Here is a 144,179-nt window from a genome sequence, read left to right as displayed (position 1 = left end):
GTATTTTTATATGGCGAGAAGGAATATTTCAATTAATGTTTAAAAAAAAAAGGCGAAATGAAAAATTGGATTTGGCGTGATGTCCGAGACCATTAGCTCATTAGACCCATATTCAGGCTATTTGGGGTGATCGGTTCGAGTCGCGACAAAGTCGTCTCGTCGAAAAATGAATTAATCGATTTTTATCGATTCGTTCATTATGTTCGGCGAGAGTTAGGACACACACACACACCCACACACACACCCACACACACACACACACACACACCCACACACACACACACCCACACACACCCACACACACACACACACACACACACACACACACACACACACACACACACACACACACACACACACACACACACACACACACACACACACACACAGATTACCGTCTTTATATATATGATTATTGCAAAATTTAAAATACTATGTAAATATACTTTTTGTAAAATATCTACTATAATTTTTGACTACGATAACCAACCTTTTTATACATTTTTTTTAAGTCTCAAATAACATCTCAAAATATTCCCATCATCTTAATGATTAAAATTTAAAATACTATAAATTTTGATTAGGATTAACCAGCCTTTTTTTATACAGATCGCGTAAGGGTCCAGCACATTGTTTTTTTTAAATTTGTTACGAAATTGAGAAGTGTCTTTCGTCTTCGTACTGAATAGCAGTGGCGGCTCGTGATAATTTTTAGTGGCGGGGCTGCACTGAAAAGATGTCTAAAAATGTCACCATAATTATTCTATCATGTCATAACAGGACAAAATAAGCACAATTTTTGGCGTACGACCACTTACATGTGGATTTAAGTATTATTGAAAAAAAAACTAGCAAAATTCACCACCCATTAAAGGGGTGCGTCCAAACGCGATGAAGATTTTGAAAAATACGCTGGAACTCCAGTAAGATTGCTAAATAAAATTCGTTCTTGCTGGTTTCGCGACGCGGATTAAAAAAAACCCCAAAACCTTTCAAAAACTTAGCCCCCTAATTCGTAACGAAAAACATTAACCTGTTGACAATGCATCGATACATCGGTTGTTTCATCTGCCATAACAGCTAGATAAGTTGCTTTTTTTTATTTCAGCACTTATTTGTTCCCTACACACGTTCAAAATACAATCTAAAAGTTAATTTTGAATAGTTTTTGATGTCCCTTTAAAAACCGACGTTTGAAAATGTTTTTTTAAAGAATCGTCGAAATTTTGTGAATATTCTAGAAGCCCCCGAAAAACTCCTGGATTTTTTGAATTATCTGTTTCAACGTGTCCCCTCATTGGCATTTCAAATTTACCGCAAAATTTAACGCAATCAATAATTTTAAATAAAACATCCCGATTTTTTTTTTGACGTTTTCGTTATGCTTATCTATTTCCCGCCGACAAGCTTCCCAAAATCGTGAGATTACACACATTTTTTAAGTGTTCGACACTTCCCTCGTGTTTTTAAATTAATCGTTTAAATGTTTTAAGTCAATAACTCCTGTTTTCGTCCAAGATGCTTCGCCTGGCGACTCGCCTCCAAACAAAAGACACGGATAACAAAATAACGCGTTTTTTTCTGTACATCTCGTTAACCAATTGTATTTTTTATAAATGTCTGGATTAAATTTTCGCGAGTAACTAAAAGATCTACTAGTTGCAGGCTGTGAAATTATTAAATTGGGCGTGAGGCAGCCTAATGCTTTTATAGCGACTTTTTCGGTAATTTCTAGTCGCGAAAAGTGCAAATTTTGTAAATATTTTACTGAATTCTTTTGTTCTTCCATTTTTAAAAGAAAAAAAATCTTAATATATTTAAATAAAAATTACGAGAAACAGATTTGAAAAAAGTTTGCTGTTATCAAAATGAAAACGACTCACCGAAGATTTGATGAGGGCTCGTACGCAACCAATTAAGAGTAACGAAAACGAATAAAGCTGTGATCGTGCGATTCAACTAATCAAATGTAAGATCAAGCGCGCGAAATCTTAAACAAACTGACAGATGAATGTCGTTTAACAGGCGAAGGCTGTCCAGCCCAAAACGGAAGAGTGAGTGAAAGAGAAAGAGCTATCTGCAGTTGCAAATAGCTCTTTCTCTTTCTCGTTCCGAAACTCCGGGCTGGGCAGCGTTCAGCTCGGCGCTGTAACACTTTACAGCCAGTACAGCAACATTTTAATTCATCTGTCACCATACAAGTTAGTAGGGTCTTCGAAACGGTCAACATTACTTACAATATCACCTTTTTGGATATGGGTGATATTGTAAGTAATATTTACTCTGTCGAAGGCCCCAATAGTTAAGTTCATCCAACTAATTAAAAAAATATCATTAATAAATAAAATATTAAATGTATTATTAAATATATATCTTAGAATTTTATAGCCCATTAGGACGAGCCGCCACTGCTGAAAAGTAATGTTCAAGTAGTAACTTGTCGGTGATAATTTAGCTATTATTTTTACAACATGAATTTTATTTGAAACTTGTGAAAATATATATTACTAGCTGTATTACCCGGCTTCACTCAGTATTTATAATATAAACCGCTTAAACATGACTAATCTAATAGTAAACATTTTATTAAAAAAGTAAAAAAATTTAAATTAAAAAAAAAATTTCAAAAAAAAATTTTTTTTGCCTTCTAGGGCTTCGCCCTCGGCGCCCCCCTGAGCAATTGCCTTTTAGGACTTCGCCCCCCTTAGCTGATGCCTTTTAGGGCTTCGCCCCTCCACGCCCCCATGATTAAATGCCGTCTAGGGCTTCGCCCTCATGATCAGTTGGCTTTTAGGGCTTCGCCCATCCGCACCCCCATGATTAAATGCCGTCTAGGGCTGCGGCCCCTTCGGGGCCCCACGGGGCTGCGCTCCTTTTGGCGCCCCTGGCGGGGCCTCATGAAACTACTCGCCTTGCGCCCCCGCCGGGGTGAATCCATTGAATCAAAAAAAATCAAATCGGCACCTATGGATCGAAAAAAAAAATAAATCGAATCACGTGTTCAATGACGTCACCGATCTACGGACGACGAAAGAAGGATACATACATAAATACATACATACATACATACAAAGTCTCTTTCCAAATTATATATTAGATAAGGCTGCGCCCCCTTTGGGGCCCCATGGGGCTGAGCTCCATAAGGCTGCGCTCCATAAGGCTGCGCCCCATTAGGCTGCGCTTCATAAGGCTGCGCCCCCTTTAGAGCCCCATGGGGCTGCGCCCCATGAGGCTGCGCACCCCTGCGCCCCATAAGACTGCGCCCCATAAGACTGCGCCCCATAAGACTGCGCCCCATAAGACTGCGCCCCATAAGACTGCGCCCCATAAGACTGCGCCCCATAAGACTGCGCCCCATAAGACTGCGCCCCATAAGACTGCGCCCCATAAGACTGCGCCCCATAAGACTGCGCCCCATAAGACTGCGCCCCATAAGACTGCGCCCCATAAGACTGCGCCCCATAAGACTGCGCCCCATAAGACTGCGCCCCATAAGACTTCGCCCCATGAGGCTGCGCCCCATGAGACTGCGCCCCATGAGACTGCGCCCCATAAGACTGCGCCCCATAAGACTGCGCCCCATAAGACTGCGCCCCATAAGACTGCGCCCCATAAGACTGCGCCCCATAAGACTGCGCCCCATAAGACTTCGCCCCATGAGGCTGCGCCCCCTGCGCTCCATAAGGCTGCGCCCCATAAGGCTGCGCCCCATTAGGCTGCGCCCCATAAGGCTGCGCCCCATTAGGCTGCGCCCCATAAGGCTGCGCCCCATTAGGCTGCGCCCCATTAGGCTGCGCCCCATAAAGCTGCGCCCCATAAGGCAGCGCCCCATAAGGCTGCGCCCTATAAGGCTGCGCCCCATAAGGCTACGCCCCATAAGGCTGTAAATGTTTAGGGTAGAATGAGTGAGAATTGCGCAAAACAAAACGATGTTTAAGGATCATCGACAATGGACTGGAGCGCGTTAATAATGGTGATTGAGCGAAGCCGCGACAAAGTATCAGATTTGTTTTCATGCCTTAGCAATGATGAATTTAATTGAACACAATAAACTACTAAAACTAAGCTTAAATTTAAAATAAACCTTTAAAATAAAATCGGTTAAATTTACGATTTTCATATTTTTTAGTATTTTATATTATGTTAACGGATTCCCCATAATAGAGAACATATTTTACAACTAGAGTTGTTAGCAAATTCCAAAATTCCCTACCCTACCCTAGCCGTCATCATGTTATGGATAGTGAATGGCTGTAAATCATGATGAGCGTGACATTCTTTCCGTATTTGAGTTACATGTAAATTCGCAACATCTTTCAAATATTTTCAATACTCGTAAAGTGTGAATTTTTGCCATTGTTCGGTACGAATTTCAAACAATTAGGAAATACTTTTAGGTGTGAAGTAAAAAGCTTCAGTTGACGAGAGCTCACAAAGCTCGTCCGGCAATTCGGCAAAGCGGCAATTCGAATATCAACCTGAGCGAACGTAATTAGGCCGATTTTCCGGGACTCCATTAATACGCAAAACGGTGACGGGTGGTTTTCCGAGAAAGCCGTTCCCCTTTTTTCGCCCTATACTACCCCCATTTCCCTCCTCCCGCTCGTTACCCATCACCTCATCCCCTCACCCTCCCTAATGAAACGCCACAACGGGAGCACCTTGGCAACCGCTAATCTCCTACTGGGAAGACCGAATGCGCGATCATCACTTTTCTTTCTTTGCATCCATACCGTATTGTACAGGGTGTACAGGGTGTTCGATCGATTGATTTAAAGGCACCAAATAAATGTAATCTTAGTTTTAAAAAAAAATTTTCACTGACATACATATGTACATACCTACTAGTTATTTGTTTTTTAAAAGAAAATATAATTTTAATCTTGATTTTTATTGTAAATTAGAAAAACTATAAAATAAATTTTAATTTAGATAGATTGTAATTATAAATTGATTATTTTATAATGTTCTATACATCGAAATATATATTTAATTGGAATAGTAATAGTAATTTTGTATAATAATTTTACTCAATGATATTAATTTTCGTCGCTCGATGATTCAACCCAAACTTGAAAAAAATTATACCTTTATTTGACATTATTTTTGATATGCATCATAAATCTATTGTATGAGATTGCTATGTAATTTTACAATGAATATACCCCACACAGGAATACGTCGTAAAATATTTCACATACAATAAAAAATTATCCCATTTATTATAATTTATAGCACCATATTATATTATATTTAAATTCCTTAAATTTATGACAGTCTCTACTTAATGTTGCCTTGAATAAATTTATCATCATGACACATATGTATGATATCAAAAGTTGAATACATTTTACTAACGCTGCAGATAATATAATATTTTACATGTAAGTTTAAATAACTTCATTCGCAAATATAAAATAGATAAGCCTTTCAAAACAGTGTGTGACTCGAAGTATTGAAAAAAAAATTGTTTAGCTCGCTAATTGGAATGCGAACAAACGTTCCGCTTGATTGGATAAATTAGAACGAGCTTGGATGCAAGAGTTTCCCGGGGTCGTTTACGTATCGACAGACTCCCCTGGAAACTCTTATTTGAATCTGGAATGCACTGTGAAAATCTGAAACAAGAAGTAGGGAGTCACCAAGGAAACGAGATATTTTTAATATAGTTGGCCGCAAAACCAACGGCAACGATTCCCCTATGCGAAACGTACACATTCGAAAATGCAATTTAACAGCACCTCGATTTGGTATAATTCGCTCAAAAGATCCGTTTTTCCTTTGTTTTGTTTTCAAAAAAACTCCCTTGTTTATCGTATGATGATATGGGGGGAATTCTCAGCGATACAAACTCGACTTCTCACTTTGAAATCGTTCAATTTCATTGCCTATTATACGAAACGAACCGCGTTGTTTTAATCACTTTACAAGTCGCTTTCTTGTGTATATGTATGTACATATGTACATAAATGTATGTTCCTAATATGGTGACTGGAATATTATTTTTACGAAATAAAATTTTTGAAAAATTGTTCAATATGTTTTTATGTGTGAATTTACACAATTTTTGTGGTAAATTAAAGTGAATTGTACGTTTAAGTAAATTGAATAATTAATGAATTTGTGTAAGCAATTTTCAATTCTTTTAACTTGGATTTGTTTAATCTAAAATATGTTATTAAAAAAAATAGTTTTTTTTAATAACCTGTTAATTACATATGTATGTATGTACATACATATAATATGCACTTACATTTTATATGCAGTGCAGTCTTCAGATGTGTTTTCAAAAACTTTAAGTTCAAAATTTAAATTTTCCGTAGATGTTAAATACACATCTTCTAAAGTCCTTAGATAAATAAATAAATAAAACTAAATAATAAAAAAATAAATAAATCCTTAATTGTCCCTAGAGACAATTTTTGAATTTCGGTCGAGAGTTGCACATAGCATGTTTTTGTCTTGATTTATCTCCCCATTTTAATAATAATAAAAGCTTTGTATCGTCAAATAATAATGAGAAATTTCCAATATCAAACGTTGAAAAATAGTCTCCTACATCTACGTAAATACAGGTATGTATGTATGTACAAGGTTCACAGGTACGTTCTGAAATTTTGTATCGGCCAAAGGGCCAAAATTCCAATAAAATGCAGAACAAGGCAACGGGTCATCGGCGTCAAAGGGCCGACTTCGGAGTAATTGCGCGTAAACAAAGGGACAATAATGCGTAATCCAGGTTCGGATTCGGTAAAATATTCATCCCCTGTCAGAATTGGTGGGAGGGGTCGCCATAAGGGGTGGCAATCTGCCCTTCACTATATTTAGAAAAACAGGAATGGGAGGTGCCAGAATGCGAGGTCCGAAAGAAACGTTTATGAAAGGAGACATCTTGCGGTATTTTATGCTTTGCCTTTTATGGGGAAAACGGGGAGAGGGTGGGGACCTTAGACGTGACAGGTATTATGTTCACGTGGGTGGAGTCTCGACTCGTGTCCAGTTACCCCCAACTAGCTACCTGTCCAAGCCTCCCGTCCCCATTGCTCCAGGGGGACCGTAAAGTCGACATCTCAATCTGCCTAGTAGCAAACCGTCATCCCCAATAACTTACAGTAAAGACGCTGATCTAAACGACACGAGACGGCGATCAAGACTGAAGATACTCTCTTATGTGACATGAGAAATTCAATATATACAATCTAATGTGACCAACTGAAATTATTACCGAGACAAGTTACACTTTAATCTATTATATATATATATATATATATATATATATATATATATATATATATATATATATATATATATATATATATATATATATATATATATATATATATATATATATATATATAATATATATATATATATATATATATATATATATATATATATATATATATATATATATATATATATATTTTTTTTTTTTTTTTTTTGTAGTGACTTAAAAAGACCAATGTCACATTTGGAGGGCATATTTATTGTTGGTCATCTTTTTTGTAATGTTTTTTATGCCGAATCTCTGCTTATCAAAATAAAAAATATAAATAATTTTAGCAAATCCAATGTATAATTTCGATCATGCGAAAATTCGAACCCGAGATTTTGACTGATTCAAATATAATTTTTTTTCAAATTTTTAAGTTGACCTGAAATGGAAATTTTTTTACATGTAACAGAAATTATAAATTTATAAGCATATATTTTTTAATATTTTTACCTCAATCGAAAGTAGTAATTTTACTCTAGAGAAACGAGTTTTTTTATGTATTGAACTAAAATGTCATATTTAGCAGCTAAGTTTAATAAAAAGTTATAAATTAAATTTGGTGAGCATCCGTCAACCGGAAGTGGCAGCTTACTCTTCTACTATTTTTTCACCTTTAAATATGTTTGCTCTTCACGAGAAAACTCAAGTATAATCTTTGCAGCAATGTGATGAAAATAAAGAAATCATTAAATATAATTAACTGGAAGTTGGATTTTTTCCACTAAGAAAAGTCAAAATTTTTTTGTCCACACGACTTTTTGCAGACTACTAAATGTTTCGTATTAAAAATTTATATTCGTGTATGTACTGACAAAATTAATAAGGCTTAGGCTAGAATCCGTAAACCGGAAGTAGAAATTTTTTTTAAAACAATATTTCATTATTTTATTTTGACCTTTTGAATTATTTCTATCTTTTTAATATTTTACAATTACAATATTTATGGTTATGGAACATGGTTCAAGTTATTAATACCATAAGTATTACCATGTATTCCTGGAAATACATGTACCACAAGGCAATAATTTTTAAACATCTTCTCTCTTGGCAAAAATTATTTTCATCAATATTATTCAATGAAATTGTGTGGTAGCCAATGAGTGCACTACTAGTGCGAATGTTCATAATGCTGCGGCGTATGATTGATTGCCTCATAAATATGCGACCGGTAACGAAAATCCCTATACGTTTAATACCTCCTTTCCTAGATATACATATGTATGTACATATACATATACATATATCTAGTATGCGTATAAGTGAGTGGACGACGAAGCAAGTATACCAAAAATAAAAAAAAATAATTCTAATCCATTAAAGCTTACGATTGTGTGAGCGATATGTTTCAGAAAGACATACATACATACAGTAGACAGTGTTATCGAAATTCACAAAGCTTCACAATTTTCCACGAAACACACGGTGGAATCGCTAATGCTATCTAAAAGAATAGGAATGTTTGCTTGCAATGATATATTATATATGTATGTATATCAACCAGTAGAATACACTAGTCACTAGTGGTTAGCATGTAATGCTTTGAACGGAGTGGTTACGGGTTCAAATCTCACTGGTTTCTACTGGCCAGAGCTTGGATATGTGACTCCAGGTCGATCGTTTCCTACCAGAGTTTGCCAATTTATCTGATTTTCATTGAAACGGTTCCTACAAATTGGCAACCTTACCCAATTTCTAGTAAATCTCGAATATTTAGCACTCTCAAATTTCGCTGAATTGTATAAAATGCTGCAAATTTACAAATTTGACCATTGTCTCTGTGGATGTTAATTGATCTGTATTTACTGAATTTCGCTGAATTGTTTAAAATGCTGCAGAGTTACAAATTTGACCATAGATGTCTCTGTGAATATAATTTGATATGTATATTGTATGTACTTTGTATAATACTTATACATAATATTTGTATCAAATGTACAATGTTTCTGGCCAGGAGGGCGCATTGGGGTTACCTGTTAGGCCTTCCTGGTATAAATTAAAGATAAAAAAAAATTAATAAAATAAAATATTATATGCGTGCCTAATAATAATATGTAGGTGATAGAGTGGGGATATAGAAATCTGAAATTTATTGTAGATACTTCCTGAAAAAAAAAAGTAATAATCCGCTTTCATGGTTAGTTAGGTCTATGTGTAGGTTGGATAAGTTTTACTAGTTTAAAACTTTAATCTAATAAATTTGATCGAAGTTAATCGTATTTCAACCCACGTTTGTAAGTATGGATTTTTGAATCACTTTATTTAACTTCGTTGATAATTTTATTAAAATAACAAGATTTACATATTATTGCTCACTCAATTCTAACCTGGATATTCTATTTTGGAAACATAATCGCGTGATTAGACTTAGGCGAGTTTTTTTTATAAAAAGATAGTCCGTTTCGTTACTGCATGCACGCGCAGCTCAACGAACGGTCGAAGCATTATTCCTGGACGGGATAAAAGCGAATCCCGTTCCCGGAACGAATGCACCCTTCCTGTTTCGTCCTCCCTTCCTCCACGGTTCGGCCACTCCTCTCCAGCAAATAAATCGATTTCCGGTTCCCCAATTCACCTCCCCCTCCAAACTCCACTCCTTCATTCTACCCACCGTTCCCTTTCGTCTTTATATCTCGATACACATACGCGCGTGTGCGTGCGTGCGACAACTTCCGGGAAAAGCGAAGCGAGGAAAAACGTGGAAACTGTAACTATTTCCCGTCAGCCACTTCGTAAAACATCCGTTCAGTTCACCCGCTAACCCACAAACTGCATAACCAATCCAATCCGAAGTAGATATGAATAATTTGATTAAACGAGAACGTTTTTATGAATAATTCACTTAAAACACTTTAGCATAATGACTTTCAATATCAAAACGAGATTTCTTAATTTTTCAAATTGATTTCGGCATTGTAATGTTATTTATGTACGATAAAATTATTGATTTTTTTCTAAGAATTTATTCAAGGTATTTCAATCGATATATATGAATTAATGCCTCTAATCGCATTAATTATTAATTAAAGCGCGAAATGACTAACATGATATGGTATGAATGTGTGTTTTTGTCATAATTTCAACCCTTTTGCTGCCGATATTTACATCATCCACTTTGTATTTGTCCTTATCACAATTTTTCTGTGCACGACGTGTCACTACACTTCAACGTTCACCCTAAAGGGTAAACATCGCAAATAGCAAAAACAACCCTTTTCTCTCTACGCCAACACGCACTCGTTCTCCTCCAAAGTGTTATCAATCAACTTATTCTAAGAGCCAAACATTTACGGTTCAATTCGGTCTAATTCTTTCGATCGAGGGATAGTAACCAGTGGTTTTCAGCAACTCTAAGGGCTAATTTCAGTCGGGATTTTGATCGCGTTAAACTCAAAATATAGTTTTCGAAGTTAATGCGTTAATCCTATATTTTTTTATCAATTATCGTTTTAGCGGTATATTACAGGATTTTTCAATTTCAAAAATAAACTGCTTTTTTTTACTAAACGTATTTAACCAAACGCTAATAAACGTTACATAAATATATTATATACTAAGATCGTCGTTTAAAAAAAATAGCAGCGAAGAAAACAAAAAACTATCGGTCGCTAATTGTGATCTAGTTTTTCAAGTTTTTTTTTTCAATTTTATTTTATTTCATCAAAAAATTCATTTATTTTCTCACAACTTCACAATTTTTTCTTATTGGTAGGTTCCTTTCCCAAATCGACTTTAGTTTTACTTCTAATAGCTAGATGAATTATTTATTTCTTTAATTGATATATGTATGTACATAGTACATTTATTCGCAGATTGAACTACTGCAATGTCATCATCAAAATCTGATAAATTGACTTCATCTTCCTTGTAAATTCAAACTATAAATTCTACTGTTATTTTCATTATTGTATATTTTTTCTCCGTAATGAATAACTCAATCAGATCAGTGTTGCCAGAAGATAAAATAAAATGTGATAAATCGCAGTAGATTTCTAACGAATACTTATTATGTTCATTATGAAATAAAATTTTTACATTAAAAATGATTTGAGACTTATATTTGTTTATACACATACATATACGTACATATGTATATGTATATATATTTTATATTGTATCTACATATGTATATATATTTTATTTTATTTAATTATTTATTTAAAGTTGCACACATACAGAATAATATATAAACAAGAAAGCAGTAAAATGAGACAAAATAAAAAAATAATAAATACAAATAAAAATATAATATTCCATATACAGTGAGCACCACATGGTTATTAATATAAGAAAACAAAAAAAATTACAAAAATATATCAAGATATATAATATATAAGATAAAAACAATGAATGACAATGAAGGTGAATCAATCACGATTAGCTTCTTCATCTTAGCCCTAAAAATACTGAGTCACCAAAAAGGTCGGGACAATCATATAAACTAGGGTTTCCCAAACTTTTTCTGCGATGGAACAGTTGGCAAACCTTAACACTTAGCTTATTTTTTAGGTTGGGCAATTCCTAGGGCCCCGAGAGTAATCTCGGGTTCTGGAAAATTAATTTCGGGCCCTATGACACGCTAAAAATAGATATAGGTATTTTTAATATGCGAAAAATATATCAAAACTATTAGAAAAATACTTATAAATCACTATAATATGATATTAACCTAAAAATATGAATAAATAAAGCACTTCATGACTTTGATGATTTAAGTCCTTGAATTGCATATCTTCTTGATATCAGGTACAATATTAGTAAGTTTCTTTCTACATAATATCTGGTGTGGCGTCGAGCCTGTCCCTGCACTTTGACTTCGTTGCAGCGTAATAAGAAAATCCAGTAATATGTAGCTTGTTTTGAAAAATTGGGGTACTCTTCTGACAAACTCTCCCAGAAATCATTTAAAGATGATTTTTGTTTCAAATCAGTCACTAATTAAAGCAATTAGATTTTCATAGTCACTTGCGACTAAGCCTACTGGTTTAGCAGTCACAGAAAATGGATTCCGAACCCAGGAATCGTTATTACTAGTTTTCGGAAAATATTGCAAGAGTTGTTTTCAAGTTATATAGGTGTTCTAAAAATACTTTTGAAACTTCTTCATCTAGTTTAAAATTTAATTCATTCAAACATTCACGTAAGACAGGAAAACTATCAAAATTATTAGATCCAACTAGATGAAATCCAAAATTGTAGTTCGTTAACAAAAGATGCAATTTTATCTCTTGTATTAAAAAATATAATACTTTTACCTAATAATGATAAGCTAACTTCATTGCACTTGGTAAAAATATCAACCATGAAGCATTTGTTAAAACTTCAACAAAACTATGCCTGATTTATTTTGATTTGTTGAATTATTCAATATGAAATAGAAGATCTTTAAATGTGTTGCAGCGTAAAAACCTTTCCAAATTGTCGCGAAACACCTATTCAGGTTCAGCGGAACACTGGTGTTCCGCGGAACATAGTTTGGGAAACCCTGATCTAAACCATCGTAAAGACGGCATATAAGTGCGATTACACTATTAAAAGAAATGTTATTACAATAAATTGGTGGATAAAAAAGATTTTTACATCTGGTGAGACGGGCATTAACGCTAAAATTAATTTCGTTCCACACACGCGTGTCAAGGATACCATAAGTAATATTGTATAAGATGGTAACAATTTAACAAGACCAGTCTTGTCTCTCAATGATCTATGTGAGTTTGGAGACCATATAACTGAAGCATACTCCATATATTATAGTTATGTTTATAAATTTCTATCTACTCTGAGAAATTAACTATTATTTACTTCTCGAAAAAATTACCGGTATTAATAAACTTAATACGGAAAAGCATCGAAATGCGAGGACGACTTTTTGGAAAAAAATTTGTCGCATTAAAAGAAAATAAGTCGTAAAAATGCGTAGGCTTCGCGCGTACAACGAGACGCTTGAAATATAAGCGTCCATTAGTTATTATGCTGTAGCGCTTCGAGTTGCTTTTTTTGGTGTGTTGTATTTTTGCCTTTTACGTTTCCTTTTCTTTCGCGTTTACGTTGAAATATTAAAAGGGCATGTTTGATGTGTTAACACACACACGTATGAAGAAATTCTATTCAATTCCTGTTGTGAATGCCGGGGTAGGGGGTGAAGGAAGGGGGGTTCGCATATCCTGGATAAGTCAGAGAACGCTCGGTTCCTTTTCCGAATACAACAATAAGACGTGCGTTCAAGTCAAATATATTTTTTCGGAATATATAGATAAAATCTGAAACTGAAAAGACATAACTTCCTCCATATCGAATTCAATTCGATTCAATTCCACCAGATAAAATACAATTATATGTAGTTATTAAACGTAACAATCACACATAATATGTATATTAAATGTAAATTCTTAATGAAGTGAAAAGGTGCATACATATGTATGTAGTTATCTACATACTACAGTTTGAAAATCTCCATACCAGCATGTGAATATTTATTAACGAAATTTTATATGTACATAATTATTAAATTTGTAAAAAAAAATTCATGATAAAATGTATGAAATAAAATAAATGGTTTTGGACACGAAATTCCTAAAAATTTAATGTTCACAATTTATGATCATAATGAAATGTGCACGCGATAACACAAACGATGCACGAAAGTCGACATGTGTATATAACAAACAGCTAACAAATCCTTTGATCTTAATTTACGACATTATATTGACACATATACAAACAACTGTAGATATTTGAATTGAATAACTATTATTCCAATAATTACACTGAGCAACAAAAAAAAAATACCAGAGCGGATACTAACCAATCAATAAGTTTGACACACTGAATTCGAATATGGTATTTATTTGTGTTGGTTAGTGATCGTCAAGGCGATATGAGCGTTTAAAAAAATGCATGATTTTTACAGTTTTTTGGCTTTTACTGTCTTTAACTCAAAATCTAGTTTTGCTGTACTCAAAGTAACTATTGGAGTCAATAGTCAGATGTTTTTCCTATTGATTGTGATATTTCATTGCTTTAAAATACTTATAATTTATTGTTGTTTTATTAATTGTTTATTTGACATTTTTTTTATTTCACCGTATTACGTACGAATATGAATGATGATGTCAGGTCGTAGAGTTGAAGCCAAGGTCATAGGTTTCAAAGGTCGCAAGCTGAAGAGTAAAAAAGAAGGAATCCAATAGAGAGAAGCGTTGGTCGTTGTCGGTTCGTATTTTGGTCATTGTATTAAAATACACATTTAAGTAGCAAACATCCGCTTTTTAAGTAGCAAATATTTTTTTCATTGATCAAAGCAAAGTTTCTAATGCAATCTGTATCCGTCATTTAGAAATGCGCACAATTTTTTTGTAATGTACAGAAATTTTTTTTAATGTACAAATTTTTTTTTAAATGCACATTTATTTTATAAAATGGACGTTTAAATTTTCCCTTTTTATTTATCTCAATCATTAATGTACATATATATTTATACTACTCCCATCGGAAAAAATCTCTAATAACCCAAGATTTTCTACAATTATCGGTTACTATTTGCGGTTTCTATGTATGTACATACATATGTAGGTACCCGTTTCCCATATATTCAAAACGCACCTAATGATTTTGCAAAATACACCTGTTTTCATCTCACGATGGTGTATGTACATATATATGTAAATAGACAATAACGCGACCGTTACATCCAGTGTATATTTCCAATTATAATGATATAATTTTAGCCGCGTATTATTCTTATTGTTATGGGGATTTGTCCGCTTGCACTTCAGAGTTTGATAACTTGTATACTAGATAGTATCATTATGCAAATGCCAAATGCCATGATACAAAGCGAATTTTGTGTAAAGTTTTAGCATAATTTAAATTTCACCACAAAGTTTTCAAAGTACAAACATACACACTACCGGTATGCGATTTAATTGTGAAACATACTTGTATCTATAGACTACGCGTCCCGTAGTGAAATAATAAACTCGTATACAAATATATCAAACTATGATATGAAATCAAACTCTTGTGTTATCTGCATTTTGATTGTTTGTCTTCTTTTTATTTTAATATCTTCTTCTACTTAATTCTCTTCTACGCATTTCCTTTAGAAACACACTTTCAGTGAACAATTTACCAGCGTTTAGTATATAAATATGTATGTAAATTCTACAACTTCCCAGCATAAGTGAAAAAAAAAGTGTGGAAACGAATGCTTACTTTATAAAATGGCTCAATAGAGAGTGAGAAGTGTTATTGATAAGACACGATATTGTTTTAGAAAAAAATGGGAAAATTCGAGTATTTCAATTATGATCCTTGACTAAAGAAAGTTGAGAATTAGGTAGAACATATGATTTTTTATACGCAGCATAAGATCAGGCGCGCAATAAGATATTTTCTTAAGGTCTAAGCTTACATACATTATCAAGGGGGGCGTATAAAAAAAACTTGAATATAAGAAGGCATAAATTATATTATAAATTACAATCTTAGAAACATAGCAAAATCGAAATGTGCTTAACAAAATAATTTAAACACCAATAAATGTACATATGTATGTACTTTTGAAATGCTACTTTTATATACATACATATGTACATCTAAAAACGTTAAATATTATAAGTCCAAAATATCTTGAATAGAAACCAATTTTAAAACATCTATTATATTTGATAAATCGAATTAAATACAGTATACACATTTAAAGCAAAATACAATATATATGTACATACATGTGTATTTCTTACAAAAACTACATAATATTTAAGCATTTAATTTAGATTTTTAAGTATTTTTTATTGTTCATAAATTATTTTCACAATACATTTTAATAGTTGACTGATCCAGTGACTATTTTCTATTGTACATTTTGTGTTAGTGTTGCCTTATTTTAATGCTAATGCATACAGCAAAATAGGAAAAAAACTCAAAAACCTATTATTAATTCTTATAAATGTTCATAATACATTTTACATATATATTATATGGATATTATTTTAAATAAAATCGATGATCTGAATCAGATTGTGTTTTTTTTCTCATTTTGAAAAAAAAACTTTTGACAATCTGAAGACACCTTCAAATACTTCAATTGTATGTACATATGTGTGTGTATGTATATAGATAAATCAAGTGGGGTTACGTGTCGATTGGCGACCCCCCTCTACACCCTCCCTACAAGTGATTAGAAAGTGCGCGATTTAATTGTGGTAATTGGTGGCACGTGAACGTGCGCGTACGTCTGAGGTGTAATCATCGTTAACCGCCGCCCTGTTCTAGACCTAGTATGTAGGCCTGGGGAAGGCCCACATTCAATTAAGGGCTCGTCGACCCTCCCCGGGCCCCTTTAAGCCGGTCCGCTTCCAATTACGCAACCAACCCGGCGAATGTGTGATGAACGACTGTCGAACGATGCCATAACCTGACCCCCATTGTGAGTTTAATTGGCGTTCCATTGTGGACATTTGAGAACAATTGTCGTATCGAAAGTTTATATCCAACTTGTGTTGGATTTTCGTTTTGACTGTTGAATTACAATGTCGAGAATAATAGAATGTGATAAAAAATTGTACGTATTTTTGTCAAAATATGATAAAATACATAAAGAAATGTTGTGGAAATATCAAATCACTTTTCATTGTTTGTGGGAGAAGATGTCAATAATAGAAAGCTTCGTGTCGTGGTAATCTAAAAATATATTAATGTACATATATGTTGTAAGTTCCAGTTATAATACACTTGTGGTTTAACCCGGCTTCGCTCGGTATTTGTAATATAAACCACTTAAACATGGCTAATCTAATTTGAATAGTTTTATTTTATTTAAATTTTTTCGAATATTCATTTTTTTTTTTCTTAAATTTAACGTCACGCATCCTACGAATATAAAATTATATCGCGCGCTCATATTACCATTATTAACCTATGCTTATCCTGTATGGAATAACGCCTCGAATACTAACCTTTCCAAGCTCCAAGTAATACAAAATAAATCCCTAAAAATAATTTATAATACACCCATATATACTAACCTGAAAAAACTGCATGTCATATATAATATTCCGTTTTTTACAGACATTACTAACAAACTAACCAGTAGATTCTATGACAGAATCACTAATAACCATACTAACACACTTGTGAAGAGTATCGGTGATTACAACAAAATGTCTATACCCTTCAGGTATAAACACAGATTACCTAAACACAATCTGCTTTAGGTCATCGACTTTAGAGAGTCTTTAATTAATATTATGTATTAGATGTATTATGAACATTTATAAGGATTGTAAATAGGTTTTTGAGCTATTTTTCCTATTATGCTTTAGATTAACATTAGAATAATATAATACTGTGATTAGAAACCAAATTAAATTAAATTGTAAAATAGAAAAAAAGCATTTAAAAATCAAAATCCTACGAACCAAAACTTACATACATATATATAAAGTATCTTTCGAAATTACATATTAAGATTTTGACTAGTTGGAATATATTCCATCTAACTTGTTGCCAACTACCGTTATAATTGAAGTGTATTTTCAGTTGTAATATATTTTGACTAAATTTGGAACATATTTCGTCTAACCCACGTACGTTGTTAAATATGGCGAATCACATCCCAAATAGTAAAAATATGTATATTACAACTGAAAATATAGTTCAACTATAATTAGGTACCAGGTTAGATGGAGAGGTTAGGTTTTCGTGAAAATGTCACTCGACTAGTAAATAGAGTTGGAAAGTCACATTTTTGTTTTGAAAACATTCTTAGAGTTATCGTAATACGGTACTCATTATCTTTATTCATAATATCTAGCAAATATTAACGTAATATCTAGCATTATTGAATTCTAAAGCATTTGTAAAAACATCAGAACTGTTATATTACAACTGGTGTACAGAACTGTTATATTACATTTGTAAAACCATCAGAACTGTTACATTACAATCGTTTATCCGATCCTCTATGAACATAAATGTTTTTATTTTATTTAATACATATATTCTTACCCTAGTTTGCAATATATTTAATATTAGATGTGGTTTCCATAGAAATTTCCCTTTTAAATATTTGGCGTTTTGACATCTCGAAGGTTTTTACAGCTCCAAATTTTTGACAACTAATAAATGCAGCACCTGGTGAGTCTACTTGAAAAAAGCTTTTGACTGTTAGTACTTGAACTAAAACCAATAGTTCGTGCATGAACAAACTATGTACTATGTTCATGAACGAATCGGAGTGAACACTTATATGTAGGGGAGAAATATGTATCATGAAAGGGCCATTTTTGTAAATTGATTCATAAATACCTTTTAATCAATCGAAAATTGAAATATATAATAAAAAAACATAAAAAGAATCTTTAGGAAGGGAAATTGAGGGAAATTTGGAAATTGAAAATATCATAAAATGTTCTTACGGTCTCGTATGCATAGGATTTTAAAAAACGTTAATTTTTTTAAAAACATTAACATGAAAGGGCCTGCCCTTTTATGGATACATTGAATGGTCCTTTCAAGGAAATCATACTTTTTGAGAAATGACCGAAATATAAAAAAAATATTCACACAGTTCAGAGAAAATAAACTTACAAAGCTTAATCCTTGGTAACTGGAGTATTTAATGACATTCTCAATGATGTATAAAAGTCCTTTTTCAATGATATTTTATAAATATTATTATTGTGTAGGTATGTATATACATACCTATGTACATACATTAGGCTGGAGCGAAAAACGCGAATTTTGGATTTTCATTGTTGGACCTCAGGGAAAAGTTTGGTCGTATCAAGGGAACGTTATATAAAAATTTTCATTGATTTTATCCAATGTCCTGTGCATCCAACAAATCGATTTACCTTGACAAAAGTTAAAAATCAGTAGGCATTTTACATATATTTTATTATATAGAATAGTTTTTTGTTATTTTTAAAAATAATAAATGCTTAATATTCAGCTGTTGAATCTATTATGATTAGTTTATTTGAGTCGATTATGATTAGTTTTGACCGATAAACGAGAATTCTAAGTGGCCGTTCTAAAGTCCCCATACAAAGCGCAAAGCGCTCGCAATGGATGTTTGTATTGGGGAAGCGTTATTTTCAGAAAATCGTTTTTATTTCATGTTCCCGTGATTATTTGGAAAATGAAATATATATATATATATATATATATATATATATATATATATATATATATATATATATTTATAAGAACATATATTTAATATATACATGTAGAATGTTGAAAGTGCCTTGTAGAAGTAAGTGATAAAATGAAAGGGGGATAGTAAATTTTAGAAGACATCCCTGTTCGCTCAGAGCAATATTTAAAGGGTTCAACAATACGACAGTACCTAGCTTCGGTAAAAAAAGCGATCCAATAAAACACTAATAAAACAAATGAAAATTCCTGAACCGCCATTAGATTTGATATCCCATTGTGTCCACTTTTATTATACAATTCATTTTTACCGTAACGCTTATTAAATTTCAACAAAAGGACCCCGCTTACATTTATATTTTATATTGCTCTCGCTCGCGCCATTATTTCGAACGCACTATTTATTAGATACATATTCTACCCATTCTACTGTTTCCGACATTTTAAAAATCCTTTCTTTTAACAATCTTACTGTCAGGCGACGACATTCTGATGCTATATTCTTCTTTAAGCTCATAAATGGTTTCCTTGATTGTTCTGATTTACTGAATAAGGTTAATTTCAGAATCCCAGTTCGATACCCTAGACGCGTTACACTCTTTTCACTTGATCCTTTCAATACTAATTCCCAAAAATATTTTTATCTGCAGCGCGTTTATCGTATGTTTAACGGAGAGCTGAATGAGGTTGATCTGTTTGGTATTTCCCTACATCAATTCAGGTCTAACATCAAGAGAATCTTGACCGATTGATTCATTTTTTCTTCTATTCTATTTTTCCAATATTTCCATTATTTTTATACTTTAGTTTAGTTATGTAATGTGCTATTTAATCATATTATAGCTTTCATTCCTTTCCATTTCATTTGTTTATTTTGTATTTACCTTTTTCATTTGTTTTTTATATTTGTAAATTTCAATTTCTTCTTATATTCTATCTTATAACCTTTTCCAAATATTTTAATACTATAGTTTAATTATGCAATGTACTACATATTTTGTCATGCCTTTATTCTTTACTTTTTAATTTGTTTTCCTTATATTTATCTTTTTCATTTTTGTAAAAATCTATTATTGGACTCGGGTGTTACATATATTATTTATTTACTTTTTGTGTTTTTTATACCTATCTCTGTACATCCTGTCTGTTGATTTTTCAATTAATAAAATAAAATAAAATAAAATAAATAAAATACATTATTACAAAATAAAGTTTACATATACCTAACATATAATTTTTTTTTATATATGTACATATACATAAATATACTTGTGCTCTTTCTCTATTCTGTCAATTTATACCATTATAATCGGCATCTCACTACATACTCGCCTACTACGCATCAAATATCATACATACATATATGTTTGTATATGTATGTATGTATTATGTTATGTAGTGATTCCCCAGTAGAATTGGTTTCGCATTTTGGCGAAAAGTATACCTTTTGTCGTTTCCCACAAATGGACATATCATGTTAACTTAAGCCCGATACTGAACAGAATCACTTCTATTCACCTGCGTAATTATTTGAACGTCAGCTTAAATTGTCCGCCGACAAAATAAATGTTTTCCTCTTTCCTCTCCCAGTTGGGTTAGCTTTGTTTTCTTTTATATGTATTTCGTGTATGATTACTTTTTTAATGAAGAGGTGTGCCGCATAATTTATATTTGTACTAATGAAAAAAAAAATAATTACGCAATGAAAACTTATCTGGCGTAATATTCCCTCTTAATTTCAGCTAATTAAAAAAATTGTTACCTTCTAACTAATGCTATTATTTATTTGAAATAATATTTATTTTAACGTAATTTTACCACGTGAGTATTATCAAAATTATATTTTATCCAATTAATTATCTAAAAACCAGATATACTTACAAATAAAATATAGTTGATAATTGGTTCATGTTTCTCTTTTAAAATTAAATTCCCAGGTTTCCAATAAATTCAGTATTATGTGTTAGTAGTAATTAAAGCCCGGACCCTGAAGGGGCCGTACGTTGTTCAAATGTTGTAAATGCATTGTTAAAGGTTTGCCGAACGTTTTTTACAAAGCATTTACAATAATCGAACAATAGACGGCACGCTTCCGGTCCTACCTCTAGTAGTAATAATAGTTAGTAATTTCATTAATTTTAGTTAATCCGTAATTTAAGATTTTACTATAAAAATTACTTTACATATGTATATACATATGTGTGTGTTAACACATATATGTACATATATATAATACTATGTACATATCCATATAGACAACATTTGTAATACTCATTTCCACATATACGTACTTATGTAGTTCTTATATGATAAATAAACCCTGCTATATTATAATTTAAGCATCTCTTCAAAATAATTTAACTACACACATGTGTATTATGCATATATATGTCACTCAAAGAAGTATGGAGCGCTATATGCTTGGCATAACGAGGAAAGATAAATGGAGGAAGTGGGGAGAAATATCACAAATTTGGTTGATATAATGGTGAGAGCAAATAGATTGAAATGACAATGGGCGGGTCATGAGCTAGAAGAACGGACGAGAGATGGACGAAAGAAGTACTTGAATGATACCTGAGAGATTGTAAAGGGGTGCAAGGAAAGCCACGGGGAAAATGGGTGGATGAAATTAGAAAAAAATGTGTAGATGAGATGGATGAGAGTTACCCAAAACAGAAGCGAATGGTAGCGTGTTAGAGCTTTTCTAATTCAGCAGTGGATGGAGAATGGCTGTAAATGATGATGATGATGTAGTACATATGTACATGTATGTATGTATACATCTTCTCTTTTTGATGTGTAAATTTTGACAATCTGAATTTTATAATTAATAATTTTTAATTTTCTTGATTTTTTTTTTCAATAAATAAAATAAAATAAATGTGTGCTTTCATATTTACTTAACCATACATATATACTTTCATATTTTGCTTTATGAGAAAATGATACATATATTATGTCGAAAGCTACTTTTTCAAATTTAAAGTAAAGTTCAAAATTTATGTTAGACGTATATAATCGTTTAAAAATTTAATCGTTCGTGTATTACGCATTGCGGTTCGTTTGCCAGTAAATTTGCAAAGAATGAATTTTAACTCTTGCCTCGTATAATAACGTACATATGTACATACATAGTATGTACATATGTATGTATAGTATAATACTTTCACGTTTTCGTAAAATTGCCCCTACCAAAACTTCTCTTTTGGATTGTATACATACATATGTATTGTATATACATCTATTAATCGGAACGGATCTTAACTATCGATTTTGCGATGCATCAAAGGGTCCTCTTTTACCTAACGTTTCGGGAATAATACCTACCGTCTCTCGTAATAAACTGCCATTCATTAGGCTTCAATTTCAATGGAGAAGATCCCCTGGGGAATCGAACGCGAGCTTTAATTATATTTCAATAATCCCTGATGGTAATAAAAGCATAAGACCTAGCTTACATATTCAATAAGCGAATATTGTAGATATGCCGGTTACGTTTCAGGCGTTCCCGCGTGTTATTTTACATATGTATATATGTACATATATATGTATATATATATATATTATATATATATATATATATATCATCATCATCATCATTTACAGCCATTCGCCATCCACTGCTGGATGAAGGCCTCTCCAACACGCTTCCACTCGTCTCTGTTTTGCGCAACACTCATCCATCTCATTCCGCACATTTTCCTAATTTCGTTCACCCATCTTCCTTGCGGTCTTCCTTTTACTCTTTTGCCTTCTCTCGGGTACCATTCAAGCACTTCTTTTGTCCACCTTTCGTCCATCCTCCTAGCTACGTGACCCGCCCATTGCCATTTCAATCTCTTCACTCTATCCACTATGTCCACTACCCTTGTCATATTTCTCACCCACGTGTTCCGCTTCCTGTCTTTCCTCGTTATGCCAAGCATACAGCGTTCCATACTTCTTTGAGTGCATTGGATTTTATTTTGCATCTTGGCGTTCAGTGTCCAAGTTTCACATCCATACGTCATCACTGGCAAAACGCATTGATCAAAGATCCTTTTCTTCAGGCAGAGTGGCATTTTTGATTTAAAAACAGCATTCATCCGTCCAAATGCACTCCACCCTAATTTCATACGTCTCTTTATCTCTTCATTTTTACTACCAGACATGTCAATTATTTGACCTAAATATAAATAATTATTTACTACTTCTACTGGTTTATCATCTAAGGGGATGCTATCAGGCATGCAATAACTATTGAACATTAGTTTAGTCTTATCTACGTTAATTTTTAATCCTACTTTTCTACTTTCCCTGTCCAGCTGTGTTAGTCTGATAAGTAGGTCAGCTGAATCACGAGCTACTAAAACTATATCGTCTGCGAACCGAAGGTGACTCAAAAAGCGACCATTGATGCTTACTCCGGCTGTATCCCAATCCAATTTCCTGAAAACTCCCTCAAGCACCGCATTGAATAACTTGGGCGAGATTGTATCTCCTTGTCTTACTCCTTTTCCTATGCTAAATCTATCTGTACCTGAAAAAATTTTAACCGAAGCTGTGGCATTCTTATATATTGCAGCTAACAGTCCCACATAGGGTTCCGGCACTCCCTGTGTTTTTAGAGCGTTAAGTACTGCATTATGACTAACTGTATCGAAGGCTTTCTCATAATCGACGAAACCTAGGCACAATGGCCGTTGATATTCGTTGGCGCGCTCGATTAGTTCGCCAACTACTTGGAGGTGGTCCATTGTGCTGAAATTTGCCCTAAACCCTGCCTGCTCTATAGGTTGGTTCTCGTCGAGGATATTTTTCAGCCTTTCTGTAATAACCTTCGTGAAGAGCTTGTAGACCGCTGAAAGTAGACTAATGGGTCGGTAGTTCTTGATATCGCTTTTGTCGCCTTTTTTGTGTATTAAAATGATAGTTGCGTTATTCCATCCTTCTGGTATAGCTTGGTTCTGGATGCATTTGCTGAAAAGCCTAGCTAAGATATTAATTAGGGGGGGGCCGCCACATTTTAGTAAGTCAATGGGAATATTATCTTCCCCTGGGGTTTTACCGTTCTTTGCAGTTTTTAGCGCGGCCTCTACTTCGCTAGGCAATACTGCAGGAACCCTTTGGCCGTGTGTCGATTCCAGAGCGGGGAATTGGCCGTTGTCGTTCTCGTATAGTTTTGCATAGAACGTGTAAACTCTGTCTATGATTTCTTCTCTATTCCTAATTATTACTCCGCTCTCTGATCTGATTGCGATCATTTGGTTTTTGCCTAAGAAAAGATCCTGTTTGCACTTTTTCAGGCTACGGTTATTCTTAATGGTATTTTCTATTAGCTTGCTGTTAAAATCCCTGACATCCCTGACTATTCTCTTTTTAATTTCCTTATTTACTAGATTGTATTCTTGCTTATTATTATCCCTATCTAAATTCCTTTTATGCTTAATTAGGTTTTTTGTTTCCGCTGAAATTTTGCTTAATTTAATCTGTTTCCTGAATCCACCTAATTTCTTACCTGTTGAGGTTAGAACCGAACTAATTACAGTGTTCAATTCCTCGATGTCTGCTTCTGGGTTTAATTTCCCGTATCGATTTCCAAGTTCGAGTTCGAATTCCTTTTTCCTAGACCTTAGTTGAGCGAAATCTGGAGAGTTACTGCATCCTTTTATTAATTTCCTTCGTTCGCAATTTATATTAATGGCCATCTTGGCACGGACTAATCTGTGATCGCTACCTATATCTACTTTACTTAAAACACTAACGTCTTTAACGGAGTGCAGGGCATTTGTTAGGATGAAATCGATCTCGTTTCTGTCTCCTTTAGGACTCTCCCAAGTCCACTTATTGTTGGTGTTTTTCCTGAAAAATGAATTAGTGATAAAGAGCCTGTTGTGTTCTGCGAATTCTATGAGGCGATCGCCTCTGTCGTTTCTTTGGCCGGTACCAAAATTGCCTACTGCTCTTTCTGTATTTGCCTTTTGTCCTATTTTTGCGTTAAAGTCGCCCATGATTATTTTAAAGTGGTGACGGCTATTATCGTATGCGTCCTGTATTTTTTCGTAGAAGTCTTCTATTTCCTCGTCTGGGTGGCTAGATGTGGGGGCGTACACTTGGAAGATTTGACAAGTGTACCTGCTCGAGATTCTTAATACTATATAGCATATACGTTCCGATATGTCGCTTATTTCTATAATATTTCTTTCTATTCTCTTATTGATAAGAAACCCTACTCCTCCTATTCTACCATTTGGTAGCCCTCTCCAGTAGAGACAGTTACCACTTTTTAGGATTATTTGGTTTTGCTGTTTTCGTCTTACTTCACTAAGTCCTACTATATCCCATTTGATATTTTCTAATTCATTCTCTAATGCAAGCACACTTCCTTCACTCGATAACGTTCTTACATTGTACGTGGCTAAATACAGGTTTCTATTAGCTAAGCTATCATCCATCGTCACTCTTACCTTGTTGGAGGTTTGGATATTATTTTTCTCGCATTTATCCAAGATGTGTTGAGAAAAAGGCGGTACCTGAGAGAGATTTCCATTCAAGGAGTGAGTTCTTACCGCCATAGACTCTTCTCTGTGGTCAGCTTTGACAGATAGTCATCCTAGGTATCACTTGGATCACTTATGAATTATTACATGCCATTTAACAGGGTTACTTTGTAAGTGAAAGTAGTTAGTTATGATAATAATAGATTAGCAATTGTTATACTACTTTTTTATAGATCTTTATCGTGAGACGCCTCTTTGGAGACAACGGATTTATATATGTGAGTGCGGTTTGCAATTTAATATTTTAATAATAACTTTAGTAAAGAATATAAAATTACACGAATTACTTTAATATAATTTAAATATAAAAAAGAACTGATAGACAGTTGGGAAACACCGTTTCTGTTTGCTATTATTCTATTAAGTAAAGTTCGTTAAAGATTTTTGGCTGGAAGCAATTATGTGGAAGATTTATTGCTTCTGTGGGACCGACTGAAGGACCCTTTTTTTGTATTCAGGTAAGGAGATGTATCTCGTTCGTATATTTTTTTGCTCAGATTTGACACAAAAATTAGCACAAAATTTTTCGAAATAACTGATATAAAACCGCTTTTTACGACCGATTTGCTGTTTATTTTTACACTTAAATTATACTAGGATGCAATTAGTAGAATAAGTGATTAGATGGTTAAGTTTTTAGATTAAATTTCGTGCAATAGCCGGGTTTAAGCGAGTAATAGCGGGAAGAACGCAGAAGCACGTCTTCCCCGCATGACACGAAAGACCGAACTCATATATATATATATATATATATATATATATATATATATATATATATATATATATATATATATATATATATATATATATATATATATATATATATATATATATATATATATATATATATATGTATACGTATATATATAAATATATATATATATATATATATATATATATATATATATATATATATATATATATATATGTATATATATGTATACATTTTTAAGATTTAACTATACTATAACTAACACATAAAACACAATGTACATAGTTAATAATTGTTATTAATTTTTTTTGGTTAATTCTAACAATATTAACCAAATTATTAGTCACACTCGTATATGTGTATACACGACCGCGACTCAATAGCGACTGGTATATTTGTTAATTTATTTTTTTATTTATGTTTTTATCTATTCATTTATCTATTTATTTATTTATTTTTTAATTAATTATTAAATAATTTATTTTATTACTTACCTCTTATTAAGTTCACATGGTTTTTTTATTTTTTTTTATGCGGCTGCTAGGACCATTAAACCACAATACAATAGAACAGTAATAAAAAACAATATTAATATAAGAATATAAAAATAGAAGTTTTAAACAATGAAGATACCCGAAGTGAATAAATAAATGAGTAAATACATTATTTTATTTTTATTGTATTTAAATTGACACACATACAGTATAAAATATAAAATAAATCAGTACAGTGAGACAAAAAAAAATCAAATATAAATGAAAATATTATAATCCAAGTACAGTGGGCACATCACATGATTATTAATTTAAAGAAAACAAAAAGGAAAAATTACAAAAACATAAAAATAAAATAATAAATAATGAATGACAATGAAGGTGAAAAATCAAATCAACCACAGAATTATATTATTATATTATTGATAAACATATATTTATAATTTTATTTGCCTGGTTGCCTTTTTGATACTTCCATATACATATGTAAGTTGTATGTATCTATTCGCCGCGTGTTTCCACTAGAGCAGTGCTTCCCAAATTGGGGGCCGTAGGATTTCTCGCGGGGGCCGCGAAAATATTCAGTAGAAATTACAAATATTTTTCCACTTACATATTTAGGGAATGTATATATTTAAGTCTGTTAAATAATAAACATTATATGAACGCTTTCCAACAAAAGTTTTCTTTGTGGTCAAAAGATATTTGTCAAGGATGCACGGAGATGTTTTCGTGTTTGAATGATTTTCTCACGAATAATGAAATATCACTGTCGACTTCAGTGAAATGTTATACTTGATCACATGGCCGAATGGATACTATTTTTCAAAAAATATTTCCCAAACTTGAATAAGAATGAAAGGAACAATTGGATAAGAATACCATTTGCCAAGTCATTAAAATATGATCATATTACGTGGACAGCCCAAGAAGAGTTGATCGATATCAGATCAGATAATTTGCTTGAAGTGGAATTTAATGAAATAAGTATCTCAGAATTTTGGTTAAGGCGACCACAAGAATACCCTGCTATTGGAAAAGAAGCCCTGGTAACTCTTATTCTTTTCGCGACTACGTACCTATGCGAAACAGCATTTTCGTCATTACTTATATTAAAAAATAAGCAAAGTCATGCCTTTCCACGGAGACTTTGGAAGATGCTTTGCGAGTTAGCATTTCTGACATTGAACCCGATATCGATTTTTTATGTAAAAACATGCGACCTCATCTTTCGCATTAAATTGTTTCATGTGTGTATAGCTTTTATTTATAAAAATGTTTTTAAGCAAGTTCCTATAATTTTGTGCTGAATATAAATATGTGTATTATAATTGTAATAATTACTGCCAAATAAACCCTTTAACTAGAAAAAAAAATTTTAGGGGCCGGGAATTAATTCTTTCAGATTTAGGGGATCGTGGCATGAAAGTAATTGGGAAGCACTGCACTAGAGGAACATCCAATTGCATCTCTAGTGCACTGGGTGCGCTTACGATGCGCTTGTCGACCGACGAATCGCTATGAAGCACCGAGATGATGGACGATGGGTGATATTCCGGAACTATTTATTTCAGCACTTTTGCGCAACTTTGGCGAAAAACACCATAAATCAGCGGTCGCATAACGGCGTCGGAGTGACTAATGTCACCTCTCGTCCCCCGGTCGTAAAGTGTTCCGTTGTCACAAGGAGTGAACGCGAGGAGGCTGAGGCGGGGATGGTACAGGAGGGATAAAACCACCCCCTATTTATGGAGCAATATCGCGGATTTTTATGCGGTGTCTTTTTATTAGATTCGCCGCGTGTGCGAAATAGCTAACAACCCCATGCGAATTCAACGACTTGTTGTTGCTATGGGGCTGCTGCCATTGCGGCGGCGCCTTATCACTTCCGATTCGTTTCAGCTGTTGTGTCGCTTTCGGATGAAGTGTATGAAATCGACTTTAAACAACGGTTTAATATATTGTATGCGATTCGGGATATGTCCGTTTTAAGGTTTCATTTACGAATGTTGTAAATTTAGATCGACAATTTATTTTTAATATCACTTTATACGTATAAATTAGTAGTTTTGTATTATCAATAGTATGTAGTTTTGTTTTTCAATCGAACATGTACACTCGTCTTTACAGATTGCTCCAAAGCAACGAGTGTACTAATACAGATACAGTACAATCAATACAAACATTTATTCAAAGCGAATTCATACAAACATCATCCACAGTGACATCTATGTATACAGAATTTTTTCCAGCATTTTATTATACAAATTGGTGACCTCAAGACGCTGAAAAGCTAGAGATTATAAAGGAGATTCCAATTTACATAGAGGAACCATTTCTATGAAAATCGGAAAAATTGACAAACTCTGATAGGAAACGATCGATCTGGAGTTAGAAACCAAGGTCTGGCCAGCAGCTACTATGTAGTGGGAATTGAACTATGACCAAACTAATTCAGCCAAACATTTAGGATTACACCTTGATTCAAAGCTTACGTGGAGGCATCACATCTATTTTCAGTTACTATTTCATAAATACTATTTTAATCGACGTTTATAATTGGCCAGGAAGGCACATAGAGCTCTACCTGCTAGGCCTTCCTGGTATATACATATATACATATGTATGTAAATAAATAGTCTATCATTGTCAAACCTATGTCAATATAAAGATAAAATATCACCAAAAACACTCCAGGGAGTGAGTTTTGCCAGGGATCGCAATCGCAAGGATTAGGCGTGCTAGCGTTTTTTTTTTGCATGTACATAGGTACATACACCACTCTCTGTGTATGTACCTTTAATTCTAACCACCGAGAGGTTCCGGGTTCGATCCCTGGTTTGACCTCGATTGAATATAATTTATTCTGAGTGTTTCTGCAGTGCTGCTGGTCAGTTTCCTACCAAAATTAGCCAATTTATCTGATTTACTTGTTGAAACGGTTCTTGACCAAATTGGCAACCAACCCACATACCAACTATTTGTCACCACGATTTGAATATAATTTCAAATTTATAATCTGTAAATGTATATATGTACATATGTACAAGTTTTAATACCAGGTGTTGTTTTGGGGCAACCTGTAATAGCACTGTGGTAAAAATGTAAATTTTAAAAATAAAATAAAAATGTTCACAGATAGCCATAGATAGTGTCGATTTAGGGTGACCTGTCGTGATACGATGGAATATAATACATGAACAACATGGTTTTTTTAAGGGGAGATCGGTAGAGACTAACCTGCTTAATTTCACTAGTACTCTCACATCTTATATGGACAAACGAATCCAAATAGACGTCGTTTATACGGATTTCTCTAAAGCTTTTGATAAAATCAATCACAACCTATTACTCAATAAACTTTTGTCCCTCGGAATCCGAGGAAATTTATTTCGTTGGATCTCTTCGTATACACTAAATCGTCACCAAATCATAATTCTCAATGGTTTTAGATCATCACTTAGACATATTCCTTCCGGTGTCCCACAAGGGTCGCATTTAGGTCCCTTATTCTGTTTACTCTATATTAATGATATCTCATACATCTTCAAACATTCCTTTATACTTCTTTACGCTGATGATTTAAAAATTTACAAACCAATATACACCATAGACGATTGTCATAAGATACAAGAAGATCTAGATAGATTCTCTATATATTGTTTAAATAATGATCTTTTTATTAATCTAGAAAAATGCTCTATTTTAAATTTCACTAGAAATAAGTCAATTATTACTAATCAATATCAACTAAATCATTCAATCCTTAACACGTCATCTTCTATTAAGGATCTTGGTGTAATACTCAATAATAAACTAGATTTCTCTGAACATATTTCTTTTATTACCAACAAAGCATTTAAATCTCTTGGATTCCTACTCCGCTCAACAAAACCCTTTAATGATCCTTATGTACTAAAATTACTTTATTTTTCCTTTTCTCACCTTGAATTTGCCTCAATTATCTGGTCACCTTTTTATTTATCCCATATTAATTGTATTGAGAAAGTTCAACTTAAATTTATTAAATCCTTACGCTACCTTTTTCCTACCTATACCCATTCTACTGTTTCCGACATTTTAAAAATACTTTCTTTTGACAATCTTTCTGTCAGGCGACGACATACTGATGCTATATTCTTCTTTAAGCTCATAAATGGTTTCCTTGATTGTTCTGATTTACTGAATAAGGTTAATTTCAGAATCCCAGTTCGGTACTCTAGACGCGTTGCACTCTTTTCACTTGATCCTTTCAATACTAATTCCCAAAAATATTCTTATCTGCAGCGCGTTTATCGTATGTTTAACGGAGAGCTGAATGAGGTTGATCTATTTGGTATTTCCCTACATCAATTCAGGTCTAACATCAAGAGAATCTTGACCGTTTGATTCATTTCTTCTCCTATTCTATTTTTCCAATATTTTTATACTTTAGTTTAGTTATGTAATGTGCTATTTAATCATATTATAGCGTGTATTTACCTTTTTCATTTGTTTTATATTTGTAAATTTCAATTTCTTCTTATATTCTATTTTATAACCTTTTCCAAATATTTTAATACTATAGTTTAATTATGCAATGTTCTACATATTTTGTCATGCCTTTATTCTTTACTTTTTAATTTGTTTTCCTTATATTTATCTTTTTCATTTTTGTAAAAATCTATTATTGGACTCGGATGTTACATATATTATTTATTTACTATTTGTTTTTTATACATATCTATGTACATCCTGTCTGTTGATTTTTCAATTAATAAAATAAATAAATAAATATATTATGTACATAAATGTGACATATGTACATATGTGTATATGTATGTACATATGTATGTGTGAGTATGGAAAAATAAAATTGTATTCAAATTTATTATTACATAGTACCAGTTGTTTTAATCGTATAAAATACCATTTGTGTGAAGATAGTGTTGCGTAGGGGTGGGTGGAGGATCCAAGTAAAAGGCCAACAGTCGTTTCACAGCATTTATTGATGATTCAGGAGTTACACGCACTGTCACTGCTCCGTCCAGAATGAATTATATCGCCTACGTACCGCCTTATAAAGGGTAGATCTCTCAGGACGCCTAATCTGTTTACCTGTTGTATAGTCACGTATTCGGATATGTATTTCCAAGACATTGGGTCTTCCCGTATCGATTCTGAGAACTAACTAATAACGGTCATTGTTTAGCCTAAATGCACTTAGAGTCCAGATATAATCTTTGGAAGTAAGTGCATGCATTTATTTAACCGATAACAGATATCCGTTGGTCTAAGTACAACTCGCTCAATCCACGGCGTACGTAACAATAGTAATAATAATGAAATTTTAATGGAAATTGCCTTGACCGTAATAATTTCACCCGGAAAACTCATATTTCGATAATTAAACGGAAGCTGGAATTTATTCACTTACGCAGAATCATATTGAGCCCCACTGCGCTGGTAAGAAAACCTCAGAATAAGTATAAATGGAAAACTTGGGAAAATTTAATCATTTATAACCGTCGCGTCGCCTTCTACATACATATTTATTATATTTAACGTATAAATAAGCAAAAATAACGTATATCTTACAATCGAAATATTAAAAAGACTAATTTATACAAGCCTTTTTTACGTAAAATTTTACCTTATGAAGTTTTTTTTACATTTTTATTTACTAACGAGGTCAACATGATGTTGAACTATTCATGTATGTATGTACATACATACATATGTACATATTATATGTTGTTCAAAACGAACACTTTAAAGTGCGTTTTTTCTCACATGCATGGTAAATTCAATATGTATTCAAGTACAAAACGAGGAAATCGGAACTATGGAAACTAAATATACCACTTGATATATTTATTCAGTTTGGAGACTAAAATATATTATACTTTAAATTTATGTGGTTCCAAAACGCTGTTTTAAGTTTTATTACATCGAGCTATCCTTTCAGACTATATGTATATGTACGTATGTACATATGTAAATGTAGTAATACATATGTACATAGTTTCTAATGATACTAATATACAAATATCTGTTTTAGATTTATTTTATTTACACACCTTTATAGAATACTTCTCCAGCCATGATTTCCACTATCGGTAATTATCAGTAGTTGTAATTATCCGGTCTCCGTGACGAGCCAGAATGTTAAATTACAGAAAGCGCAAATATCGGAAGGCAAAGATCGAAAATCGAAAGATCTTAAGTCGAAAGATCAAAAAAAAGGGTGCATGGTAAACGGTACATACTCACTTAATTTGCGCGAGCAGGATGCAACAGGAACAAGAGGAACAGGCTTTTCCTCTTGTTCCTGTTGTACCCTGCTCGCGCAAATTAAGTGAGTATGTACGTGAGTATGTACCGTTTAATGCCTTTTAATAACACAAATGCCTTCCGATATTTGTGTTTTCTGTAATTTAACATTCTGGCTCGTCACGCAGACCCGTAATTATCGTACCTACTTGTACCCAATGTGCTAAAATTAATGTCAGGATAAATTTCATTTAAAATTTAAATTGTTGAATGTAATAGAAGAGACCTTTTATTTACTTTGTCTTATTATATGGAATTGTTTAGTCCTATGTACAAAAGTTTGAGGGTTGTCAGGGCATTTTCGACGGATGCTAGTCGCCATCGCCCATCACACAAAGAGCTAACTTTTACAACAGCTGAATGGTCCAACAACAAACGACCATCGCATACCTTCTTCAAAATCATCCCATGACTCGTGTAACCCTTTCGAAAATGATAGTTTGCTCGAATAATCGACTTTTATTTAGAAATAGTAATTTTTTAGGATAGATCTGTTTACTTCAAAACCTTTCGATTTCCATCTTATTTGTTTATGGAATATTACTTATTATTTTTTTTTTCAATTTGAAATTGACATGTATCACATTATGTATATTTGCACAGTTTCGTTTTCTTCAAATTATTTAAACATGTATTCTTAAGCTTTTTAATTGCTGTGCTGAAAATATTGTTCGTATTAATGTAAATTTTTCACAGTAAAAATACAAAAAAAAAATTAGAAACTGAAAAATATATCTAAATCGCTTTTTGTTATATAAAAAAACTGTACTGATAAAGATATTCTTTTTAAATATATCTATTTTTTATTTAACAGATGAAATGGATTTAAAAGTCTATTCGGAAGAATTTCAATGTGGATAAGAGGCGAATGTACGTACATATGTATGTATATATGTACATATGTTTGTACATACATAAGTATGCATATCATCATTATTCACAGCCATTCGCCATCCACCGTTGGATGACTACCGGGTTCTATTCCTGGCTTCGTTGCTGGCTGGACCTTGGACATGTGACTCCAAGGTCGATCGTTTCCTTTCAGATTTATCTGATTTCATTGGAAACGGTTCCAAGAAATCAGAAAGCCTGTCCTATATTTCACAAAATTTCATACAGCATCTCATTTTTTTATTGTTTTTAAATGCTGCAAAATTTGTCCCTATGGTGATTGCCATGTTTGATGATCGATGTTTGTAGTTGGCCTTGTAATATTACTTATGTACATTAAACAGTAACCATAGATGTCATGTTAATGAAATAAAAATGGGTGTATACCTATATAATAAAATAAAATACCCCTGTAGTTTTCCTTTCACTCATTTACATACAGCGTTCCACACTTATTTTAATGCACTGGACCTTATGCAGCATTATAGCATTCAATGCCCAAGTTTCGCACGTATATGTCATAGCTGGCAAGACAATACATATATGTATATATGTTCTGTTATGTACCTCGCTTATCAATGACAGGAGGGCCGGACTTTGCCCAACCCAGTGTTATGTACTTCGCTTTTCAATTTAGTTGACTAACCAGTAGGGATAAGACACATCATTGATTTGTGACACACCTAACTTAACAAGTAACACCATTGATGTGTGGCACACCTAATTTACTAAGTAGAAACATTGATTAGTGGCACACCTAATTTACTGACTAACCAAATTTGTTCTACACGTGTCTTCAACACTTCATTGTTTTAAAGAAGAGTATATAAACTCATTACTGTTAGAATTAGTCAGTCATTACCATCGACTCCGAGAATGACAGTCGTTAGTCATTACCATCGACTCCGTATATTCAGTGATTACCATCGACTCCGAGAGTGACAGTCATTACCATCGACTCCATATAGTCAGTCATTAATATCGACCCCGCTAGTGACGGTCAACACATCAGCAGCAGAACAAAGTGAAGCAAAGTTAAAGTGAAATAGTTCTACGTACCTCATTTAAATTATCCGTTCCATAATTAAATCATTCGTTTTTCGAATATATCTAACAAGAAGATAAATGTAACTTAATAATAATAATAAAGAAATCTTGGTAACTCAACCAAGTAAAATTAAAAAAATATTTAATCTTTCATTGGAACGTGACATGATAATTTTGGTGGCAGCGGTAGGATGAGTAAACTAAAATGTATTATTCTTTCATTGGAAAGTGACAGTACATACCTACTTTTGTATAGAGAAAGTATGTTATTTTTCTATATATTAACAAATTCAATTTTATAATGAAATAGCTTGAGATGTAATGGAATCTAAAAATAATAATGTTTGTACTTAAATAAAGGGAAAGAATTCGGAGGCGTGCGGTTCCGCAAAGCGCAGTTGTTCCCGATCATTAATCACGACACCTCTCCCGTAGGAAAATCCTGATTTATTTCTCTTCTGTACGAAATAACTGATCCAACTTGCAGGGTGAAGACAGCTCTACGAAGTGTCTGATTACGAGAGCGAGAAAACCACCCTCGAGCCGGGAAAATCTCCGATAATCGCCAACCTCTCGCCATCTAACTACCTTCCCGCCTTAATTCAACCCCCACTGCTTACATTTTTGTTTGTACAAAAATATGTAAATTGTACTTACAAATGCTCATATGTGTACATATATGCCTACTCGGATTGTTTGAAAAATTGAAGAGTCCATCAATTTAGCTTTACGTCCAACTACCAGGTAGACGAGGTGTAGGTGTGAGATGGTCGAAAAAACAAGTTTAACGACATGTTTATAGCGAACAGGTTTTATTATTTTCGAGCCAGGAGTTCCCGGTCAATTTTTTTTGTTCAATTTTTATTTTATTGCATTTCAACGTAGACTGACGTGATGGAGGTGTTTTTACGACTTTTTTTGAAATATCTAATTTCATCTAGTAAAATGTATTACTGTTTTATTTTGACTTGCAAGCTCAACTTACTTATTCATGTAAGTTGAGTTGTATACATAATATAAAATAGAAATTCATAGTGTACAAGGAAATTAAATTGTGTACTTAAAAGGATCTATTACGGTTCAAATTCAATTTAAATAAAGATAGATATCCAAGGAAGCTATCAACAACTTTTGTTTTCAATAATGAAACTCACGCAACACGCAAGACAAAAATTCTACTTCCGATTGTCGGATTTTGTTCAATTTTTTTTTATTGCTTAATTCACCATAAAAAATATAAGCATAAAAAATCATGAAGATAGAAATAGTTTAAAAAGTGAAAATAAAATAATGAAATATTGTTATATAAAATATTACTACTTCCGAGTTACGAATTCTATCCAAAACCTTATCAACTCTAAGTTAGTACATAAAGAATTTTTGTAAAAATCTATTATTGGACTCGGATGTTACATATATTATTTATTTACTATTTGTTTTTTTTTATACATATCTATGTACATCCTGTCTGTTGATTTTTCAATTAATAAAATAAAATAAAAAACACAAATATAAATGTTCAGCTTCATACGTGTAGTAGCGTGGAAAAAATCGTATGGACGCAACATTTTTGACTTTTCTAAAAGGAAAAAATCGCACTTTCGGTTTATTAAATTTAATGATTTTTTTTATTCTCATTACAATGGTGCAATAATTATACTTGAATTTTCTTGCGAAGAGCACACATATTTAAAGGGTCGAAAAAAGGTGGATGAAAAATCAAACCAGAGTAATCTGTCTGATCCGTTAAATAGTTTGGGAGATAATTAAATCCGAAAACCTAAAATCAAAGGAGACCTACATATAAGGGGAGGTAACACTTCCGGTAAACTTAAAAATTTGGAAAAAATTAGCGTAGTTTCGATGAGCATTACATTAACCGGTACTAAGTTTCAGTTCGATAGGACTAACGGTGCTAAAATAATTCCCAAAATACACAGACACACTCACACACATACACACTTTTTTCTATATTATGAAAACGAGATCAGTAATCGATTCATAGTTCGAATGTTTGCATGATCACAAAACTTCGTCTATTATTATTACTAAAGAGCGGACCAACTTTGCGCCGTTCATTGTTCATTGTTCATCGTGCTTTGTTAAATTTTATGATGAACCTTTTTTTATGCTCTCTAGCTTTGTAGTTTGCCCTGTTTCCTGGAAAATAGACGCAAAACGACCTATTTCCTGGAAAACGCACGCTCCGGTCCTACCTCTAGTTATTGCGTACATAAATAAAGTATATAAAGTACATACATATGTATAAGAAAAAACTTTTTAGAAATTTTCGTCGAGATAAATCGATCGATTGGATGCACAGGACTGTCGTTACAGTTTGTAATGCATCACACTGACTGTCGGTACAGACGTCACGACGCAGAGAAATGTAATATTTCTGTCACAATGACAATGCGCAGTATTTTTAAACGGTGTACACTTTTTTATCAAGTGCACGAATGCGTGTTCTATGCCATTAGTTTTAAAATAATATAATAAAAAAATAGCTTTTGTAAGTATGTAATATTTTATTTTATTTTTATTATTAGCCACAGTGACATTACAGAGAGCTCTAACGCGTCACTGTGGCCAGACAATCATAAAATAATAACCTTAATCATAATAATAACAACCTGTTATATCTTGATAGAAAAATCATTGACATTTATAATTGATAAAATCAACCACTGGCGTCGCTCAACAACCAATCAACCAGTTTAGCACAGTTTACACTGAAGAGATCAATTTCACCAGCAACCCAGTTGAGCAGATATATCGCTCTAGATATTGGAGACATTACCAACATGTAAGATTTGTGCGAGCCACAGGAGAAGAAAACAAATCGCGATTCCTCAGGCCCCTGAAATTACTAGGTGCATAAAACTTAAATTCATTAAGAACCTGAGGATTGTGTACTATCCCATTTAATAGCTTAAAAAAATATGTATTTATTACACGTAGCGATTGCTTCCAACCTTACGTTGGCAACTCAATTGGTCTCCGATTACAATTTTGCAAAACCGACTATTAGCAATGTGGTGGGTCGCACGTGGATCTTGTGGTGATAAGTTGTGCAACCTCAGACAATGCGTGCTAAACCGCGAAACAACCCTTCCGACGACCTTGAGCAAATCCGAATACAGGGCTGTACTTGACCAGAATTACGACGGTGTCCACCGTACAGAATGGACAATAAGTTCGGTTCCACTTTATTAATGGAAACGGTTAGCTGCGGCTTTCCATGCCCCCCGGGGAGACGCAGATTAATGGTGACTGAGGCCCAGGGACAGGGGGAAACCCCTGGGGTCTCAACTGGACATACACACATTATATGTATGTATTTGTATACAGACGAATATGAGTCACAACAGTCGGATGTTTGGGACGGGCGTGCTTCCGAATCTTCCCTGTCAAAAACATGCGTTGACAGCCCTGATGTGACCAAAATTTCATACAAAAAGCCGTTTGATCACGGCAAAGCGAATTTTCTAAATTATATTTTATTGTAGAGTTTGCTTTTTTTGTTAATCGAATCTTGTATATGTCCTCCCATTGTGAACGAAGTCGCAGGAATACATTTGTTTACGACTTTAATTCGGTTTCTTGTAATGTAAATGGCTCGAGTAGATCGGTGTTCGTACATACATACATATGTATTTCGTACGTATGTAGATTGTCGCGTATTTTTCTAAAAGAATTGTATACAATGAAAAAATGTGATCAGAATTCTCAATGAAAATGAATACACAAGAAGGGAGAAAATCTGTTCTTTGTCATTCTCCCCTTTTTAATAAATTTAACGGGAAATGTTGCGAGATGAAAAAGTAGCGAGATGAAATAGTAGAGTTAAATAAAAGCTAAATAAAATCAATGTCTGATAAAATTTTTACTTAAACATTTAAATCCTTACAATGTTTAATAATATTTATTAAACATTTAAAAGATTAATTTTATTTTTTTAAAAATATATTTGTTTCTTACAAATATTTTAGTAATGACATCTATGAAACTTTTTGTTAACATTTTTGTAATGGTTAACAAGTGTATAATGCATATTAAAAGTTTTTCAAATAAATTCAAAGATGACACTTTTTAGATATCAATAACAACAAAGTATTATTAATTTACTTTATAAAATCATACAATTCTAAAAATTTTATTAGTATAAATATAAATGAAACAGTACTAAATATTTTTTAATAAAAAAATATTTTCATAATTAAATCTTTTTTTATATACATATATGCTTAATTAAAATTACCCAATTATATTAAAATATTATTTAATATCCATATATTCAAAAGAAATATTTCTGAAATTCTTTAGTTTTCCGATTGGACTTTTAACAAATAATATATATTTTTAAATTCTAATCAGAAAACAGCACCTCGGTAATTCGTTTATCTGTCGCCAGAGGCGTGGCTGTATGATTATATCGGCCAATCAGAAAACGTTGAATAGGGGGAAGGTAAATATTCACCCAATCAAATCCAATTTGCATTTTGACCAAATTTGGAATCAAATTGTGTAAAATTAGATTTTTTTCGTTTTTATTAATTAAAACACTTGTTTAGGAACTTGTCTATCGTTCGTTTTTCGTCCAATAATCTTCAATTAAAAATTACGTAATTCGATAATAATTCTCAATAATAATTCTTTTTAGAGTTTGATATTAATCTACCTACTTCTTCGTATAAAATAAGTATTATTTGTACCGATAATTTCCTTTCATAAGTTCCTAATTTAATAGAAAGAGGATTACATCAATACAATATCTAAGCGAAGAGGCTATTATCATTCGATAATATTTTTTGAACGTATCCGAAAAGTACCAATTCCCTTTGCAATCTTCTTAGATGTACGTACATATTACCTATGTATGTACATTTACAAAAATTCTAATTAACTATAGTACATATGTAATTAAATAGACCGGATCTCGTGGAAGAAAACTCTATTAGGAAAATAATTATCTATAAACCCATTATGTACTTAGGTAATTACTTAGTAAGGTATATATCTACAACTAAACATACAAACCTACATATGTATGTTCAGTTAAGTAGATAAGTATGTTTATTTCAAACAAATTACTAAGCTTAGGCACTAAATAGATTAATGTGTGCTTTTATAATTGAAACGTCACTTTTTAGAGACGCCATAGTACTGAAAAGGGTACCTATATATAATTTTGTATGATATTGATTTGATTGCCGAATATATCACACACGCTGAATATTTACCGGTCTCCGTCACGGGCCCGAATGTGAAACGCCCTAAAACGCAAAGATCGAAAATCGAAAGATCTTAAGTCGAAAGATCAAAAAAAAGGGTGCATTGTAAACTGTACATACTCACTTAATTTGTGCGAGCAGGATACAACAGGAACAAGAGGAACAGGCTTTTCCTCCCGTATTAATGTGCGCGTGCAGAATACGGGAGGAAAAGCCTGTTCCTCTTGTTCCTGCTGTACCCTGCTCGCGCAAATTAAGTGAGTATGTACGTGAGTATGTGCCGTTTACCATGCACCCTTTTTTATCTTTCGACTTAAGATCTTTTGATTTTCGATCTTTGCCTTCGTATATTTGCGTTTTCAGGCGTTTCACATTCGGGCTCGTGAGGTAGACCCAACATTAACATGTACATATGTATGTATATTCAAATTAGTCTGGCTTAGTTCGCATATACGTATATTAAATTTAATGTGGTTTGCTAATCTTTATTCATATGTAATATCGCATTATAAATATAAATAATTTAAATTTCTAATAAATAAAATTGATGACCTTCGGTCCAATGTTCGCGAAAAAAATGTGCATGCATAAAATATCTGTGAATATTTTTACGTAATACCATAAAAATAATATAATATTTATTTATTGAACAATATTGGCGCATGGAATTGAATGCAAGATCGGAATTGGACTGGCGATAGACGGAGTCGCCAATTTTGGAAACAAACCGTTTTTAGAAAGAGTACGGACGATGATAACAACGTGTGAGAGAGAGACGACTATATGGTTACCATACTCACAACGTTTTTAGGAGGGGTAGAGGTGAGGTGGGGATTGCTAGCTTTCCTAGGAGGCGGCATGGCATACTCAATTCCAGGGAGTTTCAATTCAGCTTCTGCTAATATTAATTAATTCATTTCTAATATTAATACTTCTAATGATATGATGATCTCAATTATTTCTATTTTCATTATAAAAGTACTTTGAATTGTAAAAATAGCAATACTCTTTTTTTTTAATCATAATTATTACCAGAAAATATATATACAACAGTCAATAGTCTCTATACCACTGTGGCCTAACTTTGACTATTTATTTTCTAAGGCGTGAACCGTTTTTTTTTCAACCAAAAACGGACGAATAACAAAGTACCTCATGTTATCGCATATTTTGAAAAAAAAATAGCTGTAGTGAATATGTACATATGTAGTTGTGGAAGCCAAGTACTACTGTGAGTTAGAAATAGGCCAATAGGATAATACCTTTAATAAAAAGCTTATGAAAATGGCCTACGCTAAGCCATGTTGATATAGATTGATTTCTGAACACTCTGTAACGGTACTATTCATACTCATTCTTTGAGATTTTTATTAATACTAACCTCTTCTTAGTTCGGAAACGATTTGTCGTGTGACGAAGTTTGGGTTCTTATCCGATCGTTTTCAAAATTTGCCAATTTGCTCGGTTTGGTCATCAATATAAGTGGAAATGACGTCCGCCATTACGATGGTGAAAAATAATCGTAAAAGACACGTTTGAAAATACTGCATCTTCGTTCACGGTGACATCTATCGTCTACACTGTCGCATTTGTCCACACTGTTCTGATCATTTTTCACTCCCCCCCTCCCCTATCACTATGGCAGATTGAGAACTTTGCCATACTCATGATCAAAGTTTACAGAGAGAATTGGTGATTTCTCACTTAGGTTTTTTTATATACATTTATTTTTTTATATATTGTCTTATTTCACTAAAGGTGCATACATAGTGGTACGTGTTTTTTTTATAGTTATACACATACAAAAAATGCTTGAGCGTTTAATCTACGCCATCGCGATCCTTGGAAAAACTCACCCTGCTGAAGTGTTTTCAGGGATATTTTATACTTGTACTCTACATAGATTTGATAGTGATCGATAGCGGTGATTCCCATTATTGAAGAATTGTAGCAGAAACTTGTCAAAATGGTATGATCATACAAATTAACATTAACATGAAGATGCGCCCATCCCATCTGGAAACCAGGAGCTAGTCCATGCCGTACAATCATATATATATAAAGAAGGTAATGTGTGTGTGTGTGTGTGTGTGTGTCCTAACTCTTGCCGAACATAATGATTTTTATTAATTAAATACGGATTTTTATTAATTAAATACGAAAATGTTTGAAGAAAATCACTTTTCGGTGGATAATAATCTCTATGAAATTTTAGAAAACATCAGAAAAATAATATGAATATTTTTTGTATTATTTTTATAAATGTTGATTTTGTGTATTTGGTTTATAAAAAAATATATACACGAATAATATTCGAAAGTTGATGAAATATTCGAATAACGAATGGCTGAAAAATCAGACGAATAATTCGAATACTTGAATATTCGATTGGGATCCCTAGTGTATGTGTGTGTCTGTGTATTTTTTACTTATGTGAAAATGTTAATTTATATTAACATTAATATGAAAAATAAATAATTTGTAGCTTAACTTAGATTTATAACATGTGTTACGCAAAGAGAGTAATCTGTGGGGTGTGGGAGGGTCGTAAGAGGTTCAGAGAGGGAGTCAAGGTCCTCGGGTTGGCGCCCTCTGTTGCCTTGTTTACCAACACTACCCAAAACCCTTAGAATCTCAAATGTTTCCTTCCACTTTCATATCATCACGCGCTTCAGCGTTCGTTAACCGTAAAGTACAACCGTGGGCGACAACCCGAAAACTTATATATTTTGTTGGAATTGTTTCAATTCTGACACGTGAAACACGTGATTCCAGGTCGAATACAAGTTGCGTCAAAGTTCTTGATACAAAAACTTTTGCAAAGACTTATTTCTACACGACTGCGTAATTTATATTCACAAATGTTATAAAGATTTCATAGCACGACCGTTGACATTTGAATCTACCTGATTCTTTGTGTATATGACGCATATAAAAATCAATTTGTTGTAAGATGGTGATGTAGATATTCAATATATTATATATGGCGGGCGTTATAATACCGTTGAGAATTTCCGTAGAAATATATTTATTTTTTACTCATATAATTAAATGACATGATATTATTCTTTGGATATTTGCCATGTTTTGACTTTGTAGTTTTGATTGCATGACTAATTTGTTTTTTAAATTATTTTACTGTTCATAAATTATCTACGTTCACAGTACATTTTAGGTCTATTCTAATAGCTACTGATTCAGTGATTGTTGTCTATGATTTTGCGCATTATTTTTCTTGTTAATATTTATAGTATTATTTTATTTTAATATTAGTGTATATTTTACAGTTGAAGTATATTTAGTTGTAGTATATTTAGACTAGTCGGAATATATTCCATCTAACCTGGTACCAAGTTGAAGTGTATTTTCAGATATAATATATTTTGACTAATTGGATTATATTCCGTCTAATCCAGGAAAGTTTATTTATATGGTGAATTACATTCCGACTGGTCAAATTATATTACAACTATAAATACATCTCAACTATGTATGTATAAGTTAGTACCAGGTTAGACGGAAAGGTTAGCTGTTCGTAAAAACGTCACTCGACTAGTAAATTGAGTTGGAAAGTCACATTTTTGCTTCGAACTATTCTTAGAGTTATTTTAATACGATAGTCATTACCATAATTCGTAATACCTATCCAATAATAACGCATTTTTTTATTCTAAAGCGTTCGTAAAAACATCAGAGCTGTCAAAACTCAACTGATATGTATATTACAACTGACACACATTGTTTAAAGTACATATATTTGCACTTGTAAAGTTATAATTTACTAGTTGAATTGTATTCGAACATGAATGACCTAAAACTCCATTTGGAATATATTATAACTGAAAATACACTTCGACTGTAACATACATATACACATTTAGTTAATTCTTGAACATACTACATATCTTGTGCATACACGACCCAATCTGGCCACTTATAGTGTACAAAAAAGATCAAATTGGCAAACGAACTATGTAGTTTGTTCATTCACAACTTAGTAGAAATAAGTGTTAGTATTCTCAATAGTTTGTACAGCAGGAAAAAAGCTCATAGCCTATTTGTAGGTACATTTTTTATTTATGAAGAGTTATTTTTGCATTTTTTTTTTACTCACTCGCCGAATTTTAATACTCACTAGCGTTGCTTAGGCGGATGAAAATTTAAAAACATATAATAGCCTAGTCAAAAAAATGTAAGAAAGATTTAGAAGTTTTAAATTGAAAGTTGCAAATTTGCATTCACACACAAACATAGTTGATAGTCAATAGGTAATATGTATAACTGGTCTGTCAACTGACGTCACCCTAATTGTTCGTACAGACGTCACAACGACAATGCGTTGTTTTTAAACGGTGGTCATTCTTTATCAAGTGAACGAATGGTTACGAATAAATTAATAAAAATAAATTTTTATTATAGTGAATGTTCAGAATCACAGGTCTTCGCGCGAAGGTTCACACCAGAGGGAAATGCAAGATGCAGGACCGGGAAAGCAGACAGGACGAGGATAGTACGGGAGTAGCGAGGCGAAGTGTTCGGGAAGTACGGCAACCTGGCAATGCCCTGCGGTGGGTGGGGGGTGGCCCGTCTCGATCCATAACGTCGTAACAGCCCGGTGAACGTTTTTGATATTCGACTCGAACAAAAGATGTACACGTAAAGATCTCGCGAGAATCTCGACGCATATTTCCCGATGACTCACGCGTCCATCATCGGTGAACCCGATCCGAGTCCTGATAACAATATGCAATTACATATGTATCTTTTAAGTATCTCCATATACCCATATGGAGACCTCTTGTTGTAATTTCTTATTTATGATTATGACATTATTTAAAATGAACTCGGATCATATACACAAAGTCCATATAATCATCGTTAGTAGATTATAAAGAATACCAATAACCGTATGATTTATAGTCGAGATATACGTAAGTATGTACCTTTATAGTTGGAAATTTTCCGACATGATTCGTTTTCGAAGTAATAAATTATTAATATGCAGTTATTATGTACTATGTACATAAGCATTGTAGTAGATATATAATAAATAATTGTATTAATGTGAATTTATTTTTAACTCATCGATATCAACTTGCTCCGTGTCTCTATCAACAATACATTTTCTTTTTGCAAAAATAAGTTTCATTTAAGCTTCTATAATTATACATATATATGTATGTATATGATGCTCACATATGTATGTATTTTTTTACTTTAATCGTCATTTTGATATTAGATATTTGACAGCAAGTATTACATAAGTACTAAATATAAAAGTATCAATTAATAATAGACAAATAGACAAAGGTAAAATGTAAGTTTTAATCTTTTATTAACATTTTTTTAATTATTGTTACATATTTGATTACCAAAAAACAGATCCAGGACAATGAGTGAAAACAAACCTAAACTAAATGTCGATAGAGGACAGAAGGTTATTGGAAAAGACTTCGATAATGGTTTGATGTAGTTTATTGAAATGTAAAATTTGCACGTGGTGGGCCAGCGGAGCGTACGGAACACAAGCTGTCCGTACGCCGTCTGCCCGAACTCTGTCGACCGTCGCGTATTTCCGCTTGGGCCGACACTAATGCCAACTCGTCAATAATGCCAATCGACAATCAGTTAATAAGACTGTTTGCCACACGTCATTACAAAAGTCGGAACATAGTCCCACATAGGAAAACTGTTGAACAATACAGTTATTCTACAGAGTTACAGCATTACTGACGAGTCGTTTACAATAAATCATAGCTCTTAAAATAATTAAATAGAGGGTGAATAATGAAACCTTTGCCTCATCCAGTGTGAGGATAAAATCAATTTATTGGTTCAGTAATATTTCAACTTATAGGTATACCTCTGGTGAATGTTGTTTCTATTTACATTAAAATTTTTGAAATCTCCTTTGAAGCTGTGAATAAGCATTACAAGATAAGTTTACTTTAAAGAAGAGAGAGTGGACTGTATATGGTTTAAAACTTAAGCATTCCTCATCTTGATGTTAACTTAGACAATACAATGTTGACACTGTTACAGTTGTCAAGACAGATCAGCTATTACCGATCAACTAAACTTGATTAGTGAGTGTAATGCTCCTAAGTTAACTTGATTTCATCAACAAGTAGCACAAACATTGCTAAATTAAAAGTAAATTGGAAAGTCATTCATTCATTCCTACAAGCAGGAAATGAAGGCGAACTATGATTATAGATGTCTCTACGTTAAACATCGAAATGTTCAGTATTATAATATTTACTTATTCTATGATTCACATAAATACTATAAACAGTAAGAGTTAACTTATGTTTTCATAACAAGAAACATAAGACCTGCGGATGACTCCCGGCAGGTTATAATTAAGTAGACATGAAATAATTTAAGATGCTCCATTAAGTGTGGCTTGGAGACTAACATTAACAAATCATGAATCTAATTTTAACTGTCAAATTTGAACAGTTTATTTTAAACTCGGATATAATCCTTCCGAGTGATGACATGAGACAAGTCTTATATTATAAAGACAAAATGATTAGATTAAATTCGGAGATATATACTGCCGAATGTTAAAATGAAAATAGCTTAAATTATACACACAACACAATTAAAGTGAATTACGGAGTACTACTATTAACATTGAATGATTTAAACTCATGATTACATCTAATAAGTAATATGAGTTGGGGGTAGTGTCTTCGGGTTAAACTAAGCTACCGAAGTTGACGGAATTGAAGCTGCTGTTTCTCCTCCCTCTTGCTGATCTTCCTTCCTGTCAAGTGGTCCTTGTGGTAGAATCGGCAATGGCGCCACTAGATGACTGGACCGACGAAACTCTCCGCTGGCAGTAAAGACGTCGACGACTCGAACTCTGCCATCTGGTCCGGGATACAATTTAGTGACTCGACCCAAGACCCATCGGGTTGGCAGCATGTGTTCCTCCTTTAACAGGACCATTTGACCCACACTCAGATTGTTGCTCGAGTCCTTCTTCCATTTGTGTCGTAACTGCAAAGAATGTAAATATTCCGCCGACCAACGTTTCCAAAATGCTGCTGTGGTCAATTGTATCTGAAGCAGATTGGCATGGACATTAGTGTTATATTTAACCTCCATTGGAAGAGCGAGTAAGGATCTGCCAATTAAGAAATGTCCAGGTGTGAGGGGTAAAAGGTCTAGTGGATCCGAAGACAAGGGACTAAGAGGACGGGAATTCATGCAAGCTTCTATTTGAGTCAATACCGTACAAAATGATTCGAAATTTAAGGTGGTGGCCTTTAACACCTTGTTTAAATGAATCTTCATGGATTTAACCGCTGCTTCCCACAGCCCTCCCATGTGAGGCGCCCTTGGCGGGTTAAACTTCCAACGAATCCCTTCGGAGGCTACATACCGTAGTAGCTTCTCCTCATGAGGACGTTCGTAAATTAATTTTACTAAATTAACGAGTTCACGACTTGCACCGACAAAATTAGTAGCATTGTCGGAATATATCGTATTGGGCCTGCCACGTCTGGCTACGAATCTTCTTAAACAATTTAAGAAATTTGAACTCGTTAAGTCTCCGACAAGTTCCAAGTGAACTGCCTTACTGGAAAAACACACAAAGACACAAACGTAACCCTTAATTATCTTAGAATTCTTATTGCAACCACTCTTCACAGGAAAAGGTCCTGCGAAGTCTATCCCCACATGACTGAAAGGAAAATTCGCAGTGGTACGTTCAAGCGGGAGTAATCCCATTAATCTATTGTGTGACAGTGGTTTATTTCTGAAACAAATGACACATGAACGCACCACTCCTTTGACAGTATTATGTCCGGCCAATGGCCAATAGGTCTGCCGCAATAACGACAGTAAGGCTTGAGTACCCAAGTGAATATATTTCAAGTGCGCGTCTCGGACAATCATGTGTGTAAGTTTATGCTTATTTGACAAGATAATGGGTGACGTTGATAGAGTTGTTCCCAGAGGAAGTCTACTTCCAACACAAATTAAATTCTCGTGGAATAGAGGGGACAATTTAGCTAATTTACTGCTACTGGGAATTGGATGTCCCTTGCTCAGCAAACGATATTCCAATGGAAATGATTCCATTTGCGATAACCTAATCAAATTATTTAAAGCATCATTTAATTCTAAAGCGGACGGTTCGTTATTTTCTTTAACGTTTAATTGTTTATTCCTTAGTGGCCGACGAACATATGATAAAACTCGAAGGAGTCTTGGAAGATGAGAATATTTATCTATCCAATTATTTTCCCTCACAAGGGTAGCGTTAGTGACTACCCTTCTCTCTGGAAGATCTATTGTGATCTCAGGAGGTCTTCGAGGCCATCGTGATTCGTCTAATTTCAACCAACTAGGGCCGTCCCACCATAACGAATTATGATTTAATTGTACATTTTTGTTTTTCTCTGCTATTTGAATCTGTCGGTACATCTGCTTAATATCCGCAGTAATCACGTATTTATGGAGTCGAAAGTTGAGTAGTAAACTTAACAAATCTGATTGGACACTAGGTCCCACCATCAAAATATTATTTAGTGAGATATTGGACGTTGTCTTTGCGGACGCATCAAAAACTACACGATATTTAGTGGTAAGGCTAGACTCCTTAACCACGACGTGATGAGGTAAATAACAATGAACCTCATGTGCCTCCGGAGGTTCACACTCTGACATATGTCCTAAATTTATGTACTCTTCTAAAACTTTATTGTATTCCATTTTTAAATTATTATTGGCTAAAAAACGTCTTTCCAAAGTTTTGTGTCTTTTCTCCGCAATGTGCAATGAACTTCCTAATACTACCGGGGAATTTTTATATGGTAAAGCTACACAAAATCTACCGTTTTTATCTCGTGATGTGTGTGCTTGGAAATGTTCCTCACATCTTTTCTCCTCAAGAGATTGATGTTTTACCATAGGAACCTGGTCTATCATCCAAAAGTTTGGAATGTGACTGTCTAATTGACTTAAGCCTATGTGGCTCTTCCCTGGAGCATTATTTACTTCGGGATATGGACCAACTATTGTCCATCCGAATTCGGTATCCTTTAAGATAGGCATACCTTTTCCTAACTGGATGGTTCCTGCTTTCATAGCATGAACGCAAATCTCGGCGCCGAGCAATAAATCGATTGGCGTCGGTTTATTCCAAAGGGGATCTGATAACTTGATTCCCGCTGGTATTGAAATTAACTGTTGATCCAGTTTCACAGTTGGAATTTCGCCAGTAATTTCTGGTAATACCAAACACAACACTTTGGTTGAGTAATTAGTGGTTGAAGACCTTATGGTCACCTTGGTGATGTGACGAATGCTACTTTCTTGATTAGCGATACCTACAATTTTTTGAGAGATTTTCTCTAACTTGAAGTTATTCTTCTTAGCGAAAGATGTGGTAACATAGTTGACTTGTGAGCCGGAATCTAATAATGTGCGACCCTTAACGACCGTTCCATTGGACGTTATAATGTCCACTTGTACCGTCGGTAAAATTATCTCCCTTTGAGAGAAATGAGTAGAATGAGCATTAATTGACTTCCTTCCCGTATTATTGGAACTAAATGTATCGTCCTGATGCAACAAAGTGTGATGGTTTTGTTTGCACCTTAAGCAATTATAGTTAGACTTGCAATTTGTTATCTTATGCGATGAATTTAAACATTTAAAACACATGTTATTAGATTTAACGAATTCATTTCTTTCCATACTGGATTTTGCTTTGAATTTATCACATTTGCCTATGAAATGATTATTTCGACAGAATGCGCATGCGTTTACCTTACTTGATGGGTTTTTGTTCGCGACATGAGTTCTCATGATTCTTTGACGACTATGAGGGAATTCCTTCACCGTAGTTACAGATGCAGTAGATTTATTTATTTATTTATTTATTTAATATACTTGGGGGAGGCGGCAAAGCCGATAGGCCCAAGGGGTTTGAATAAACATAATTTTACAAATTATACATATATGCAATAAAAAAATGAGAAAAATTAAAATACATTAAAAAAAAAAACAATATTAAAATAAAATAAGAGAAGAAAAAAAAATATAAAATAAATAAACAAAAAAAGATAAAAATACAGAAATATGATTATGGGAAAGAAGAATCACAAAAATCCTTTGGTTTTAAAAAAAGTATCAAGTTTATTCTTAAAAATATTAATATTAATAGAGGTTACTAAATCGTTGGGAAGACTATTCCAAACTGAAACCACTCTGTTAGAAAAGAATGTATCTCTGATCAATTTATTAGATTTATCTTTTTGGAGTCTAAGCGTGTGACCTCTGAGGTGAGTGTTTATGTTGAATGAAATAACATTAGACATATGACAATTATAGTGATTATTAAGAATTTTATAGACTTCGATTAAGTCACCTCTAGATCTTCTCGTCTCCAATGTAGTGAGATTCATTATTTTCAATCTTTCGTTATAAGAAAGTGATTTGAGTTCAGAAGGAATCTTTGAAATTCTCCTTTGAACCCTTTCAATACATGTAATATCCTTTTTAAAATGAGGATTCCATATGCAAAAAGCGTATTCAAGTCTAGGTCTGATGAAAGTTTTATATATTTTTGTTAAAATAGTTAAATTTAGAAAATTGAATACCCGCTTTATAACATACAAAAATGAGTAAGTTTTGTTGACAATATGATTTATATGAGCGGACCATTTTAGGTCGCAAGTGGTGATGATACCTAGGTCTAATTGGTATTGGACGCAATTCAGGAAAAGGCTGTTTATTTTGTAGGAAAGATTTGGGTTATTATTTCCTAGGTGGAGAACAGAGCATTTCTTAACATTTAAAGTTAAAAGCCAAGTTTTAGACCACGTGACAATTGTGTCCAAATCGCTTTGAAGGGAATTTCTGCCATCTGAGTTGGCAGGACAATAAAGTTTAATGTCGTCAGCGAAAATAGAATATTTACAAGTGAGGTCATTTGCTATATCATTAATAAAAATTAAAAAAAGAATTGGCCCTAAAACAGAGCCTTGGGGAACACCACTAAGGACGGGATGAGATTCTGAAGAGCAGGATCCAATCCTCACCGAGAAGTATCTAGACTTTAAAAACACTCTGATCCAGTCAAGTAGCCTTCCTCTCACACCTATATGCTCGATTTTTAGTAAAAGCCGATCGATAGGAACTCTATCAAAGGCTTTTTCGAAGTCAAGATAGACGACATCTACGGGTATATTATTATTAAGAAGGAGAGACCAATCATTGTGCACGGTTAAAAGGTTACTCAGTACTGATCGGCCTTTTATAAAACCATGCTGGTATTTAGATAAAAGGTTACAAGACTCAAGAAATTTAGTCAGTTGAGAGGCGATGATTTTTTCAAAACATTTTAGCAAAATGGGTGAAAGACTGATAGGACGATAATTAGTGGCTTCTAATTTGTTTCCCTTTTTGTAGATAGGAATAATGTTAGAAGTTTTCCATTCGTTGGGTATAAAGGAAGATATAAAGGAATGATTGAAGAGTTTAAAGAGGGGACGAGATATGGATAGAGCAGTTTTTTTAAAAAAAAGTGAAGGTAAGTTATCATTACCAGATAAGATTGTAATACATTACATCTATTCTGCAGAAACGTTTCTAACTTCTCGTACGGTGGCATTTCTCTGTCAACCAGAGATGTTTCCCAGTCCTTTAATAAACTAAATGGTAATTTCCTTAGAACTAAACATGTTACCCATGGATCTAAAATTTCTCTCGCGTAACCCAATGATTCAATGTTTTTAATACACACCGTTACCTTATTTAATAGATCTCTCAATTCGATATGTGATTCCTTTGTGATTAATTTTAAGTCACAAAGTGAGTTGATCCTAGTTTTGAGATTAAGTCTTGGTAAATTATATTGCTTGTCTAAAATACTCCAAGTTGTTTCGTAATTGTCTGAGTTAATATCTAACCCTGAGACAGCTGCTAAAGCGGGACCGAGTAATGATTGATGCAAATATAGTAATTTAGTGACATTAGAATATTCAGGTTTATTTCCTATTATATTTTTGAAGGTTTGTTGAAATGATTGCCATTCAGATGGATCTCCCTGAAATGTGGGAATAGTCAACGTCGGTAACTTATCTCTAGCAAATTTAATTGTTGTTTGCTCTACTTTTAGTTGATTATTTTGAATGGATTGTCTATCTAATGTCGCTTTAAGATTTTGAATTGTCATTGAAATCATGTCGAACTCTTCGTCTATTTGATCCGCCTGCTCTATATCTGTGAGGTTATCTAAATACTCATAATGGAGTTTTCGGACATAATCGTATGCTTCTTTAATGGTTTGATACTGGCCTTCATTTATTTCGGAGGTTCTTTCTATTTTTCCCTTTAGTCTTTTTAACGCGCCCGAATACCTTAATTCTATTGACGCCATTGTAACTTCTACTTTATTTTCTTTCGCTAATATTTCTATCGATTGAGTCTGACTTCGAGTCTGATGTATTCTAGAGCTTGACCTGTCTCTAATAGGTTCTACGTCCCTAGTTGGATTTCGACCTTTATGCGACTTGGAAGTCGAAGCTTCTATTTCCTCGTTTTCAGCACTTGACATTTGTTTCAGAAAGTTGCACTATTTCGTCTCATAAATACAGTTGTTCTCTACTATAGCTGTCAATTGAACTATTCGTAGAGATAAGGTAATAATATTCAATGATTAACCGTGAATCTTAATATTCTACTTTAACTATTATCACCAGAATCTATCCAACATATTTTGGAAGAAATTACAACCCTAAATTGGTGGGTGCTTGATTTAAACCACTTTGGGGCTACAAGTCTTGTGATTTATTTTAAATCACCACTGTTTCATCACACATTATGAAACAAAGAGATCTACCGATGTATGAATATGCCGGTATGTACTTGATTTAATCCACTTTGGGGCTACAAGTGTAATTCCACATTTATCGTGGAAGGGGGGGGGGGGAGGGTGTTTTCTACACACATTAAGAAACAAAGATCTACCGATATGCATATACCGGTATGTACTTGGTTTAAGCCACTTTGGGGCTACAAGTATAATTCCACATTTATCGTGGAAGGGGGGGGGGGGGAGGAGGGTGTTTCTACACACATTAAGAAACAAAGATCTACCGATATGAATATACCGGTATGTACTTGGTTTAAGCCACTTTGGGGCTACAAGTATAATTCCACATTTATCGTGGAAGGGGGGGGGGGGGGAGGGTGTTTCTACACACATTAAGAAACAAAGATCTACCGATATGAATATACCGGTATGTACTTGGTTTAAGCCACTTTGGGGCTACAAGTATAATTCCCCACGTGCTTTGCTAATTTTACACTACATCTGATTTTACACTTTTAATACGAAATTCGATGCGACCGATGAAACATTCCTTCGTAGCGCGATATTATTTTATACAATCGCGTTAATTAATTGTTATACTTTAAAACATATTTTAAAAACTGACCTACCCACATGATTGCCTTTTGAACAGATTGCCTGAGATTGAATACATTCACTTACTTGAATATCCTTTACGATGTTTATGTGATCGTTCCGATAATTTTGGATTACCTCTGTGTCCCATGCGTCTTTGTAGGTTATGTTTTTATTTATATATTTTCTGCGTCAATCACGCGGTCATGTACCTCTGTACATCAATCAATATATTGCTGAAATAGAAGCAAACATGTTATTAGTATTGGAAAGGTATGGATAGTAACAAAGGAACGATACCGATTTCTTAATTGACATCCATTTTTTCTCGACCACGTTTTTTCCTATTGGTTTGTCCGTTTGGTGTTGTGGCCTAGGTTACTGGTGTCCGGTTCGAAGTGACCATCATGGAAAAGACTTCGATAATGGTTTGATGTAGTTTATTGAAATGTAAAATTTGCACGTGGTGGTTCAGCGGAGCGTACGGAACACAAGTTGTCCGTACGCCGTCTGCTCGAACTCTGTCGACCGTCGCGTATTTCCGCTTGGGCCGACACTAATGCCAACTCGTCAATAATGCCAATCGACAATCAGTTAATAAGACTGTTTGCCACACGTCATTACAAAAGTCGGAACAGTTATTCAATCTGATATTAAATATGGTTATCATATGGTATCTATGTAAATACAGATTTATTTTGACTGGTGTTTTAATTTTTGCGTTTCATTTGTAAATCTGTTAAATTTTATTCCAATACCACCAATATATAAATATTTACTTACCTTTATCCTAGATTGACTAGGCCTATCCTAATAAACCAATGTTATTTTCGAATGTACATGTTTAAATATCTTGTAAATGTTTAATTACAACACTATACATACTTCATTTCACTAGCTCGACAGTGGGAATACTATAAATTCTCACAGGCCAATGACCTTTGCATACGCGAATCTCTAAATACGCGATTCCTATTATTGAGAATCGCATATTTTTTCTTCCTACCGTCAAGTTAAATGAAATTGTGACAAAATATGAAAGACGAAATTTGTTTCAGTTAAAATTAGAAATGTTCAGATTTACATAAGAATAGAACAGAATAGTTGTTTTTGGAAAAAACAGTTTTGACAGTCGAAAGCAGAAGATCGTTTTGGAAACATTAACCCGGTTGAAAAAAATAGCCCCGGTTGTTCTATAAAAATGTACTTATTTATTGGCTCTTTCATTGCATATTTAATGTGAAAACATCAAAGTAATGGTAAAGATAAAGATAACTGCTAGAGCATGGCTGTGAAGTCAGAATCGAAGTCATTAAAAAATCGAGCAGCTCCGACTCTAATTTCGCTATTATTTTTCTTACTAAATATTGTAAGCGTATATCGAATTACTTATGAATGTAAAGGGCTGAAGGGTGATTTACCAATATAGTTTATATTGAGAAATAATGTTTGTATATTTGTGTTATTAAAAATGATGGAAAATATGTACATTCGAATTAACTGCATTTTCCAGCTTGAAGTTGAAAATGGTGGCAATTTGCGGGCTATTATTAATAATATAATAAATAGTGGCGTATTCTTCTTAGTACAGGTCGATGCAAATGAAAGCCCTGGGAGGCTCTTTTGCAAAGTAAAAAAATCTATAGTTGTAATTCGTCAAATCAAATCAAATAACGCAATTATAAGTACACATTCTGTTATAAATTCACATAATTTCATAGTTCACACGTAGTGGGCAATTTGGAAAGTTTTAATTTAAATTTCAAAGCTAATTTCATGCGAGTTTCAGCTGAAAATCAAGTAGGTACTGTAATCAATTTAGTCACGGTCCGACAACCGGAAGTGTCAGTTTATTTAATTATAAATTAAAACGTTCATTGCGCAGTTAGCAGGCGAATCTCCAGTGACGTAATTTCAACTTTTTCCAGAGGGGGCGGAGCAAAAGCTGATCAGTTTGTGGTTCTTTTTACGAAACCCTTTTTTTTGGAAGATGCTTCTGATCGATATGTTTAAACTTGTTACGGTTTCTACTGGCCTAATCTTTTAGCAACGAATACATAATCGATTCAATAAAGATTTATATTATAGAATTCATTATATGATATGCATAATCCTGGTCTTGTCAAATCTAGGGGCAGGGGAATTCCCCCCTCTCTTCACCAAGTCACTTTTTCGCAATCTTCAAGCTCTGTATAACTAGAATACAATCAAACTACAAAAGATGATAATGTTGTCAATCCCTGTTTTATTGTTCAGCTGAAATTGGCCAGTACGAGTTAAATCAATTAATTAATAATACTCTGTTATACATTAAAAAATAAATTTGTAATAATCATTCTAGCTTGGTTTGCGTTCACATTGAATATATCAAAATTGGTAAACGGATTATTGCGCAAATTGCGATCACGGGCACAAAAATCACGAATACGGAATATCTGGCACTCAAATTCTCGTTAGTACAACATTTCGCGTGTATTACTTTCCATTGATGGAGTTTTTCGGTGATCGAGATCGGTTTTTGCGGAATAATCATGGAACCATCAAAAACATAAACTTTACCGGAAATAAAAATTATATCACTTATCATCACCATTTAAACCATTCAATTTTAAATACAGCCTCTTATATTAAGTATCTTGGTGTAATACTTAATAATAAGCTCGACTACTTTGAACATATTTCCTTCATTACTAATAAAGCATATATGTAAATCTTTTGGATTCCTACTCCGCTCAACTAAACCCTTTTATGATCCTCGTGTAATTAAATTACTCTATTTTTCCCTTGTAAGGTCTCACATTGAATTTGCCTCAATTATCTGGTCACCTTTCTATATATCCCATATTAATTGTATTGAAAAAGTCCAACTAAAATTTATCGAATCCTTACGCTACCGCTTTTCTTTCTTCTTTCATACTACTGTTCCCGATATTTCAAAACTCCTATTGTTAAACGATCTTTCTATCAGACGACTACTCACTGATGCTGCATTCATTTTTAAGCTCCTAAATAGTTTCCTCGATTATTCCGATTTATTGAGTGAGGTTGGTTTCAGGATCCCAGTTAGGTATACTAGAAACGCTGCTCGCTTTTCTCTTAATCTTTTCAATACTAATTCCCTAAAAAAATCCTCTCCACAGCGTGTTTATCGTATGTACATATGTTTAACGGGGAGCTGAATGAGATGTTTCCTTGCATCGATTCAGGATTGCTATCGGGAGAGTTTTGTTCGATAGATCCATTTATATTTCTATTTTATAATTGTCGATAGATTACATGTATTATTTTTAATTATAGATATTAATGAAACTTGTTGTCTTCTGTTTTTCTTTTGTTTTAAATATTGATAGTACTATTGTATACTTATAATTTTTATATCTACGTATGTCCTTTATATATGTATATTATATCTATTGTTATTTGTAAAAGCCTCTGATTGGGCTCGGATGATATTTTGTTCCTCTTTATTTTTATGCATTTCTACATCTGTTGTCTGTTGATTTTTCAATAAATAAAATAAGTACGAGTACTGGGTGTATTAAGGTCTGTTCATATCTAGTCGGCACGTATCGGCAGCAGCAGGCAACCTGCAAGTACGGACAGTATTCTTTGGTAAATTCTAATACGTATTACGTATGAATATGAATTATGATTTTAGGTCGTAGAGTTGAAGTTCTTAGGTGTCAAAAGTTGCAAAACGAAGAGTAAAAAAAAGGAATCAAGTAGAGAGAAGCGTTGGTCGTTGTCGGTTCGTATTTTGGTCATTGTAGTACACATTTAAGTAGCAGACATACGCTTTTTAAGTAGCAAATATTTTTTTCAATGATCAAAGCAAAGTTTCTAATTCGATCTGTATCCGTCACTTAGAAATGCACACACATTTTTTGTAATGTACAGAAACTTTTTTTAGTGTAAATTGTTTTTAAATGCACATTTATTTATATAAAAAGGACGTTTAAAATGTTCCCAAATATTTTTCTCCAGGCAGAGTGGCATTTTTGATTTAAAAACAACATTCATTCGTCCAAATGCACTCCATCCTAGTTATTTGGTATACGCAATGATAAATATAACTATAATAAAATATAATTAGCAAAAGATAAACCATTTATAAAATTTTCGCATATATGTATGTACATACATATGTATATATGTAGATAAGAAAAAAAAATAAATATTAAAAAAAATACAGAAAAAGATGAAAAAAAAGAAATAATAATAATATTGACAACAGTATTACCAATGATTGTAGTAAAAAATAATATTAATCGGTCTCCGTGACGAGACAGAATGTTAAATTACAGAAAACGCAAATATCGGAAGGCAAAGATCGAAAATCGAAAGATCTTAAGTCGAAAGATAAAAAAAAAATGGTGCATGGTAAACGGTACATACTCACGTACATCACGAGAGTACTCACTGCCCTCTCGTCCCACGAGTTGTGGTTTGCGCGCCAAAACCAAACCAGACAAAAGGGCGGGAAAATCGCTCACGGACTCCAACAATGAATTCCGCGCACTAAACTACATTGATAGCATACGCGAGCTTGCGTGCATAAAATATATGTACTGTGTACAAACATACATACGCGTTTGAAGTCATATGTAGAAGCGCGGTCTCCGTGACGAGCCAGAATGTTAAATTACAGAAAACACAAAAATCGGAAGGCAAAGATCGAAAATCGTAAGATTTTAAGTCGAAAGATAAAAAAGGGTGCATGGTAAACGGTACATACTCACTTAATTTGCGCGAGCAGGATATAACAGGAACAAGAGGAACAGGCTTTTCCTCCCGTATTAATGTGCGTGCGCAGAATACGGGAGGAAAAGCCTGTTCCTCTTGATTCAGTTGTACCTTGCTCGCGCAAATTAAGTGAGTATGTACCGTTTACCATGCACCCTTTTTTTTTTGATCTTTCGACTTAAGATCTTTCGATTTTCGATCTTTAACTTCCGATATTTGTGTTTTCTGTAATTTAACATTCTGTCTCGTCACGTAGACCCAAAAAAATTACAGAAAAAGATGGAAAAAAATAAATAATAATAATATTGACAACAGTATTACCAATGATTGTAGTAAAAAATAATATCAATAACCTATATTACAATTATAATAATAAAAATAATAATTATAATTTAAATGAAGTAAATTAATAATAAATTAAGTAAAACTCTGATCTATCCTTTAGTAAACATATTGAAAATGTTGTAGCTCGAGCGTCGAAGGCCCTCGGGTTCGTCATCCGGTCCTCCAAATGCTTTACTTCTATTAAATCATACAAAATATTATATTGTGCATACGTAAGAAGTATTGTTGAGTTTGCATCCCAAGTTTGGAAACCAGAGTACTCTGGTGCAAGAGACAGATTGGAGCGCATTCAGAAGAGATTCTTGAGGTACATCAGTAGCCGTTTTGGATTATCCTATACTTCCTATGAAGATGCTTGTAGGTGTCAGCATCTACTTCCACTTGTCAAAAGAAGGGAGATAGCTGACATCTCAACAATTTTGAACATCCTTAACGGCTCGATCGACTGTCCTCAATTATTGAGCAGACTATCATTGCGTGTGCCAAATAGAATGACTAGATGTAATGAGCTCCTTTACATACCTAATACTTTTTCTAATTATGGAAGAAGCTCATTCATCTGGCGTGCAAGCTCCACCGTCAACACACTAATTTTAACAATTTCTATGTTTGACTTATTTAATATTAATGCTATACAAGCTAGAGTGATTATTGCAAATTTGTTTTTCGATGATTAATTTTATTGAAAATTTACGATTGTGATTATGAATTTTTATTTTGATGTATTTATTTTGTCTTTGTTTTTTGTTATATATTATATTATTTTTATTATTTCATAATTTTTATCATATTATTATTCTTATTGTTTTGATATTTTTATTATACTGTTATTTCTATTTTTTTCTTTTTGTTTTCTCTAACTATCTTACTCTATTATCATTTTTGTTTCTTATTTTAAATGTTTGAGCTTTTCTTTTTTTTACCTATATGTGAAAATTATTAATGGTTTACTTAACATACTTATGTTTTTTTACTATCAATCTATGTAACTTTATAAACTGTAAATTTTCCAAATAAATAAATAAATAAAAATAATTAGAAATAAAATAAAAAAATAATAAAAATTCACAATTCTAATGATCAATTAATATTGATAACCGATTGATTTTTTTTTTATTCGTGTACACGTGTGCGCTATAGAAAAAAAAATCAATTTGTCAATTAAAAATGTTCAAAATTTAAGTCGGACGGAGTGAAAATGTCGGAGTGGATTCCACAGTGTTTGTCGAAAGCGTTCACCGCGCGTAGACATCAGGCCACTCAAAAGCGAGTGCAGGCCGTAGTGTAGGGTGTAGAGTGTAGAGTGTAGATAGTAGGTATTTTCCGGAAGTATTCTGGAAAATTCGCACAGCAGCGTGGATAGGGGCGAGAATCGCGTGTGCGAGCGGTCGGGGGGCGGAGCTTAGAAGGCGTGGTCTGCGCGCGCAGAAGCCGGCGGGCGCGTCTCGGTCAGTCGCGCCGTCGTGGCCGTGCGAGCAGCGCGTCTTTGTCCTCGCGTGACAGCTCCGTTACCCCACCGGCTGTATTGTACAAACACAGCGCGCGCGCGCGCGACCAACCACTGCGGTGCGCGGCGGTCATAGTGCCACAGTGAAACAAAGTGAAGCAAAGTGCTAGTTAGGTGTTAGGTGCTAGGTGCAAGGTGCAAGGTGCAAGGTGCAAGGTGCAAGGTGAAGTGCTGCAGCGGTGGTGTCCTCGGCGACGGGATGGCGAAGTCGTGAGCGCGCCGCGGTGCGGCTCCCGCGGCGCGCCACCGCGGATGCGGGCGGCGGGGGCGTGAGGCGGCGCGGCGGGCGGGGGCGCGGGCGAGGCCGAGGGGCCCCCAGGCGCATGGCGGCCGCGCGCGCCCGCAGCGCCCCCCCGCGGCCGCCGCCCCCCGACACCATCGGCGCCCCCAATCCCATCGCCGACACCGACACCGACCCCGACCTCGCCGACCTCGCCGACCTCGACGACCGAATCCACACCCACACCCACTCCCGCACCCGCACCCGCACCCGCACCCGCACCCGCACCCGCACCCGCACCCCTGGCCCCGGCCTCAAACCGGTCTTCCTGTGGGTGTACCAGCGCGACACCACAGTCCTCCAGGTGCACTGCGAGGACTACGACGAGCGCAATCGCCTCAGGCTCACTCGCACCCCGCTCGGGTGGAAGGCTTTGCCTCGCACCGAAACCTTCGACGGGATCCGGTTGCCTCGGGCTAGCGCGCCCCCTGCGCCCCCCGCGCGCCGGCGCACCCGCGCCAAGCCGCCTATCGATCTGCCGGCGACGCCCCCCGCGCCCCCGCCGCCTCCGCCCCCCTCCGACGACGATCCGACCGCGTCTCCGGAAGACGATGTCGAGCCGGAGTCGCCAAAGTCGCCAGAGTCGCCGGAAGAGCCGGAAGAGCCGTCCAGACCCGACACTCCCTGGACCCTGCCCGACATAGAGACGCACATCCCGTCCCACACGATACACGTTCCCCAGCGCGCGACTCCGGTGCACGCCCTCGTCGAAAGGGACTTCAACCCCACCCCGCTGGACAGCCTCTTGGCTGTTGCCGAGCTCGAGTTCAACCAGCAGCGGGAGGCCAAGCGATTCTCGCTGGATCTGGACGATCCCGTTCACGCCGACTCCCTCCACCGACAGCTCGTCAAATTCCCCTTCCTCGCGGAGGACGATTGTGGACGCGATATCATGTCCTTCGACATCCCCGATCCGGTCAAGGCCGTTCAAAACGACGAGATATTTTTCGCTCAAAAGCAGTCCTGCTTGGAGGGGAAAATTTTGACGGACGAGAGCGCGTATCAGAGCGGAATCGTCGCTACCAAAGATCTCTTCGAGAGCATATCCGAAAGTCACTATATTCCGGTCGATCTCGAAAACCCCGACCAGGAAGCGGCCATCAACGCCAACGAGCTCTTGGACTCGTTGGTCGAAAAGGGTTGCGAAGACAACAACATCACCGGGTCGGCCTTCGATAAAATTGCGCACATAGTAAACAACAACAACAATTTAGAAGGCGATTACAACGACGAAGATGAAGATATGCTCGTGGACAACGCGCCGGTTTCCGACATAATCCATCGACTCGAACAGTCCTTAGAATCGCCCGGTCAAAATAGCATTACGGCCGCTCAAGGTTTACTCCATTTGCAACAAATGAGCGTTGAATTGACCGAGAGCCATATGCAGCACGGAGAGGAAGAGCACGAACACGTCGTATTTGAGGAATTCGATAAAGTCGGAAATAAAGAAATGGAATGTTCAGTCGACGATCCGACGCAAACTGTCGTCGAACCGAATATCGATAAAATTGTAGAGGAAACCGAGCTAGCGTTGCCTGAACATTCCGAATCGTATGTAGAATTAGCACCCGTCGACGACAGTACGGCGTCTGATGAAAGACGAATCGAATCCGACCTTTTGGAAGATCGTTTGAACGAAACCATAGACAACTGTTCATCGGAGGCCAACGTCGATTTGGAATTAGCCGCCGAACCAGAAACGGACGGAGATATGACGGAGAACGTTCCAGAAATAGAAACTGATCAATGTGAAATACGCCAAGAAAACAGTCCTTCGCATAAAGAACACGAATTGACAGAATCGACGGAGGAGATGATGCCGACCGATTTGCGAATGAAACCGGCATCTGAAGATATCACAGAAATGCAGGACGATCATAACGATTCAGATAAAAATGACGAAATGCCGAAAGATTTGAGTTGTCACAAAAGGCTGCCGAGTCCTTTTCCCTCCCCCAAACGTATCGAAACACCTCGTCCCGCTTCGAGAGGTTCCGATACCATACAATCTCCTCAACCCAGCGGTATTCCCGCCGTACCTTCTTCTCCAGAGTTGTTCCCAGCTCCGCAAGGGAGGTCGAACTCGAAATCTTTGTTTTTGGAAACTTTATTATCATCACCGTCACCGAAAATGTGTTTCTCCTCAGAACTCACTATCACAAAACACCAGAGTGAACCGCTCAACTTGGGAAAAAGTAGAAAATCCGCGAGTCCCACGGTGAGCAGTTGCTCGGAAGATTTGAAAAAGCCGGTTAAAGAATTCGGCGAACCGGAGGAGAAAAAATACAGAAAAGATTCGTGCGACGAAGCGCCGCTACAGAAATTAAATAAACTGTTCTCCAAGTCGAACGATAACGTTCCCGAATCGAAACAAAAGAAATCCGATTCAAAATTGCAAAGAATAACGGAAGAACCTAGTCCGATGAAGCAATTGCAAATGCTCAGATCTAGTACAGAGTTCAACATTCCAGACCCTCTATTGGTACCTAAAGATAGATTCAGTTCGATATTATTTTCTCCCGGAAAAGAAATTCCAGCGCTATTGCTACAGAGACCCGAACTCCGACTACCCGAAGCGTTCGCTTTCCCATCCATTTTACAAGACCCCGATATACTAGTCGTATCTTTATCACAATTAGAAGCTATTTTACAAAAGCACTGTCAGAGTATAGAAAAAGAATCGGTGCGGTTAAAAGAGCAAAAACACAACAAACCGAGCACACCGACCGCGATAAACGACAGCAGTAAGATAAATCAATTGGCGATTCCATCTCCATCGGACAGTTCTTTCAAGTCATTGGGTGGAACTATCGTACCCGGTATGGCGACCGATACGTTGGCCAGTGATATAGATGCGGCGACATCGGCAGCACTCAACCAGATGTTGTGGTTACCATATTTGAGTCAATTCGAAGCGGCGATGGCTTGCTCTCAGAATGCAGATTTCTTGAAAGCTCTCAACTCGACGGTGCCTCCCGGTTATCCGGCGCAACCTTCGTATCCGGACTTGTCGCAAATATTTTCACCCCAATCGAGGTTTATGGGCTCGGCCGGATTCCCAGTAATGCCTTCGCTCGAGTATAATAATCAATTGGAATTTGCCATGTGGCAAGAGGCGATGGCTCAAGCGAACAACTCGAACTTTCAGCGAGCGCTCAAGACGAACTTACCTGTCGATAGTCACATGAAAGATTTGCACAAAAACGTCGAATCTCAAAATCCGTACGCTTCGTCCAGTAAGCACCAGCAGATGCGTAGTCATTCAGCGGCCAGAACTAGTCCAATAGCCCACGGGTATTCTCACGGATGCAACCGAACGGGATCCGGGGTGAATTATCATCCGAGTGCGTGGTCGGGATATCCCGGTGGAGGAAGAGTCTCCCAACAAGGACCGCAATATAGTCCCGGAGGGCAAAGACCATCACGTCATCACCAACCTCCACCATCTCCTTCATCTTCGGCGTCCCCGTCTAACTTCTACCACAATAACAATTATTTGGGTGCGCCGAAGCCGTCAAGTACGCGTCCTTCTCCAGCTCCTCCCGTTCATGCAAACAATCCAAGTTCCGCGCCAGAACAGAGACCTAGAATATCAGTGAAGTCCTTACATAACCTTTTAGAACCGGGGTCGGGTCCTGGTCTGAATCATATGACGCGTCCGCTCGAACCTGAGATCGGAAGCTCAACACACCTACCAGAAGAAGTCGGACACGACACTCAAGCACCTCTCTGGCATCCTCTGTTTGGCAAGTAAGTACATAAATTTGTAATAACCGTCGTCGACTTTGAACATTATACGGATCTAAATTTAAATCACAGTCGTAAATATTTACGTTTGAGAATACTCCGAGACTCGGAACGCAAACATAAATACACTAATAATAGACTGGAATTCTTTTTGTCTCGGCCGACTTCATTTTATTTATTACGACACCGTTACATTAATTTCGTGCAATAATTTTAGAACTTGCGAAAAATTCCGAAATATTTCTGGAGTGCCAAATTTGAGTTTCAGAAGTATGAGAGAAGAGGGAACGCCGATTAAGTTTCGACTTTGAATTAATTTCGGCTAACGTAACCCAGACGAAATCAGAAGGGTGAGGTACTCGCTTTCAACCTCCACCCCGCCCCGCCCCCCCACAATCCTCACCGTGTAAATATTACGGAGGGAGACTATGAATGAATGGGCCGGGCCACCCTATTGCACAATAACCCCGCGCATACTCATTCGAAATAAAACACCTGTTCTTGACGAATACCACTCCTTGTGTCGGTATGTGTCCAACTACCTATGGTTAGGCGATATTTACTTTTTCATTGAAAGAAATCGCTTTTGCAATTCTTTCGCGTACTCTATATATGTGTCACACGCTTTTTTTCCAACTGGCGCAGTCTCCTCTTGTAGACCAATTAGCAGAGCGATCCTCTAGCTCGGTCTGCGTGCAACTCAGGTACGACGACAGTCGGCACTGAACCGGTTCTGACCGGCCTTCACCCTAAATGGTAGTGGTAGTACCCAGAGATGACCGCTTCTTTGACCCTCTTTAGCTGTCAAATCGCAGCTCTTCTAATTGCCCCAATATTGCTTTCCACCGCGCCAGTGACATAATGATGTTCCAACGGCCTCCCCTCTACACTTAACCTAAAAATTACTATAATTTGTATTCATCGCTCTATTTTTTCAGCCTATCATTATATTTTGTTGAATGCTAATGTGCTTTGGTAGCTATTTTTTTTTCTATGCAACTAAGATAAAGCGCAATTTCCTTCATTTCAATAAACTCATGCTTAAATCTTTTTACCTTTTTGAAGTTTAGGGAATTGAATATTCACTTTTTTATTATTTAAAACTATGTTTGTATAATCTTTTATAATCGCTTAAACATGGTTAATCTTATAGTAAACATTCGTTTGTTTTTTTTAATAAATTTATTTGAACCTGGAACTGAAAAAGAAATCCTGAACCGGAACTGAAAAAGGAATATGGACCCGGAACTGAAAACGGAATCGATATCATATCATAGAAAATATTTTTTTTCCGATAACGTCACGGATTCTACGAACCAACATTTACATACAAAGTCTCTTTCGAAATTATATACATATTAGATGTAAGGCGCTTCGAAACATATTTTATGTGATCAATTTTCGAACTGATTCGGTGATTCGTGAATTGAGTCAAAATGTGTATCGATAAATAAACAATGACCTTGATATGGAAAAATATTTTTTATTCACATTCATAAGTACATAAGTATGTATGTATATACATAGCATAAGAAAGAAATATGTCCATACGTACTTAGTTTATTTTATTGTAATAAATTATACCTCGTTGTCTAGACTAAAATCTTTAAAAACCAGAGGTTCTTGAACTCTTCTTGAGCCTGTAGAAGTAAGTGTACACAATACATGGATTTCAGTGTCCTTCGAGCATTTTTAGTCTTTGTTACTGTCACTAATGGAATACATATGTATTTCTCTAGAAATAATACATATGTATGTATGTACGATTAAACCAATCTTATTAAACCAAAATTATATACATACATACATACATAGAGTTTTTCTAAAATTATAATAATAGCTTTAGTAAGAATTTGCTATACTTTTTTATTTTTGTATGAATTTAATGATTAATTTAGTTATACGTTAGGATAAATTTTTAAATTAAAATTCATTGTGAAATATTTATGTATGGTTTCTAACTCAGAAATGACGTATACGGGATGACAATTTTACAATCAATTTATATCAATTCTTTATAGGGCTCTCCCCTGCTTTTGTCGTTTTTCTATGCATCACATATTTTAAATCATACGGGTATAGGAGACCCTTTTTAATAAGCCCGCAATCACAATAGATAATCGTCGTCTCCGTTTAAATATATGTACATATGTTTATAATATTCAAAAGCTCAATAATTTTAATAATCTCATTCGTAGGATGATTCGACGCAATTTAAATTTAAAAAAATCTATTTCGTTCCTTCACAATTTTGTGCTATTTGCTATTTCGTTTTCACAATCCTGTTGAACATTACGTCAATCGTGCTGTCACACGATTGACGTAATGTTCAACAGTTTTTTCAGTTGTTTAGTTTTTATCTGTTATTGTTTATACCGATAGGAGATCCTATTTATTGACTGAATAAGTTCGATAGTGGAGACTGACGTTTGTAGCGCTACGTCGATTGTATAAACAAGTATGATATATATGTATGATTCATTATTAATTCACATTCGTTCTAGATTTGCAATAATAAATGGTAAATTGACAAACCGACCGAGGTCGTAAATTAAATTCGTCCTTGCGAATTGATCTCGAGCGACCTCGTTAGATGCAGCTCTTATGCAATTTTATAATTCCCTTTGGAAATACGCAGTTATCGTATCCGAAAATTGTTCCGAATCTAAAATTGCATTCAAACTATGCATTATTGTGCCTATTGAAGTACGTACACAGATTGACGCTTTCTACGCCAACGCTGAACGGGGTTTGAAATTGCTACCTTCATACCTGTACATATACTCATCATCATCATCATCATTTACAGCCACTCGCCATCCACTGCTGGATGAAGGCCTCTCCAGCACGCTTCCACCCGTCTCTGTTTTGCGCAACACTCATCCATCTCACCCCGCACATTTTCCTAATTTCGTTCACCCATCTTCCTTGCGGTCTTCCTTTTACCCTTTTGCATTCTCTCGGGTACCATTCAAGCAATTCTTTTGTCCACCTTTCGTCCATCCTCCTAGCTACGTGACCCGCCCATTGCCATTTCAATCTCTTCACTCTATCCACTATGTCCACTACTCTTGTCATACTTCTCACCCACGTGTTCCGCTTTCTGTCTTTTCTCGTTATGCCAAGCATACAGCGCTCCATACTTCTTTGAGTGCATTGGATTTTATGTAGCATCTTGTTGTTCAGTGTCCAAGTTTCACATCCATACGTCATCACTGGCAAAACGCATTGATCAAAGATCTTTTTCTTCAGGCAGAGTGGCATTTTTGATTTAAAAACAGCATTCATCCGTCCAAATGCACTCCATCCTAATTTCATACGTCTCTTTATCTCTTCATCTTTATTACCAGACATGTCAATTATTTGACCTAAATATAAATAATTATTTACTACTTCTACTGGTTTATCATTTAATGGGATGCTATCAGGCATGCAATACCTATTGAACATTAGTTTGGTCTTATCTACGTTAATTTTTAATCCTACTTTTCTACTTTCCCTGTCCAGCTGTGTTAGTCTGTTAAGTAGGTCAGCTGAATCACGAGCTATTAAAACTATATCGTCTGCGAACCGAAGGTGACTCAAGAAGCGACCGTTGATGCTTACTCCGGCTTTGTCCCATTCCAAGTTCCTGAAAACTCCCTCAAGCACCGCATTGAATAACTTGGGCGAGATTGTATCTCCTTGTCTTACTCCTTTTCTTATGCTAAATCTATCTGTGCCTGAAAAAATTTTAACCGAAGCTGTGGCATTCTTATATATTGCAGCTAACAGCCCCACATAGGGTTCCGGTACTCCCTGTGTTTGTAGAGCGTTAAGTACTGCATTGTGGCTCACTGTATCGAAGGCTTTCTCATAATCGACGAAACCTAGGCACAATGGCCGTTGATATTCGTTGGCGCGTTCGATTAGTTCGCCAACTACTTGGAGGTGGTCCATTGTACTGAAATTTGCCCTAAATCCTGCCTGTTCTATAGGTTGGTTCTCGTCAAGGATATTCTTCAGCCTTTCTGTAATAACCTTCGTGAAGAGCTTGTAGACCGCTGAAAGTAAACTAATGGGTCGGTAGTTCTTGATATCGCTTTTATCACCTTTTTTGTGTATTAAGATGATAGTTGCGTTATTCCATCCTTCTGGTATAGCTTGGTTCTGGATGCATTTGCTGAAAAGCCTAGCTAAGATATTATTTAGGGGGGAGCCGCCACATTTTAGTAAGTCAATGGGAATATTATCAATACTCACAAATCAGAAAATTAAGTGCAATTCTAATTAGGTATAGGAATGTATGCAACAGAGACCGTACTATTGTATGTAAGTATATGAATTATATAATGGCATGTATAATTCATGAAGATATTTTAAATCCCCGATGAATACCTTAATAAATGTATGTAGCGATATATCTTACTCTTCTAATATACATATGCTGGGAAATGCTCAGAAACACGGTACGTATTGCTAAATTCATACATATATACTTTTGACTTGTACTAATAAGTATAACTTAAAATACCTACTGCAGATGATTTAGAATTTCTCAGTTTATTAGCATGGTATTCTTACAAAATTTTATTATTCAGTCAATCAAATGCTCAATCGACGTCGTTTTGAAATGTATCTGTTACTGAAAAATATTGATTTTTTGCACCAATAAATTGAAATTTAATATTCAACCCATATGACCTTACTGTCGTCTTTAGATATGTATTTTCGCAATGGCATCTAATGTAACAGGTCTATTTGACCCTGATGACATTCAACGTCAATGAATACTCAATCTGAGGAAATGTTTTAACTATACATAATAAATAATAATAAAACTTAAAGTGACAAATCAATATCAAAATGTCAAGGTCTAGAAGACATTGCTGATGTTAAAACAACAATAAAATTAAAAGTCATTCTAATTATGCAATGCATACATATAATAATATTTAAATTTAGCAAAGGATGTATTAAATCGTTTTCGGGATTACGATTTTTGTATAAATGATTTATTATTAATAGAAAACCGGTCGCTTTCAACCAATTGACATTTGGTTAAACGCAAAAAAATACAGCTAAACGATAATAATCAACATTTGAAAATCGATTAATCAAATATGGTTAGATTATAACGTCAGATCCCCCCTGATCTTGATATTTTCCAAAGCCTTACAATTAATTGCATTTTTAACAAAGTTTAAATGCTAAAGTATCAATTAAAAATGACAGCATCGAAAACAGAAGCCTGGTCGATACGAAAAGATAAATATCAACAATTTGATAAATGTACACATTGCCGTTCTCCCACCAGACGATATATTATAATTATCATCTAAAATATTCGAAATTCATTTATTTATCATTAACACAATTCCAATCAAGGCTGTGGAATCGCATAGTAAGTAAATACTTTTAAAATTTGTATTTATGTATTTATTAATTCTTTAAAAGAATAGCCCTCAAATTCCCGCCATCAACTTCAACCTATCATTCGAACGCATCAGTTTTAGGGTCTATTTATATTATCCACCCCTGCACTTCAACAGCTCAGCAAAACAGTGCACGGAAAAGACTACTTCTATTCACAATATACAGCACCGTCCATTTTTGGCACTTTCATACTTGTTTTGGCCAAGTGCAAAAGTCCAAAGTACGTATTTTCACTTGGGATTTTTTCCCACTGTTAATATTTTATATCGAGTATTTTCTATTGAAACATGTTTATTGGTATAGTGTTCTGGCCACACTATTTTTTGTTTTCGTTTAAAAGGGTTAATTGGAAGTGTGAAGTGAATTTTAAATGGGTAAAATTGTGAGCTAAAAACTCGCACTACTGGAGCACGGCTTTGTATTCTTCGCTTTTGTGGTTTTGTGTTCATACATATCTCCTCTCTGAACCATTTTTCGTGTCGAACAGTGTATTCGATATCCAGAATCCAGTCGCTGTCACATTAAACGTCACCAAAGAGAGGCTATCTCTATGCGCGGCAGTGCTGATGTGTGTCAAAATAATTCCATTGTTGAATTATCATATTTAATATTTATTAATGGCAACATTATGATACATTTATACATTGCGTCAAAAAAACGGCACTACAACATTTTACGTTTTCCACTCCGTGCTCCTGCTCCACTCCAATTTTTGCTTATAAAGTTATAATCCTATACGCTTAAAACCAGCCCAGTACAATTATTAGATACGCGTTTGTGGGGTGAAACACATATCGCTTATACGGGTCTACGTGACGAGCCAGAATGTTAAATTACAGAAAACACAAATATCGGAAGGCAAAGATCGAAAATCGAAAGATCAAAAAAAAGGGTGCATGGTAAACGGTACATGCTCACTTAATTTGCGCGAGCAGGGTACAACAGGAACAAGAGGAACAGGCTTTTCCTCCCGTATTAATGTGCGTGCGCAGAATACGGGAGGAAAAGCCTGTTCCTCTTGTTCCTGTTGTATCCTACTCGCGCAAATTAAGTGAGTATGTACCGTTTACCATGCACCCTTTTTTATCTTTCGACTTAAAATCTTTCGATTTTCGATCTTTGCCTTCCGATTTTTGTGTTTTCTGTAATTTAACATTCTGGCTCGTCACGGAGACCGCGCTTCTACATATGACTTCAAACGCGTATGTATGTTTGTATACAGTACATATATTTTATGCACGCAAGCTCGCGTATGCTATCAATGTAGTTTAGTGCGCGGAATTCATTGTTGGAGTCCGTGAGCGATTTTCCCTCCCTTTTGTCTGGTTTGGTTTTGGCGCGCAAACCACAACTCGTGGGACGAGAGGGCAGTGAGTACTCGCTCTCCTCCTCCCCTCCTCTTCCTCCTCATCCACCCTCTTGCGACGTTGCTGGCAAACGGCAACAGCGCCACGAAAGCGACTCACACTAATCGGCGATAATGCGCGACAGCCGACTCTGGTCAAAACACCTAACAAACTAGCCATTATTTGTATCGCAATAAAAAAAAACCATCATAACAAAAGTGCTTTCATGTTTCGTTTTATAATAAAATTCTTCAGCGGTGCTGAATCGTGATAGTACACACACATATATACATATGTATTATATCCGCAAATGAGACATGTGACGTTTAAAATGGCGTCTTTTCCTTATTTAATTTGTGGAATAAAATATTATACCCAATCCTATGAAGGTTTTCTTGTATCAATTTTCATTGTGGATGAGTTGTCAGGGTTATGGAGTAGTTAGCATTATGTAACCCAATTTATTGAATTATTGATAATGAAAAAAAAGGTTTAAATAAAAAATAAGTACATTCATAGTGTATCTGTTAATATAAATCAATTTAATATAAAAATTTAGAATCAAAAAAGTATTAAATCGGTTTTGGCCACAACACATCAAAATACGTGCAATTCAACGATTTAATTTAAATTCATGATTTTTATAAAGAAACTAGCTGAACCCGGCATGCGTTACAATGCCACAATTAACGCATGCAATTCCCGTTCCCGTTCTCGTTCCCGTTATTACAGTAATGATAGTTTGTTGGAAAAATGCAGGCAGCGAACACATTTGAAATTATTCAAATGTTTGTTTATTTTACCCTAACAACGCTGGTGGAGACGCGAAAACATTTGAAATTATTGCGTTGAAATGCTACTCATTCCCGTTTCCGTTTCTGCTTTTGGGGGATTTTTTTTACAGAAACCATCGCGGACATATACACAATAACTCTTGTGAGTTTCATCGCAATCGGTTGAATGGTATAGGAACGCATACGTGACAGACAAACAGTCAAACATTGATTTTTATATATATAGATTATAATTTTTTATTTATTAGTGGATTTACTTCAATAAATTTGGAGACTGTAGTTGACACAGTTACAGAAAATAGTAAAAAGGAGTCAGTAAAAGGGTGAAAGGAAGGCTGTAGGGGAGATGGGTGGTTGAAATTAGAAAAGTGTGTGCGTGCTAGAGAAGCCTCCATCCAGCAGCGGATGATAAATGGCTGTAAATGATGATGTATGTAAATGTCAGTCCTATTTAACATTAAAGAGGAAAATTGTATTTGCATAATAATAAGGAATTTTAAAAGTTTCCCGTTGCTATTTACATTATGTATGTAGTATTTATAACAAATTGCTAGAGCAAGTCTCTAATAATAACCAAAGTTTACATAATTGATTAAGTGAACTTCCAGCTGCTGAAAATTGATAATTAATTCACAATTGTACGTAAATTTAAGAAAAACATATCAATGTCTCAAATATTATAATCAACATTATCCTTTATATACATATGTACATATATTATATGTATGTACAAGTATCGAGACACAAAGTATTATGATCATGCGATAATTCGGCCTGCAAATTTGGATTGATTTGTTTTACTTTTGTATCAACTAAATTATATACACAACAAATTTACATATGCATATGTACATCAGTGTCGTACGGTGGTGTTGATGTTGGGTGTGCTGTGTATGAATTTAAACAAAAAAAGAATTGTAATTTTTTAAACCGATCTTTATTATTATTTATACATTAATTTGATTCTTTGCTCTTTAGACATGAATTTTTCAATTACGCTTTCATAAAATCAGTTTTTCATACACAGCACCCTACGCCACCGATGTACATAATGTCGTGCTTTATTTATTAATATATTTTAGAGCTGAAATTCATTCATTCAAATAAAAAAATATATTTTGAGTAAATGTATAAATGTAACGAAGCTAAAACTGAAATATACAATTAAATTGATTCATTCAAATACGCGTTTTCCACTTATTCAATCGCTCATTCAAACTTTTTGCATCGACTGAGGATTTTTTTATGCGAGGCTCCCGTAGGTTTATTCTTTTATGGAACGTCTCGAAGTTTTTTCTTCTCGAAAAACAGCCTAATTACGACTCGGTTTCAGCTTTGATCTGAATCGGTCACAAAAACCACAATTCACGGTTTGATTCCTTCGCGTACGTTGACAGGAGGTCGTCTACCCTGCCCGCATTGTGTAATAAATTTTAAATCGAATAAAATGAAAATTTTTAAGTTTTCCCATCTACCTCGATAGCTAGCGACTAAATTGCGGGCACTGCCACCTGTAAGATTACGAACTTTTTACTTTATCCATATGTATATAAATTATCAATATTGTGATCGCGATAAAACTCGACCTCAATATCGATATCTGGTCACGCTTTTATGGCTTTAAAAATGTGTGTTTTAGTATGCGAGTATGTATCAAGAGAAAACTACCACTTCCTGCTGACGGATATTCACCAAATTTATTATGTTATGGTGGTACCTTAAACTGAAACCTTTACATATGTTATTTCAGTTTGATGCACTGGATAATTTCGGAGGAAAATGAGAAAAACCTCGAATTCTAACAGCTAATAAGGACTTATCTATCGATTAGCTATAGTTTAAGCTATAGATATAGCTCTGAAAAACAACTACTACGCTATTAAGGACTTATCTATCGATTTTTTTGTAAACAAATTACATCAAAGGCCACCTTAATAGGCAATTTATTGCCTTTTTACAAGGCTATTCTATGTTTTTGATGTTCATTTTTAACTCTTATTAAACGTAGTTTCAGCTTCGTTTTGAAACCTGTCAAACGCTGTTTTGTCACGTGTAAATTTGCATCCAAATTTATGCATAAGAGTGAGTTCATTAGTCATTTCTGAGAATGGCCCACCACTCCGATTTCGACCTGTGTGCTAAAACGTTGCAGCTGACGTCACACAATTTGCTTACACGTAATATTCTAATATATTAGAGTTTTTTTACGATTAGAATATGCATATGTTATTTATTACATGTTACGTAGGATTTCGTTTTTTTTATTACTTTTTTTGATTTTATTTGTTTATTTTTTGAGAATTGAGCAGTTTTTTTGACGATGTAAAAAAATTCAAGGCTGATCACGCTATGAAGTTCGACGAACCCATATTGTTGTAACAAAATGCATATTGTCCATGTGTCGTAATTGCCTTTTTGTGTATTTTTACGTAATTTACATAATGACCTCACGCGTAATAATAGCCATTGAACGTAAAAAATGCTGCTTATTTTTAACACCTTATCGCTGTTAATTGGTTGTTGAAAATTAGGGACGCGATAAAAGCCATTTTATTTAAGTTTCCGACCTCCGACTACTCCAACCTGTTAAAACAATATTATTATATAACCCACATAAAAATTATAACTGTGATAAATTTTCTCATTTCTTTTCACTATGGTTTCATTTTTGATCGCCGAATCCTCTGTTAGTTAATTTTATCATTACGTTGAGATTATTGATGCGAATTAGCAATTGCGAAACACTACAGATTGTATTCAATCTATTGAATAAACCTTTCACTAATCACTTATTTTTAATACGATACTATTAACTTATTTAAAAAACGATCGGATAAGAGGCAAACTTTTTCCTGAGTTGTAATCGTAAATGGAACGTAAAAGAGGTTTGTAAAAATGAACATCTTTCATGGTAATGTTTGTAAGTGATTGTACCTATAGTGATTTTAAAAGCGGAATTTATTCATGTTGTGATAGTACTCTCGCGGTATAGACATGCGTATGTATGTAGTTTTACGTCAAATTATCCCATTACTATAATGATAAAGTTGCGTGTTGGCAACTCCGAACTGCTGTATGAATCAACGGCACCGTAGACGCTCCGGAGGCGTTTAGGCTATTATGTCATTGTCGGTAACATTAAGTTTGTTGACCTCGAGGCTCACACACCATCGATGACCTTGGACGACTTGCGCCAGCGCAGACTCTGCTGCAGCATCTCCCACCTCCCCCTTTTTCATGCAAACCTTTTCCAAGAACCCACCTACGCTGTGCAATTGTCCAAAGTGTAAGCTTTCGGTCAGTAGCGAAAGCGGCGATGCGTTAGTCCAATTTCCATGAGTTTTCCGCGTTGTATAATCGTGCGCGCACTCGGATGTATCCGACGTCTCGCTCTAACGTGCCTTACATTATGCGAGTGAAAGAGACGAATATAGCACGTGCTTGTTAGCGGTGTTCTGTGCAAAGTTCGAAGAGTGTTGTTGGGGACAACGAACTCGTATATAGACTGTGAGAAGTCCCATAGTACTCTATACATACTACAGTCCCACGAAGCTGCATACTACCCTCAACTGTTCGTGGTCTCAAATATACATACATAATTCAATTTAAAATATTTTTATATGAATTATGAATTAAACGCTATTAAATAGATCGGTTCGCTGAACCGAATGAGTCATTAGTAGATACACGTATTTTGGGCATCTATTTTAACATTTTCATTTTACATTAAAAATGTTCAATTTTAGCGTCTATTTAGCATATATTTTTATGAATAGTTTAATTTTAAATAATAAACAATTTCGATGAATTTTAATAAAATTTATATACATACATACATATATACAATTTAAAGACAACATAACAATTAAAAATAATACAAAAATTCAAAAATGTTATGGAATTAAACATGGATATTAAATAACAAAGACAAGAAACATGAATATAAAAATACAAAGACAAAAAATATGAATATAAAAATATAATAACAATTAAAATTTATTAAAACTCAACATGGAGCATATTTCTACATATTCTTTTTTTGAGATTCGTACGACGAGCGGTAATAATTATATTGTATTTACTAAAATACCTTTCAGCATCCAAAATATTGACGGGACACCAATTTTATTATTTTATTATTTTAGCATCTATTCGCATATTTTAAATGTGATATTTTCCACCTTAGTGAGCGTAAATTGTCGGATATCATTCTAAACTATTTGTCTGGTAGTCTGCGCTCATCATTGCTTTCATGATTTATTGTGATTTATAAGTGGAATTTTGATTACTCTCTTCCATTTGGGCCTCACAGAGATGTTTTGCATTTGCAGTTGGTTCTTATTTATTGCAACTGGCTGTAGGTGTAGGACATTCCTTATGTTATATTTTATATTTGATATTTTTACGTTATCTGCCATTATTAATTTCTATTGTTTTTTATGATAATATATAAATGTATTTTTGTCTGTGTATATACATATGTTTATATTTATTTTTCTTTCTCTTTTTTTCTTTTGTAAGACATTCCCTTCTTTGTTGTTTTTTTTAATAATTTGTAATTATTATTATTATTTTTATGATTGTGTTAAATATGTTGTTGTGTATATATGTATATGTTTTTTTTTTGTCATGTCTAATTTCATTAGTTATTATTTTATTACTTTTTTGTTATATTTTTGACCATTATGGCGGATTCGGAATTCCTGTAATGCTGCAATGGTCCAAACTTTAAATAAATAAATAAATATATGTATATATACATATATATATATATATATATATATATATATATATATATATATATATATATATATATATAAATATAGGTATATATATGTATATATATACATATATATATATATATATATATATATATATATATATATATATATATATACAATTCGCATGCTGTTTTTAACGATTAGATTGCATCTTATTACATCTGCATTTACATACATCTTATAATGTATGTAAATGCAGAAAGAGCGTCAAAACATATTACATTTTTGGTTTATGAAATTTACACTAAATTGACACTAAAAGTCTTTAAAGTTTAAAGCACTACTCCAGAATAGTATGAATAGATACAATTCAGATACTAATCTTATGCATACAATGAACGATATTATCCTCTGATTTATTTGAATAATGGTCGTCAAAATGTCACCATCTACCATATGCTCAATGATGTAACAAAGCGATGGTAAACCTTTCAGAGCATAGGCTTCCATTTTTTTTAGTTTAGTCACCCCTTTTTAAAAAAAACCACATAACCCGTTTGAGAATTTCATTATATATATTTTGTAGTTTACTCTATCAGCTTACGTTGTCACAAAAGCCCTTCGCTATCAATAGATTGGAAGCCCATGTTTAGCCACCGACAACACTAGTCAAACGACCCGGCCGATAATGGATTTTCAATACATTGTGCTAAAGTAACACCTCTTCTATTGTAATCGAATTTCCGTACTAAATGAAATCCAAAATCTACATATGTAGCTATCGCAAAGTAACCAGGCTGAAACACAGCCGGTCAAGTTAATTTCGTTCGATGTGTGCTCAATCGCGGTTTCGTCTGTCAACTGGCTTTCACGCCGCTGCGAATTTTGCTTTCAGGTCTGAAACTGTAAGATCGAACGAGTGCATGCACACGGCTGAATTTGCATGTAATTGAAATTGGCGTTTACCCAATGCAAACTGCGACCAGTTTCACAAACAGACGCTTGGAGCTTTCACGTGTATCTTTCATCGACATCAAATGTAGGCGTCAACGTTGTATGACGTCGCATATATAATGCATAGTATACATACATACATACGTAGTATACTATTAAAATTTGCTTATCTAATTGTAAACATTCATTAATAAGAGATATAAAAAATGACCACTAACACGAAAGCCATGTGAAATGCAAAGGAGGTATGTAAAAATACATATGGGTCGTTGCTTGTTTCGTCGATCACAGTGCCCTTGTACAATCGACACAATGTGTAATTAAAGAAAATTTGAAGAGGTTCTTTATAATCATACCTAAGCTACGTCTTTGCTTTTTATACCGTATGTACATACATACATATGTGTCATAAATCTGATTTTTTTTATGATTTATGAGTGTTGTCAAGACTTGTTATAAAGCATGTGCGATTAATGAGGGCAACGTTTGTTGCTTTTATAATATATAATATATACACATGATGACAAAAACTCAATCCATTACTCTTGACGCGGAATGTTTTATGTACATACATATGTATGTATATACTTTTTACATTTTTTCAGAATTTAACGGGATCATCATCACTAATATTAGCGTGATATTATCGTACAAATTGAACGATAATAGCGGAACAACTTTCCAAAAACATTATTTTGTAATAAAGTACGTATATATATTACATATTTTCTTTTCTCAAATTAATTTATTTGTATAATAAGTGCATGTCAATCAATTTTATTGTGAAAATAACTAGCGCCTTATTCAACATACATAGCTATACTTCTTTACTGTATACGTACATGTTATAAAAGCTCCCCAATATTTTTCATATGATTTGAATAATTTAGGGTATGAAAACATATTTAATTGTATATGTAACAGTTCGTATGCAAATTTACGGCCATTTTCATTGTCATCTTCTAAACCACACGTAGAAATTCATTTAACATGAATTAATGCGGTTTCTTAACCTTCTTTTTAGTTCTCGAACTCCTTTCAGAGTCAGCAGGAAGCTAAGGACTCCCTATTAAAAGGTTCGTCACCTATCCAAATCCATTTTCAAAAATTATTTAATTTAATAAAATCCCAAATGATATTATTTTTTATTAACAAGACCTATTGGAAAATTTTTGTTATAACGAAAAAGTTCATTATTATTACAGTGAAATGAAATTTCTTAATAATAGTGTGTACCTAGATTTTTTGTACACATTCTAGGCCCTAGAATGTGTATAAAAAATTTCCCTTAATTTAAATGTAGATATATGTATTTTGCGTTAAACTATCAGAACTTTTTAATTTCAAAACATGGTTTTTTACAAAGCCATTATTAAAATCAGTTAAAAATCTTAATAATGTTATGATTTAATCATAATAACCATTTCAAAACAAACAACGCAAAACCATTAAACAAACCATCAGACGAATACAATTTGTTCAACTTGCATGACTTAAATTATAATTAAAACTCATTTATACCGTTGAATCTTACACAAATCCTTCCAAGGGTGAAGACGTCATCTTGCATTTGTGAGCAGAAAATTAGTAAAGACGAATCCAAACAGTAACAAGACCTTGTCGAAAGGAATCAGATTAAATAAAAGCCAATTACGACCACCTGTGTATTGTTATCGACTGTAGACTTGAGTATCTCAACAAAAGCGTCATTACGCGCTATGTATCGAAGCGTAGGAAATCGACTCGGAATCGATCCGATAACCTTTTTTCCATGTAAGGATCGACCGTAAATCAGACCATGACCGGACAGACGGACGATCTGCGATACAGTCTCCTCACTGCGGATCCAACAAGACAAAACGAAAACGAAACAACGAACGCCAAGCATAATTTACTTACCCTTGGAGACACTTCAAGGCGGCCAGAATATGTATGTATGTATGTATGTATTTGCTCGTTGCTTAAATGAAGAAAAAAAATCATCCGCTAAATCTGATTCCAGTTCAAGGTCGCTTAATTCAGTATGCGATTGCTCATTTTGCATGGTGATTCCCTTGTTAAACTTTGCCGGGATGTTTTATAACCCCCTCTCCCTGCTCTAACCGCTACTGGAAATGGGGTGTTTGCTTTGTAGGGCAACGAACGAGAGTTTCGTCCTGCTCTTCGGAAAATTTCGTATTTCGTCCTTGTTTGAACGTGATGCTGCCCTCTATTCTCCTCTTTCTCGTTTGTGTGAAGAGAGGCATTGTGACGTTCAGGGGAAGACGCCGTTATTGATTTCTTCCTCGGTGTAGACTGTAGACGAAATGTTTGCAAAATACACTTTGATAACTTTATATACATACATAAATATTTTTGAAGAAACCATAATAAAGGAATTTTTATAGCTACTAACATAAAAGGTTATTGAATTGCTATCGAAATTATTTTCCAATTTCGTATGATGAGCTATAAATATAAAACTTTTATTTTCGCTGTTACACCATTAAAATGGGTCTACCTCACGAGCCCGAGTGTGAAACGCCCGAAAACGCAAATATCGGAAGGCAAAGATTGAAAATCGAAAGATCTTAAGTCGAAAGATAAAAAAAGGGTGCATGGTAAACGGTACATACTCACTTCATTTGCGCGAGCAGGATACAACAAGAACAAGAGGAACAGGCTGTTCCACCCGTATTCTGCGCGCGCACATTAATACGGGAGAAAAAGCCTGTTCCTCTTGTTCCTGTTGTATCCTGCTCGCACAAATTAAGTGAATATGTACCGTTTACCATGTACCCTTTTTTTTTTGATCTTTCGACTTAAGATCTTTCGATTTTCGATCTTTGCCTTCCGATATTTGCGTTTCACATTCGGGCTCGTCACGGAGACCGCATTAAAATAGATGCGTTGATTTTTCATCGAACTTTGATTTAACAATATGAATTTATATTACATATGTATGTATGTTACAGATGAATTGTATCTTCCAGTTGTAATATAACTAACCTGATACCAAACTACGAATTATCGTTATAGTTGAAGTATATTTTTAGTTGTAATATATTTTGACTAGTTGGAATATATTCCGTCTAACCCACGTAAGTTGATTCATATGGTGAATTACATACAACTATAATTTGGTACGAGGTGAGATGGAGAGACAATAGAGATTATAGGTTTTCGTGAAAACGTCACTCGACTAGTAAATTGAGTTGGAAAGTCACATTTCTGTTTTTAACCCATTCTTAGAGCTTTCATAATATGGCACTCATCATAATATGGTACACCTTTATTCGTAATACCTAGCAAATATTAACGCATTGTTAAATTCTAAAGCATTAGTAAAAACAACAGAGCTATCAAAGCTCAACTGTTATATATAAATTATATTGTTGAAACTGTATTTTGTATGATGAAAGTGTTCAAGTTGGATTCGGAGTTTAGAGTTGTAGTCGAATTTGAAGTCGATAAATTTTGAACCGCCTCCACAGCCCTAAAATATACACAAATTATGTATATATAATATATTTTCAATCACATAACACATCCAATAAAGCCTTACAAAATCGACGTAATAAAGCGGTATTTAAGGAAATAAAGTTTCTTTACTATAATACCAGAATTTGTATAGCTAATACATTCGAATAGGCAATATTAGTACAATATATTGTGCGATTTAAATCTGTTTTATTTGCCTTCGACACAAAACATCGTAGTGTCACGCGTGGTTGTCGAAACGCTTGTCAAACATGACACGTGACACTTGACAGTTGGTACGAGACCCATTTTGATGAATGGCTATTTCGGATGACTTGTTTGTTTTTGAGTGTGTCCGTAATGACCTCATTATTTTCGTCTTTTTCTTCTTTTTAGAGTATTTATTTATTCGGCGTCGTTGTCTTCTTCGCCATATTTTATTCTTTATGTGCTTTATAAAAAGTGCAACAATCGTAAAAGTCATAAAATCATTTAATTTCATGACACGCAAATGTCCACATATTTGCAGATATATGTACACCACGTATGTATGAGCATTATGTCCATATGCATTATGCCAGTCATACTTATGAGCACATTTTTCAAATTGTTAAAAAGTCATCTTTATATAATTTTAACGTTTCATTTTATGAATGCGTCATAATAACATAATAACATAATTACTTCGATTCTTTATTTTAAACCTTTTCCAATCTGACGTTTTTTTTCTTCTCTGTTCTTCAAGATCTTGAATATTTTCAACAAGATTTGCACACTTCAACTGTATATATGTACATACATACATACATATGTACCTACAAAAAGCTCATATTTTGGTAAAAGTCGGAATTCTCGACGAGGTGGAGACCGCTAGGCTTGGAAGCGAGGCTCGGTCGATCCGCTCTTCCTGTGATTGGCTGCTCTTTGCGAGTACTCTAGTACATATTGCAGTTCCTTGAATTAACTCGACTTTTACCTGAAGAAATACTCCGACATATATGTACTGCCTGGTTCGCATGTAATTTCGGACGGTTGGGCAGCGTACGGAAATATTCCACATATTGCGAATGGAATATACACGCATTCGTTTGTGGTTCAATACAAATGCATTTAAATATGAATCAAAACGGGCACGTGTTGTGCCAAATTGACACTTCCTCTTTCTTTTCACACGCATCCACATATTTTCCACATGTATTTCACTATCATTTGGATCCACTAAATTATCCTGGTGAACCACTATTACCGGAATTCGGAATATTTCCGTACGCTGCCCAACCGTCCGAAATTACATGCGAACCAGGCAGTATATGTCGGAGTATTTAATCAGGTAAAGGTCGAGTTAATTCAGGGCACGGCAATACTAGAATACTCGCAAAGAGCAGCCAATCACAGGAAGGAGCGGGTCGACCGAGCCTCGCTTCCGAGCCTAGCAGGTCTGCCTCGTCGATAATTCCGACTTTTACCAATATTTTATTACTTTATCTATGTACGTAGTAACAATAGATGAAGTTTTGTGATCATGCGAAAATTCAAACTTGAGATTTTGACTGATTCGAACTCGGAATTCATTACTGATCACGTTTTCATGATCTAAAAAAAATGTGTGTTTGTCTGTGTATTTTGGGGATTTTTTGAACACCGTTAGTCCTATCGAACTGAAACTTAATATCGGTTACTGAAATTGTTATCGATACGACGTAGATTTTTTTCAAATTTTTAAGGAACTTTTACTTACCGGAAATGGTATCTCCCCTTATAGGTGTCCTCTTTTTTTAATTTTTTGAATTCAATTATCTCCCAAACCGCTAACCAAATCAGACTGAAATTTTTTACATGTAATAGAAATTATAAATTTTACACTCCAATATTTTTTAAGTTTAAGTTTAAGCTTAATACCAAGTTATATATAAAATTTGGTGAACACCCGGCAACCGGAAGTGGCAGTCCACTATTGTGTGTGTTAATTTGTTATTATGTGTGTATGTGATGGAAGAAGAGACGAATAGAAGCGTATTGGAGCGGCCTCTATCTAGCAGTGGCTTGTAAATGGCTGTAAATTATGATGATTATGATCATACCATGTCAATTAAAAGCAATAATGGTTTAAATAAAATAAAAATATATTACATTGTAAAGAAAAGATCGCAATTGAAGTATAGGAGGAATACAATAGAATACAATTTCAAATTGGATTATAGAAATTAAAAGATTTTCAAATTGAAATCATATTTTACGGTTGTAAAGCTAACGAAGTGAAATAATAAAAACCTTGTAAAAACTGTAGAATTTTACGATATGTGCACTGGTTACACGAAATCGCCGTTACGTCCTGGAATAATTATAATCTACATCTATCTAACATAAATGGCCACCGGTATTTAAGTGGTGCATGCCGACTTCAGGTTTTTCCCAGTTTTTAATCAAACTGCAACATTTCCTGATTATCTGGCCACACCAACTTGAATCACCTCGTGAAATCCGAGTCTACAGATCAAACACATTTGCATACATGTTGAATAAACAAGTCAAAGTACATGTGCACACCATAACAGCCAATTAAATTGTGCGCATGTTAAACAAATTCAGTTGAAATAGTTAAGTTGTCATTTAATTTCTTATTTAATGATAATTTTTCATCTTGCACTCCAAATTTTTGCAGTGTAGCATTTTCCCCTCGAAAGGTTGAAAATCTGCGATCGTAGCGGCCTTGCACCCTCGACTACCAGTTGACCAGATCCGCAATGAGATTCCCAACCGGTCATTCTAGGTACATTTTACTGGTCTGATGCACGCGTATTCACCAGTCCGCACACATCCACCCAGTTACCCACCTACAACTAACTGCCCACGTATACCATATACCAAGTCCGCTGGTTCACCCGGTTATTCCGTTTTTATTTTTTTGTTAAAATTTAATTGTGAAAACGAGTTAAAACCGACAATTTCCAGCCAGATGACCAAAGAGCCCTACTTTGTATATGTACATATGTATGAATTAGGTATGAAATGCATGGTTCCGTTTCAGAATTTTGTCAAATGCTTTTTAGTATGCGCAATACGTACATCGCATCCTAACCTAATGAATGCTAATGTGCAGACGTGAAAGTATGCTCTTATCCGTATCTCTCTTTTGTGCATTTCCACGCTGCAACGATTGCTTTGTAGTACTTGCACACATATATGCACATGTATGTAGACTATTAGTTTCATGTATGTATTTTTAAGTGCGATTCCACATCCACTCCGTTCCAAACCGAATTAAGGTTTGCACGATTCTATGTAGTAGGAACTTGCTCTATCAAAATCTATTTACAGATGGAAATTTTATGCTTTCATAGTCTATTTTCAAAGTATGCCATAGACAAAACTTTAACTAAAAGTTGCTATCAATAGTTTAAAAGAAAATCTTTTATATCAAGAAGCCTTTGTTGTTTTTGTCGACATAATATTTTGATGTGTTCTGAAAACTTAAATTGAACATGAATACATAAACTCAATCATACATTAACCGTTGTTGAAGTTTCTATGAAGCATAATACCAATTACAAAATGGCGACTTAGATATATGTAAACGATTTTCGCGATTTTTTTTAAATAATGATTATTTAATTGAAAGTCGTTAAATGCTTTTTTATCAGATTCCCTGAAGCTAAATGTTTATATATGTATGACTCACAATACTTACATGTACATATGTACGTTTCACAATATGTGAATGTATTTATTTATGTACTTTTTTATTCTATAGCAGTGATTCCCAAACGTATTGCTAATAGGCCACCCTTTTGAAAAAAATATTATCTTGGTACCTCCCCCCCCCCCACCCTAACTTATAAAAACACATTTTTAAATGATAAAAATGTATTAATACAAAAAAAGCACAATTATAATTGACAAAACAATAAAATTCATCTTCCAACTGTATCAGCAAGTAGTATTTTGCACTCGATTCGCCGAACATTATTTCAACCATATCAATAGATGCTGACAAAAATAGTCTCTCTTACTTTTTTGGGAGTTTTTTTACATTTTGCGATTCTGTAAGAAAATTTGTTGGATGCTTGCAATGCAGAAACTATTTCCTTTAACGTTTGCTTCTGTTTATTAACCTCATCTAATATACATTGAAAAAATTCTAGGGATTTACCATCGCATTCAGAATGAATAGTTTCAAGGTGCCATTTTAATTTACTTGGTTTCATACTATCTACAGCCAAAATTTTCGTACAGGGCAAAGACATTGGTTTTTCCAAGCCATATATGTATGTATGTATAATAGCTCTTGTGAATAGTGTGAATCGTTTTTTCTTGTATTGATAGTTCTATCTTATATCTCTTCTATCTTTACTTGCATTACAGTCAGTATCTCATTATTGGTGGATTTTGTCTTACAACCAATCGAAAATTCCGTGAGTTTCAGGAATAGATTTTGATATAATGTTTTAAAAGTTTATAGTACATATAGATTCCTACTAACTAACTTTTCGCACCTTCCAGTTTGGAAATCGCTGCTCTATAGAGATGTAATTATTTTAAAAACTTGGTATAAACGATTTACAACCGCATCACAATACATACACATAAATATACTTATTTATATTCATCGCTATTGTTTGTAACAAAATGTATTGGGCTGTGGGAAAAATATTTTTGCACATACTCGTGTATGTATATACATATGTATATGTATATTAGGGATTGCAATAGCTCAATTTCCGGCAAAATCTGGAGGTCGATTCTGTCTCCCTATAATTTTGATAAGCTTTCAATCCAACTGAGCATAAAATTAATGGTTAAAATCAAGACTACAATAAATGTTTCCATACATAAATTGATGCAAATAATGGTTTTTTCCCTTTTTAGATTTAATCTATGGAATAATTTTAAACGATAGTACACGAAGCCGCTTATTTTGAATGTTGAATAATAACAATCAAACCATATAAGGTCGAATCTAATGTGATGACTTTGTTGTAATATAATTTATATCCATAATCGGAACATAGTGGCCACGAGTGTATTAAGATAACTCTTGAGTGTCCTTTTTTAGATATGAATTCGTTTTTTGTATAATAAAAATATATAGCCAGCAGCATAGCTCGGTCGTTAAGCTTCTGCTTAGCGTTGAGAGGCGGCGGGTTCGATCCCTGGGCCTGAGCCTCGAATGAAAATGGATTTTTCAGAGTATGCTGTTGGTTAGACCTGGATTTGTGACTTCAGGTTGATCGTTTCCTACCAGAGTTTGCCAATTTTCTCTGATTTCATTGTTGAAACGGTTCCCGGAAAAAAAATTGGCTAAAAATCCCTCCTATACGATATGTCACCTATAATTTGTTATTAATTAATGTACAATAAATAAGTTTGTGTACAAATTAATAGATGTCGCATTGATTTACGAGTTTTACAGTGTTGTAATTCAGTGATTTATATAAAAAAAAATGCTGAATTGTAATTTGTAAATTTGTAATTGGCCAGGAAAGCGAATTGGGGTTTACCTGTAAGGCCTTCCTGGTATATATGTAAAATAAAATAAAAAATAAAATAAATAAAAATATCAAATGTCATATGATGATTAATTTTTAATTTTGATTATAATATGTAATGAATAATATGATGAACATAGGTAATCTTGAACTCCAACAATCATGCATTATCCTTATTGCTATTGTAAATTTATGGGACATTTCACGATAATTTACATAATAATTTTAATTTGTCTATCTGGTCATTTATAGTTATTAAGAAAAGTTGAAACGTGGCTGCATTAAGGCAACTATGTAATGCAATACAATCATTTACATCCCACATATGAAAGAGACGATATTTGCCATTCATACATACATACATATACATATCTTTATAACTATCGATTTAATTCTTAATTTATACAAACATATACATACATTGTCTGTGTTTTTATCCTTGTATTATTATGTATCATTGATATACGGAGTCGAAAAATAAGGATATAATATGATTATCTTCTACTAGTCAAATATGTATGTATGTAAATATGAGTCGTTACATTTGAAAGTAGCGGAAGTTCAATTTATACTGTTTGCTACCAATGCTACCAAAAAAAACCTCTACATATACTGTTTGCTACCAATGTTTCCTCTAGGAAAATAATCTCATAGCATTTATTTTTCTATTGCTGTTTTATATTGTATATATGTACATACATACATATATGTAGGTAGGTAGGTAGTTTTTACTTATAATACCCCCGATGAAATTTTCATCGGGTCTATCACTATACGCTCACAAGCGATCTCGCTCGCACGCGTTAGATCTATGTATTTATTTTATTTATTTTATTAATTGAAAAATCAACAGACAGGATGTACAGAGATAGGTATAAAAAACACAAAAAGTAAATAAATAATATATGTAACACCCGAGTCCAATAATAGATTTTTACAAAAATGAAAAAGATAAATATAAGGAAAACAAATTAAAAAGTAAAGAATAAAGGCATGACAAAATATGTAGTACATTGCATAATTAAACTATAGTATTAAAATAATTGGAAAAGGTTATAAGATAGAATATAAGAAGAAATTGAAATTTACAAATATAAAAAACAAATGAAAAAGGTAAATACAAAATAAACAAATGAAATGGAAAGGAATGAAAGCTATAATATGATTAAATAGCACATTACATAACTAAACTAAAGTATAAAAATAATGGAAATATTGGAAAAATAGAATAGAAGAAAAAATGAATCAATCGGTCAAGATTCTCTTGATGTTAGACCTGAATTGATGTAGGGAAATACCAAACAGATCAACCTCATTCAGCTCTCCGTTAAACATACGATAAACGCGCTGCAGATAAAAATATTTTTGGGAATTAGTATTGAAAGGATCAAGTGAAAAGAGTGCAACGCGTCTAGGGTATCGAACTGGGATTCTGAAATTAACCTTATTCAGTAAATCAGAACAATCAAGGAAACCATTTATGAGCTTAAAGAAGAATATAGCATCAGAATGTCGTCGCCTGACAGAAAGATTGTTAAAAGAAAGGATTTTTAAAATGTCGGAAACAGTAGAATGGGTATAGGTAGGAAAAAGGTAGCGTAAGGATTTAATAAATTTAAGTTGAACTTTCTCAATACAATTAATATGGGATAAATAAAAAGGTGACCAGATAATTGAGGCAAATTCAAGGTGAGACCTTACAAAGGAAAAATAAAGTAATTTTAGTACGTAAGGATCATTAAAGGGTTTTGTTGAGCGGAGTAGGAATCCAAGAGATTTAAATGCTTTGTTGGTAATAAAAGAAATATGTTCAGAGAAATCTAGTTTATCATTGAGTATTACACCAAGATCCTTAATAGAAGATGACGTGTTAAGGATTGAATGATTTAATTGATATTGATTAGTAATAATTGACTTATTTCTAGTGAAATTTAAAATAGAGCATTTTTCTAGATTAATAAAAAGATCATTATTTAAACAATATATAGAGAATCTATCTAGATCTTCTTGTATCTTATGACAATCGTCTATGGTGTATATAGGTTTGTAAATTTTTAAATCATCAGCGTAAAGAAGTATAAAGGAATGTTTGAAGATGTATGAGATATCATTAATATAGAGTAAAAAGAATAAGGGACCTAAATGCGACCCTTGTGGGACACCGGAAGGAATATGTCTAAGTGATGATCTAAAACCATTGAGAATTATGATTTGGTGACGATTTAGTATATACGAAGAGATCCAACGAAATAAATTTCCTCGGATTCCGAGGGACCAAAGTTTATTGAGTAAAAGGTTGTGATTGATTTTATCAAAAGCTTTAGAGAAATCCGTATAAACGACGTCTATTTGGATTCGTTTGTCCATATAAGATGTGAGAGTACTAGTGAAATTAAGCAGGTTAGTCTCTACCGATCTCCCCTTAAAAAAACCATGTTGTTCAGGTATAATGTAGTTTTTGAAATTGGAGAAAAGGAAATTATAGATAATTTTTTCAAAGATTTTACTAATGACAGATAGTTTAGATATAGGACGGTAATTCTCAATAAGATTCTTATCACCTTTTTTAAAAATAGGGGTGATGTAAGATAATTTCCAATAGTCAGGAAATTTACCGTTCGACATAGAAAGATTGAAAAGGATTGTTATGGGAAGAGATAATGGGACAGCACATTTAACAAGGAAAAAAGAAGGCAAACCATCACAACCCGCACCAAGATTAACATTGAGAGAGTTGATGTGACTGAGTACAGTAGATAAGTCAAAATGAAAAGTAGATAAGTTACAAGAAGAAGTATCTGTATTAGAGATAGAAAGGTTAATGGTAGAATCACTATTGAAAGTGGAGTCAAAATAGTCAGCAAAAATGGTACAGATTTCAGAACCATGTGAAGCCGACTTATTTCCATAATACATTACGGAAGGATATGAAGAGGAGGTATTTTTTTTTGAATTTATATATGACCAAAATGATTTGGGATTAGTTTTAATATTATTTTGAATAAGAGAAATATAATTTCTAAAGCAGATTAAAGAATATTTTTTAATTCGAGCTCTTAATAGTGAAAAACTTTGATAATCTAAGGGATTTGAATAAATTTTAAATTTTTTATGGAATTTGTTTTTTTCTTTTATTATTTTAATAAGAGACGATGTAAACCAAGGGGGATATTTGGTATATGGTGCTATACGCCAGAGCATCTTAACCCGAGTGCCCCGGCAGAATTTGTGCCGCGAGCAGCACTTCGATCTAACGCGTGCGACTGTGATCGCGGTGAGGGAGAAAACCGATGTTAGTTAGCGCTTTGTCACCTATGCATATACGGAATCGCTGGCGACTGCCGATGAAGTACATATGTATGTATGTACATACGTAGCTTACAAACTCTACGAGTCGCAAACAATGTGTGCCGCGAATATCCAAAGGCTACGAAACTCTGCTATACGCTACTACAAGTTTCGCGGTCACCACGTTGCGATGCTCTGCCATAGCCCATGCGATAATATTTCATCGGGCACAACACTAGTATATTATAAGAATAGCAATCAGAGGAAAATAAAGTTAAATATGATTATGATAAGAAAAGAAAATTTTTGGGTGAATAATTTTAAAGGCGCGTCAGTTGTAGTTTTTTGTAGCTATACGGATTTCTAACCATCGACCAAAAATACGTACGTGAAATATTTTCCAATGAAAGTTATTGTTTTATTTTGAATTCTATTTGATAATACAAGTACGCATTGAAAATACATATTTTGAATCAATATTCGTGAGTGTTAAATACAAATTTTAAAATGCAAATACATATGTATGTATTCATGAATGGCTTATCTGTAGCATTAGGCACGCTTGCGTACCATTCATGTTATTCGAGTCGATACGAAATGCAATCGATTCAGGTGAACGCTCATTACAGAGACGTTCAACTTACGACTTGATTATATCGCAAATTAATGGCAAAACCTGTATAATCTGTACAAGAAGGTATTCATTTTAATTACATACATATATACGTACATATGAAAAATATTTGGCAATATTACATATGTAGAATCGATTCCAAAATAAAACTTTGAGTGGATGATTTATACTTGAATCGTTTCTAGACATATTTTCTGTTTTTATTAATAAATAAAAACCACTATATTTATTTATTTATTTTAACATATTAGCCACAGTGACATTACAGAAAGCTCCAACGCGTCACTGTGATCAGTCATTCAATTATGACAATATAATAATAATATAATATAACATAACATAACATCATCATAATAATAATAATAACATAAAAATATATTATCATCACATTTATAATTGGTAAAAACAACTACTGGAGTTCCTCAACAACCACTCAACCAGATTAGCATAGTTCATATTGAAGAGGTCAATTTCACCAGCAACCCGGTTGAGCAGATATATCGCCCCAGATATAGGAGACGTTGCCCATATATTTGTGCGAGCCACAGGAGGAACAAACAAATCACGATTCCTCAGGTCCCTGAATTTACTAGGTGCATAAAACCTAAATTCATGAAGAACCTGAGGATTGTGTATTATCCCATTTAATAGCTTAAAAAAATGCCTTCCCAGGAACATAACACGACGAGACTCCAATGAGTTGAAGGCTAACACCCCTAATAGGAATGCACTAGGATATAGCCAAGGATAATAACCATACAATATATATATATATGTACTTGGTAGGGCAACTTTGTAAAAAACAATAATATTATTTTTCGGTGTTCTACATATGTTTTACATATTTACATATTTATATTAGTTTAATTTTGATTTTACCGTCACCAAGGGATAGTACATATGTACATACATATATACACACCAAAATGAATTGATTACATATTTCATTTCCTAGAATACTCATATACTTGGTCACATGCATTAATGGTTATTTTTCAGTGTTGCTTTGAAAACAGTGCAACGTTGCTTTGTTTATTGTTGGGTATACAACTACGTTATGTATGGTATGTATGTATTGTATATATGTAATTACTAACCGTATAACTCGGCGTTGCGTGACGTCACAGTGACCCGTTCTATACAGATGTACATACAATGTATGTACGAGTATGTACGTATATTTTCAATATAAACGTATTTATATGTGTATTCAATTTTTATCCCGATTACGATTACGATCGGATAATAGCGATATTTACAGCATCTAATGACGTGAGATCTGACATGGAATCCAGAATCGAATAGGCATATGCCGACACAGCGGGAAGTCCGAAGGCTAATGGAGGCCGTAAAGAGCGTGGGCAGGTTTCAATTAATACCGAAATTAATTCAATCAACGTTTCCATTATTTTCATTAGAAGAATAGGGCGGAGTCCAATCAACATGTCCAAAAAATCATGTTTAAATTACTATGACACGGTTTAAATTACAAAGTAAAAGCGCAATTTCAATATTACAACGGTTGGCCACTTCATAGTCAAGTACATACGTACATATGTATATGGTCGTTGTTCAGAAATCTCCTTCGAAATATAGAAGTATAAATTAAGTGTATACAATATGTCTTGCCAATGATGACGTATGGGTGTGAAATTTGAACATCGAATGCCAAGATGCTACACAAAGTCTAGTGCACTCAAAGAAGTATGGAACGCTGTATGCTTGGCTTAACGAGGAAAGACAGCGGAATGCGTGGGTAAGAAGTATGACAAGGATAGTGGATAAAGTGGATATAGTGAAGAGATTAAAATGGTAATGGGCGGGCCACGTGGCTAGAAGAATAGACAAAAAGTGAACACAAGTGATAGCATAATACCCGAGAGAATACAAAAGGATAAAAGGAACACCGCATGGAAGATGGGTAGACGGAATTAGGAAAATGTGTGGGGTGAGATAGATGAGAGTTGCGTAAAATACAGAAGAGTGGAAGCGTGTTGGAGAGGCCTTCATCCAGCAGTGGATGGTGAATGGCTGATGATGATGATGATGATGATATGATATGATATGATATAGGTAGTTTTGTAGTTTTGTTTAATTATGTACCAATACATATTTGTGATGTGTATAATAAATCAGAAGTTCTATAGTTTTCATTTACTTTGTTTATGATAATATTGATTCGTCGTTCTTCTTTCATGCGTTGTACAGTTTTCTTTTTGACCTTTTCTATCGTTGTGATTTTCAGCATTTTACGGTACATACAAACATACATATATCCTCGTTTCGAATATCTATATACTTTTACGTTGGTAGGTGTCTATAATATAGAATACGGGTCTACCTCACGGGACCGAAAGTGAAACGCCAGAAAACGCAAATATCGGAAGGCAAAGATCAAACATCGAAAGGCTGTTCCTCTTGTATCCCGTTCGTGCACATTAAGTAAGGCTGTACGACAAAAAGAGAGAGAATTTCAGCGCACGCCACTGACATGTACATATAAATAAATACATATATTATATATGTACAATATCCTTAGAAATATCTCAATTCGAGATTTAATCAATCAACCATATATTACATAAAAAAAAAGTTTGTACATTTGACCTTTCTATGGTACCTACTATCAAATAGAACGGATGTGGAAACGGAAGTGGTAAAAATAATATTATTGTTTTTAAAGTTGTATTGTCATAGATTATAATTTTTAGCCTAAGCTTTGTTAAATTCTTTGTGGTTGATTTAAGAATATTGTGTCTAACGTCTTCTTTATCTTTTCTCACTAATAAATGTTACATACACATATGAATTTCACTAGTAAAATATTTACGCAGTTATTTTTTATGTTTTCGAATTAAGGTCTATTCTTACTATAGAGCAGCTCACGTAAACGGTTTATATTCATTCTATATCCAGCACCTCACGGTTCCGGCACTTCAGACAAGTTTAAGTGGAATGCAAGGCAAAATCGGCTTACATACATATGTATATGTACATACATACATTACTGAGCGAGACGATAAGGCTTAATATTGCTTTCGTCATATCGACGAGTCAATACTGTCACAATATGTTTCCGAAAATATTCATATGCGCACCTTCGTTAGTATGCGTGCTACAGTGGCCAAAGAAAACCTTGCTTGGTACGTTACGGTGACATGTACTGCTGTATAGTATGAACGAATTTAGTTGGCTACTGCTGCTATGTCTACGCCACGTTATATATATATGTACAGGTGTCCATACAAAATGCACCAAATAATACTTTTTATACTGATAATTATGTGCAGTTGCCGGTACGTGCTGCGCTAGTATGAATAAATATTTATACGTGTAAATCAATTCAGTACACCAGTATTTACAAATAAAACAAAAACATGATATTAAAAATGATTCAAATTCCATATTGCAATTAATTGGATCAGAACGGTAATTTTAAATGATTAATCAGAAAACACTTTATCCAAATCCTACGTATATATATATATATGTATATATATATATATATATATATATATATATATATATATATATATATATATATATATATGTGTATATATATATATATATATATATATATATATATATATATATATATATATATATATATATATATATATATATATATATATATACATATATACATATTTATGTATACAGTGGCAGCTCGTCCATACGCACTGCGGTACTGCAGCACCCCCAAGTAAATTGAGAACATAATTATATTATTATATACATAAATGTATGTATATTATATGAAAATATCAATATTATTTAAGCGTGCAATGATTTTAAACACACCGATACATGATTGATTTTAAATTATGATGATTTTATCGATGTAAGATTTGCTCGTGATATACATTCAATGATTTGTACTATATTTTTTTCAATAGAAATTTTCAATTTGTTTTTTTTTGTTATGTGTGCACAGTAATAATTCTGGTCACAATTAATCATAAATCGCTGTTTCTGTTACTTCTAAAATTTTTTTTTTTTAAAGTATAATTTCCTTCTATCGATGCGATATTAGCCTTGACATTGCCATAGTCACAGCTGGAGTTTCGATCATTTTTGTTGATTAATTCTGCGCCAGCGTTGCTTTTCAAGTTGGCCAAGTTTCCTTTGATTGCGGCATGAAAGCGTGGGCGTTTGTTTATAATAAGGTCACGATTTCACGTCTCTCCCAACGACCGAAATAACTCGTGTCTGCGTGTGTATCGGTACCTTTACAGTCCGAAGGGAATCTGCTTTGCGTTCTATACGACCCTGGGTATGTGTAAAATCTACACATATACAATATCCTTTATATATTACATACATATTATATATGAAGGATCTCGGAAAGCAGTCGTACCGTAAAAGGTATACGACCTCGTGCTCATCGCACGTACGTCCTGTCCTATCCACGTATGTACCACATACATACATACATATGCGTATGGAGGCCTTTATGGAAATTGTGAAAATTCCATTGTGCACCGATTAATTTCATTTTCCCAACGTGTCTATTATTATAATGAATGATGGATTAAGTAGATTGTATTTTTGTCACGTGTAATTATTTTAAGAGAACGATAACGATAACCAGCTATAGGCTTTCAACACATAATATTATATTATTAGTTATAGGTATTATTTGATAAACTTTTCGATGCAATATTTATGTGATTATTGCATAATTATAAACATACATATGTTTGTAGATACATAATAATATATATATGTATATAAAAATGGAAGGGATGTATGTTTAGTATTTTTTTTTGAATTCTTCATCAACAAGAATGAAGAATTCAAAAAAAAAATCGATTTATAATTTAAAATTTGTATCGACTTTGATCCCGATTCCGATTCCGATGACGAATTAGGTTCCGACTTTGTTTTAATTCCATTTCCGAAACCACCCGTTGAAAAATCAACGGGCACAACACGAGTATATACATATTTACATAATTGAGCCATGTCCACTTTCCTTCTTTTCGAACAATATCTTGCAAAACATTAAATATAATGTTTGTAATAAGTTTATTCTTCTTTTCCAAAATTGGGAACATATCGAATTAAAATTCCGACTTTTACCAAAATAGTGATAATAATTTGTGAATGAAGTAAAACTTATAATTAAGTAAAATTGTAAATAGTGCTTTAGGAACTGAAAATTGGACTTCCGTCACTTTGAAATGTATACTTACGTATTATTATTAGTCTTTGATTGATTGATGGATGCTTTTGAAATAACAATAGACCGCTTAATTAGTACTCAAAGCAAGACAGCACCAGACACTGACAACAGTGAACCATTTTTTGTGCGAAAAGCATCCATCGAACGCCGATCTTTGATTATTATTATTCGTATATGTATATGTGAGCATTCTCGAAAATTCTTTGTTGATATACCAAATTGTATTGTCTAAGTCCATCATTTAATATTATCTTAGAAACCGCGACAACATACAAATCGCTAGAAACTAGTTCCGAGGTCGATTTATGGAATAGTTTCGTATCATAAGGGGGACCACGTGTCGCGAGAGAGTTAAAAGTGCATGTGTGAAATGTGGGTGCAGTCACGTGCCGATGTTGCACGCAAACCCTCTTCTCTCATTTTCGCACGTTGGAAATTCAATATGCTCTTCCATCTCTAGCATGCGTGACGTTCAACCCTATCGGCACGCGTTTCCTGACATTGCATACGTGCGTTGTTGCGATATGTCAATTACTAGTCCTGTCTGCACCAGACCATGTGATGTTTATTTATCTGTTTGTGGGAGACTTCGATTTTATGTAGGCTATGTTGATATTTCTTATTTACATAATCTTAATAAAATTTATATAATCATCTTATTTATACGTGTGTAGATTGTCTAATTTTAATTAGCGAATGCTCGAATTACATCAATGAATTTGGCAATTTAAATATTCCATATGAAAATTCTGAATTTGATTTAAAAAAATTGAAATAAGATGTCAGACTGTAATCTCTAGATGCGATCTAAATCGACTACGGGCGGCATACAACACACGCGGAAGAATCTCATTTTTTTTAAATTCCACAGATGAGAATTTGGGTCAGTGCTCTACGGTAGTGGTATGGTGGGCGAGATCGAATTAAAGGATATGTTATTTATGGAGACCGCGTTTTTTGTGGTTTAGTGACCCAAGCTGAACCAAACTCGACAAAAAACCAGGGTCTAATTGTGTGGCACGCGCGCGTTCTAGCAGCCGACAGGTTCATAAACACAACCCTTACCACAAGAGCAGGTGGTGGCGCGTGCCACTGTCGCTGCTACTGTAGTCTACAGTAGACCGAAGCGAAATTATGGCATTTTTGACACGTGATCGATTTTTAATGTTTTAAGATCAAAACATTGAATTTTTTGAACATTTTAATTGTTATTGGTTTTTGGCGTGTTTTTATCATAAACGGCTTTTAATTAATCTATAAAAGAATTATCAATATATGTATGTAGTATTGTATTTAACTCAAAATTCAAAATTTTGACTGATATTTATTGAGTATCGATTCCTGATACTATTTTTACAAACCTCATTTACTTATTACAACCACATATTTCAGTATAAATAAGTATATTAATAACATAAAATTTGATAAGAAATGTGAAGTCTTCAGTTTTACCTAAAGATTCAATACATAAAACTACTGCATATGCTTACAAGTTTAAACCACACGCGTAATTTATTTATTTTATTTCAGTTTTATTTTGGACATACAGGCAAAAATACATATATACATGATCATAAAAAACATAAGGCAATAAGACAATTAATATTGTAATAAGGCAAGTAATCTTGTAATAAGGCAAACAATAGCGATTTCCTTAAAACATAATTTTTCATACTCACAACTATGTATGTACATACATACTATGAGAACATTCTTACTTTTTATTAGTACATACATATGTACATATGTATGTATGTTTTCATTATATCCATATATTAGTGCTAGGTAAGTGCATGGAAATCCATACATTTTGGATTTTCACGAAGAAAAAGATCAAGACCTACTTTCCATTATCTGTTTTCTTTCATTTTCCGTGACTGATCATCGCTGTAGGGATTAGTGTTATATAATTATTAAATCTGTATCGGGAAAGCCGAACTTTCCCAATTTCGTTACGGTCTACTGTACAGTTCCTGCTTTTGACGGTTCCTGCGGTGGTTGAACGCACCCTTAAAACTACTCAGATCGATGACGGGTAGGCGTGCACGCCACGTGTCAATTGTTCATACGTCAGGAGTACTCACGTTTTGTCTTTCGCCAATTTTGATTTACGAGATGTGTATAAAAACATTTCTCATATATATATATCACATACATACATACATATGGATTTGTGGATGTATTTATTTAAATATTTAACATAGGAACTCTATCAAAAGCTATTTCAAAATCAAGATAGACTACATCTACGGGAATATTATTGTTAAGAAGGAGAGACCAATAATTGTGCACGGTTAAAAGATTAATCAGTACTGATCGACCTTTTATAAAACCATGTTGGAATATAGATAATAGGTTACAAGATTCTAGAAATATAGTAAGTTGAGAGCCGATGATTTTTTCTAAACATTTTAGCAAAATGGGTGAGAGACTGATAGGACGTTAATTAGTAGCTTCTAATTTGTTTCCTTTTTTTAGATAGGAATTATGTTAGAAGTTTTCCATCTTCGGGTATAAAAGAAAATATAAAAGATTCATTGAAAAGTTTAAAGAGGGGATAGGATATGGACAGAGTTGTTTTTTTTTTAAATAGAGTGAAGGTATGTTATCATTACCAGGGGCGGAGTTGGTAAAACATCGAAAACGACTTTTTCAGAAAACATTATATTATTAATTTCTGTGGAATTTCGGGACAAGTTAGGAAGCATCGGCAGATATGTAGAGTCTTCTTTAATGAATGAGTTGCTAAAGGCCTTGGCAAAAGTGTTGGCTACTAAGAAAGGGTCCGTTATAAGCTCTTTGTTTTCGCTCACGATTGTGGAGACTACGATTTTAGATTTTAGGTTAGAGTTCAAATATTTAAAAAAAGCTTTACAATCGTCAGAAGCAATTGAAAGTTTAAAGTCACGCTTTGAGTTTCGTGACTTTATTATTAAGTTTTCTGTAGTTAGCATAACCCTCAAGGGTTTTTTCTTTAATCAGAATCAAGATAGTCTTATTAATCCACGGTTTGCATTAAGATTTGAATGGTTTAAAGATAGGAACAAATTTTTGTATGCCAGCATTTATAATATGATAGAAAGAATTCCACTTTGAATGAATATTAGTTTCGAGTTCTAAAAATGACCAATCGCTGTTGGTAAAGAAGTCGTTTAATTTCTCATAATCGGCTATTTTAAAGTTACGCTTTAAGATAGGATCAGTTAGAGGTTTAAATTGTGATCTATCACACCATTGCAAAAATTTTCCGAGTCGACTTTTTTGACGACTTGAATTTTTTGATATACACCACAGAGCTGGTTTAAGGCGTGTGCGAAGTGTTTGGCACACACAGGCGCTAAAAATGACCGAAAAAAGAAAAATTAATACACAAAAATTCCCATAAGCCGCTATGTTTTCGTCTGACATTAGTCAAATGCATTCTACCAAAAATTAAAAACTTGTAATTTTCAAAATTTTTTATCATTTTACAAATTTTTGTTATTTTGTAAAATTATAAAAAATGATTTTGTATTTAGCATTGCATTTTTTTTTGTATTTTATTGCGTATTTGAATATTTTTTTATGCGTCTTTCGTTCAGGCACAAAAATATACGAGCCGGCTCCTGGATTCATATGTACATATGTATGTATGTATGCACAATGTACGTACATACATACATATAGTCCTATTATACCACATAATGTCATAATGTATCAAATCTATGTAGGTGTATTCGACATTTTTACTCTATTTATAAATAGCATGTCATCTCAACTAATAAGGGTCGTAGTGTTTTGACATGTTCTTTATGAGAAAAAAAATAGGGATTTGTGTTGAAGTGTACTCAAGCAAGAGGGTTACGTACTAAAATAGGGCAGTCCCTCCATGTTTTTTAATACCATTGCACAACGGTAATATCTAAATTGTTGAGTCATAGTACTTTTTTTAATATTGTATTTATCAGTATACTTGCTGTATTTTTTGTTACCTAATATTTTGAATGTCTTCAGGATTGACGGATTGCAAATTCGCCCCCCTTGACATTTTTTTTAAATACTACCCCAGAAAGACAACTCTTGGTTTTGTCAAGGATTTAAATTCAATAGCTTCCGAGCTAAAGGCACTATTTAACATATATGAATTCATTTTATAGATAGGATATTCATTTTACATTTTTACGACATTTTCTATGGATTCGTCCTAACATGAGGAAGCAATTTTCTTGATAGGGAGACGAAATAATTGAACCTCTTGCGTCTCAAATACACTGCAAAATACATAGTGAATTAGTACATAATAGTCGAATAACGACGTGCCCAATATCTCTCGATTTTCATATAAAAAATCTAGCATTATTGACACCTTATCACATATTTACATATGTATGTATATTCTCAATGTACATATGTGCCTATTGAAATTTCATTTACTTTTGAACACATACATGTATTTAAATTTATTATTTTGATTCAATTCTGGGATAAAACGTTATAATGAACGTTTACTTTGTTAATTATGTACATATATGTACATATATTTCAAAATTTTGTCCGATCTTATAGAAGTGCGCTGTGAAACTATAAATCGGAGGGTCAGTCATCTCTCGCACCGAGTGTGCGCGAATAGTGTAGGCACACTTATTTTTGGGTCCCGAGGGACCCCTGTTTATGAATGGACCCCTTTTAGCCCCCTAATAACGCCATTCCAAAGCAAACAAGTGCTACAGACGAACAATTGCAAGGTGGCGCCGAGAGACCTTGCAAAAAAAAATGCACCGAACAAATCCATCCCCTGTGCAGTCAATAATGGGGGAAATGCAATTTGATTCAAGGCTGGACCGTGCGACCATAAAGCATCGCTAATGCGGATTAAATTAAGGTGGTGATACGATAAAAGCATCAAATAAACCCCCCTATATCTGTGAAATTGTAAAATAATCCGTATTTCATTAGCTTACCGCAAACGAATATGCATATACATACATACTATGTATGTAATATGTACGTATGTATGTTCGTTATTATGGTGAACTAGTGTTGTGCCCGTTGATTTCAACGGGTAGTTTCGGATAGGAATTAAAATAAAGTTAGATGTTATACATATGTATATAAATATAATGTAAGGTAATTTATAGGCGCGCATGCACGTCTTAATAGAAACAGTTGAGTACGCGCAACTAACCAACCCGTTCGAAATGATGAATGAACGTGTGTGTCTTCGTGGATGTGTGTATGTGTATACGCTTCCGCGTAGCGCATTTTAAATCCCCATACTTGTCCACGCGTCCGCCACAAACATTGTATATGTGTTGTATCTCATTTTACACGAATTTATCCTAACATATAATATATATATATATATATATATATATATATATATATATATATATATATATATATATATATATATATATATATATATTATATGTTAGGATAAATTCGTGTAAAATGAGATACATCACATATAGGGAAATTGTCAATTGGTCTTGAAAAACTTAAAAAGAATGAAAATTCAACAAATGAAAATAAAAATCTTAAAACTAACGTAAGTAACTCTTTGGATGTCATTCAAAGGTAAAACACACGTTATATGTACATATATGTATGTACATACATAAAATCTGGGAACGCGCCTGTTTTTGTGACCTTCGAGAAAACTGATAAAAACGTTTTCGAGAATGTTACAAACGTGAATAATGGACGATGAGCCCATGCAAATGCCTGAATTTTATTTATTTTTTTAAACTTAATATGTACATATTTTTAACTTGTTCACTTCCTTATTTGTTTCTTGACTCGATAGAGTTTATACATACTTAAATTGAGTAATCACAAGTTATGTAAATAAAATCTGGAAAACGCACCTATGTATGTACTTTTGTGACCTTCGGGGAAACTGATGAAAATATTTAATGTAATTTTTATTTTTGAATTATACGTAATGCTAAAATGTACAAGTGCGTTTTCGAGAATATTGCTGATCAGCAATCCTCATCTAATATCCACGTTGGAAAAATTCTTGACAAACGCATCTGTCCGTTTTGGCATTGCGTATTTATTGATCAAAAATTTAATATTATGTTAACATAATGTATAATATCACAATAACATTTATACCGGTTTTAACGAAAATGATCAGGTGTGTTTTCTAGAATTTATGAATGAATAAAATTATGTATTATATTTATTTTCCGAGTGATGTCTAACGTTACAATAGACGACATTCGTGACTTAGCTTTTCGCCGGTATTTACGAATGTAAAACCAAAGAAAACCACCAGTTGAAATATCAACGGGCAAATCTAGTATGTACATATGTATGTATGTATGTATATACTTGCATATGAAAACATATGGGTAGTGCCTGAATTAATTTGTTCACTCGGTTTTGTTCAAAATTGAAACTTACTTTTGACTTTTACCATGACATAAATACGAATTGTATAAAAATATATCGTCAGCATATTTGTATTCCACAGACACTACTATCGTGTATTCGTTCGTGTCAAGGGAAGTTTCTCGGCAGCTGATCGCGGCAGACACAAATTCTACCCCTCGTACACGACGAGGGAGGTTTCTGTGGGAAGAGGGTTAGAGTAGAAAGAGAGAGTTTCCGACCGAAAGGAATTCTATCTCTTTCTTCTTGTTTGTACCACCCTCGAGTCCTACGACCCTTGGTTACCTTGAACGCGTAAGCGCCTCGGGGACACCCAAAATCAATAAAACCCACCTATTTCCCCGAGTAAGCTCTGAACCTCGAATCTCAACATTATAAACTCCCTTGAATACTTTGTAAAGTATGTATATTATTGCAAGTGACGAGAAGTGCGTATGTATGTACATACATATATAATATTTTAAGAAAACGATTAAAATTTAAAACTTAAAACTTAAATTAGATTTAAGGTTCGTTTATACTAGTACAGCACAGACCGGCAAATGCACCTAAACAGCAATATGAATTAGTAAAAATACGCTTTACTACATTCTATGCGAACACATTCAAATTTTCCGTAATTTGTATGGAACGTATCCATAACAGCAGCACTCGACACCATTATTCATATTATACAACATTCCATGTCACCGAAATGTATCAGGCAGAAATGGTTTTCTTTGGTCATTGTGGAAATATTCACGCATGGCCTAACAATATAGTGGCGAGTGCACCTGTATTAAATAATGTGTTGCTATGTGCATATGAACATTTTCGGAAACGTTATATTTTGACTGTAATGTATATGGAAGCCGATTTTGCTTTACACTCGTCCATAAAAAAGTATGAACTTACCGAAAACAGGCAATGTTGTACATATATAGTATGAATAGAAGTAGTCTTTTCCGTCCAGAGCTGTTGACGTGCAGTGCTGTATAATATGAACATTTAATCGTATTGACTTCTTTCTACTATAAATACATATACAAACAATGATTAAATTAATTTTGATAGTAAAAAATACAACTCTTATATTAGTAGCCTCGACTTTGCAAATCTTTAAATATCTTCAAACTTCATTATCTTCAAATATTTCATGACCCTCTAAAATGATAATCGAACCTATTTTTGCAAGCTTTTTATTAGTTTTTTTTATAGTAAATATTATATGTGCAAATATTATACAATGTTTATAGTGTGATGACTAGAGGTAGGATAGCCAAGATACCGCTCATTGATCCATTGTTGTAAATCCTTTGTAAAAAAGATTCGGCAAACCTTTAACAATGCATTTACAACATTTGAACAATACGCGGCACCTTCTGGGTCCGGGCTTTAGTGATGACAACTTACTTATATTATACAATGTTTATAGTGTGATACATTTACTATCATATTTACGAAGTATGTATACATACATATGTACATTTATACATGAACATATGTAAATGTTTGATTTTTTATTTTATAGTGAGCTTTGTGCTATTTTTTTCAGTAGAATAGAAGAAAAGAAAATTCATCGACTTCTTAAAAAAACCATAATATTAACGTATCTAATTTTAGACAATTTCTTAATAAATTTTATAAGATTTCAGAAATTATAACAGAAATCTGTATTGCAATATGTTAACAAAAATACACTATTCAATTCATATCAAAATTTCACCCCGCAGCTTTCTGTCACGAGTCCCAGTTTGCGACATTGAAATCATAAAATTATATATTTCGCTTGGCATTTTGAGAAGTGCAGTAGAATTGAGATTTCTTGATATATGGGGGAGACTCAGTATAATTGGGTAACTTGTACAAGACAACAACCTTCTTCCCCTACCGATTTCTCTCTCCTGAAACACTTCTCGGTGTTTAACCAGAACGAGGGGAAACGAATAGTGGCACCACTTCCCAAGGAATCTAAACCAAATAGGTAGCTTACAAAACACCGGTCGATTCGACGATGCAATTGTACTATCTAACATTCACGTGTATGTTTTTTTATATCATTTGTTGTTTCTAGTTCTTTTTGAATGAATGTCCCCAATAAAATTTTCTATCGAATCCCCGTTGAGAATTCATACCGAGATTAAATGAACAATAATGGAGTTAAATTGTAATCGTTAACTTTTAATTGGAAATTATAAATTTGTTTGATTGCAGACGTTAATTTTTATAACATACCCAATACATATTATTTATGTAAATCTAAATCTAGAATAAAATGTATCAAAAAGAGAGCAGTCGTTTTCTTGTACGATTTTGTAACATTCGTTCGTTTTTCCCAGATTTTCTTTCACGCTATTTTAGAAAACATTCAACTTTGTAATAAAATGAACTTACTTTCACAAATGATTTTATATGAGAATGAAAAATTGACGTAATGTTCTCAACAATTTCGAGAATTTTGATAATGCCCGTCATATTATAATTTTGACAGTAAATCTAGAACGCCGATCTATTTTTTTTTTCCAAAATAAAACAAAAATTTCAGTTCTAAATACAATATATGCACCATCCATTTTCATATCTCATTCATACATTCAATGTACATGTGTAAATATCATAGATCATTCCCTCCAAGAGACAGACACACATCAACTGGTTAAGAAAATACATATATACAATCAGTACTTTTCGTAAAAAGCACTTCACTGACAGACTAAAAACATTTCCCACCAATTTATTGTCTGGCCCAAATATAATGCTAGCGTCTAGAGAATATTAATACTATATATACTTAATATTTTAATACTATAGTTTAATTATGCAATTTTCTATTTTGTCATGTTATAGCCTTTATTCTTTTCTTTTTCATTTGTTTTCTTTATATTTATCTTTTTCATTTTTTTTATAATCTTTGTAAAAATCTGTTATTGGACTCGGATGTTACATATATTATATATTTACTATTTGGTTTTTATACATATCTACATCCTGTTGTCTGTTGATTTTTCAATAAATAAAATTTAAAAAAAAATAGTAATAAAAATATTAGGTTTTCATTCGTATTCAAAATATCAAAATTGTCCAAAATTTTACCATGTCAATTTAGGCCAAACTCACCACGGAAAATGCACTGAATTGCACTGAATAGTGGCGCAGATTCGAGAAGTCCTAATTTTCAAATGCGTTGTGGAATTCTATCGCGTTAATTCTCGAGTGTGCAACTATGTCGAGTGCATTTTTCCGGTCATCTTTTCTGTGATACTCTTGTATTGACATAGGTTTGACAGATATCGATAACGTTGAAATAATCAGATTATACGAATTTACAATGGCATGAAGATACGCCCATCACAGCTGAAGTCTACCTAGGCAAGCCGTGTCGTAATATTCAGTGTGTCTGCGCCCGAATGGAAAAAAACTTAAATGAAGCAATAAACAGGCCTCCTTACTCTTAACTATTTACTATTATATCAGACACAATATACATATGGTTTGTCCATCTAATTTCTAAATGTATATGTATGTCTTCACCGAGTACGAGGTTTCATCATCAATTAAACTATTTTTTTACTATTGTCACTCTAATCGAACCCACACACCCTCGTCAATCCCCAAAGGACTATCGAAACACACTTTTGTAATTACGAACGTACGGTTTTGGTATGAGGGGTATGGGAGGCACCCTGCGGTTACGCCAGGGGGGCTCCAATGGGATGGGAGCCAAAACGAGGGGCGGAGGCCCACCATAAAGACAACAAACTTTCATAACGAATGTTTGTACAGTTTATCATTATTTCTATAGTTTTTGTACTCCTTTTTGTAAACGCAACAAGCTAACCTCTTACAGTAGTACTACCCAGAACTACTTACATATGTACATATTGATGTCACTCAACTTAACGTATTTGATTGAAAAAGCACACCTTAATTCTTTAATCACTATAAAAATTACACAATAACTCTTATAGTACTGTGAATATAGTACTAACCAATTGCGTGAATTTTATGTTATAAAAATTATAATTCGATAGTTTTTTCAATGCAGTAGTGTTGATAATCAAATGATGTATTAGACAAGCTTTTTATTCTGAGCTGATGTTTTGAATACTTGTTTCTTGTGTTCATTTTGCGATAGCATGATGGTCATTTGAATTGATTGCGTGTCTGATTTAGTTCGCGCTCTTTGTCATCACTCTGTATGTACATATGTCTATGTATGTCTGTACACATGTCTTGTGTTGTTTATGGTGATCGCCTCCATAAGCTCTCTCTTTACATGTGACTGCTTCCCATCGAATGAAGGGTCGTATTCACTGTCTCGTAAACCAACACTATACATACATATCTACGTATAATATAATATGCAGTATACATACATAATATAATATTCTTTTTTCTTGTTGACTTACTTGGAACAATTATTGTTTTTTTTTCGGAATTCCAGACTTTTCACAGAATTGCGTACATTTCAAAATAATAAAATTGGTACGATTCCATAGAACGATTTGACATTACCGTAGTATCGATCGATGCTACTTAGGAATATACAAACATATATATTATAGTAGCGTAGCTTACTGGTTAAGCCATTGTTTTCCAGTAAAAGAGGCAAGGGTCCAAATCCCGGCCGGAATCGAGTAATTATTCTATTTATATACGCTGCTGACAAGATCTGGATGGATATTGAATCCAGATCGACCGTCTCTTATTAGAAATTCCAATAAAGTCGGCATTTCGAAGATCCGAATTTGCTGATTGTTAAATATACTCACATTATACCTATATAATGTGTTTATGTGAGAATTTATGTACAAGTTTAGCAATATTATATGTCGCTTTGGAGCAATTTGTTATGGCACCTATGGTAAAACTGAAATATATAAAAACTAAAATAATTAAAAACGACTCGCAAAATACGTACAGCATTTTCAACAAGTTTTCTGATTTCTTTTGATGGATTATTAAAATGTTTTATTTGTTTTCTTTCTTTCTTCTTACCAACTGTTTTCAGACTTATGTATTTGTGTTTTTTTATGCTTGGACATTATTGAAGAAATCGATACGTTGGTTAGTCAGCCTTCGGATTTGATCAGCGGTAAAAAACTACATACATTTGTAGAGTGCTATTTTTTCTAATTGTCAATTTTCATACACGTTACGTTAACTAGTCTTTGTCGAAATTTTACAAATACATACATATATATGTATGTACATTATCAGTTATTATTGATAGATTTATATATATGATAATCAATAATCAATTATTATTGATAGATATGTACAAAATTTCACGTGTGAACCACCGTTTGAAAACCGTCAGTCTTTTCAGTCCAATAAAATAGGATCAAAAGTAGACAGAGGAGCTAAATGGTTTTCAATGCAATGTTAATTGAATGCGAAACTTCCGACAGACTGCATTTTAGTTAAAATTCGCACGCCGATATGAGCTTCTCCTGCTTTTTTCCAAAATTGAATTTCCGTGAAATTATCTCATTGATGAAATTTGTTTTTGTCAAAATTCAATGAACGTATTGTCCGTAGAATGGCTGAGATTTACACGAAGTCGGCTCGAAATCTGTACGTGGCTCGCAGGCCGCGTGATAAGCACCGCTGGCCGACAAAACGCCACCATAAGGTGAGGTATCAATTTTTGAAAAATTTGTTTCATATTTGATTTTGCCCTTATTTTATTTTTAATTTTCACATTAGTTTCTGAACTTCCCCATCCTTCACAGGGCAGGCTAAATCATTCGTCATAAACTATATACATATATACAATAGATAGCTTTACGACCATTAAGTATGTAGTTATTGCCGTTATACTGTTGTTGTGTCTATTCAATATTTGCCGACGAGAATCGTAAAATTAGCTTGAATAATTTCTATGTTACACATACATAGTGTGATACATATGTACTGTGATTCTTTGATGTTGGGTGTCATTTTCTATTAACTATGTCGTGTCATTTTCTTTGTCCAGGTTCCCTTTAAATCACGCATTCTACAATTTATGTAATGTTATAGTTATGAATATAACCATTACATAAATGTTACGAAGTGTTGTATTTGAAATTTATTACACATGTATGTAATACTGCTTATTATAGATCATACACAGAACTTTATTCAACTTGTAAAGACTTCTCGAAAACTATCGAGAAGTTTGCTCACATCATCACATATTACTTTTCAATTTTACCGTTGATTTCCTTCTTTGATAGTACGTATAGTTATCTGTTATTTTAGATTTATTAAAAAATAACTACCGATGGTTAAAATGGTACATATTTACTTGCAATATGAGTTTGAGTTCACACGTATACTTGTGGTGTTGATATTATAATTAAAATGGAATGGATATTCAATTTAATAGTGATCTAATACAATTAAGTAATTTTTCAATGCCGAAAATTGGCAAGATTTCCCGCAAGAACATAAAATATTATTTTCGTCATCAAATTCTGAATGACAAAATTGGCTGTCCGCTCATAATCCAAAATTTACTAGTTGGCTGATAAAATTATATTTCCAAAAATAGTGTAGCTACTAGGAAGTCAACATTTATCCAAATTTTCATTAACCGGTAATTCGGTATTTTTTGTCAAAAACCGGTTTACCGATAAATTATCTTTTTAACTTGACGTTTTTTTACGAACTAACAAAGCACTAAGATGAATACAAACATTGAAGTAGATCAAATACACTCCTTTCATCCTGAATTTGAATAAAAGGAATGTTATATACGAGTACTTTGATTTTCACGCTCGAGCATTAAAAATTCGAAAATCCTATTTGAACACTTTTTGAAGTTGAAGTTGATTAGCACTATTGTAGTATTGTATTTTTAGATGTATGGATTTTTCGTGAGTTTTATCATATAGTAATACATTATATACTGCAAAAGCCGCTATAATCATGCTTTTGTTTTAGTGATCAGATGAATTTAATCTTATATAATATAAACGTGATATGTGATATCCATCAACCCTTGTTGATAACTAAAAATAACTTTAACGAGATTACTTAACATTTCACCACGTTTAGAATTAATATATAGGTATTTCATCATATTTTTAAGTGTTTCATGCTCTATGGATTTACCGGTGAAAGTACCGATCTACCGTCTAAATTTTGGGTCATTTGCCGGTTTACCGGTAATACAGTAATGGAATATCTAGTACCTTATATACGTACATATGTATAATACATGAGTCTGAATTTGATTATTTCTCCGCCGAGAGCTTTCCTATACATTTTCCATTACGAAATTCTACACCAATGTTTCAAATACTGAATCAACATTTCCACTTTTATATGATGGAACAATTATGTGTATACATATATCAACGTATCTTTAAATCTTTTAACTGAAATAAGTCTGATGAAGTCGTACATCGTGTATACGTATGTTACAGTCGAAGTGTATTTTCAGTTGTAATATACAATTCAACTAGTAAATTATATCTCTACAAGCGCAAATACACTTTCAAAAATACCCGCCAGCTTTAATATAACAGTTGAGCTTTGACAGCTCTGATGTTCTTACGAAAGCTTTAAAATTCAATAATGCGTTAATGTTTTCTACGAATTACGAATAAAGAATAAATTCTTAAAGTACCGTATTACGATAACTTTAAGAATGCGTTCAAAACAAAAATGTGACTTTCCAACTCAATTACTAGTCGAGTGACGTTTTCTTGAAAACCTCTCCATCTAACCTGGTACCAAATTATAGTTGAACTGTATTTTCAGTTGTAATATATTTTGACCAGATGGAATGTAATTCGCCACATGATTCCACTTACATATGCACGTGGGTTAGATGGAATATATACCAACTAGTCAAAATAACTATATATTACAACTAGAAAATACATATACTTCAACTGTAACATGTACATTTATTTAGAAATTTGATTAATATTTTTATAACTCGTTTTTCTGGACCTTTGAACATGTTCATTGTATTACATAAGAAATTACAAGGTTATTTCAAATCCAATGGGAACGATCTGAACTACGATTCTGTCGTTTTATCAGTGAATTATTAAATAGCACTGCCCGCGCCAACTTCGTGAATATTTAACGACTACAAATTGGGTTATGACGCTATCAAATGTCTTCTCCCTTTCCTTTCGAACGCGCACACCTGAAGGTGAAAACTGTTGATCGTCGACCTTCACATTTTGAGGAAAATTCGAACGGAAATTTCCATCGATCGACCTCCAAATTCACACTATCCAGCGGTTTTCAGCTCCCACAAACCAAGAAGAGAAAATAAATTACGAAGCAATCATTTTTCATCACGAAGTAAATCAATTCAAGATATTTAAAAATATATATAGCGCTCTTTGTACTGGTGAATTTAGTCTATGCACAGATAATTCAGTTTGTTGGTATTTTAGTTGCCAGGATTAATTCCAAAATTCCCCTGATACGTTTTGAAATTACGCTATTGTGAAGTGATTATTATTTCCTCCTCTATTGATATTTACTCGCTATTTTCTCCCTGACGAGGATAATTTAATAATTAATGCAATTAAATACCAATTATGGGGATCAAACACCGAAAGGTAAGTATGCCGATCTATCAGGCACGCCATATTCCAATTTGGACTTCCGGTCTATACACTCCCGAACGAGGATCATTATCCTTCGTTTATGGTCCGTGCATCAGTCAGTAACCCGTTTTACCTGATGTACTCCAACAGCCGATTTTATAGACGCCGATACATTCTATTGCATATTATAAATTCGTAGTATTCAATTAAATTGAAAATTGTATTTAAATAATAGTGATTGCGATCGATTGGCATTTAGATTGTTTATAGTGTTCGCTGTGCTTGTTTGAGGACCACTTTTACCCGTGGAAAGGCAACGAGGTCGTTCAATTGTATTAGGATTTTCTCACGAGCCTCTCGGACTGCTCATTTGTATCAATTTTAGTCGCGTTATCTTAGATAACCTAAATAAAAAGTGTGAAGATGTGATTACCCAGCCAAATATAGCTCGACTCCATCCGTTCAATGACTTGATTGATTTGGTAAAAAACTGAAAATTCTTCGCTGAAACTTTCTAATCGGGCAAAATACGCTTGTACAACAGCAGGCGGTGGCCTTTTTAATCTTCCATAGACTCGTGAATTAAAAACAAATGTGGATCTGACCGTTCGAATCATGCCTAAATGGCCCCGAGTAAAGTCACGAAAAAATCATCATAGATCTTTCGTTAGCGGCAGATTGTACGCGTTGATTTTATAAGAGATTGCCTTTATAGGCATATTTACGATTTTACTTTCTAATTGAGAAATATGTACCTACTAAGAATTTTCATTTTATTGTTTGTTTATGGACTGTTACTTATCTAAATATATTTATACTATTTATTTTGAAACTTTCATTCAGTAAGATTTTATGCATGGTATGAACGCTTTTTCTGTGAAACGAATGTATGTATAATATAATATATGTACATATGTACATAAAAAGGAATTTGTCGATACCCTACAGTTTTCTAATGGACCGCAGTAAATATTTTTCGAAATCGGAAAGCTCAATGATATTTTGTTTCAAAATTGCCTCAATAATTTTTTCAAATCAGTATTAATGGTTAGTAATTAATCGAATAAACTGGATGTAGCGATTGCAATACCGGTATACCGATTTACCGTTAAATCGCCAAAATTTCGCTATCGGTATTACATTCAAATCGATGCAAATGGCGTATTGTGGATTAGGTTGTATGAAATTTGTTTCACTGGCAATACAGACCAACCAAATTGAAATACATACATATGTATATGCGATAAGACGGTTGTATCAATTATGATCCAAACTTTCAATTGGTCCAAATTTTTAATAAATAAATAAAATAAAATTTATTTATTATTATGCATTTACTAAAATGTAGATATGTACATATATATATTATATGATATTATTCACTTGAGATATAATTTTAATTATTTATAATTTAATCTAGATTAAAGTTTTTAGAAAAAGTAACCAAATACAGATATGTTATCCACGAAAAAAATGTTCGTTTATTTACCGGTTAGTACTGGAATACCGGCAGTAGGTAAAATTATTTACCGCTTAACGGTTTATGAAATTTGACGGTAAATTGCAATCCCTAACTGGATGTACATATACATATGATACGTAATTTGTAAATAATTCTTGCCTTTAATGAAATGAATTATATATTTAGGAAGCTTATATTCTAGCAATTTACAGACACGTTGTGAATATTTAGCTTCTAAACATATTATCGATTGGATATAAAAGTCGACCTTGTTTGACATTACCACGTTCCCTAGGACATTAGCTAATACGTAGTACGCCGGAGAAAATCAATGAGGAAACTTTTCATTTTCTCCTACGTTTTAAGCCATAAATATAATAATAATTTCGTAAATAAAACAAAAAATCGGGTGTGACCAACCCATGACTTTATTTATGTATTTGAGGAATATACGAAGGTTACAAAACAAAATTCGATATTGAACCGTACAAATAGATTATGAAAAAATCATAACTATGACAGCATTTTCGATACAAATTGAGCGCAAATGTATGGAAAATTCCCCAAGACAAAAGTTCTCCTTCCGGTTGTCAGATTTTGTTCAATTTTTTTTATTACTTAAAATCACTATCAGTATTATACTAATTAAATATCAAGAAAATAAAAATAATTTAAAAGGTCAAAAAAAAATAATGAAAAATTGTTTAAAAAAAAAATACTACCGGTTTACGAATTCTGACAAAAACGTTAGCAGCTCTAAGTTAGTACATAAATAATAGAAATATAAATTTTCAGCACGATACGTTCGGGGGTGTGGACATAGTAGTGGGCACAACATTTTTGACCTTTCTAAGAGGAAAAAATCCTACTTCCGGTTTATAAAATTTAATGATTTTTTTTATTTTCATCACATTGATACAAGAATTATACTTGAATTTTTTCGTGACGAGCACACATGTTTAAGGGGTCGAAAAAAATAGTGGAAGAAAAATCGAACAAGAGTAAACTGCCACTTCCGGTTGACGGATGCTTACCAAACTTGGTATTAAGTTCAATAAACCAAAAGTTTTCTGAGAAAAACATGAAAAAGCTCGATTCTCTAGACTCTAGAGTAAAAGTACTACTTCCGGTTCAGATAAAAATATTTAAAAAATATAACGTTACAAATATTATTATTTTTATTACATGTAAGAAAAATTCAGTCCGATTCAGTCAGCAGTTTGGGAGATAATTGAATTCAAAAACTTAAAAAAAAGAGGACACCTATAAAAGAAAGTTTGAAAAAAATTAAAGTCGTGTCGATAAGAATTTCAGTAACCGATACTTAAGTTTCAGTCCGATAGGACTAACGGTGTTCAAAAAATCCCCAAAATACACACACACATTTTTTATAGATCATGAAAACATGATCAGTAATCGATTCTGAGTTCGAATCAGTCAAAATCTCGAATTCAAATTTTCGCATGATCACAAAACTTCATCTATTGTTATTACTAAGGCTTCCAATCCCGGGATCCCGGTGTTTTCTGGTACCGTGAATCCCGGTGCTGAAACTAGTCTGAACACCGGGATTACGGTGCTGGCAGAAATTTCTTCAAAAATATTATTTTTACAAAAATAATATGGAAAAAACATAAAGCAATATTATATACTGAACAATGGTGGGATGAGCAATGACAGTCATAGTCCATTTGTTTGCCACCCGTTTCGACGCCGGCTTGCCGTTTCCACGAAATAGTATGAACGGCCTGTATTTTGTCGCAGATATTTTGCTCAACCGCAATGATATTTGAAGTATATTTTAACTAATTCGAACTCAAAATCGGCCACTGATCACGTTTTCGTGATCTAGAAAAAATGTGCGTGTGTCTGTGTGAGTATCTGTATGTTTATTGTGTGTCAGTGTATTTTGGGGATTTTTTAAACACTATTCGTCCCATCGAACTGAAACTTAGTATTGGTTACTGAAATTTTTATCGATACACCGTAATTTTTTTTCAAACTTTTAGTTGACCGGAAATGGTACCTCCTCTTATAGCTGTCTTTCTTTTTAAGTTTTTGAATTAAATTATCTCCCTAACCACTCATCAAATCGAACTGAAATATCTTACTTGTGATAGACATTATTAATATTATACCCCAATATTTTTTCCTAAACCGAAAGTGGTACTTTTTATTTAGACAATCAAGGTTTTTTATGATTTTCTAAGAAATCATTTAATTTATTGAACTGAAATTTTACCAAGTCAAGTATAAAAGTTGGTAAGCATCCGTCAACCAGATGTGGCAATGTACTATAGTTCAATTTTTTTTCAACTATTTAACTATTTTTTTCGACCCCTTTAACCGAAAATTTAAAGAATGTAGCCAAATTCTCAAAATTAGTACGTAATATTACCAATATGGGAGTATTTTTTGCGTGAAACATCGGGAGAGTTTGCAAAATGCAATTGAACTTTTTTTCTTATACATTTGAAATCCCGGTGCTAGCACCGGGATCCCGGGATCGGAAATTCCCAGCACCGCAATCCCGGTGTTGAAGGAACCTTCCGGGATTGGAAGCACTAGTTACTACGTACATAGATAAAGTAAAAAAGCATTCTTGGTTGAAAACATGTCACTTTGAAAGCAGGTCACAACAGAATCATTAAATTTCGTTTTAGTGGTGTGTCTACGTATTGTTCCCGGGGCCAAATGATACCTTTTGTTTATTTTTCACACGACACGTCCATGTTCATATTACAGGCTTTGTACATATTTTCATTAGAGACTTGTATGTGTTATACGTCTGTGTACATTTAAATGTGCCTCAGTATCTTTGCTATCTATCATATGTATATAATGTATAAATATTACACACACACATTTCACTCATAGATCAACTATGGACAAAAGATCTGTTTGTCTTCTGGATTCATCGTATTTTAGGTTATACTATGTACATAGTGGTCTTACCAGGCTTCGCTCGGTATTTGTAATATAAACCTAATGTAAACATTCATGTGTTTTTTTATTAAATTTGTTTGAATTGAAATATCAACGATATCGATATCGTCGTCATAGATACTTTGATTTGTTTTTGATGCTCCCACCCAAACCTTACATATGTAGTTACAAGGTCTCTTTCGAAATTATATATTAGATATTTAAATATTTACCTTTAAGCGCGTTTGCGAATAATTTATCATCATATGACGAACGTTTTTAAATAATAATTAATATTTACAAACATGAATACTTACATATTTAATACAATGTTTGAACAATTGATCAATCGTTTTTGAAAAACAAGTTCTAACTGTCAATTTATGTTTCTTGCTACATATTTATGTATTGTTATCATTATAATAAGGCAAATAGAATTCAGTAGGTTCACATGCAAAGCCACTTGTCAGCCGATTTGTCTACCACAAGTTAAGTTGCGTTTCGGCAGCTATTTTATGTCATTTTAAGACCATGTTAAAATTTTAAGATGAAGTTAAAAAACCTAGACTGCAGTTATTTAAAAGATTCACAATTTCTGAACATCTAGTTCATTGTTCAATGATGGTTTGAACATGAATACATACACAACGATAAATCGTCGCCGCGACAAATTGTCCATACGATTTCTCAACAAATCATTGATTCTTTGGTTTTGTTTCATCGCTAGATAGGTAGTGTACATTTACATCAGCTATGATTGATCTACATTTATTTTTGTATTTGATTTTCGAATCAAATTGATTCTTGTAGCATTTTCTTTTTTGGTTTATTATGAATATTACATATTTAAATCATATTAAATTTTTATACATATCGGTGTCAACAGTAAATAACTTTTTTTTATTTTAGATGCTCATCTTAACATATATTTATATGTATATAAATACACATACATACGTGTATATGTATGTATTGTATTACAACTATCATAGTAAACTATTTTTAGGTGTTCTTTAAAACCGCTTATTTTGAATTTTCATCAATGAGTATACATATGTATACATATTCCTCATTATAGTGTCGACGAAGCTAATTTTAACCATAAAATCCAATTAGCTATAATGACTAGGTGTACAGCTTCTTACGTTCACAAAGCGCACGTTAATTCCACGTCTGCTACACGTGTGATATAATTAACATGTGATGGCGAAAATTAATAATTTCTAAAAGTCACTTGCAGTACACAAAGGTTAGTTATTAAGCACCTACAATCTACAAGTTATGTATGCATGTAGTTCCACATAGAAAATCTTTACATTAGCTTTGGAGATATGTACATATATAATATATATATATATATATATATATATATATATATATATATATATATATATATATATATATATATATATATATATATATATTGGTCGTATTATAATGATAACAATACATAAATATGTAGCAAGAAACATAAATTGACAGTTAGAGCTTGTTTTTCAAAAACGATTGATCAATTGTTCAAACATTGTATTAAATATGTAAGTATGTACATTGTTGGTTAGCCTTTTTAAATAAAATAAAATAAAAATAAATATATTAATAGATGATATATAATGTTCAAATTATGTTTACCAAATCTATTTATCATATGAATAATATAATAATTTTATAAGAATGTATCGACATGTATATATGTACCTATTTATATTATTACTTAACATTAACCAGTAACATACATATATGGCTCAGTGGTTAACGTATAATTCTAAACACTGAGGGTTCACGAGTTCAATTCCTAATCCAGCATTGCAAGCCAGACCTTGGATATATGTGACTCCAGGTCGATAGTTTCCTATTAGAATTTGCCTATTTATCTTGTTACATTATTGAAACGTCTCCTACCGAATTGTCCACCTACCCTTATTTGTCACCATTATTTTAATTTAATTTCAAATTTATAGTAATATTATAAATTTATATATAGTACTACATCTATAAAACGTTGACCATAGGAGTCCCCTTGAGGCAATCCCGCAATGAAACCATGCTAAAATATTTTTTTTAAATAAAAATCACGAATAAACGCACTTAAACTCTAACATGGCTTGGTTCACAGATATTGTATGTCCATTTTTGTATTTTTATCGAATTTAAAGTTTGTAGACGCTGGAATAATTCAGGTTTTTCCTTTCAAAGTAATTTATGTATACCATATAAATTACCTTGAAAAGAAAAACGTGAATTATTCCAGCATCTACAAACTTGAAATTCGATACAAATTAAAAAATGGGAATACAATATCTGTGCACCAAGTCGTCGATATATACATACATATGTACTGAACAACTAAAAACTGAAATAATTATAATTATATAAAATTTCGAAATAATGGAATGATATTATTTCAAGTGAAATCTTACCGACGAATAACACTGTTCGACACGAAAAATAATGTATTAAATTGTCTGTATATGAGAATTAAATAAAATTCCACTTAGAAAAATCATATTTCGACTATTCTTGTGAATAATAACAAAAATTATATTGATAACTGGCTTACTTCGATAAAATAAACGAATTTTTTTTATTAATCCACAAGAATAGTCGAAATATGATTTTTATAAGTGGAATTTTATTTAATTCTCATATAAAGACAATTTAATATATTATTCCTTTTAATTCAATTCAGACTCGTGTAAATACGAGTAAATAATAGTACGAGATTTTAGCTCGCAATTTTACCGATTTAAAATTCAGCACACTTCCAATTAACCCTTTTAAACAAAAACAAAAAATAGTGTGGTCAGAACACTATCCCAATAAATATGTTTCAATAGAAAATACATAAAATAAAATAGTATTAACAGTGGGAAAAAATGCCAAGTGAAAATACGTACTTTTGACTTTTGATTTGAACTGGACGACTACTTAGAGAGATATGAAAGCTGAAAAGTACTAAAATACCCGACTATAGATTCCAATATTCATTTTGAACAGGAAATTGACAGATTTTGAAACATCGACCGGACAACACAACATATAATCAACATTTTTTATTATCAGATTCGTGTTCACTGGGTATAAGAAAAGTCATGTCTCGTCTCTGAACCAAAAAAAAAGTCGTCATTTGTCGAACAGTGTAATATTAGTTCATAAATCCATCTTTTTCAATATATTATTTAGTTTGTTCTTTTAATGGTAATGTGTGTAATGTGAAGCAATTATAGAGTAAAGAATATTATGATCGTATTATGACCTATATATTTTTTTAAATTGGCAAATCAAAAAGGTTGAGGAACTCTGATCCAGCGGTTGAAACACATTGAAGCTGGAAAAAAAACTAAATCAACACGACCTGAGAATGAAATAAAAGGCAGACGAACAAAGAAAGAATGTGAAATAAACATAAAAGAGATGACTGGAGGGCCTTTTGTTGTTTTTAGTGTCACGGGCCGTTTGGCGTGCGCTTCCACAATATAAACATTTACATATATAAAAAGTAAAAAAAAATAAAATGGAAACACGTAAAAAGAAGAGCGTATTGCTCGTTATGCGCAACGTTACGCCATGTTACGTCACGTTGCGTTCCACGTTCATTACCAAAGTTGAAGGTCCATTCAGGTGAGGATGGTCAGTTACCAATGCGTACAGACCCATCAGCTATATATGCAACCGTTAAATATAATAAAATGCATACCATCTCGATAATTCGATGTTTTTTCCTCTTGCAAGTGGAATAAAATTTTTTTCAACTAAAATTTATCAATTTTATATTTAGAATTTGTTAACCTTTTTTTGTTTCAATAGTGCTTTATTAATATTAAAATTTATCTTGTTGCACGATTCAAGCTTAAATACCCCGGTGTAAATAGTGCATATAATACATATGATTTGAGCAACATGGTCAACTATTTATTACAATTTACTATTGGATTTACTTTAATTACATTGGATACTCTAGTTGACACATACCGTAATACTATTAATTAAAGAAAATAATAAAAAGAGTCGGTTGATTTTGTACGACTCCGACTCCGCTTGTAATGCTACGACTCCGCGACTCCACGTCCCTGATAAAGACGTAAAAATATTGCGGTAAGTTATCGTTTGCATTTCATTTTCGTGGTAAGCCTCGTCCTACACAATCGTACATCTCTAGTATCTTTGTCCGTCGAAAAAAATTTTTTTTTACTTCTATGTATATTTTTATATATGAGACTTTTTAATTTTAGAATTTGATAGTTAAATCATGTGCGTCATTTACTAGCTTTTTTCTAAAATATTAAATTGAAATTCTATTTTGTAGTTTACACACTGTATTTTTGCATAGGCATTTTGCTTTCGTATTGAAAAAAAAATGAAATTAATGATCAATAATTCTTCAGCACGCCTGTTGCTTATGCGGCTCGCGTGCCGTCAGTTCGTTGGACATGTGCCGATTACACATATAAATATTTCCATACATCTTATACGAAACAGAGCGTGTCGAAATTTTAAATTAACACAATTTCAATCGCCTTTCGACACACATTTATCTAAATTTTATATTTATTTGAACAAACAATTAATTAAAAACATATTTAATTCCGATTTAAAGTTTTTCGTGCTCTAGTTTTATTACTTTTTTTATGTATGCACCCCACGAAGTAACTCTTTTGGATGATATTTTTGTTTAAAATATATTTGCTTGAGCATCTGGATTTATTTTAAAAACAAATGGTTACAAAATACATAAGTTATTCTTATTATTATTAATCAAAAAAAGCTATATCAATTTATATATAATTTTTTTATTTATCTAATGAGTCGATTCTATTAAAGTGTAATAGTATAATCGATTCATATAATTGAGTGAATTTTAAAACTTGTTTATAAACCATTATAACCAACTATATAGTTTTTTTTTAAATACGCCACATTCTAAAATTTTACTAATTAAATTGTAAAATGTTTTGTATTAACTAAAATGTGTTAAAAATGACATAAGACTCTTTGGTACCAAGTTTGTTGATCAATCACCTTGTCCGTCATTCGACGTGCATCTACCTACTTACATTTTTATTAAATTACATACACAATTTCCACTTATATACTGTATATGCATAATTTCCACTTACATGAGCGTGCTCTCTCCGCTATTGCACAATATTGAAATTTCGAGCGTACAAAACTGATCAAATATTAATACAACTAAAATAATATTGACTTAAATCTTCCTCGCTGAATTGCTCATGAAAACAAAATTCGTACGTACTTATGGTTTGAAAAAACTGGCTCTCTGCACAGGTGGGTTGATTACTCCAAATTCACGAATATCACATCTCGATCCGACTAACACATGGGGTATGCAATTTATTTTAGAATATAGCACGATATCGATTTGTCTGCTCTTCTGCTAAATAATGCAAAGCGTTCGAGTGCAGTGCATACAAACCGAAAGGGGAAGGTTTTTAGGGATATAATTCGAAGCGCATTGCCGCTAACAACCCTTTAAAAGAGCATGGAGGGTTGCTAGATAAGCCACCTATATCACCTCTAGCATGAAAGCTGCGCAAATCGGTCAGAGCACAATACTAACTTGGGATATAATTGGAGCTCTTTGCGCATCGTCCATTATCGTCTGACAAATGCAATTGCACTTCAGAGGGGATTCGCATTGAAAATGCTTATGTGATGAAATCGATTACAATCGGACAGCTGTCATAAAAACTATGCACCAAATTGTATTTTTTTATAATACATATGAATGTAGAATCAGGGTCCCAATGATTCGCGTGTGTTAAGGTCAAATTGTCTTTATTTAACGTTTATCCTCCAGGTCCGCAATAGAGCAAGTAACCTATATCAGTTAGATCAGTGTTCGCCACGTGGGCTCTTTTCGGTAGTAGTTTATATTTTTTGCGTAACCTTATCTCGTTCTCGTATCTTTTGTAAGGAAATAATTGCAATGATAGCAGGTACTTACCTATAGTATGTAAGTACCTGCTATGCCCGTTCATTGAGACTATTTTTGTATGAAATTACTGTTAATTAAATACTTTGTTCTCTAAGTAAGACATTATTTAGGCCATGCGGATGTTCATATTATTTCAAAATTTTACTTTCATAGGAGACGAATATGTAGTTTAAAATAGGAAATAATGTTTATTATGGACGTAAGGACCGATTTTATCAAAATTGCAAGCCTAAATATGTTCAAAAGTAGGTATAAACCTCCCCGACAAAAAAAAAGGGAAACAACTGATCAAATAAAATAATACTGGAAAAATGTACTTAGCCCAAAGAGAGCCTACGTGGCGACCAATGAATTAGATACATAGTTTCCAATCACTCAGCCTATACACGCTCTGCACTATTCACTCTGCGCGTTCAAAAATTTTTCCAAAAAATGCCTTGAGATTCCCGCTTATTAATAGACGAAATCTATCTTTGAAAAATATTACTTGTATACAAATTGTTTAATTGGTAATATTTTATGATTATGAAAGATTTTAGACTGAAAGTTAGGTGTTGGTCTCACTAGAAACTCACTTTTTCAAACGGGAGCATTCACAAAACGATGCAATCTCTCTTGTTTGTCGAATATGTAAATTGCCTTCTGTAAACTCGTGGGAATACAAAGATTTCCATAGCCAATGCTGAACTGAACATCTTGTCAACAGGGATAGTCAATTTCCATCTTAAACAATATTAGATTTTGAATCTTAAATTATTACATTTTTAATCTTAAATTATACATTCGTAGTTTATAATTGTATGAAGTGTAGCCTCCTCCCTATGTGACATAAAAATATACTTCAGTGATTTCGATTAAAAAATAGTAGTATTGTAAGAAAATATTCAAAAGTGCCTACATAGGTAGACTCCAGCTGAAATATGCGTGTTATGTCATCGTTAATTCGTACGATTTTATTATTTCGACAAGTTTATTTTCCTATATTTCTTCAAATATGGGAATCACCGTTATCTATCACTTTCAAAACTATGTCAATGCAAGGATAAAATATCACCGAAAACACTCCAGAGGTAAGTTTTGGGAAAAATCGCGACGATACAGATTAAGCATGCCACCAATTTTTTTACATGTGCAAAACTATCTAAAAAAAAAAAGCACCGTACCACTCTGTGTCTGCACCTGTTGTCTACTTAACCATATTTTTGACATTTGATCATTATTAATTAATTAATTCAATTAATTAACGTAGTTATATAAATTTTATATAACTACGAAATATATAAATTTTAAATCAAAAATCAAAAAGTGGTGACCTAGCGGGTAATATATTTTTGCCAATTTAGATAAGGAACCGTTTCAACAATTAAATCAATTTCGACAATGAAATTGGCTAACTGTGATAGGAAACAATCGACTTGGAGTCACATATATTTAATTGTGACCAGCAGATCTACAGAAATACTTCCGAACAAATACATTTCAATCGAGGTCAACCCAGGGCTTGAACCCGGGAACATCTCCGTGGTTAGCGTTAGCGCAACCACCGATCTATACTTCTGGCTAAATTTAGTAGCTATATAAATTAAGTGATCATTTGCCACTTAATGCATATTTTTTTGTGTAATTTCAAAACAAATTCTTATAACTAGGCAATACGTCCATATGTAGATCAATCGCCACACAGCGAATTGTTCTTTGGAAATTTCTAAACTACATACATATGTATCTACATAGATTGCAATCAATAGCAAAGTCGGGCCACAATTTTCTAATAGGATACAATAAATAAATTAACTCATGTTTCCAGCAGAATTACACGTCTTGCCAGTAAATAATAGACACGTTTTGATTATTCAAAATAAAATTATAGGCTTCAAACTACACGATCCCTTTCTAATGACACGCTTATTACTCTAATTATAGTGCGGCGTGGATCTATGTCGTTCAAATATGTTAAGCATCAACCTTGTTCAGTGTTTTTTTTTAAAACGATCAATATTTAATCGAAATCCTTGATTAGAACATAATATATCACTATAATGAGACACATAACATCCCTACGCTACGGTCTAAGTCTACAATATGCATTGAATGCGCCTGGAAGTACATTAGTGATACGTACATATTGTAGATACGATCGTACGGAACGGTCTGACGGACTGACAATCCTGCTCTTCGATCAATGAAACTACTTGTGCATCGGATGCAAAAGCATCCAAGACCAGATGTCTCCTTGACGTTTGAAATAACATTGAAATTGGTTCGCTGACATCATCACGCTATTCAATTAATCCGTCAAATGTACATAGTATACGTAAACATTTAGTGCTTACAAACATATACATCTTTAAAATGATATACAACGAGTACATTTTTTTTTTAAATGTTAATTTAAAAATTTTGACCTTTTTCTTGCATGAAATTTGATCATATTCCGAACTTCATATCAAACATTAAATAAATAAACATATGTATACAACTTTCATCAATATCTTACTCACAAACGTGTCTTTTTGATATTGGTTTAATTTCCCACAGCAAAAATCTAGTTCCTCTAATATTCGATTCCAGTCTTTTCCTTCGTATTTTCAATTTCATTTAAAATTCTCGCATTCAAATCTTCTATGGATCACTCTATATATCATTACGGGCAAACACGTTTTCCAAACATTTATTCTAAGAATGATTATTTTGTCAATTTATTAAATAAACACATATTAATCATTAAAATGTAAATCAGTAGCGTGTCCATCAACGGGGTTAATATAATCGCATTTCAATAGAAATAATCAAAATATTTCGTTTATTTTTTTCTCAAAACATTTCATAAGCATTTTTATATTTGTAATATAAACATCGCATCTCACACTTGTCATATCACACAACTCGTGCAATAAATAATGGTCTTATAATCGAAATTCTTCCAATGTAACGAGTAATTAATCATTCAAGACAAGACCGTAATATTTTTTCCATCCAAGATTAATACCCGTTACCAGTCGTAAGTTTAATTTATGTCAAATTATTGACGCTCTACGGCGGGGTCTCAAGGACCCCATTGACCCATCACGTTTTCTCCGTCGAGTTGACCTTTATCATTCGTCAAATATGGCCGCCTTGCTCTCTGATGCATCCAATGCACATGCATCGTATTCCACGACAATTTACTTTCGTGCATACGAGCTGGCTGCATGAAATTCTGAATATTTATTAATAACATTTATTCCAACTCTGGGATTTTTTTTTTGTCTAATTCGAGAATCTATCCCGAACAAAGTATCCATTATGTACGCACAAAGGTAGACAAACAACAAAAAATATACAATATATAAAAGCACAATGGCGGCGTGACCTAACCTTTGTTGAATAAAAGATGTTCATGGAAATGGGGTTCACGTGTGTCATATTGTCTTACTTATTGTAAAGCCCACAAATAAACATACCTAATGTCCACACGTTTGAATTTTTGTACATGTGTGTATTAAACTTTTGCGAGCATTTAAATTAAATAAATTAGCCAGCAGCATAGCTCGGACGTTAAGCTTCTGCTTACCGTCAAGAAGGTGCCGGGTTCTATCCCTGAATGAAAATGAATTTTTCAGAGTATGCTGTTGGTCAGACCTGGATTTGTGACTCCAGGTTGATCGTTTCCTATCAGAGTTTGCCAATTTTCTCTGATTTCATTGTTGAAACGGTTCCCGGAAAAAAAAAATTGGCTAAAAATCCTTCCTACCTACTATGTCACCACTATTTGAAATTTGATGGATGTACAATAAAAATTTATGTACAATTCATAGATGTCTCGTTAATTTGCGAGTTTTTTCAGTGTCTCGCAATTCAACGACTTATAATAAAAAAATGCTTCATTTGTATTTGTAATTGGCCAGGAAGGCGCATTGGGATTTACCTGTAAGGCCTTCCTGGTATATATGTAAAAAATAAAAAAAATAAAAAAAAATAATAATCTGTGCACACTGTCGTTTTGCAAATTGAGTGCGTTATATACATGCATGCAAGTACGTATGTATATACGAGTAGGTATATCATCTGCAAAATACTATACATATTACGTTACTTGTCACATTCGTACAAAAATATGTATGTACATATGACTTTATTTTTGATAAAATTGTGTAATGTTAAACGAGTACATTGATAAATATAAAATATAAAGTCACATTAAAAATTAGCGTTAATATATGTACTTAAATATGCGTATGTATGTAGAGCCCTAGATTGAAATTCAATCATCTATTACCGTTTTTTTTCAGTGTTGTTCCTAATTACACATTTCTTTTAATTGCCTTTTTTTATTGACATCATTATTATTATTTCAATGGATTTTCCTTCCATATAACGTAATTACAACGCATATTTAAATACGTACGGGAGGCCATTTTCTTTTAAGTATTGAATATGATGGCGATTGTACGCCATTCTATGCATTTTAATGTCGGAAAGAATGCGAATTTATTACAACCATAATTTATACGTTGCCAAATATTCAGAATGTTTTATTAAAAAATCTTAAAATTACTTTCAAATTAGGGTCACCAACTCCATGTATAATACATATGTATGTATTTTTTTCATTATTATTTAAGGAAATATAATTAATCGATGCTTTCATCTTATTAAAGCCGTTTTAAAGGTCAATGAAGTCAACCTATCCCTCCCAATCGACCCTTGATATGGTGCCTCCTCCCCCTCCCCCAATGCATATGTACAATCTGAAAGCCCTTACGTCGGAGAACGAGACGGTTCTCCAGCTAAATTGAACCAGATCAACAGCACATCACTACTATATTTAAAAAAAATACCATAACATTACTTATTATGACAATTTAATTTTGATTTTTAAATGCTTTTTATTATTACAAAATTATGTTCACCATACATCTTATATCTATTTTAATAGCTACTGATCTACTGATCATTTTCTATTTTACAATTTTAATTTTGTTAGTAATCAGTATTATATTATTCTAATGTTAATGTACAGCATAATAGGAAAAATACCTCAAAAACCTATTTACAATTCTTATTATGACAATTTCGTTTTATATGGGAGTTCTACATAAAATTACATATGGGAGTTCTACACAAAACTCACTAACCTAAAATATCATTTATGGAGACAAGAAATTACTGACCTATAAATGATAATGACCAAACCGCGCAAAATGGCAAAGTTTCAAAACGATTTGAAGACTAGGATTTTAGCTCAATTTTTTGCGAAGTGAAACATAAAAGAGGCTTGTAATGAAAACGATCGGATAAGAGGCAAAATTTTAGCTAAATTGTAATCTTAAGTAAAACGTAAAAGAGGTTTGTAAAAAATTAACCGACCCCGACTCCTTTTTATTATTTTCTTTAGATATTAGTAAACATACATACAGTGTCAACTAGAGACTCCAATTTTATTGAAGTAAATCCAATAAATTTAATTTAATAATGTCTTAAATATAACAATAATCATGAATTTAAATAAAATCGTTGAATTCCACGTATTTTGATGTGTTGTGGCTAAAACTGACTGTTTCCTCTGTCTGATGTTTTTTTATTCTCATTTTTCTCATTGATTTATTTGTGTATGGAATTCATACACATATACTATTAATGAACTTACTTTTTCATTACCAATAATTCAGTAAATTGGGCAACATGTAATTTTTTTAATTCCTTTAATTTTTTACATTTTGAAAATCGCTACTATTTTCATTAATAACAATTTTATACCCTGGCAAGAAAAATCGTTCAAGTTGGAGTCGGAGTACGTAAATTTTGAACCGACTCCACAACCCTGGTTGTTGGTCGTCGAGTTCTTCTTTTCGTCTAGTTGTCTAATGCAATTCTTATCAAATACATCGACATTTCACTTTACCTGCCTTATATTATACTTACATACATATGTATTTAAGTATATGCATTTTATATCTATCAAAATTGTTTAAATACCCATCAAAATAGTATTGCTTAGTTAATATATGTATTATACAGAACGATTTTTATTTCAATCACTTGATTTTTATAGTTGTTTTCATTATGAATTTAATTTTAATTTTATATATATATATATATATATATATATACATATTTTCGCATACATATTTATTTGAATCTACGTATTATCATTTATCCCAATTCGCGAACACGTGCTAATTAAAACGTGTCTGTAACTGTGGCTCACGACGTACCGTTAATGAACTTTGCCGTAGACTTCCTTTCGAAGGTAACCAACACGAGACTGGGGAACTCTGATCATCATCATCGCATGTCATCTAGTCATTGGAAGCGCACTTCCGGCTTTGCACTTCCGGTTGGCACAATGCATTCATTGTTCTTTTGAAATTCGCGCCGAAAGACACCGAACCCTAAATATATTAATATATATGTATGTACATACATACGTACTTACATAAGCATGTCGTGTTACATTGCTAGTAACCGAGTACTTACTGAATGAGCACCCAATTACATACATACATATAATGTAATCTGGAGTTAGGTGCTTTGATCGTATGTAAGTACATACATCTGATGGATGGACTGAAAAATATTTCGGTATGCGAATCATCTAGTAATCAGTCAGTGCAACTACTGTTGATCCACTGATCTAAATAAGTGCATCGTCTGGTTATTTCCATCAGCTGACCTAGTGGCGACTGTCTGGGCCTGTGCTCCTCAAATAGCTGGTTGCTACGACTTGAACTGTCACAAATCCCGACAATTAACGGCCAACGGTTATGACAGCGTCAAATTGACGGGAGAGCTTTAGGAACCTTTGAATAAAAATTTCAACTGAAATAACTCTGAATGTATTGAACTCGCCTTGAAATGTCTGTTTCGATGTTGGGTATTTCTATTAAAGAGCATAAATATGTCTTTCCAAGTCATATTTATTTAGTATGTACTAATCTTTCTGACAATAATTCGAGAAAATCGATATATGTATTAGCCTAGAGGGACTAGGCTAGTACCCTTAAATTTAAAAATGTCAACAATTCAATTACAATAAATTCAAGCTTGTCCATATCGTTCACTCGGATTAGCGTAGTTCGGAAACCGGAAACGGCCCTACCTGAGATAGTGGATTGTTATGGTATGGTCCGTCGCGTCGTTCACTTGTACGGACTCGCCATCTCAATTTTCTGATTTGTGTCTATCAAACACCATTCTGAACTACATATATTTTTTTGTTAAAATAAAACATATTTACACAGAACTTTTTGAGACCAAATATGGCAAGGGATTCGGCTCATGAGACGGTTCCATCAGAACAAATCAGTGCGGAGCGGGTGGAAACAAATAACAAGGCCATGAAATTTTAGATTCTCGGTAGATTGTTCAACAAATTATTCAGAAGATTAAGTTTTAAAGAGAAAGAATATGTTATTATGAAATGTAGGCTACTTGGGATATTTCTGTTAGCAAATATGAAAAATTATGCTCATGACTAAAGCCCGGACCCAGAGGGTGTTGCTTATTGTTCAATTGTTGTAAATGCATTGTTAAAGGTTCGCCGAACGTTTTTTTTTTTTTTTTGGACTCTAGCTTTGTAAATAGAGCTAAACCACCCCGATTCCTGGAAAAAGCACGGTGTCTATCCGCAGTCTACTCATGACTTCAAGATAGATTATTATAATTCAAAAACTAAAAATATTTTTTTGATACATATACCTACATATTTATATATTTTTCTTTGACCATACCTAATCCTTTGATTTAAAATTCACTGATACATACATACATATCTCATCTTATTGGTCAAAAAGGATCGCTTGAGACCTGTCTCGAGACTTTCAAATTCTAAATCGTACTTATCTATACATTATTTTATATATTTTTATTTTTAATATGATGGCACACATACAAAACTAAAGAAAAATATAGCGAAATTCCGACAAATGGGAACGGGAATGGGAACGAGAACGGAAACGGAAACGGAATAGGGAACAGGAACGGGAATTGCATGCGTTATTGTGGCATTGAAACGCATGCTGGGTTCAGCTAGTATTTTATAAAAACTTATGCACCCCCTTCAACATCATTAAATTTTGCAAAACCCATGTTTGTATGTCAACAGCAACATTTGCGTTTAGCAATGCTAAAGCCATGTGCATATGCATACATACATATGTTAAAAATCTATAAATTTTAGCATGTGAATTTAGAGATGACTATTCATGTAAGCTGAGTTCCCTCATTTTATCTATCCTCAAGAACGAGTCTGCTTAAAATATTTGGAATACAAAATTTTAGTCAAAATATTTTGTATTACAAAATATTACTCGAAAAACAATGTTTATGTCAATCAAAGTGCCAGGGCGGCGACTTGGCTCAAAAAGAAGTACCACTGCTTATAAGATAACGGTAGGATTCGTTTTTCAGAATCCAATCGCTAGCGTTTTTTTCGTTAAAATGAGAATAAAACTATGTATGTATATGTTTTGAACTTTTAGTTCAAACGATTATAAATGTCAAAGATTAAGCTCATGTGTTTAATTTCTAAAAAAAATACTTACCACACTTATGTATTACTAACATTACGAAAGTTGCAAAAATGATGATCCATCAAAAAGGGTGTAATAGTAATGCTATAATGGTCCAAACTTTAAATAAATCAATAATAATAGTTTAATAAAAGTTTAATGGGTACGAAAATTTGGCGACCATATCACGTTTGTATTCTAAATCTTGTCATCAACTCATAAAATTATTTGAAATTACACACATATAATAACTGTTTAGATCTCTGTATACGAATATATGTACATATATATGTATAACATTCGTATGAACGTGCATATATATTGCACGTAAATATAAATATGCACGTTCATACGAATGTTATACACACATAAATATGTATATATGTATGTACTATGCGAAAGATAAATTTGTCAAAGCATCTTTCAGCACTCACCATGGATATAGGAGATATATTCCATGCAATACATCTTTGTCTTGTATTTTGACAAGGCCATCCTGTAAATAATCGCAGTGGGGTGTTTGTTTATATCTTCTCTACGACGCTATTAATTAAATCCACTTTTCTATGGAAGCCGTTGTGTCTAATCGACGTGCGATTTTAATGCACGAATTAAACTGTCATACAGCTTCAAATCGATATATAAAATTATAGTAATTCTTGATGTGCAGGTTCTCTCAACAGGCGATATTATGTATGTACATACATATATACGTATTGTGAAAGTTTTCTTTGCCAGGTAGGTATATGTAGATTCTTTCATAAACATGATTATTCAAATGCATTTTCGCATTAATGCAATGTAGGTAATGCAATTGTACTTTTAAAATGGTCTACATATATGTACATTAAATCTACAACTCTGTCGTATTTCGGTCGTAGCCTTCTTTTACTTCGTCGAATTTGTGTTCAAACTTTGTGTGAGTTTTTAAGATGTACAAGACTTTGCTTTTACACAACATGTACCTATTCAAATTCTCTCTATAGAGTGTTCTTTGTTTTCCTATATGCATTATTTTTATTGTAAATATTCCTTATCTTATTTCCATTTTTATTTATAGTATTTGTATGATGCTTAAATTTCAAAGAAATAATTACCAATAAATGTTCACTTGTGCTTCAATTATTTTGTTTGTTTTGCAATACAATATAATTTAATACAATACCATTATTGCGATATTGTAGATATTTTCATATAAATTTCGTATCCTTTTAGTATTTGTAATACAAACAGCTTAAACATGGTGAATCTAATAGTAAATATTCGTTTGTTTTTTTATTACATTTATTTGAATCGAAAAAATATATATCGAATCGTCGTCATATAAATTTTGTTTTGTTTTCGAAGTCCCCAACCAAAAATACTTACATACATATATGCAGTGGTGTCACCCTAATGGTTTCCATGGGTTTCCGGAAATCCATTGTTAATCCGGAAGTCCTTGGACGAAAAAAAATTGGAAACCAGTTGTTCCAAAACTGGGGTGACACCACTGCATATATGTATGCATACCAAGTCTCTTTCGAAATTATATATTAGATGTATATATGTATGTACATACCAGTGGCGTGCCATGACTTAGAACAGGTGACTAGGTGTGGACAAAAAATATTTTTATTTTTGAATTATAATAATCTGTCTAGAAGTGATGAGTATAATTTTTCATTTTTGTGTTAACAAAAATATCCTAAGTAGAAATATCCTTAATAGCATCTTATTTGTCTTCAAAACGTAATTTTCCAAATGATTTGTCGGACAATCGATCGAATATAACATTCCAAGGGCTTGTTATATGTTTCCGGGCGCACCATAAAGATTTGTTCCGAGGGAAACGATTAGTGAGCAGAGTATTTATATTAGTACTCTATCCACTATGTCCACTACCCTTGTCATACTTCTCACCCACGTGTTCCGCTTTCTGTCTTTCCTCGTTATGCCAAGCATACAGCGTTCCATATTTCTTTGAGTGCATTGGATTTTATTTAGCATCTTGGCGTTCAGTGTCCAAGTTTCACATCCATACGTCATCACTGGCAAAACGCATTGATCAAAGATCCTTTTCTTCAGGCAGAGTGGCAGTTTTGATTTAAAAACAGCATTCATCCGTCCAAATGCACTCCATCCTAATTTCATACGTCTCTTTATCTCTTCATCTTTACTACCAGACATGTCAATTATTTGACCTAAATATAAATAATTATTTACTACTTCTACTGGTTTATCATCTAAGGGGATTCTATCAGGCATGCAATAACTATTGAACATTAGTTTAGTCTTATCTACGTTAATTTTTAATCCTACTTTTCTACTTTCCCTGTCCAGCTGTGTTAGTCTGATAAGTAGGTCAGCTGAATCACGAGCTACTAAAACTATATCGTCTGCGAACCGAAGGTGACTCAAGAAGCGACCATTGATGCTTACTCCGGCTGTATCCCAATCCAAGTTCCTGAAAACTCCCTCAAGCACCGCATTGAATAACTTGGGCGAGATTGTATCTACTTGTCTTACTCCTTTTCCTATGCTAAATATATCTGTACCTTAAAAAATTTTAACCGAAGCTGTGGCATTCTTATATGTTGCAGCTAACAGTCCCACATAGGGTTCCGGCACTCCCTGTGTTTGTAGAGCGTTAAGTACTGCATTGTGGCTCACTGTATCGAAGGCTTTCTCATAATCGACGAAACCTAGGCACAATGGCCGTTGATATTCGTTGGCGCGCTCGATTAGTTCGCCAACTACTTGGAGGTGGTCCATTGTGCTGAAATTTGCCCTAAACCCTGCCTGCTCTATAGGTTGGTTCTCGTCGAGGATATTCTTCAGCCTTTCTGTAATAACCTTCGTGAAGAGCTTGTAGACCGCTGAAAGCAAACTAATAGGTCGGTAGTTCTTGATATCGCTTTTGTCGCCTTTTTGTGCATTAAATGATACTTAAAATGCAATCATATTTATTATGCTGCAGGATTTGAACTTAATTATTTTAATTTAAACTATCGATGTACATACATATTTATTTAGAATATGTATATGTATATATGCATATTCTAAATAAATATGTACTGGATACAGATGACTTGGATCTTTTTTTATATCATCATTTTTCTGATGAGGCTTATGTAACGAACCGATTTTTGGCTCTCAAGTTTTGAAGATGAAGTCATTTTTAATTGCTATTATTATTTGGTATAGAAATTTCCTTTTATGTGATTTTCAACATTGTCCTCTGAGCTTGCATTTCATTATTTTAATACGGATCATAACGTTTTAAAAAAAATCACTTTCTTCACTGTAAACACTTTTAACCTTTCATTTCACTCTCGGTTGCTTAAAATAGGTTTGTATTGCAAGTAATTCATAAGGTTTGCAGCGAATCCAATTACACGCTTTGTGGAAAATCAATTTAGACAGAACGCGTGGTCACCGCAGTATCTCAGTAAGATGATCCGTGAGCCGTTAACGCATTTCACTGTTGATTATTTTCAACTCTTGCTTATTTATCTTAGAGAAATCTTTGTGTTTTGCTTGTGTGCGTATATGTGATTAAATGCTTTTAGTTTATGGGGAGAAAAACACACCAGTTCTAATCCTACGTATTTTATAGTTTTTTTAGAAAATACATACATACATATGTTTATGTATTAGATGCCTACATAGATATTAATATTAAATTTGACCTCACAATTAGGAGGTCACGATCGAAAAGCGATGACCTCGTTAATAGACGACATATATCATAAGATCTATTCAAACGTGAAAAAATAAAAATAAATACTGATCACATTTACGTACGTATCTAAAACTAAGAAAAATTCCACTTACGAATTTGACACAATTTCTAGCAATTTCACGTCTAAGTACTCATTTACAATATCTACTTTCTATTTGCTGCTTATTATATGACGTGTAACCTTTACGCCATTTCTTGCTGTAGTTTTACGACCGGACGTACCACTTAACCTTTTGAGTAGTGAGTTAATTTTTACATGAGAAACGTCTCAGGAGTGAGTTTTTTTTTTTCAATTAGAAGATTTTAATTATATTTAATGTATGACATATAATCAACTTTAAATTAAATTTTAAAAATTCAGTTGTTCTCAACCTTTTTTAAGAAGTTCTGTGGTCCTCAACTTTTTTTATTGACATATCGAAAAACTTATTCTGGATTTATTTATAATATATTATACCAACTAGATTACAATTAATTTTAATTCTTATTATAATGAGATTATAATAAAAAATAAAAGTTCAGTGGTTTTCAACTTTTTTAGACGGTTTTGTGGTTCTCAACTTTTTATTTTTATCTTATAATGAATTTATTTAATATATATTTCATAAAATACAACATTTCTTCTGATTGGATTACAGAAAAAGAAATCAGTGGTTTTCAACTTTTTTTTTATTTTTATCTTGAAAAACTTATCTACATAGAATTTATTTATGATATATTTTATAAACTAAAACATAATTTTATTGTAATAGTTAGATTACAATCAAAGGTAAACATTTAGTGATTCTCAACTTTTTTTTTTATCTGAAAAACAGATTTTTATAAAAAGATATTTTACAAACTATAACTCAATTCTTACGGTTGATCATAGCAAAAAATTATATAGGTACAAAAAATAAAATAATAAAGGTACATATGTAGCTTATTTATAATATCTTAGGAACAAAAAAATTTTCCAATAATTCTTGGTCTACTCAGTAGAATCTACTGCCACTGATTATCCGTGTTATAATATAGATATGTACATAGGTGGGGTTTGGTGACTATTCAATCACGGAGTCTTGAACGGGAACGAATCTGCAAATTTTTTATAACTTTAGTATTGAAAAGTTTGAAAATATGTAAGATAAGTTGATATAAAACTTACGTCAAAATTAATAATTTTTTCTCGTGTGGTAATCTTCAAAACAAGGATGTACACATAATGCAACATCACATGGAAGACACATCCATCGTGTGTCCTTTCTTGTTTTTGGGCGTCTTACGGAATGACTACACACGTGACATGCTCTCTGCGTTCTTGATCCTTGGGCAGCTGTTTCAGGCACTGGATGTGGAAAATGTCTAGCCGTAAGTCTCACAGGATTGTCTTGAGGTTTTCTACCTCCGGAAGGAGATGGTCTCACCTTATGATAGTTTTCTACTATTTGTTTTATTATATTTAGCCGAAAGTCGCTGAATTGAGGTTTCTCGCCTGTCTTTACTAAATATAAATTGTAGGCATTCAGGGTGGACACATCAATCAACCGGAAAAAAATCTTTTTGTACCATTTCAATGTTTTTCTGGAGGTATCCATGAAACTAATCATCATATCTGATTTATCGACAGTGCCCATATTCAAATTATACTCCACTACGGCTTCAGGTTTGTTGATATTTTCACCTGTCGTGTAATTGATTGCATCTGTTTCAACCATTTTCTTTTCATGAATATTTGTGAGCATGTGAACCTCCCGTTTGTCAATCCATTTTATTGCCAATAAATTGTTACAATGTAGAAATTCCACATACCCACGTTTATGTTTTCCTGCGGGAAATTTTGGAAATCCTTTCCTATTGCATCGTATGGTACCGCATGCATGGGTTTTATTTTCGTATAAATATTCAAAAAGTGCCGGACTGGAATACCAGTTGTCAATATACAATCTATGTCCATTTCCCAAGTAATCTTTTACCATTGTTTTCACAACAGACCCAGATACTCCAAGATCTGGGTCTGTTTCTATTTCTGTTTGTTTGCCGGTGTACACAATGATGTCCAAAACATACCCTGTTTCCACATCACAACAGACAAACAGCTTTATTCCAAAGCGATGTCGCTTGTTGGGAATGTAGATTCTAAATGATAACCGTCCTTTCCAAAGCAACAGACTTTCGTCTATGCATATGTTTTGGAAAGGATAAAATATCTCTTTATACGATCTTTTGATTGGATCCAATAATGGCCGGATTTTCCATAGTCTGTCGTTATTACGAACGGTGTTGTCTGTGAAATGAAGCGCTCGTAATAAAAGAAAAAATCGATCCTGTGAAAACAGAACACGGAAGAACGGAGTCGCAATGATTGGATTTGTGGACCAATAGTCCTTCATGGAATTTTTTCCAACTAGACTAGTCAACATAATTGTACCCAAAAATACATACATCTCCGAAACATTTGTATCAACCCATTTTTTTAGCTTCGACTTTTCACTTAGATTTCTACTGATTTGAGCGGCGTATCTATTTGTTTCTTTGACTATTGTGTTCATTGCATTGGCATTGAAATACAGTTGGAAAAAATCAAGTTCTGTCTGCATGCGATATCCTGGCTGAATTCCGGATAATGCATTATCGAATGGGTGTATTTGAGGAGTAAAGTCGCCATCTTCCCATTTTCTCTCGTCATTCCGACTGCGTTTGGGTGGTTGTGGTTGTTCGTCATCATCAGTATCTTCTTCGTCTGAAGAATTATTCAATTGGAGAATTAAGTCATCCAAGTTATCCACCATATCCTCATCTTCACTGTCAAAAAAAAAATTGTCTATTTCTTGATCATTTGATCTTTGAGACATTTTGAATTTAAAACGAGCAGATCACAATTTTTATTTACACTTGATCACAAAAAATATTATAATGCACTTCACAAAAAAAGTTTTTATGTACCGAGTCGACAAGACGCGAATGCGTTCGATAACGCTAATTGGATAACGCATCCAATATAAAACCGAGATCCGATTCTAGTGTATGTTCGGAATCAACTGACTCGAAAAATCTTGTCGAACACTCTTATTTTGTGGGAAGTTGTAAAATTGACATATTTCGCTCGATTATATGATTGATTTGTGGCCCGATGGCGACCCTTTGGACAAAGTTTCCCTTGCATTCCGGACAATTCTCTCGAAAATAAATAAAATTCTAATTTCACGCTAAATTATTTTTATTAGGGTCAAATGAAATAATGTTAGTCAGAGATGTCGATGTTATTCGTTCGGAACATATTTTATAGTGTTTACATGTGGAAAATATTACTTTAGAACAAAAAGTTGTCGTCATGTTCAGTCATCAAAATTTAACTGGCTTTCACGCCTCGTTAAATTTGGTTTCTTTATTCGAATACAAAAATATATATTCACAAGAGTGAAAGAGAAACCTCAGCAACACTTGAAAAAAAAACGAGATGCAAATATGTCGAACAATGAGAGAGGTAGAGTATTTTGAGTGATTGAACGTGTCAAATCGTACAAGTACGGCCGTACTCTGGCGGGGCCATTTTTTTTGCCACGTACCCGTACGGCCGTACTCCTCAAAGGGTTAATCTGCGCGTATAAAATCATTGGACCGGAAACGCACTTATCACAATTGAGCACAATACATCATTCATTGATCAGAACTTTGCCGATGTGCATCAAATATTATAACCTATGTATATTAGTTTGAGTTATGTTATATTTCTGGATGCAAGCCAGCATGTACATATGTACATACGCTCAATAACACTGTTCGACAAATGAAGACTTTTATATTTTGGTTCAGAGACGAGATTTGACTTTTCTTATAGATCTATGCCCAGTGAGCGCGAATCTGGTAATAAAAAATGTTGATTGGCTCAAGATTCGAAGATATGTGTTTTTTAAATCGCGCGATTTTTCTACATATATCTTGGTGTTGTTCAGTCGATGTCTCAAAATCTGTCATTTTCCTGTTCAAATTGAATATTGGAATCTATATTCGGGTATTTTATCTTTCATTTTTAGTACTTTTCAGCTTTCAAATCTTTCTAAGCAGTCGTCCAGTTCAAATCAAAAGTCAAAAGTACGTATTTTCACTTGGGATTCTTTCCCACTGTTAATACTATTTTATTTTATGTATTTTCTATTGAAACATATTTATTGGGATAGTGTTCGGGCCACACTATTTTTTTGTTTTCGTTTAAAAGGGTTAATTGGAAGTGTGCTGAATTTTAAATTGGTAAAATTTCGAGCTAAAAGCTCGTACTAGTATTTACTCGTACACGAATCTGAATTGAATTAATAGGGATAAAATATTAAATTGTCTTCATATGAGAATTAAATAAAATTCCACTTAGAAAAATCATATTTCGACTATTTTTGTGGATTTATAACATATTTATATACATACATGTGATTACCGATAATATAAATACACCCACGTGGAATGACACTAAACTTATTATACATTAATATATCATATTAAATACATGTATTTCCATTTTACTGTATATATACGATTTTTTGTCTTTATCAATTTTTGTTTTACGATATTTTTTCTTGACTAAATATTTCTTTGAATAACATTAATTTAAAAAATATTTTCATTCAATAAATAGCCTATTTGATAATTAGTTTCTTTTTTCGAGAAAATTGTATTTTGAGCAATTTATCTAGAATAGGGCTTTCATGACTACTTTAACCGCAATTGTTTTGTTCCAGTACAATATGTATGGCATTAATACATCAAACTTATTGAGATGCACAAAATCATATCAGAAACTTTTGCACTTTTTTTTGCTTTTTTTTTTTTTTTAGTGCGCACAACAGAAATTCTCGTTTTATTGGATTTGGCATAGAATTCCTTTGATGCAATAAATATATATGCTTATATTAGGTTTATGAAAGCTTGCGGTTCTGTGCATGTATACATATGTATATACATACACAGATAGTGCTTTATTCCCCACGCGTTTATTATTCAGTCAAACAAAGAGCTATTTTCCACAGAAAATTAGTGCTCTACCTCCTGTACCCGCCAATGTATAAATATAAATATGACTCGTGTACACTCGGAGAATGCATTGTGTATTGATGGGTGCTTCTATTTTTCGCTACGATTTGAATATAGCATTTGAAATGTTCAAATTTTAAATTTTCGGTTCTGGAAATGGGTTTGTGTACGCGCTCGGGGCGTTCGTAAATTTGAACCGTGAACTTTCGTGACCCACTTGTTATTCTGCGGTCTACAAATGTGCGGTTGCCAACCGAACGTACAAAAGGTAAATTTACTTAATGTTGTTTGAAATTAACTGAGGCAATTCAATTTCATTTTTACGTGTGGTCAGTCGATTTTGGTTAATTCAAACCTTTATTGGTTTTACGAGTAAATTTTGCCCGTGTGTGGTTTATATGTGATTTGTATGTAATTTTTTGGTTTTAGGACTTTCATTACTATAAAATTTTGAAACCAATCCGCCAAAAGTTCCAAAGTATATCTACATAGGTAATCACCTTTGTTATATATCCATTCAACTGTTTAAATGTATGTAGGTATTAAATAGATCAGCTTTTTAATCAAATTTTTATTATGATCAGATTTGGTACTGAAAATCTAATATATAATTTGGAAAGAGACTTTGTATGTATGTAAGTATGTATGTATATATCCTTTGTTCATTCGTAGATCCGTGACGTCATCGAACAAATGATTCGATTTATTTTTTACAAACCTCCTTTACGTTTCATTTTTCGATTCATATGCGCCAATTCGATTTTTTCGATTCAATGGATTCAAAGTCCCCGCAGGAAGCGCAAGGGGCGCAGGGGGCGCCACAGAGGGCGCAGCCGTCATTTTCAATTCATAGATCGATTTATTTTTAAAGGGCAAAGGCTCAGGGGGGCGCCAAGGGCGAAGCCCTAGAAGGCAAAGGCTCAGTGGGGTGCCGAGGGCAAAGCCTTAGAAAGCGAAGACTTAGGGGGCGCTTAGGGCGAAGCCATAGATGGCAAGCGGCTCAGGGGGGTGCCGAGGGCGAAGCCCTAAAAGGCAAAGGCTTAGGGGGCGCCGAGGGCGAAGCCATATAAGGCAAAGGCTCAGGGGGCGCCGAGAGCGAAGCCATAGAAGGCAAAGGCTTAGGGGGGCACCGAGGGCGAAGCCCTAGAAGGCAAAGGCTCAGGGGGCGCCGAGGGTGAAGCCATATAAGGCAAAGGCTCAGGGGGCGCTGAGGGCGAAGCCATAGAAGGCAAAGGCTTAGGGGGGCACCGAGGGCGAAGCCCTAGAAGGCAAAGGCTCAGGGGGCGCCGAGGGCGAAGCCCTAGAAGGCAAAGGCTCAGGGGGCGCTGAGGGCGAAGCCATATAAGGCAAAGACTCAGGGGGCGCTGAGGGCGAAGCCATAGACGGTAAGAGGCTCAGGGGGTGCCGAAACCAATTTTACAAATAAATTTAATAAAATGTTTACTATTAGATTAGTCATGTTTAAGCGGTGTATATTATAAATACCGAACGAAGCCGGGTAATACAGCTAGTCGTAAATATTAATAGCAAACCATCTATATATGTATATAAAAATCAATGTCTGTCTGTCTCGAATAGGCTCCTAAACTAAAGAACCGATTACAATGAAACTTTCAGGATTTATTGTATGCATGTCTGGAAAGATTACTGTTAAAAAAAGGGAAAAAACGCCTTAATAATAATAATATTCGTAATTACATTTTATCGACGCGAAAGTATGAAGCGCCAGAGCGTATGCGTTCCTGTACTTTACTATAATTTTATTTGATTATTAAGAACTAGCTGTAGGCTTCGCTCGGTATTTGTAATATAAACATGACTAATCTAATAGTAAACATTTTATTAAAAAATAAATTTAAAAAAATAAAAAAATAAATTTAAAAAAAATAAAAAATAAATTTATGTTTTTATTTTATTTTTTTATTTTTTTTTATTTTTTATTTTTTTTTTACTATTAGATTAGTCATGTTTAAGCGGTTTATATTACAAATACCGAGCGAAGCCTTAATTTGAAACTGAAACATTCACTTATCGAAACGCATCGAGGAACGGAAACGGAAACGGGAATTGCATGCGTTATTGGACGATGGAACGATGGAACGATGGAACTTTCAGGATTTATTGTATGCATGTCCGGGAAGCTTATTGTGAAAAAAATCGTTCAAAAACAGGAACGGTAACGGGAAAAACGGGAATGAGTGGCATTGCAACGCAATAATTTCAAATGTGTCCGCTGCCTGAGGTTTTCCGACAAATGGGATCGGGAACGAGAACGAGAACGGGAACGGGAATGCGAACGGGAACGGGAACGTGAACCCGGCATGCCGGGTTCAGCTAGTTTAAAATAAAATGGAAGATCAAAACTTGATTAAATATTTGTATCTATTATATTTTTCCGACACGCTTTGAGGGGCGGAAAATTATATATGATTTTGATTATTGCTTTAATTTAAGTATAATTAAACCCGTACAGAAATGGTGAATCGTAGAAATTTAATATATAAATGCGCGTAATTAATTTGTTTTTAAAGAATTGACCGCCAATTATCAACCGATCTGCATAGGTGAATACATTTTTAACATTTTTGTTTTGAAAGAAATTGACGATACATAAATGTAATTTAAATATTTATCTCTACTTTCATAGATGAAAAATTGCTCGATTCTAATATTTTTAAGGGCAGGAAATTGACTCGGGACGTTACTGCATCGTATCATTCTCATTACTTAGATGGCCATCCATTGTATTTTCTTTTGGTCTCTATAGTGAAAAAACTATTAGCACGTGTGGCAGCATCATCAGATTTGTTGTCGCTTTCTTGATGACACGATGACTACACCGTGCGACTTTCAAGCAACTTTCCTAGTCAACCAAGTCGTTCCCAGGTTGACCGGTCTGGCCCTGCTCTAAATCTAATCATAACTTGACATTGGATAGTCATCTGGGCAATCGCAAATAAAATTACACTGTTCTAACATTGTTTTTACGAAGTTAACAATAGAAAAACGGTCATAACGGTTTCTAAAGGTGCAGACACACAAATTCAAAAAAACGCTAGTCTGTGTCATCGCGAGCTTCCCAAAACTCACCCCTGGATTGTTTTTGGTGATATTTTATCCTTATCTTGACATAAGTTCGACAGAGATCGATAACGGTAATTGCCAATTTCGTAAGAGAAACTTGTCGAAATAATAAGCAAGAATTAACATAGCGCGATAAAAAGCCCTTCCCAACTAGAAAAATTCTGTTGAATGCCCGCCACGCTGAAAATTTCACCAACATTTCCAACTAGAATTATTTAGAAATCCAATAGAAAGCCGGTATAAAAATTGTGGCTAATCCAAAAAAACCCTGTTTGGATTAGCCACAATTTTTAGACTCTTTAATATATCTTGCAACAATATAAAATAAACAAAAGAAGTCTATTAATGATTGTATTTTTCCAAAACTAGTTCCATCTTCTTCATTGTTGTTAAAATGTAATGCTTACAATCTAAATTCCAAGCCACTATCTAAAATACTCCGCAGTTAGGGATTTCAATCGGGAAATTCTGCTATGGTTATAAATTCAGAAATTCCTGTGTAAACGAGTCTTTATAAACGTTGACAAATGAATGACATGGATTACACGCCCCATGTTCAATGCATTTTTATTATTCAATGCTACCTGAAAAGGCTTAGCCGATAGTATCCTTGTTTACTTTGTACATGCTCAAAATAAAACGCCACTCAAAATACATCGGCGCTTTTCATTCTGTATTTGTTCATACACAATACAATCATATGTATGTATGTAGTTTTGTTGGTCGCAATTTTACAAGGTTTATTTAAGTCAACATATATTATTAAATTCAATTTGTTTTAACCATGAGCTTGAGTATCTTTCGGATCAATAATACAATAAATTTAAATATTATGTTAATGTGAATTTAAAATTGCATTTTATTCACGAAAAATGACAACGTTTCTCAAATACGAAAGGTTCATCTCTATTATATACACACATATACAAAATAAATGTGGTAGCCAGAAACCTTGCGAGAAACACCTGCCAGCAAATCTCTCAGTAAAAACCAACTTTTGAACTTTAATGTGAAATTATCCTGTAAGAATGTTTATCGAACCCATTTTTTTATGGTCTAATGATTACATAATTATCATAATACATATATTATCCACAATTTCAATCCCCGCTCATCATTCGAAGAACCTCCAACGAATAACGAGGGATTTATATCTAACTAGCTGAACCCGGCATGCGTTGCAACGCCACAATAACGCATGTAATTCCCGATCCTGTTCCCTATCCCGTTTCCGTTTCCGTTGTCGTTCCCATTCCCGTTCCCATTTGTCGGAAAAACGCAGACAGCGAACACGTTGGTCGCGACGCGAAAACATTTGAAATTATAGCGTTGCAATGACACCCATTCCCGTTTTTCCCCGTTTTTCCCCGTTTTTTCCCGTTTTTTTCACAGTAAACTTCCCGGACATGCATACAAAAAATCCTGAAAGTTCAATCGTAATCGGTTCAGTGGCTTAGGAGCCTATTCGAGACACACACAGACATTCATTTTTATATATACACACAAATATATATGTATATATATATATATATACACACAAATATATATGTATATATATATATATATATATATATATATATATATATATATATATATATATATTTATATATATATATATATATATATATATATATATATATATATATATATATATATATATAAAATAAATATAAAATATAATAAAAATAAAAATGAATTTTTACTATTAGATTAACCATGTTTAAGCAGTTTATATTACAAATACCGAGCGAAGCCGGATAAAACCACTACTATTTAATATTTGTGTTTATTTTAGTTTGAATACATTTTTAATATGTTTTTATTTTATTTTGTCCACAGTCAAAAGAACTACAGCAGTCCGTGGAATTGGACGACGGTGACAGTCAACGGAGACTGACCGTACGAGCCGCCCCCGCGCCGCTCTTAGGTGGGGGCGGGGGCGGAGGCTCACCTAGCAACGGGGAGAGACCCTCAGGGGGCGCACTCCCACCGCCCCACCCTGCTTTACTAGTGACGTGAGCCTGCTCTTCTCAGCCGACTGGATCGACTGAACTAGTGCGATCGACTATTGTGTTCTGTTGAATATATATATCGACACTAACTTTTCTAGTTGTAGTAATTTATGAGTGATTCACGATGAAAACAAATGTTTTTAGGTTCATATTTGATGATCATGTAAATTTCATTACGCTTCTTTTGTAATATCACAATTTTTGTGAATATGGTGAATGTCAAGTCGCAATAATTATCAACGCGACGGTTGTATTTTGCAATAATATCAAATTAAAAAAAAATGCAAATATTATTTACATTATTGAGAGAAAACAAAATATGTACATATGTATGTACATATATGATATATTTCGCGTCGATTGCAGGCTATCGCTTTTGTGAGAAAGCGCAATATCGACTTTATCTATTTATTGTTTATAAATATTTTTATAACAGTTAACCCTTCAATCGTGTAAATCAAGTAATCAACCCCCTACCCCCATACAATATAATCTTCAATATTCACAATCATAATATATAACCGTATAACAGTTAATGGATGTCGTTGATGTTATGTGTCTACATATATTGATCAATTTAATATAACGTATTTGTA

General features: G+C 33.6%; 1 protein-coding gene across 1 annotated transcript; it reads left to right on the top strand.

The window, feature by feature from the left end:
- Positions 1-56,089: 56,089 nt before the first annotated feature.
- Positions 56,090-143,856, top strand: LOC143917322 (uncharacterized). Its single transcript, XM_077438807.1, is given in 9 exon segments — positions 56,090-56,122; positions 56,188-56,289; positions 56,356-56,368; positions 56,441-56,475; positions 57,758-57,851; positions 60,969-61,217; positions 61,220-64,727; positions 107,905-107,998; positions 143,411-143,856. Coding segments are annotated over 9 exon segments (4,308 nt in total). The 3' UTR covers positions 143,591-143,856.
- The last annotated feature ends 323 nt before the right edge of the window (positions 143,857-144,179 follow it).

The sequence above is a fragment of the Arctopsyche grandis genome, chromosome 1 (assembly GCF_051622035.1).
Source record: "Arctopsyche grandis isolate Sample6627 chromosome 1, ASM5162203v2, whole genome shotgun sequence".
Classification (NCBI taxonomy): Eukaryota; Metazoa; Arthropoda; class Insecta; order Trichoptera; family Hydropsychidae; genus Arctopsyche; species Arctopsyche grandis.
The sequence above is the reverse complement of the archived record's forward strand: the minus strand, read 5'-3'. Positions and strand labels throughout refer to the sequence as shown.